The 140,828-nt window shown below is 45.7% G+C and overlaps 12 protein-coding genes and 3 non-coding genes across 26 annotated transcripts in view; 7 read left to right on the top strand and 8 right to left on the bottom strand.

Annotated features, from left to right (window-relative positions):
- The first annotated feature begins 4,502 nt into the window (after positions 1–4,502).
- Positions 4,503–7,370, top strand: LOC136959257 (acidic mammalian chitinase-like). The gene is made up of 11 exons (XM_067253576.1): positions 4,503–4,542; positions 4,636–4,665; positions 4,969–5,170; positions 5,333–5,389; positions 5,486–5,651; positions 5,838–5,962; positions 6,050–6,173; positions 6,283–6,468; positions 6,587–6,709; positions 6,805–6,943; positions 7,022–7,370. Exons 1-11 carry the CDS (start codon positions 4,503–4,505, stop codon positions 7,276–7,278), a joined length of 1,449 nt encoding a protein of 482 aa, XP_067109677.1. The 3' UTR covers positions 7,279–7,370.
- A 637-nt stretch (positions 7,371–8,007) lies between these two features.
- On the bottom strand, positions 8,008–12,247 carry slc6a14 (solute carrier family 6 member 14). Its single transcript, XM_067238416.1, has 15 exons — positions 12,182–12,247; positions 11,588–11,753; positions 11,058–11,189; positions 10,766–10,915; positions 10,462–10,573; positions 10,129–10,261; positions 9,871–10,011; positions 9,584–9,719; positions 9,378–9,470; positions 9,159–9,284; positions 8,956–9,074; positions 8,747–8,846; positions 8,502–8,611; positions 8,236–8,403; positions 8,008–8,118 (listed from the first exon to the last, which is right to left on the bottom strand). Exons 1-15 carry the CDS (start codon positions 12,245–12,247, stop codon positions 8,008–8,010), a joined length of 1,863 nt encoding a protein of 620 aa, XP_067094517.1.
- A 2,406-nt stretch (positions 12,248–14,653) lies between these two features.
- fmoda (fibromodulin a) lies at positions 14,654–18,121 on the bottom strand. The gene is made up of 6 exons (XM_067235948.1): positions 18,014–18,121; positions 16,923–17,329; positions 16,468–16,590; positions 16,196–16,336; positions 15,842–16,109; positions 14,654–15,756 (listed from the first exon to the last, which is right to left on the bottom strand). The coding sequence occupies exons 2-6, from the start codon at positions 17,271–17,273 to the stop codon at positions 15,605–15,607; spliced, it is 1,035 nt and encodes a 344-aa protein (XP_067092049.1). The 5' UTR covers positions 17,274–17,329; positions 18,014–18,121; the 3' UTR covers positions 14,654–15,604.
- A 7,472-nt stretch (positions 18,122–25,593) lies between these two features.
- On the top strand, positions 25,594–30,361 carry zgc:113307 (uncharacterized protein LOC553753 homolog). The gene is made up of 5 exons (XM_067243701.1): positions 25,594–25,626; positions 26,327–26,687; positions 27,006–27,330; positions 27,495–27,812; positions 29,349–30,361. The coding sequence occupies exons 2-5, from the start codon at positions 26,376–26,378 to the stop codon at positions 29,498–29,500; spliced, it is 1,107 nt and encodes a 368-aa protein (XP_067099802.1). The 5' UTR covers positions 25,594–25,626; positions 26,327–26,375; the 3' UTR covers positions 29,501–30,361.
- On the bottom strand, positions 28,530–28,601 carry trnaw-cca (transfer RNA tryptophan (anticodon CCA)). The gene has a single exon. It is a non-coding gene; the product is annotated as a tRNA-Trp (tRNA).
- A 1,006-nt stretch (positions 30,362–31,367) lies between the features above and the next one.
- trnaw-cca (transfer RNA tryptophan (anticodon CCA)) lies at positions 31,368–31,439 on the top strand. Its single transcript has one exon. It is a non-coding gene; the product is annotated as a tRNA-Trp (tRNA).
- Positions 31,440–34,227: 2,788 nt separating this feature from the next.
- On the top strand, positions 34,228–34,299 carry trnaw-cca (transfer RNA tryptophan (anticodon CCA)). The gene has a single exon. It is a non-coding gene; the product is annotated as a tRNA-Trp (tRNA).
- Positions 34,300–39,109: 4,810 nt separating this feature from the next.
- On the top strand, positions 39,110–45,778 carry prelp (proline/arginine-rich end leucine-rich repeat protein). The gene is made up of 7 exons (XM_067236421.1): positions 39,110–39,194; positions 42,795–43,236; positions 43,434–43,619; positions 43,711–43,868; positions 43,993–44,189; positions 44,703–44,781; positions 44,870–45,778. The coding sequence occupies exons 2-7, from the start codon at positions 42,802–42,804 to the stop codon at positions 44,958–44,960; spliced, it is 1,146 nt and encodes a 381-aa protein (XP_067092522.1). The 5' UTR covers positions 39,110–39,194; positions 42,795–42,801; the 3' UTR covers positions 44,961–45,778.
- Positions 45,779–48,866: 3,088 nt separating this feature from the next.
- il19l (interleukin 19 like) lies at positions 48,867–50,105 on the top strand. The gene is made up of 5 exons (XM_067244819.1): positions 48,867–49,031; positions 49,130–49,192; positions 49,440–49,592; positions 49,743–49,805; positions 49,998–50,105. Exons 1-5 carry the CDS (start codon positions 48,867–48,869, stop codon positions 50,103–50,105), a joined length of 552 nt encoding a protein of 183 aa, XP_067100920.1.
- A 3,504-nt stretch (positions 50,106–53,609) lies between these two features.
- On the top strand, positions 53,610–55,662 carry il10 (interleukin 10). Its single transcript, XM_067236523.1, has 5 exons — positions 53,610–53,777; positions 53,955–54,014; positions 54,203–54,364; positions 55,375–55,437; positions 55,567–55,662. Exons 1-5 carry the CDS (start codon positions 53,610–53,612, stop codon positions 55,660–55,662), a joined length of 549 nt encoding a protein of 182 aa, XP_067092624.1.
- Positions 55,663–60,445: 4,783 nt separating this feature from the next.
- mapkapk2a (MAPK activated protein kinase 2a) lies at positions 60,446–79,476 on the bottom strand. Its single transcript, XM_067236054.1, has 10 exons — positions 78,799–79,476; positions 68,887–69,026; positions 65,932–65,996; positions 65,707–65,786; positions 65,442–65,568; positions 64,874–64,949; positions 64,642–64,766; positions 64,194–64,279; positions 62,553–62,633; positions 60,446–62,422 (listed from the first exon to the last, which is right to left on the bottom strand). Exons 1-10 carry the CDS (start codon positions 79,030–79,032, stop codon positions 62,276–62,278), a joined length of 1,161 nt encoding a protein of 386 aa, XP_067092155.1. The 5' UTR covers positions 79,033–79,476; the 3' UTR covers positions 60,446–62,275.
- A 12,944-nt stretch (positions 79,477–92,420) lies between these two features.
- Positions 92,421–102,240, bottom strand: dyrk3 (dual specificity tyrosine phosphorylation regulated kinase 3). Of its 3 annotated transcripts, none has more exons than XM_067242963.1 (7): positions 101,626–102,240; positions 101,360–101,385; positions 98,841–98,950; positions 95,403–95,605; positions 94,938–95,250; positions 94,394–94,810; positions 92,421–94,271 (listed from the first exon to the last, which is right to left on the bottom strand). In XM_067242963.1, the coding sequence occupies exons 1-7, from the start codon at positions 101,631–101,633 to the stop codon at positions 93,537–93,539; spliced, it is 1,812 nt and encodes a 603-aa protein (XP_067099064.1). In that variant the 5' UTR covers positions 101,634–102,240; the 3' UTR covers positions 92,421–93,536. The 3 variants fall into 3 exon arrangements, with proteins under 3 accessions (XP_067099064.1, XP_067099056.1, XP_067099047.1); XM_067242955.1 differs by having other exon boundaries at positions 101,360–101,388; XM_067242946.1 differs by having other exon boundaries at positions 101,360–102,240.
- Positions 102,241–106,306: 4,066 nt separating this feature from the next.
- rassf5 (Ras association domain family member 5) lies at positions 106,307–115,205 on the bottom strand. Its single transcript, XM_067243632.1, has 5 exons — positions 114,305–115,205; positions 109,126–109,233; positions 108,756–109,032; positions 108,530–108,645; positions 106,307–108,424 (listed from the first exon to the last, which is right to left on the bottom strand). Exons 1-5 carry the CDS (start codon positions 114,449–114,451, stop codon positions 108,281–108,283), a joined length of 792 nt encoding a protein of 263 aa, XP_067099733.1. The 5' UTR covers positions 114,452–115,205; the 3' UTR covers positions 106,307–108,280.
- Positions 115,206–130,251: 15,046 nt separating this feature from the next.
- On the bottom strand, positions 130,252–136,901 carry ikbke (inhibitor of nuclear factor kappa B kinase subunit epsilon). Of its 10 annotated transcripts, none has more exons than XM_067238573.1 (23): positions 136,790–136,901; positions 136,244–136,308; positions 136,081–136,144; positions 135,875–135,964; positions 135,477–135,614; positions 135,217–135,346; positions 134,890–135,071; positions 134,592–134,752; positions 134,399–134,509; positions 134,140–134,319; positions 133,721–133,917; positions 133,568–133,626; positions 133,367–133,458; positions 133,166–133,267; positions 132,953–133,010; positions 132,739–132,851; positions 132,455–132,531; positions 132,312–132,351; positions 132,098–132,199; positions 131,752–131,848; positions 131,576–131,661; positions 131,419–131,490; positions 131,218–131,341 (listed from the first exon to the last, which is right to left on the bottom strand). In XM_067238573.1, the coding sequence occupies exons 4-23, from the start codon at positions 135,962–135,964 to the stop codon at positions 131,296–131,298; spliced, it is 2,133 nt and encodes a 710-aa protein (XP_067094674.1). In that variant the 5' UTR covers positions 136,081–136,144; positions 136,244–136,308; positions 136,790–136,901; the 3' UTR covers positions 131,218–131,295. The 10 variants fall into 10 exon arrangements, 9 of the variants coding, with proteins under 9 accessions (XP_067094674.1, XP_067094665.1, XP_067094648.1 ...); XM_067238564.1 differs by having other exon boundaries at positions 135,875–135,984; XR_010876782.1 differs by adding an exon at positions 130,252–130,623 and having other exon boundaries at positions 131,227–131,341; positions 135,875–136,308.
- A 249-nt stretch (positions 136,902–137,150) lies between these two features.
- Positions 137,151–140,828, bottom strand: part of srgap2 (SLIT-ROBO Rho GTPase activating protein 2) — a 48,280-nt gene continuing 44,602 nt past the window's right edge. The window contains 3 exon segments of the mRNA XM_067251594.1: positions 137,151–140,070; positions 140,147–140,257; positions 140,372–140,582. Of these exon segments, the coding sequence (XP_067107695.1) occupies positions 139,516–140,070; positions 140,147–140,257; positions 140,372–140,582 (877 nt within the window). The 3' untranslated portion in view covers positions 137,151–139,515.

Raw genomic sequence — 140,828 nt, forward strand, 5'->3', positions numbered from 1 at the left:
CGGAACATAAGATTAACATTAATAAACAGTGTAAGGAAAGTTGTACTTTTATAATGGAAACTAAGGGTTCCAGTCCAAATGTTATTTTCTCACTAGATTCATAGTTGTTGTTTGCACTGACACATAATATTCTTTATGTGTTTACAAGAAAGAAGGAGTCATGGAGAGAGAGTGTCTGTGTGTTTGCAGTTTCAGTGTCTGTCTCACTAAGAGCCCAGTAAACCTGGTCTATCAACCTCCAACAGTCCTCTAATGAGAACTCTCCTCCCTTACTTCTCTCTCCTCTCTCTCCTCTGTCTCCTCCCTCTCTCTCTCCTCTGTCTCCTCCCTCTCCCTCCTCTCTTTATTCCCTCTCTCTTCCCTCTCTCTCTCTTTGTATTCATGCGTCACTGTGTTTACCACCTCAGCCATTCATCCTTCATTGTTGACAGTCAAGGTAAAAACAGAAAGCATCCGACTGAAGTTTGGTCTTCTCCTTAACAAATGATGACAATAATTCAGCAGTCTTGAGTACAGAAATCCTATGGCAATGAGAGTGTAAATGTATGTGTGTGCATGTGTTGGTGGAGCTGCATACTAAACGGCAGATTCACTTTCCATTGGCCTTTTCCTTCCAACTGTCTTCAAACTCTATATGGAAAACTCTTTGTATGTTCTTAATGAATTCTACAGTCAGTAGTGAACATGGACAACACTCCATTTAACACAGCAACACATACTTTCAATTCCTGTCATTGTTTATCTTGTGATATAAAGTTCCTACACACAATTATTGCTTATTTACTCTTTAGTTGGGATTTCTGTCTTGCTGCAGAAAAATATCAGCTCCTGCTTTGAGAGCTTGAGAGAGTGGGACTTTAAGGACCGGCTTGATGGCTGAGTGACACAGGAAGAATAAAGAGAGGTTGCATTAAAGACAGTAAGTGCTTGGGGGGTACTGTACTCCCCCCTCACTAAGTATGCTCCAGTTACAAGGACAGACGGAGGAAGTGGATGGACGCATTATGTTTGTATTGTGTGGTCGGATGAGCAGTAATGAAAGGAGGACATACTGAAGGATAAGCGAGGATGGATGGAGAGGAGGATGAAAGCATTAACTGTTGAATCGTATTCGTTTCTTGAGTGTTAGGAAAAGGAAGGGCTGAGAGAAAAAAGGGTATCTCATAAAAGCAATGTTTTAGGTACACACACTTACGCACACACACACACATGCATACACACACACACAAATGATATACAACATAATACTTTAATATATTTCATCTGTATTTCTCCAAGATATTTTATATTAGTTACTTTTACATATGTATGTCTTTATGTGGTTTATAGGCCTGTTATTGTTGGACAATTTGGTTCTCTAATGGTTCTCTACTTCATTAGGCTGATTCAAGATCACACACACACACACACACACACACACAGAAAGACAGCAGTGAGTGGTAGCATGCTGAAAGAAATGAGAATAGGTTGCCATAGCAACTCTGTGAGAGCGTTGCTTTTATTGGAGAGAAAAAACGGAGCTATGCTTCCTCTCCCTCTCCTCTCCTCTCCTCTCTTCTCTTCTCCTCTCCTCTCCTCTCTTCTCCTCCTCTCCTTTCCTCTCCTCTCCTCTCCTCTCCTCTCCTCTCCTCTCCTCTCCTCTCCTCTCCTCTCCTCTCCTCTCCTCTCCTCTCCTCTCCCTCTCCCTCTCCCTCCCTCCCTCCCTCCCTCCCTCCCTCCCTCCCTCCCTCCCTCCCTCCCTCCCTCCCTCCCTCTCCCTCCCTCCCTCCCTCCCTCCCTCCCTCCCTCCCTCCCTCCCTCCCTCCCTCCCTCCCTCCCTCCCTCCCTCTCCTCTCCTCTCCTTTCCTCTCCCTCTCCTCTCCACTCCTCTTCCTCTCCTCTCCTCTCCCTCTCTTTTCCTCTCCCTCTCCTCTCCTCTCCTGTCCTCTCCCTCTCTTCTCCTCTCCCTCTCCCTCTCCTCTCCTCTCCCTCTCCTCTTCCTCCTCCATTTCTTCCCCTCTTTTGTCTCCCAGCACCGTCGTGTGCAGTTATACTGTCACAAACATCTTTTCACTATGTATATTTCAGAGGAGAGTGTGTAGAAATGTTTCTCTCAGTGACTAATTCAGTTAGAAGTGTCACAATAAGAACTCAAAAGGCTGATGACTGCATTGGATTATGTGAAGGCTTTTGTGTGTGTGAGTGTGGGGGAGTGTATGTGGGTATGCGTGAGAGAAGCTGAGAGAGGGAGAAAGAAAGATGATTTTTTTAATAGGTTCATTTTTCCATGTCAGGATAGCAACAGAATACCTTTTTTTTAAGCTACCACAATTACTGACGAACACTTGTCTTACACTAGCCTTCAGCACCATTTCAAACAACAATTCCAAGCTCGCTATTGATACCCTCTCGAATGTTTGTGTATGTGTGTGGATAGTATGTGTCTTTGTAAGTCTGCTCTCACTGAAACATGGTTTAGACTCATATAGATACTTAAGCTGAAGCATGTTGCAGTATCAGCTTCTGTTACTGTAAATTAATCATACATAAAAAAGCCCTACAGGTAGGCAACCCTACACACACACACACACACACACACAACACAAAGACACGCAAATACGGAAACAACAAATTATATACATGTAGATGCTACAATTACCACAGAATTGTTGTCTCCATGTATTGTATTTAAGAATGGATTGAGACATTATCTCTCTATATATAATCTCTCTCTTTGTGTGTGTGAGTTGAAATCATAAATATTTCTGAGACGATGATTGGGAATCTGCTGCCATGGTGACAGGCCCAGCAGTATCTAATAGCAACTAGATACCGAAGACCTTACATCAGAAAGAGGGAGAGAGAGGGAGAGAGAGAGAGACACTAAACACCCTCAAGTGTGACTCATACTTTAGAAGAACACAACCTTATGACTGTTGCGCAGTTCTCCTCATGACATGAATATAACTCATAACTGGATGTTACATCATGGATTTACTGGATCAATAAACACAGCAACTCAAAGCTAGGCAGCACAGTATAGCACAGTACTCAGCACAGTAAACCCCATTTGGTAATAAAATATGGACATTTCCTACCACACAGTTGAGCTGCACGATGATGGCCAAGGTGAATAAAGCCTGCAATAGCTGCTTATTGTTTCTCCTTTCCCTTTGTACGTGACTTTGTGTGTGTGTGTTTATGTGTCATGTGTTAATGGCAACAGGTCTATTCTCAGTGTCAACACGCTGGATCGCTGGCTTTGGGGTTACCATGGTTACTGGTGAAGAAGGATGGTAGAGGGTTACACAGAGAGAATTAGAGAACGAGATAGAAAGATAGAAAGACAGAGAGATGGATGGTGATAAAATATGGTCGTAATGGTCCATTACAATACAGAAGCAAAAGGTGGTGTGTAGTTGCATGACAAATTTGAGGGATTATGTAGGAAACGGACAAAATGTCATAACCTGCTCCGAGTTGGTCATGGGACAACAGCGGCCTCTGATGGTCATGTTTGACACTGCTGCTGCAAACCTACAGATGGTAGGAGACCTGTAGACTTCTCCAAGTCTCCATCTTCACTAAAGGCCATCCTTCCACAACAGGTACATTCCTATTGATACACCTTCAACATGAATTCCATTCAATCCACATAAAGAGGGACCACACTAGTGGGAAGCGTTGTACTTTATATGTTCACACTAGAGAGGAAAACAGGTAGTAAGCAAGTATCCAGCTGAGGAATATGTGACGCAGCCTGTCAGTGTCATAGAGGTCGTTCAGGGCATCACGTGTTTGTGTGTGGACTGATACTGCAGCTATGTACTGAGGGTTTGACACGTGTTCTTGAATGATAAGGCAGGCAGGTACAGCCACTTAGGTACCGCTGAGCAAACACCAGCACCAGATGTCAGACACTTTCTGGCCTCTCCTAGACAATGACCCCTTGTAGCGTCTTAACAGAGGGCACAGTAGTGACTTCCAGAGTCATTCTGGATAGACTGCCATCATGTCATTCAATTCAATTTACTTTATGGATCCCAAAGGAAATTCATGGATGTGGATGTCTATTACTGTGGTTGTTTTTTCAGGGGCGTAACTCAAAACGAATGTATTAGTTTATTGCTCTTACAGATTAAGGTAAGCATTTTGTAAATGTGAAAACAACATGTTCAATACATAGTTACATATGTTGACAAATTAAAGATAGACTTAAATGGATTGACCCCAAACAAGCTGTATTGTAAGTGCAGTTGGTGGGGGATTTTAAAATAGGCAGCAACTTGCATTAGAAAACTGATATCTTAAATAAGCAAGGAATTATATCATTCCAGAAGGACGTGTGAAGTTTATCAGGTTTTCATGGCACAATGCAATCTGATTTCCGGTCAAGACCAACGTCAATGTGGCTGAATGCTGACTTTTGCTGAATCAACCATAGCGGAGAAGCCAGATCAAACATAGTGTGCAGATAGAGGAAGGAGCCTGGGCTATATAAGGTTCAATCAGCCCTCACACCAATGTACAGAGGCAACATGGGCAAACTACTCATCTGCGTTGGTAAGCAGATACCGGTGCACCTGCATCTTCATGATTTCTCCATGACTTGTCTTTAACATACTTCTCTCTCTCTCACTCTTTTTCTCTTTGTAGGATTGGCTCTCCTGCTGCATGTGCAGCTAGGTAAGTACAAACTTAAATAATGGTTAGTCTGTTCATGAGGACAGGGTTGGAATTTTATACCTCTATGACCTCTGAGCTCAAATTGCACTCTAAGATTTACTGACGTGGTAAAATAAATCTACCGAAAGTCAATGAACATCCACATTCCTACCCTTTGAGTGGACCATAACCATATTCCTTTGTTTATCATGCAATCCAGGATTTTCAATCAATTACGTTATCTGAGTCCTGCACAAACCCTGACACTAACCCTAACCCCGACAATAACACTATCTTTTTGTATCTCTTTGTATCTCTGTCTAGGATCCTCCTACATCCTCTCCTGTTATTTCACTAACTGGGGACAGTACCGACCAGGAGCAGGGAAGTATTTCCCTACCGACATTGACCCATGTCTCTGTGACCACCTCATCTATGCCTTCGCTGGGATGGACAGCAACCAGATCAAGACCTACGAGTGGGACGACGAGAAGCTCTACGGACAGTTCCAGGCCCTCAAGAACCAGTAAGTACTCACACACACACACACACAAGTGCACAAGTCTGTACGCTTTTGCACATTTACAGGTTTGCACATGCACATATTTAAACACACATATACACACACTCACGCTAGCACATAAAAGTGCACACATCTCTGAGCTGTTTTGTTTCTCTGCGTTTCTAGGAACAGCAACCTGAAGACCCTGTTGGCCATCGGAGGATGGAACTTCGGCACTCAGAAGTAAATCCAGACTGAGTGTTCTTATCCACGCACATGCCTCTAACCCAGCACCCAACCAGGAAGAGCGGAATGCTGATGCTACATGTCTGTCCTCAGGTTCACAGCCATGGTCTCCAGTGCTGCTAATCGGCAGACCTTCATCACCAGTGTGATCAAGTTCCTCCGTCAATACCAGTTTGATGGCCTGGACATTGACTGGGAATACCCTGGCTCCAGAGGCTCCCCTCCAGAGGACAAGCAGCGCTACACCACCTTGGTGCAGGTACTGTCAGACCCCCTCTCCTGCAGATCTACAGCTCCAGTACATGTTCCTCTGCCTCTTTACAGTAAGAGAAGCAAGGCCTCATAAATCCTCTTGTCGAAAGTCTTACGTTTCGACTTTGGGATCAATTGTGTGCATTCATGCATACAATATTGACACGTTCTGCTGTTGTCTGTGTGTGTGTAGGAACTGCTGAGCGCATTCGTGAAGGAAGGAAAGAGCACCAACCGCCCCCGTCTGATGCTGACCGCCGCCGTGTCTGCTGGGAAAGGAACCATCGACTCTGGATACCAGATCGCCCAGATTGGACAGTCAGTTTGCGCGCACTCACACGCACAGGATATACAAGTTTCTTTATCAACTGTGCTGTGGTGATAACTTAAGTTTGTCTTTGTCAGAGTGCTGGACTACTTCCACGTGATGACCTATGATTTCCATGGCTCCTGGGAAAAGAACACTGGGGAGAACAGCCCTCTGTACAGAGGCCCATCTGACCAGGGAGACCTCATCTACTTCAATGTGGTGAGTGATGAACTCCTTACTATTTCTCTATCCACTTCCCGCTGTCTGACAGAAGCTTAATATATTCATAGAGGTGATCCATCAACACTGTGAGCGTTTCTGTTTTCAGGACTACGCCATGAAGTACTGGAAGAGCAATGGTGTCCCAGCTGAGAAGCTGCTGGTTGGTTTCCCAACCTACGGCCACACCTTCCGCCTGGCTTCCGCCTCCAACACTGGAGTAGGAGCTCCCTCCGCTGGCCCCGGCCCCGCTGGAACCTTCACCCGCCAGGCTGGATTCTGGGCTTACTATGAGGTCTGTGTGTGTGTGTGTGTGTGTGTGTGAAGGGGAGGGGGTGTGAATGCTTGTGTACTGCACGTGCGTGTGTTTACAGCATGGAGAATCTAACCCTTTTCACTGCACCTTCCACCAGATCTGCACCTTCCTGAAGCAGGGTGCCACCCAGGCTTGGGACTCTACCCAGGATGTGCCCTACGCTTACGACAGCAAGAACATGTGGGTTGGATATGACAATGTCAAGAGCTTCCTGATCAAGGTATTACATCATGCGCGCGTGTCACTACTATCGAGTTGACATGACACGGAGCTGGTCATGTGATACATGTCTGTAAACTTTCTTCCTCCCCACAGATCAAATGGCTGAAGCAGGCTGGTTTTGGAGGAGCCATGGTGTGGAGTCTGGATCTGGATGACTTCACTGGCACCTTCTGCGGCCAGGGCAGATACCCTCTGATCAACACCATAAAGAGTGGTCTGGGCACTGGAGCAGGTGATGCATGCAGACACACACGCACACACGCACACACGCACAGCAACATGACTGTCTAATCTCTCCTGTCCCTTCCAGGTTGTGCTGCTCGCACGGACCCCCTCCCCCCCGTTACCCAGGCTCCTCCCAAGCCCAGTGGTGGTGGTGGTAGTGGTGGTAGTGGTGGTGGTGCCACTGGAGGATCTGGCTTCTGTGCTGGCAAGGCCAATGGTCTCTTCCCAGACCCCACCAACAAGAACCACTTCTATGAATGCAGCCAGGGAGTAACCTACACCCAGCACTGTGCTGCTGGACTGGTGTTTGACGCTAGCTGCTCCTGCTGCAACTGGGCTTAAACCTCCCCTTCAGCTCCCTCAGTAGAACAACATCAGCTACATGTAACAATTGTAAACCATTTCTGATCTGACTGTAATAAACATAATTTGAAGCAACCTACAAAAGTGTGCCTCTATTGTGAAAAAAGACAAACTATTCAAGGCTGCTGACATCACATAACAGAGAGATGGAAAAATACAATTCAAACAACAGAATATGTGATCATCATCATAAACAACATAACAAAGCAAACAGATGTATTAATACACAGGCAGCACATATATAGAACAAAAAAAACACAAAGACGATATACAATATAAATTGCACTGAAACCAAACTACAATAAAACCTAACTGCAATCAAGGCATTTAAAATAACATATCATCATCTTCGTCATCATCATCGCCAGGATGATGGTAACAGAAGCAGGTATGAAGTAATGCTTAACAAAACCTGCCATGTGTCCCTCAGTGTTGATTAACAGAACCCCGATATACAACTGTAGAACAGAAATGTCTGACGTGTGCTTGAATGTTTCCACACACACACAGTCTCTCTCTATATCTGTCCATCTGTCTGTCTGTCTCACTGCACACACACACACACACACACACACACACACACACACACACACACACACACACACACACACACACACACACACACACACACACACACACACACACACACACACACACACACACACACACACACACACACACACACACACACACACACACACACACACCTCACAGTTGTGGGAGACTGTAGGAGTTGATGTCTCGTTTGTAGCGCTCTCCACCGTGCGTCTCCAGGTAGGGACCCCAGGCCTCCGTCGGAGAACACATCTCTTTCAAACGCTGCATACACACATACACCAATTAGTTTTGGCACCTGATGAACATATCTAAGAATTAAACAGTAGGCTATACGTTATACAGTTTAACACATGACTACAGCTACACACATATGCACACCTGCAATGGTCCTCCCAATGCTCTGATGAACTTGTAAATAGCGATGATCGGGATCCAGATGAGACAGAAGGCAGTGATACACCAGCCCAGTGCTATGCCCCACCATGGGTACTGTACACCTGCATAAGTTGGGACCTCGAAGGTGAACAGAGACCAGGCCAGAATCACCTGCAGCAAAAACAGTCTGGGTCAGGGCTGAGAGGCCGAGGGAACTTGAGTGAATGGAATACCTTGAGGCAGTATGGATAGATGGATGAATTGCTTACGAGGATGACACAGGGGGAAATAAAGTACCAGCAGGATCTCCACCAAAACCAGAACCATAAGCTCTTGGTACCAATCATCATTTCTATGTCTTTAATGAATCTGTTTCCACCTTTGTTTTAGAGACACACACGCACAAACACAATTGTCATTTGCATTTATTATGAATTGTTTATCATCTATACTTGTTTCTTATTATGCAATCGCTACTAATCCCTATAATAATCATCTCTCGGTCCAGGTGTACCGTATATGTAAATGACTCCAAGGACCTCTAGGACAGCAATCATCAACCGGACCCAGCCTCCGCAGAACTGATCCATCAGAGTCACCCAGTAGATCCCTCCCTACACGCACACACACACACACGCACACACAAGCAAAATGTATATGGTAAACAAGTTTGCAGAGACTTGTGAGGGCAGTACCAGGATGTTGATGTGTGGGAGAACCTACCCTGGTAACACACAGTAGGCCCAGCAGGAATAAGACTGCACAGGTTACCACGGAGATGATGGAGCGCTTGGATTTCAGGGCTTGAGGGAAGGCATCCTGGAGGCAAGTGGTTAGAACCTCTGAGGACCACAGACAGGGGCTGGGGGTTTACAACAGCACTCCGAAGCTTGTTCCTGGCTGTCGTTGTGGTCAGACATTCTCACCTATCCCAGCAAACTGAGAGTCCAGTCCCAGGGTGAGGAGCATGACGAAGAACAGGATGGACCACAGAGGAGAGATGGGAAGCTTGGAGAGGGCATCTGGGTACACGACGAAGACCAGTCCAAATTCTGCACACACACAAACACACGACTGTCAGGGAACAAATAGAAGAAGCCGGGGCAGCATGTACTGTAAGAGGGCATCAAGCAGGCGTGCCTAACCTGCCTGGGCGACCTCCGTCACAGGCTTCCCGTAGATGAATGCCATGTGACCCAGGATGGAGAAGATGGCAAAACCGGCAAACACACTAGTAGCTAAGTCGACACAGAGAAGAAGATGACACAACGTTTGTTCATTCATGAAATCTGAGTGATGAGCTTAACTGCAATCATTTCTGACATGAGTTATGCACGCTCCAAATTCTTACCACAGTTGATGAGGCAGACAACCATGGAGTCCGTATACACATTGTTTTTGAACCTGTTATAGGAGGCTAGGGTGATGATTCCACCGTTTGCTGCAGACAGAGAAAAGAAGATCTGGGATGCAGCATCTTTCCAGACCTGCCACAGACAGACAGACATAAACCGACAGGCTGACAAGCAGAAGTTTATGTCACGTTTACTATCGACATAGCAACAGGATTCCTGTTTCCAGCCACAGGATTAGTGTGACTGAGGTAAAGGTGAGGGGTCAGTACCCGTGGAACCTCACCTCGGCCTCACCCAGCTTAGTGAAGTTGGACTTGGAGCCAATGTAGAAATCGATCCCGTCTTTAGCGCCCTCCAGTGTCAAACCTCGGATCAGGAGGATGAACAGCACTACATAGGGGAATGTAGCTGTGACATACACCACCTTGGAGGGAAGGGGGCAAAGGAAGCAGAAACAAAACACACAGATGCAGACATAGTCACTATTGAAAGGGGATGGGGGGAGCCTGAAAAAGACTGAGGCCTCTGGCTTCAGACTCACTTTCCCAGAAGACTTTACACCTTTGTAGATGGCCCCGCCCACAAGGATCCAGCTCAACAGCAGACAGAGGGCCAGGTACCAGACGACTGGCCCAGTTTCATCTATACCACTGGAGCGCTGCAGGACTACCTCACTGAGAGAGAGAGAGAGAGAGAGAGAGAGAGAGAGAGAGAGAGAGAGAGACAGAGAGAGAGAGGGGGGGGGGGAAGTGTTGGACAAGCTACTCAGAAATTGTTGTAACCTAAGCAACAGCTTTTTACAAACACACCATCAGTCTACAACAGTTTCATACACCACAGCCAGTGTGTGTGTGTTTGTGTGTATTGTACTCACTCCCAGTATTTTTCACTAGCACTCTTTAGTGTGCTGCTGTTTGAATGACAGGTGCTATTCGTTCCCAGCATCAGGTTGAGACTCTCATTGACAGCTGTCCCATTGCAGATGTCTATACAAAGGCAAGCAGGGCACAGGGGGACAGGGTAGATATATTGGCCACCTAGAAAGTTTCTAAGATAACCACCTTCTTCCAGTCAGTGCTATTGATGATGACTCACTCTGGCATATAATACTGCAGAGAGGAAAGTTAAGTACAGTACAGTTCCGAGTAACAAATTTAGAGCATGAAGTTAAACAGAACCTTTAGGTGTGATGCTGCAGTTGCTGGAACATTCACTCCAAGGCAGAGGAAACTGGAAGGAAGAAAACAAGTAGAATAGGGAGTAGGCTATGAGCACATTATAGTAGATGGTTACAATGACGTTCGATAACACCATTGCTATCCCCACACCTGGATAGAGAAAGAGAAGTAAAAAAGGAAAGAGGAAGAGAGAATGCACTCCAGTTACTTGTCAAGTTACATTCATTTTTACAATACAGAGTTGTCCCATTTGGAATTTGGCGTTGAGACAGTTGAGCATTCCCAGTCTTACCCTGCATTGCTGGCACAGCCCTCCACACATTGATGGGCCCTTGGCTGCTGAACTGGCCAATGGAGCACTCCAGGAAAAAGAAAGGGATACCAATGACAAACAACATGATGGAGTAAGGGATGAGGAAGGCACCTGGTAATACACATGAAAGAGGAGGGAGAGAGGATCAATAATTGCCATGTCATCGTCCTCCTGTAATTGTGCAAACATATCCTACTCTGGAAAAGCTTTAGTGGTTCAGATGTAGCAACACCAGATGCAGGAACACCAGATGCAGGATCACCAGATGTAGGATCACCAGATGTAGGAACACCAGATGTAGGAACACCAGATGTAGGAACACCAGATGTAGGATCACCAGATGTAGGAACACCAGATGTAGGAACACCAGATGTAGGATCACCAGATGTAGGAACACCAGATGTAGGAACACCAGATGTAGGATCACCAGATGTAGGAACACCAGATGTAGCAACACCAGATGTAGGATCACCAGATGTAGGATCACCAGATGTAGGAACACCACTCACCTCCTCCGTTCTTGTATGCCAGATAAGGGAACCTCCATATGTTTCCCAGACCGACTGCATAGCCAATCATAGACAACAAGTACTCGCTCTTACTGCTCCAGTTTCCCCTCTCTACATTCTCATCTGTGTTCCCATCAGGGGCTTGTTTCTGTTTGTTCTCCCTCAACTGAAACAGACAGATCATACAAATTGAACATACTGCAAATAATAAACGTATTGATTATCTTACGGGTCAAAATCTACTCCAAGCAACAGTAGGGCACAGGACAGTGGTACCTGTCCAGTCTATATTCAGTGTCATATCACATGTTTTTATTTTATATGTGGCTTGATTAATGTATCATTTCTCATTGGCTGCTAGGTGGGTATTGACAAACTGTGCAATGCAGTTTCACTCTTCCAAATCAATACTCAACAGCACGCCAACCTATTCACTTTAAAATGCACAATATTACACCAAACAGCGTACATACTAAAGTTATTACTAGAGCTGAAGGCTCCACCAAAATAATACATATGGCCTAATAAAACGCTATATGATGTTCCTTCTTTCAGTGTTTCTTATCTGTCTAAGCATTGGTTATGATATCCTACCGTGTCAGTAGACGCAGAATTTCTAAACGCCAAGTTTGTAAAACTGCTCAATCCGACTTTCCTCATCCTGATTGCTTGATGTGAAGCTGTCTGAAGTCTTTCCAGGATGCTTTAGGAACAGTATTTAAAGTCCGGTGTGCTGGAGCGAAACCTATACGTCTTTAGCCAATCACTGTCATGATCCATATTTGGAAGACATTCTATTGGACAGTGGTCAGTGATGATCCCGACTACTGCACCCCGACACAATCAGTATTACGAACAATGGCAGTCAGACGTTTGCACACAAACAAACTCTTAAAAATACAGTGGCCTTGATATTAATGTGATCTTTTGTGAGGTCAATATGGACAAACACATGAATCCACATAAAAAATTATGTGAGTTGGGATTAGCGACGAAACATTAGCAGACTGGCAAAGCATTTTAGTGTAGCCTATATTAGCCTACATGGAAAAGTGTATCAGGTGAGTAAAACTGAGCTCATGGTCTTATCTTCAAGCGGTCTCTACCCTAATAATAAAAGGTGACAGCCATTACGTAGCATTTATAGGAAACTGTACACTTCTACAATTCTTACTAGAACACTTATCACAGCTTTTTTTTTTTTTTTACTGTGTGTCAGTTCCATTCAGCTAAGCCTACGTTATTAGTGGAAGCATCTCAACATTGCCATGACAAAGCACTAGCGGACTAACACCGCCTCTTGTTGCCTAACCAGTGGCTTTTCCGACCACGAAAACATGACAGGTGTACATGACTGTACTGGATCATTCATCAACACATGCTGTGGATGTCATGATAATCAGGAACAACACCAGTCTCATCATAGGATGATGGTCAGGTGGTCAAACCCTCACTCTTCTACCGCAACACTAAGGAGACTGTAAATACCCTAGGATTCAAAACCTGACCAACCACACTGGCCAAACCTTAAGGAAGGCTAAATGTGACATCAACCTCATAACAGAAACTTACTAACTTGATCCTATCATTATGTAGCCCTACGTGGCGGTAGAATGTTGGTTATGGTTTGGACAGCAAGGTGAAGTTAGTTTCATATTCGACATTCAACATTCGTCTCACATTCGGGCGTCGCGTTAGGGACCGTGTTTAAACTACCCATACCATTTTTAAAAATTATGAATTTTATAATATGTTCATGAATATAAAACTTCAATTGGACACCAGATTATTCTAACAATGTCTGGTATACTTCCACAGCTTTTACTTTTTCAATTAAGTTTCAAACAAAATGATCGAAAATCGCTTACCTCTGAAAATAGAATAATCTGGTGTATATTTGAGATTCTTCAGTACAATTCTGAAAAAGTTATTAATATTAGCGAGGATTTCATGCTATTTTCATGCTAACCCTAACACTGATAACTTTTGTACAGAAAAATCTCAAATATAGACCAGATTAGCTATTCTAATAAAGTCTGGCCTACTTCCACACCGTTTATATTTTCAATTAAGCTTCAAACTAAATGATAAAAAATTGCTAATCTCTGAAAATAGCATGAAATTCTCGATAAACTTAATAACTTTCTACACCCTTTACTTTTTCAATTATTTATTTGTATTTTGTTAAAACTTTGATTGAAAAGGTAAAGGGTGTGGAAGTAGGCCAGGCATTATTAGAATAATATGGTAACAGTTTGAGGCTTTATATCCATAGAAATATTATGAAACACATACATTTTCTAAATTGAAGGGTTTAGTTTTCACCCGGTCCCTAATGCGACGCTGCAAAGTAGCGTCTTCCGAATGTGAGACGAATGTCGAATATGTAACTAACTTCACCTCGGTGGTTTGGACGGCACTTCAATTCAAAATGCCCTAAAACAATTGCTAATATTTCCAGTAGGCTAGAATGTATGCTATTAAATGTATTTCTTTCTAAATTAGCTAGAAGAACTAGCTTCAACTAGCACCAACCAGCACCAACCACCTAACATAATTTTTGTTTGATCCTAAGACTCAGTGGCGATTTTAAACCCTTTTTATTTCATCTCACCCCTAAAAATAATAATAATAAAAAATAAAAATAAAAGTATTATTGTTTATTATCACTTGATGCTGGTAGTTCATGAAGAAAGGGACATCCTTAGTTTTTTCATTCATTCAATATTTTGCAGAAAAATACATAAATGAATTCATTGTTATCCAGTAAAATTAGAGATTATATTAGCAAGGGGGTTTAGCACTTTTGCAAGGCACTGTATTCATGTTACATTCTCATTGAGGGCTGAGCACCCCTAAAGGTCTGATCCTAGAATTGACCCTGCTAAGACTTATGAAAACGTAGTATTGACAGAGTGTTCAGGTTTGTAAGAACAGCCGGGAGAGGTAAGAAAGGAAAACAGTCCATAGTCATGATGGGGGTGGGGTCATACTCCACTTTTAAGACAATGGCAGAGTATGTTCAAGTTCACACACACACACACAAACCAAGCAAACACATCCCAGTACATGTAAAAATGGTTACCTTTATTTATTCATTCCATAAGACAGGCACTTAGTATTAAAACACCACAACCTTAGTCAATTTGAAGATCAATACATGCTATGCATTCATGTGTCAATTTTAGCGCCACAGAAAAAGACAAATGCACAAAACAGTTTGCATAGTACAAAGCAACACCGCCATAGCAATAAAAGTGTTGAGCTAGTTTGTAGAGACTAGAAATAACTAATATGGGGTTAGGAAGTATGGAGGCCTTGGGAGTGTGATATGTAATTGTACATTTGTGAGTGCGTTCTCTGAGGCCAAGTGATTGAGTAAATACTCATAGCACTGTTCAACACCTGCAAATGCTGTCGCAACAAAATTATGGTTGCAAAAGAATACCAAGAAACATATTGAAAATACCCCATAGTATAATGTATCTACACACCACAAAAGAGTGGTCAAACTGACCATGATCTACTGAGGAGAGGATTAAACATGCAAGCTCATTCACACAGACAAGAGTCACCTGAAGCTTTTAGGCAAAAGTCTATGTATTAGCACTACAAGACTATGTGGTATGTAGTTTACAAACTTATTCCAAAAGCTTTTCTTTTTATGAGGTGGCTTTGCAAGTATTATATGTTTAATGAAAACAACACGAATCATCACCTGTAATTAAACAATTGTAGGTAAACATGTTGCAGCTGACCTTTGGGCTATTCAGCCTGTTGCTTCATTCTGTTGCTTCACTTCAGGACCTGATACATTAGCAGTATAAACCAAAACGCTGCCACCTGCTGTAGAAATAGAACTACAGCAATGCAGTTCAGGTCTGTTGCCCTCCAGTGGCAGCATGAAAGCCAGACCAACTTAAAGTATTAGATTCCTATTTAGTTTCCCCCCACCAATGGCTAAGGTTAGGAGTTGGGGAGGCTAATCTTAGCCTAGATCAGAATCTAGAGGATTTTCTACAGCTCGATAGTGGCTGCCAGGCGCAGACACAAGGCAGAGTCAGAGGGCACATCCTGGGCACTGATCTCATTCCCATCCAGTCGCAGTGTCCGCAGCTTGGAGAAGTTCATCACATCCACAACACTGCAGAAGCTACCCAGGGTAAACTCTGGAGAGAGAGAGAGAGACACAGACCTTGTTTTCAGAATTTATCCTTTGCCATTGGAGTGTGTGTTTTTGTGTCTGTGCCCTACCTTTGATTTGGTTGGCCTGCAGGTACAGGTGCTCCAGGGTGGCACTGACAGGGGGGATCCTCTCTAGCTTGTTGTAGCTCAGGTCCAGCTCCACCAGGCCAGTCACATTGAAGGTGTTTGGGGGGATGCCCTTGTCTGTTATCTGGTTGTGGCCCATGCGGATGTACTGTAGCTGGGAGAACTGGCGCAGGAAGCCCTCTGGAACAGCACTGATGGAGTTGGACTCCAGGTACAGCTGGTGGAGATGCTCTGGCAGACCGTCTGGGACCTGTCAGGGATCCACACAGGACGGTTATCCATTATCAGATGGTAGCACATGCACTCTCACACACATGCACCCATACACACACACACCTTCTTGAGCTTGTTGCCGCTGATATCCAGCAGTGTGAGAGAGTTCAACCCCTTCAGTGAAGCAGCCATATCTGTCACAGCGTTGTCATGGAGATACAGAACGGTTAAGTTGTCCATTCCCTCCAGGGCAGCAGGTGTTACCTAGGCAACAGAGCAAACAGTTCAAGGTTACATAATATATTTCATGTTCATTTCTCCTCATAATCCCAAGTAGGTAATGAGGACCAGTAAACAGGTGTTCAGCAGTGCCTGGTGAATTGTGTGAATGTTACCTTGTTGATACTATTGCCATTGAGGCGTAGATCTCGGAGAGAGCGTGGGAGGTTTGGAGGAACACGGGTCAGGTTATTGTGCTGCAGATAGAGGCGTTCAAGACTCTTCAGCTTGGCAAATGCCTGGAGAACATATGGTACAATGGAGGTCTTTGTCAGAAAACAACAGTATTCAGATTGTCCAGCCCATATCAGACTTTGTTAGTCTGCAAAGGAATTAAATCAACTTTAATAACATGTTTGCAGCATGTGCACTTGTATTCACTGCAAATAATTCACATGGACATACTGTACAGTACAGGCCATACTTCAGGACCCACATCCCTGTCCCAACAATCTCCAGCACCACTACCGCATGAGGGGTGTGTTCAGGAGAGTAACATCAGAATCTGTCACACTGTTCAGTCTGGCTGTATATATATGACTGTGTTGATGGGATCCAGATGGCTTTCTACCTTCTTGCCGATGCGGTCGGAGGACAGCTGGTTATAGTGCATCATCATCCACACCAGGCTGGTGGCGTTGGCCAGGGCTTCGTCAGGCAGGGCGGTGATGGCGTTGTGCTGCAGGTACAGGTACTTCATACGGGAGGGCACAGTGGGCATGACCGTCAGCCCACGCCCGTCACAGTACATGGCGATGGGGAAGGAGGGAGGACAGTCACACTCCTCAGGGCACTCCCCTCCCGTGTTGTCTGCATGGTAGCCTTGGCTACGCAGGGCTGACAGCCACTGGAAGGGGTCGTGTCTCTGGGAGAGAGACGAGGGAAGAAGGGCAGCAAACAGGAACACACACACCACGCGCATGGTCACACCCTCGCTGGCCGCACGGCTGGGACAGACTGGACACACAGCTCAAACAGCTGGCAGAGAAGGGAGACAGAGAGCTCTGTCACAAGTGTTACACATCATGAATAAATATAAGGAGGATTCTGATGTGCAGGGGTAAAAGATTATTCCTTACATGTTTAACCACAATGTTTTATCCTATAAGATATATTTAGTGTCCCACTTGCAATCTACAGTCTGGGATTATTAATAGACAAAGTTTTAATTTTTAACTTTGAAAAATCTTCATATGCTAGATTATTAATACTTAATGGCTGCAAACATGATAACTGTTATTGTCCCGAGAAGAGATGTGGGGTTAGAAGGATTAACGTTGAAGTCACTGACACAGTTTTTTAAGCAAGGTTGTTGCCTTGACGTTAGCTATGTTTGCTTGTATGCTTTGGGATCCACTGGGAATTTAGAGAGGAAAACTTTTTTTGAGGACTAACTAAATCCTTGAATGTCTCCTCAGTAAATGTTTCCCACAGCTGCCAAACCTTGCACAGTTTTAGGAAGTTAAATAAGTATCTATTTATTCAAAGAGGAAAAGATCTCTAAAAGTTGAAGCTGTGTCCATTTCTACATTTCCTCTTTCATATTTTACAATCAACTATTTAAAAGACAAAGACAAACAAAAAATATATATTTATATATATGCATGTACACACACATGCACACACACACAAGTGCGCGCACACACACACACACATCCCTACCTGAACAAAGACGCCAGTCCCTCCTCTTCCCCTCTCTCTAAGAAGCTGTTCAAGACTGAGAGGGACTCTGCCAAACACTGTGAAAAACTATCACTCCTTGCTTGCCTTTTCTCCATCCCCCTCTCTACCCTTCTCTGTCCCCCTGACTGCCCCACGCCACTCCACCCCTCTCTCCCCCCCTCTCTCCTCCCCTCGTCTGCCATCTTTATTTCCACTGCCTGAGCTCCCACCCCTTCCCAAACTCCCTCCCAGCCTCCCAGCCCCCTCCTGGAGCCCCTCTCTCCCCCAGAGTGAGTGGTCTGAAGTGGGGTGGCTAAGCAGGATTGTTTGCATCTGTGGAGCACATTGAACCCCTCAGCCAAGCTCTCTATATTCTCCGGACTTGAACCCCCTCTGTTCCCCCACAGTGCTGGCGTCCACAGTCCTCTACTCACTGTTTCCTCTAAGTTCTGCTCTTCTCATTAAAGGGGGTGGGTGGGGGACTAGCCTTACCCCAATCTCCAGGGTCCCCCCTCCCGTTCCTACCCATTCCACCCTCATCCCTCTCCACTGACCTGTAGCCATCTCTTGGGGGTTATAGCAACACCGCATACCTGCATATGTCTGGCTGTGTCTGCACAGCCAGGAGCTGTGTGCTAATACTCATTCAAACGCTGAACTCCAGAGTCTGCCTGGAATGACAAAATCACTTTTCTCAGTCTGAAAATGAGCTTGTCCTAGAACTCACTGTTCAAATATTTCATCTGAGTACCTGGAGAGAATCTACTGTGGTTCTGAGGTCCTATCTTGGGCCTCCTTCAGAGTCTGTGGCCTGCCTCTTCTCTTCTCTCCTTACTCACTTTGTCTATCTTGGGATTGTGCTTGCTTGCTTTACTGTAACTAGTGGATGAGAGAGGGGAGAGATGGAGAGGGCAGCTGTTTCTAGATAAGGGGTTCCAACTCAGATAAGAAAGCTCCGTCTGGAATCAGAGGAGATAATAAACAGGAAAATGTTCATGTAGAGTCTCCTGTATTTCCTAGTTGTGTACAGAGGAGAAACCTTTAACTGAAATAAGAGCGGAAAAGGCCTAATATATTTTTTGGCAAAGAGAGGGAGAAAGGCTGGTGTGTGGAGTGAGGGGCTGTACTTGCCCATGTTACATTTGATTGCACACCCATACTGTTTGGTCTACCAGCTCGATTTAGCATCACACACTATCATTTGTGGTCGTCTATATGTATGACTGTACACTATGTTCACCCTCATTTGTGGGCATCCAAGAGGATGTACACATATATGCACATACGAGACAACATACACAGTGTGGACTGTGCATGGCTGACATAGGGTAAACTCAAAATAGTGGTCTGCACCAGTGGGGCCACTCATGATAAAGCTAGCCACCAATTTAGACTGGGTTTCTGTGATGCTGGCCACAAGGCTAAATCTGCAGATTTGGAATGAGCACCTCTGATGCTGCTAGCCACATAGTTGGCAGTGCAGTGTTAATTCAGTCAGTTCTTTTAGATGGTGTAGTATGAAGCTATCAAAGTCGTCAGGGTGAAGCCTGCCACTATGATACAGCTGTTGACTTTGACTTCATAGGCCTGGTTACATGCCTAACTTAAATTTAGCTGCACAGCAAGAAAAGGTAGAACTAGTCATGTAGAAAGGATAGGAAGTTACAGTAGGAAAGGAGCTGGGGTTAACTGGTTTTAGAAAGTTTTTAACTTCCTCGTCAGAGGGGCTAATCCTAGAATATTCCCGATGTATGAGGGCCTTGCAGATAAACAATGCCTGAACTCCAGGAGTTAGGGGCTGTACTCTCTCCCTCCTGCAGCAGGAAACATTTTACATTCCTGCCTGTCTCTTTGGACGTTTCCATCCCCTGGGGCCTGTGGCGTTCGGACCCTCCGACCCTCCAGTGACCCCGGGGGCCTCTGGGTATTCACCTACCAAGTTACTCATCTAATGTGATGCCCACGCTGCTACACAGCAGCTGCCCAGCCCCTCACGTGTCCCGTGCCCCCTCTTGTCCACTGTTCTGCTCCAGAGAGGGACGCTGTGCATCCCGTAGACGTTAGGGACTCTTTCTCTAGGCTTGTTGTTGTGCAAAGTCAACCCAGGCTGGGGAGGTTGAAGGTTAACTATCTTTCCTAACCCTGCTGTAACTCAGGCCAGACGCTACATGGTCTCACATGGTTTTGTGGGGTTCACACAAACACCTATGAAGGCTTAGTTTAGAGGGCCTCCGTGTCATTGCCCATTTGGTATTTTGTTCTAAACAAACTGTTTAAAGATACCGATTGATATGTATTATGTATTATGTATGTATCATGTTTTATACATGTTGTTGAGAGACACAACACGTGAACCCAAACAACTGCTATACAACAAGAAGAAGGATGGGGTAGGGGAGGACTCTGAGTTAAGTGTAACATTTTGAAACCCTAACATTTACCTGAACCCTGTCCACTCTGAGACCTGCTAACCTTAACTATTGATACGTGAGCATGCTGTATAAGCAAGTCTAAATGTGTTGCAGCTGGTAAGGATTTCTGGCTGTGCATGTGTGTATGTTCATGCGTAAAAATGTATGTTATATGCAACACAACAATTTTAATATAGACAGTGAAAGGAATCAGTTCTCTGGTAATCAGAACTTCAAAGGCAGGAACCTGACGGGATGATGAGCTATACCCCCCCCCCCCCCCCCCCCCATGGCCCCAGGTCATGAACACGATGGTTAAGCAGGGCTCAGGGAATAAGAGTCCTCAAACCTTTGGCTCATTCCATGAATTCACCCTGAGAATGCCCAGCTCCTCATTTCAGACTCTTTCTTTCTTATTCCTTCACTGTCAAATGTCCAGCTTTAGAATGGAATCTACTCTTCTACAAACTAATTCAGACCCCTCATACAATTACACAGCTCCAAAACCTCTCAACCTCCAAGGAATGTGTTTGTCTCTTTGAGACAGGCTGGGCCAGTGAAGACTGAGGCGAACTTTGTTCCATGAAGTTTTCTAACTATCTTATTTGATCCGTTGGTCCGTCACAGAGGGTCCCAGATGTTACACCTCTGGAGCCAGGTGTCACACAGTGAGGAAACATGCTCTGTTTGTGTCTCCAGGACATGAGAAATAATGCATCCAGTGGGGTTTTATAAGATTACAGCTTTGTACTTTCACAAACAGGTCACTAATCACAAGTTACAACACTAACAGACACATCAGATCAGACCTAAATCCCAGTCATCACTTTCTGTGTAAAAGCAGCACATACACGCTTCCTAATAAGTTCCGTCTGAACAGTTTATGGGGCGTTTTATGACAATTACATTTTGATTGCATTAACAGCAATACTTAATACCCAACAAACCTTACATATTTTTTTATCATTATACTTTAGAATGGGTATTCAGCCAGAGATGAACCCACATGAACACTCTCACTTCAAGGGACTGATAAAGACTGGGAGTACCAGGACAGAGTTGGTCCTGAAGGTAACCTGAGCCCCAGTATGGACCCTGCAATGCAAAGCAGATGTGTCCTACACACACACACACACACACACACACTAGAATATGTAAACATTACAATCTCGCTATTGTTTTCACTGAATGCCTGCAGTGCAGTTCTGAATGTGAAAATACATGTAGACTTACGGTACATCTTACACTTGGAGTATGGGGTGGACGGACGGATGGATGGAGATAGAAATACATTTCATCTCGTCTGCACCCACCTGCCATTCAAAGTAGACATTTCTGAGAAAGCATGTTGGATGTATGTCGACATTATGGCAGAGAACTTGAAAGCTTTTGAGTCTGCCATGTAGCTAGAATCATACAACACATCATCAGGAAATGTGGCTCAATGAATCTGAACTATGTTCCAAATGTGTTAAGTGACCATTCTATACACACACACACACACACACACACACACACACACACACACACACACACACACACACACACACACACACACACACACACACACACACACACACACACACACACACACACACACACACACACACACACACATGTTGCAAATTAAGCTGAAAGCCTCTCATCTTTTAACATTTTTGATGTGAGTGGATATAACACTAGTTTAACCACAGATGCTATATCGTAAGACTCAAGACGAGAACCTCTCTATTGACAGTGGGACAGTACATTGATATGAATGTTAACTCAATGGTAACTGGTTACTCAAACTCTAATGCTTTGCATCACATTTCTCTGTCAGGCTGAACACAGGACAGTGGTTGTGCTTGGTGAAATGGCGCCCTCTAGGTCTAGTGAGGTAGACCTTCAAGGGTGTAGTGAGACCACACATTCACAGTAGCACAGAGTAAAAGGAGCCTATAGAAGACGCTCCTAGAAACATATGGATGGGACATCTGCCATAAGACAGTGCTTATATAACACAACATCAGGGGAGAGAGAAGGGGGGAACTTTTTACTGGATGAGAGAAGCAGGTCTAAAAATCTGTCTGTGTTGGAGAATGGAGACGGGAAATGAAAATACAACACTCCCATGTGTTCTGCTGGCAGTTCAAAGCCACGCCATTAACAGTTATCTCACTGTATGAAATCATCCCCGGCACAATCAGACAGTGTCATCCACCACCATGCTGGGAAACAAGGAGTATAGACAGCACATCCATCCTGCAGACAGAGGCAGAACCCTCCAGCCTGCTTCAGCTTGTCTCAGGGTGTTGAGATCATGTGCAGTGCTGCTCTGTTGGAGCTGCGCTTCTGGTCTGGAAGGGGCTCGGGTGAGGTGGTGTGCAAGGTTCCAGCCACGTTCATGCCTGTCAGCCCTTCTTTTTTTTGTCTTGTCACTACTTTGTTGGCACAAAGTCTCCAGGAAATTTGTTCAAAGAGTTTCAGGAACCTAGTAGGGAATAGGGAGGAGAAGGAAAGGATTTGTGGTCCATGAAATGTGGGGCAGAATAGGGGATGATGAGTAAGGAGAGGGTGGATACTTGGGAGGGGTGTGGCGTGGATAGGATAGGGATCAGGGAGGAGAGGGGTGCCGGTGTTAAGAATGGGGTGGAGTTAGGAGATGAAGATGGGATGGGTGAGAGGGAGATACAGTACAGTATTACAGAGATATCACAGTGGAAATAGATACCACATGCAAACTAAGAGCTGGCAGGAAGAGAAGCTTGAGGCTGGAAGACAGTGGTTCCAATGCAGCCTTTGAAGACAGACAATACCAGCCTGAATGGTATTCTGTATCTGTATATTGTCTCAAACACCTTATATATAGTTGAAAACCAACAAACCTTCCCTATTAGTCAAATCATAGGTATTAACCATGTCCAGAATTAAGTAACCCTCTTCACAAAAACAAAATTCAAGCTTGTTTTGACACTGTAGGAACTGTATTTATGAGAAGTTGCCTGCCTGTGTTGATGTTATGTCTGGGAGTGAAAGGATTTCTTGGAGAGGCTGATCCCTATGACCTCACAGTGAAAGGTGTTGTTCGGGTGCAGGGGAACCTGGCCAACACGGGGAGAGGATGGCGGGAAGATGAAATGGAAGGTTTCCTCATTTCCTCCTGCTGTTTATGGAAAACCCATCAGGCTGATGATGGCAGGAGGGAGGAGGGGGGAGGGGGAGGAGGAGGGGGGGGGGAGGGGGAGGGGGGAGGGGGGAGGGGGGAGGGGGAGGGGGTAATGGAGCCATGGAGGGAGCTGCTGAGTGTCTCTGGAATATCATGTACAGTACACACACAGAGACATGCCTCCACACACACACACACATAAACACACACTCACACAAATATCCTAACATTAGTCATGTGATCACCAAGCTCAATCCTTCTGGGCCACACCCACTCCTGCTAAGTCCATCTAATGATCACAATTTGAGGTTTGCTTTATATATCCCATCATCTTCAGTCTTGACCCCTGATCTAGCTCTGCCTGAAATAGTTTTTAGGTTGAAATAACCTTAGCTCTGACAGAAATAACCGTGTAGGTTTGAGATCCTACAGAGTGGAAACCACATCACCCTCAGAGCAGTCTAGCAGGCCTAATGGATTGGGTGAATGTTCTTTTCTTACTGAATGAGATCATTTGGAATGGAATGCATGATCATACACAGGCTGAAGATTCTTGGGTTTGATGCCATACCATTGGTATATGCTTCAGGACACTTTCCCATGGCTCCTAAGTAGACCATCCTCTGTGTCACCACACCCTCTCCCTATTGATTCCCTCTCCCTACCCAGTTCTTGATGAATCCCCTGATATCCAGCAGTAACCTTGGGGAGTCAACTCAGCTAAGACGCACATGGGAACCATCATAAAAGACCCACACACATAGAAGTGAAGCAAGAAACACATTCTCATCCAGTGGTCTCTTTGGGTTAGAAAGCTATTCACATACCAGCAAGCACACATACAGTAATGTACCCCCCCACCACCACACACACACACACACATATAGCACACACACACTCACACAAGTGCAGCAAGAAACACATTCTCATCCAGTGGTCTCTTTGGGTTAGAAAGCTATTCACATAACAGCAAGCACACATACAGTAATGTACCCCCCCCCACCACCACACACACACACACACACACACACACACACACACACACACACACACACACACACACACACACACACACACACACACACATACATATATAGCACACACACACTCACACAAGTGCAGCAAGACACACATTCTCATGCAGTGGTCTCTTTGGCTCCCCAGGTGCTCTCTTTGGCTACACTGTGTGCAGTTAAAGCCAGAAAGCATACATACCTCAGACACACACATATGCTGAAACAAGAAGGAGATTGGAAGCTTTTGACGTAATCACAGAGTTTATACATCATGTATTTTAGAAACTGCTCAGTGTGGGGCGGGTTTTCATGAAACAACATGGAAGTCAGCTCTTGGCCACAACTCTGAGGGATGCAGTGCAACACCGTGCACTGAGATGCTCTGAGATTCCTGAGTTATGAAGGCATGTCAGAGAGACAAAAGGTATATCATTTATTTTCACAGCAAGTTTCATGACACCCTATTTCAAACCCCATTTCACTCCTCCTTTGATATTTACTTTATCCCCCTCTACAGCTCTATCTCATCATCTTTCTCTCTTTCTCTCTTTCTCTCTTTCTTGCTATCTTCTCTTCTGTTTTCTCTCTCCTTTTCTACTGTCTTTCACTGTCTTCTTTTATATATATCTCTCTCTCCCTCTTCCCCTCATTTTATCTTGCTCCCTCTTTTTTCCACAGGGTTGGCACACATGTTTCCACCAAATGTTGATGGTGTGACAGTTACCATAGGCTGGGAGGATATGAGAGAGAGAGAGAGAGAGAGAGAGAAAGAGAGAGAGAAAGAGAGAGAGAGAGAGAGAGAATGAGAGAGAAAAAGGGGGTTGTAGAGGAGGTCTAGGCCCAGGTTGTGGGTACTTTGTGGAACGGAGGAATGTATCAGGCAGTGAGTAAACACTGCAGGTAGAACGCACACACATAGTTCACACACACACACATACACACTCTCTACAATGCAGCACCACCACGACTGAACCTCACCGAACCGCTCAGGAACGACCTTAAAGCAAGTTCACATCTCCAGCACCAGACCCACAACAGGTATGTGTCTTAAATCTATTCGCTGTCATTTTGTGTTCAATGTTCTTCAATGTTTTTGAGGGGATGGTGCTGTGAAATGTACACTTTGTATGAAATAACTGGAAAAGTGGTGGATCCAATACTGCATGCTGAGGATGATGATACTGCAAAGACAAAGTGATGCGTGATACAATACAGAGTGTGAAGAGTCTCCCAACATGTTAAATGATGATTGTGACAATCAAATATGAATAACAGCTGGGGTGAGGATGTAGTCTCTGTCCCTGTGAGACCAGTTAGTTAAACTGTGTGTGTGTGTACATGTGTGCAGGCATGTGCATGTGTTAGTGTTTCCGTGTGTCTGAGTGTGTGTTTCTACTGTACTCTAACAGACTGCAGATGTGGAAAAACACAGACACACATTCCTCCCTCTCATACACAGATGTTTGCTGCAAACAGGAACCATGATCCTGGCTGCCAGCTTAATCCTAGCTGCTGTAGTACATACATTATTACTATTAAAACCTACAGCATGTGTACAAGTTACCTGACTATCTGCACATTCATAAGCTAGTCCACTATTTCCTGGCTTGTAGACTTGACTATACTACTAGAAAATGTAATCACCAGAAAACACTTTGATGGTTACTGCACTGTAGATTCATGCGGTGACCAAGATTAACTCTCATCTTACCTAACTGTACACTACTCCTCATGTCAGATTCCTACATCCAGTCAGCAGCAGTGTTAGCTCCACAGCACCCAGCTCCATGGAACTCCACACGTCCACCCGGGTCGTGGTCCTGGTCCTGGTCCTGATCGTGCCTGTCCAGGCCTCTACTGATGTGGACACGGACTACGGAGGGGTCCCCCTGTGGATAAACCGTTTCCTAGGGGAGCCCAGTGTCCTGACCCTGCGTGGCCGTATGGACCCGTCATGGTACCGGGCCAACAACCCCCAGGCCTGTCCCGAGCCATGTGACTGTCCCATCCAGTGGCCCACAGCCCTCTACTGTGACCACAGAGCACTGGGAGCCATACCAGACAACCTGCCAGCTAGGACTGAATACCTCTTCCTACAGGTGAACGCTACCATGTTGTCATAGTTACTCAAAAACATACAGCATTTGACTCCTGTGATGGTAATGATTGTGAGTGTGACCTCAGCATTGTATTGCAATAACTGTCAGGGCAATCAAGGCAGTGGTATACAGCAAGCGTTAGCTTGCATAGCACAGGGTTCATGATAACAAATCATGTGTTTAGGTTTACTAGCCAGACCTTGGGGTACATTGGTGGGGGGTATGACTCGAGAGCAGAAGATTGTGTGTTCAAATCACTTTGGTCTCATGACTTTAAGGAAAGACAGCAGTTCAATTTCTTGTGTTATGTTCCCTCAGGACAACAACATCTCATCCATGTCATCCTCTCCTTTTACCAATGGCACCAGCCTGCGTTGGCTTATACTAGACCGTAACCAGCTGCAGAGCAACAGAGTGGACCAAACTGCTCTCCAGAACCTGACCAGGCTGCACTTTCTTTTTGCCAACCACAACCATCTGACCACGGTACCAGAAAACCTGCCAGCCGGACTCCGGCAACTCAGATTGGCCTACAACCACATTACCAGCATTACCCCAGGAACCTTCCAGAATCTAGAGCACCTCACTCTACTGCTGCTGCAGGGGAACAGACTCAGCACCATCACAGAGGATGACTTCAAAGGTAGCTAGTACTACACCTACACACACACATACACACACAGACATACACACACTGGAAGAATGGACAAGCATCAGACATGCAGTGAAACTGACAGAGGGACAAAGCAATGACAACTCTGATGATGATGTTTCTGAGGTCCTCCTCTCCCGCTCTCTCTCCCTCAGGTCTGGTGCTTCTGAACCTGTTGGATTTGAGCGGGAACCTGTTCCCCACCGTCCCCCGCCACCTCCCCCCCTCCTTGCAGCAGCTCTACCTGTCGAACAACTCCCTGTCTGGGCTGGAGGAGGACTGTCTGGTGGGCTTCAGGGGGCTCAGATACCTGCGTCTGAGTCACTGCGGTCTGCAGAGCCCCAGCGTCCACCCCCAGGCCTTCAACCTGTCCTCCCTGGTGGAGCTAGACCTCTCCTACAATAAGCTCAGCCTCACCCCCACTGTCCCCACAACCCTGCAGTACCTCTACCTGGAGGCCAACCAAATATACCGTAGGAGACAACACACACACGCTCGCCACACCAAATAAACACACTGGCAATGTGCAGTATTTGGAGAGCTGCATACAGTGAGAGTGGCATAGGATATCCAACACCTTAACCCTGCTGTGAGGGAGGAAAGAGGAAATGTGGAAAATATGACTGGATCTGTAAAGCAAAGTAACAAACTGTCCAACACACCCCTCGTGCTCAGGGGAGGGCTGGGGGTGGGGTTAGAGGAGGGGGCAGGGCTAGAGGAGGGAACAGAGCTGGGGAGGCATGGGTGACATGGAGAGAGAGGAGCGCTGAGGAGAGAGGAGTGGAGGGGTCTGAAAACATCTGTGAGGGATTCACAAGGGGTATCAGGCGAGCCAAAAGCACGCTCTGTTCTTTTCTTTATAATATCCTTTCCTTCTTCCTTTGTCTGTTTCTCTCAGACAGAGATTAGATTTCAATAGAGGAAAGCAGTGGAACTGCAGCCACAGTAAATCTACAGCTTTAGGCAGACATGGGAGTAAACGAACCACAGCCTATGAGAGGGAGGTTGACATGGACATGATGATCTTTATTAATCTGTCTTTACTTGGTTCAGTTATCTTTTACGAGCATTAATCATGATCTCAACCCTCTCCTCTTCTGTGTTGCAACCACAGACTGCCATATTGTGGCCGATAAACACAGGCGACAATCTAATACCAATGACGTGACAGCAATAATTTCTAAAATCACTGACCTCGACGTGATTTGAACACGCAACCTTCTGATCTGGAGTCAGACGCGCTACCGTTGCGCCACGAGGTCCTGCTCAAGCTTAATAAAAAAAGCTTGTGTGGTGTATTTGCCCCATATCTTTACCATGGGAATTCAACCAGATTCCCATATCAGTGGAGAACTTCAAAGCTAACTCTGTCTGTGTGTGTCTGTGTGTGTGTGCGTGCGTGTGTGTGTGCGTGTGTGTGTGTGTGTGTGTGTGTATGCATGCTCGGATGTGTTTGCGACTGACTAAACTGTGTTTATAGATAGAATTATTCGCAGTCCAAGAGTCAGACATTCTGTTCTGACTAGCACAGAGAATGTTCTGGCCAGAGGAAAGAATGTATTCCTGTTTTCCAGCCTGGGATCCAATAGACAGGTCTGTGTGCCATTCTGGGACTGAAAAGAGAGAAATACTACCTCAGTAACATTCACCTCACTGTCTAGCTCCCTGACAGCTACTGTGAATGCTGCCAAACCTTGTAGAAAACACCAGATGATGGCAGAGACAAACTGTGGCTGTACTTCATCCTAGCTAAAGCACCAGCAATCTATCTAATGGAGTCAGCTTTTGTTTGATCACTCATTTCAAAGGAACAATCCGGCTAAACGGATAGTGAAGACATAGAGTCTAATTGTTCTAATGAAATTACAGGTATTGTTAATGTCTACAGCTTGAACAAGGTTATACCCTGCACAGAACTGCTGTAAATAGAGTGAATTTCACCATTAGTACGCCCTCGTACTAATGGTCTCGTGTTCCCAGAGTAACTTTGGATTCTATGTTCCTTACAGAGTTCAGCGTGAGCAGTTTCTGCCAGGAGGTGGGTCCTCTGTCCTACTCTAGAATGAAGATCCTACGACTTGATGGCAACAAGATGACCTACCACCAACTGCCTGCTGACTGGGTCTACTGTCTACGGGTGCTCCATCACATATACATATGAGGCTGCCTCCTGACCCCTCCTGACCCCTCCTGACCCCTCACAGTAGGATCACAAGAGCTCAGTATGACAAGCTATAAATGCAACCCTCTCATCTCCCGTCATATAGTCCTACTTTAGTACCTAGACAATCCAGAACGTAGTCCACAGTGTACAGTGAGTGCTGCACAGGTCAGCTCTATGGAGTAGCAAGAGCACAGGGGACAGAGGCTCACAGCCCACCCACACAAACACAAGTTGCAAACATACATATGAATGTGCAGATTGTATTTGAGCGTAAGCACTTCATTTTTATCTTTGTGAGGCCTACCTATGATTTGCTCTTTTGAGGCATGTTTTTGTATTTTACTGTTTTGTATAACAGACAATAGACCCAATAAACACCCGAAATCCCTACTGAATGTCCACTGTCTTTTCTCCTCAGAAAGTAAACCATGCAGTGGTAGAAATAAAATTACAGATGAGATCTACAGGAAGGCAATAAAGATCACATTTCAAATGTATTGGTTAATTTCTCTGTGCCCATATTGTACCCTGTGTCTCTGGGTGGCAGACAGGTAGCATGGGAGTGTCTCGCTGTGAGTGTCCAGCTGGGCACTGCTTCTCCACCAGGGAGACACAGTCACATTCCTCTATTATGACAGCATCCCATAATAACCACAAGTAGCCTGCTGTTAACACCATAGCGACAGACTGTTTTTGTTCCTGAATCACATTAGCAGACCCCTAAAGTACCTGAAGAGACATTACATCCAGCCTACATCCCCAAACAAAACACATCTAACTGTAACCCTGGCAGCACACAGGGTTGAAAGAAGCCTACATTTACTGTGCTGGGCAGTCTGCTCTGGGAGCTTTGCAAGAGTGTACTCTGTGTGTGTGTGTTACTTTGTCATTTTTACTATTAAAAATCACACTACCGTATTTTCCAAGTTGCCCTGTATCTCGTACAGACCATCCATACATGGGAGTCTTAAATGTTGTCTATAAACTGAGTGGAAAAGTGGAGAGATGGAAAGAGTGAAAGGAAGAGCGTGATGGATGAGTGTGCTGTGACAACCTTTTCTTGAGTTAGTCATCTTCCATTAAGCCAAATAATGAATTCATTAATCTTGTCCATACACAACACAACACACACACACACACACTGGAGACAGGAAAGACAGACGTTATGATATGGGTCGGAAATACTGACGTCAGTAATCACACTTGAGTCACATTTGCTGACTTGTAGTCACAGCCAGCATTGACAACGTGGATAGAGTCATAGAGAGGATAAAAAAGGCCCAAGCCCGTTATACAGTTTCATCATCACTATTAGCACTTCATTCTACTTAAACCCCTGTGGATTTCTGTAGTAGGACTGATCCTCATGGAGGGTTGTTGCTGCAAGAACTCTGAAGGTGTGGACATGAATCTAAATTCAGTCTCATTCCTGAAAGTAGCTCAACTGTGAGTGTTGAATTTACAGTTCCTTTCCTTCCCTGTGTGGAATAATATTGTATAACCAGAACATAGCAGAATACAGAGGCAGTACTGTGCAGCTCAGCGCAGGTTAGGAGAGCATGATATACAGCCCTGAGTGGTAGAGTCATCACTGAGACTTGCCTCTGTCATTCTTCCCCAGCCCCCAGAAGAGACCCGGTCTTGAAAACAACTCAAACACAGCTCTCCCTATAGGGTTGTAACACACATACCAGGGGGCCCAGCTCTCTAGGCTGCATTCCACCATAGAAAATGAGTGGATCCTGCAATTCATATCTGATCATACACACATAGACACCCACTCACACCTCAACAGTGCTGTGGCCACTGGAAAAACGGTGGCTGTATTTTCTATTAATACACTTTGAAAGGAGCGTTGCTGCATGACCTTGTGGCGCAACGGTAGCGCGTCTGACTCCAGATCAGAAGGTTGCGTGTTCAAATCACGTCAGGGTCAAGGTTTTTAAGATTTATTCACTGTACTCTCAAAAACAAGCGTTACAATTCAGTTTCATTCAGACCTCACTCCCCCTGTTGACTAGATGGGGAAACAGGCTGAACTAGTCAGATTCCAGTGCGGTAGCTTTGAGGGTTGCCTCCTCAGACCTCCATGCTTGGGCCGTTAGACAGACTGCTGTGTAGGGGAGGCTGAGAGAAGCCCAACAGGCCTGTTTACGAGCCAGAGCCCTCCTTCCTGTTCATTATACTCACAGACGCTGACTCTCACATTTTATTTATTAACCACACAAACTCCTCCCACTTTACAGAACTGTTCACAAAAACACACAAACTTATCTCCCCCAAACAAGACATGGGATCTTCATGGAACAACTTACCAACATGATGCTTCAGTTATACATGTAGTATATTTTACTCAATATTATTCTCTCTCTGTTTCCCTACTTTCATTTTACCAACCCAATGGTTCCTGACAGTCTCAAAAGATAAGAGCAGGTTCATGTATGACAGTTTAGGACATGACAATCAGAATCAGAATCAGCTTTATTCACCAAGTAAGTTTGCACAAACAAGAAATTTACTAACACATATTTCCATATAGAAACAATCCTATCCCTAATGTCCCACATGTGTGTTTACATTCATTTTTTTTCTTTGATTATCTAACAGTGAACATAAAAGCAGGCTAAAGTCAACACACTGGCAGTTGATGTCGGTCATTTAGCATAATTGGCAGCAGTTATCCGTCTCAATGTTGACATTTTCACCCCTTCTATAACACAGGGGGTTCAAATGACGGTGGTGGAGATGGTCAAAGCAGGTTGAGGACAAACGGGGGGGTGGGGTATCCATGAACTGCTCATCAGGCAGGCCTCTGGGACACAGCCTCATATGGGAAACACATGGGGATTACATAAGTTAACACACAGGCACATAAACATCCACTGAAGGGAGGTGGTCATGATGAGCCGGCCTCCAGATACGATCCATCTGTTGTGGAAGAATCAATATCATTCAATGTAGTACTATGATGAAACAACGGATATTCTAATGTTATATATATTTGTGGGAATATAAGGTAGGACTTGATTGACCTATACGGATTAACATATGATAATATTAAATCCTTTCATTTCTCCTACACTGTTCTGAAAGCACATATATCTGTCAAAAAGGACACTTTAGTATCACTATGACAGATTAGTGTAGTGTAGTGGAACCTGTGTTAGTGTCAAATTCCATGACATTTTGTGACCAAACACTGGGTCACAACAACCTTGGTATATGTTGTAATGAATGTCAACTTGCCTTAATTTAAACCACAATAAAACTGAGATTTACAAACACTCTAACTATGCAGTTGCCGTCTTTGTTACTCTAGTAAAAGTGCCTGTGTCATATCCAGTCATTCACAGCCCAGTTAGAAACCAACACTGGGATCCAGAGCAATGAGCAGGTGTATTAAAATAAACAGTCTGAGACCACAGCCTGTTCCCCTCTTACTGGAGTTAAGTCAGTCTGGGTTTGAGTCTGGGTCTGTCTGATTTGAAGGATGATAGATGGGCTTTGGCAAACAAAGGACATATGACAATAATGTGATATGGATGTCTGCCCATAAGCAACCTAACCAACCTCAGCTGCTTCCTGTCTCATATGCAGCAGAAATGTGCCCTGCAGGTATGCACACATCCATGAGGCGCTCGATCTGCTGGGCTGGTTTGGTTAATCCCGTCCATGACCTGTCATAACGTGACCTGTCATAAGGTGACCTGTCATAACGTGACCTGTCTGTCATAACGTGACCTGTCATAACGTGACCTGTGGACCTCTACCCTTCTAACAACAGTGGAGTTTCCTTAAGCCGTGCTCCGAACAAAGTTCCTTCACACAAGCGAGTCTCCCTAGATACTGCTTCCCCCTGCATCTTTCAGGGCTGCTCTTTTGATTCATGTCATTGTAAAAAAAAAGATCAAGTAGGCCTATATGTATAATTGGGTTTAATTAAATATGTTTGTTGGACTCCACTTATTAAACCCCATGAAAAACCTGATGAATCCAACCTCCGGTCCTAACTCATCTGTTTGGCAGTAAATATGTTACACATATATTTCCAAGGCTCATTAACATGTCAATTTGTGTTGTTGTGATTGAATGATGGAATGTTTACTTCACATTATCGCATAATGAACACTACATGCTACTTTGCCAGCGACTTTATATGTACCTTCGTCCAACCAACCGTTGAGTGAACACTTGACTGTACATTGAAGACGCATGAGGGAGTAAGTGGACAGCCGCATGTTTATCATCCAACCAGCATCTCTCAGCATTTCCTCCACGTTGTCCTGGCTGAGTTCCACAAGCCTTCGTGGTCTTAACAGTGTAATCATTCCAATCGACCATTAAATTACATGACGGGCCGCTCTAGGACCGCCAGATTATTATACACAAACTAGCTCAGCCTGTGCTCGCCTGTCTAGAGGGCAGCTGTTGTCTGCAGCAGGATTGCCTCGGCCCCAGTGCTGCCTCTGAATTTGTTAGCTGTTGTAAAAACAAATCTCCTTATCACCTTCTCAATAAATATTGCAGCCTTGTCATTTGTTTAGTCACTGTAACAACAGTTTCCAGATAGTTCGGCAGCATTGCGCTATTACTTGTAGTATCACTATACATTTTGTTGCCTGTTTGCGAACAATAAAATTGTTTGAACACGGCCACCACAAACTTTGAAATGCTTCTACGAAATGCTACTAGGATTGAAAATACTTTTTACGCTTTTTGAACATGACCTCGTGGCGCAACGGTAGCGCGTCTGACTCCAGATCAGAAGGTTGCGTGTTCAAATCACGTCGGGGTCAATGTATTTTAGAAATTGTGTTTACATACAGTGTGGGATTTCTCATAATAAGCAGAAGGGTGCTCTTACCTGTGAGTTGACAGGAATGTATAGCACAATATTTCAACAGTGGTGGACAGGCCCAAACTTCTACATCAACTGCCAAACTGCCTAGAGATCCAAGATGGCGCCGACGATGGCTGCCTCGGTCGTTAGGTGCGCCCTTTTTTGTCTTGTTTTGTCTGTTAATTGTCTGTTAATTCAGTGTTAATTCAGTGTTCTGCCAAGATTTCCGGGGTTCTCTAACTAGAGAAGTACTTCTAAACATCAGGACTACAACTCCTGTGGATTTATTTCCCACTTTTCTGCTTCCAGCGGCGGAATTAGTGGGAATTATAGTCAAAGCCACCCTCGGCTTTGTCCTAGCAGCGAAGCGCCGTAGGAGAGGCAAACGAGCCGGTGCTCTGGTGCGACTCCGTCGGCGTGGGGCACGCACAGCGTTACCGGGGATATTTCTCTCCAACGTGCGTTCACTGAGCAACAAACTGGATGAACTTCAGCTACTGGTGTGGAAAAACAGAGACTTTCATTCATCTTCCGTTTTGTGCTTTACGGAGACATGGCTGAGTGAACTGATCCCAGACTCTGCGCTACAGCTAGCAGGTTTCAAACTGCTGAGAGCGGATCGTAACCCTGTGCTCTCTGGCAAAACGAAAGGCGGTGGTATTTGTTTTTACATTAACAGTGGCTGGTGTGAAGATGTGACAGTGATTCTGCAGCACTGTTCTCCTGATCTGGAATCATTTTTTATTAACTGTAGATCTTTTTACTCGCCACGAGAGTTTGCATCATTCATTCTGGTTGGCGTCTACATGCCTCCGCAGGCTAGCGTTAACGAGGCTCAACGTGTGCTCGCCAGCCAGATACTGAGTGTGGAGCATGAAAATCCGGATTCCTTGGTTATTGTGCTAGGCGACTTTAACAAAGGCAATCTCACTCAAGAACTCCCAAAATATAGACAATTCATCAAATGCCCTACCAGAGAAGGAAACACCCTGGATCACTGCTACTCTACAATCAGCAAAGCATACCATGCGGTCCCCCGAGCAGCACTGGGTCACTCTGACCACGCCATGGTCCACCTGATTCCTGCATACAGGCAGAAGCTAAAGCGCTGTAAGCCTGCTGTGAGGACATCAAAACAGTGGACCAGTGAAGCTATGGAGGATCTGCGGGCGTGCTTGGACTGCACTGACTGGGACATGTTCACGACTGCTACCAATAGTCTGGATGAGCTCACAGAGGCTGTGACATCATACATCAGCTTCTGTGAGGACTGCTGTATACCAACACGCACCAGGGTAAGCTACAACAACGACAAACCCTGGTTTACAGCTAAACTCAGAAGGTTGAGGTCAGAGAAAGAGGCCGCGTTTAGGAGTGGGGACAAAGACAGTTTCAAGGAGTCAAAGAACAGGTTTAGCAAGGCGGTGAGGGAGGCTAAACGACTGTACTCAGAGAGGCTAAAACACCAATTCTCTGCAAACGACTCTGCTTCTGTCTGGAGAGGGCTCAGGCAAATTACCAACTACAAGCCCAGAGCCCCCCACTCCACTAACGACTCCCGCCTGGCCAACGACCTGAATGAGTTCTACTGCAGATTTGAAAGACAATTGGACAGTCTTGAACTACCCCTTCCCACCCAGGAGGCCTCCCACCTCCCCCCCTCTACAGTGACGACTCTCTCCATTCAGGAGGGTGAAGTTAACAGACTTTTCAAGAGGCAGAACCCCCGCAAAGCAGCTGGGCCGGACTCTGTCTCTCCAGCCACCCTCAAGCACTGCGCTGACCAGCTGTCTCCGGTGTTTACCCACATCTTTAACACCTCCCTTGAGACATGCCATGTGCCAGCCTGTCTCAAGTCCTCCACCATCATCCCTGTGCCCAAAAAGCCAAGGCCAACAGGACATAATGACTACAGACCCGTCGCCCTGACCTCTGTGGTAATGAAGTCTTTCGAGCGCCTGGTGCTGGCACACCTTAAATCCATCACTGACCCTCTACTGGACCCCCTGCAGTTTGCCTACAGAGCCAACAGGTCTGTGGACGATGCAGTTAACATGGCCCTCCACTTCACCCTACAGCACCTGGACTCCCCAGCATCCTATGCCAGGATCCTGTTTGTGGACTTCAGCTCTGCCTTCAACACCATCATCCCCGCCCTGCTTCAGGACAAGCTCTCCCAGCTGAACGTGCCTGATTCCACCTGCAGGTGGATCACAGACTTCCTGTCTGACAGGAAGCAGTGCGTTAAGCTGGGAACACAAGTCTCTGACTCCCGGTCCATCAGCACCGGATCACCTCAGGGCTGCGTCCTTTCTCCTCTACTCTTCTCCCTGTACACCAACAGTTGCACCTCCAGTCATCCGTCCGTCAAACTCCTGAAGTTTGCGGACGACACCACCCTTATTGGGCTCATCTCTGGTGGAGACGAGTCTGATTATAGGTGGGAAGCGGCCAACCTGGTGACCTGGTGCAGCCAGAACAACTTAGAGCTCAATGCTCTTAAGACAGTGGAGATGGTTGTGGACTTCAGGAGGAACACAGCCCCACTCACCCCCATCACCCTGTGTGACTCCCCAGTCAACACTGTGGAGTCCTTCCGCTTCCTGGGCACTATCCTCTCCCAGGACCTCAAGTGGGAACTGAACATCAGCTCCCTCATCAAGAAAGCACAACAGAGGATGTACTTCCTTCGGCAGCTGAAGAAGTTCAACCTGCCAAAGACAATGATGGTGCACTTCTACTCAGCCATCATTGAGTCCATCCTCACCTCCTCCATCACCGTCTGGTACGCTGCTGCCACTGCCAAGGACAAGAGCAGACTGCAGCGTATCATCCGTACTGCTGAGAAGGTGATTGGCTGCAATCTGCCTACCCTCGAGGACCTGCACACCTCGAGGACCCTGAGGCGAGCGAGGAAGATTGTGGCCGACTCCTCCCACCCTGGACACTCCCTGTTTCAGTCACTCCCCTCCGGCAGAAGGCTGCGGTCTATCAGGACCAATACCTCACGCCACAAAAACAGTTTCTTCCCTTCCGCTGTTGGCCTCTTCAACAAGGCCAAGGGACCACACTGACTCAAATGACTTATTGCTTAAAACACACTGCTTTTGCACTGCACCACAACATGGTATCTTGTACATTTGTATTTTTTGTAATATTTGTATTTTTGTATTTTTATATTGTAATTTACGGCAACTTATATTTATCCCACTTAGTACTGCTAGTTTATGTACCCTTAGTATAGTTAGTCCACATATTTAAATTTTAGGTATATGTTTATTGTATGCACCTTCCTGCCAAAGCAAATTCCTTGTCTGTGCAAACTTTCATGGCGAATAAATCCCTTTCTGATTCTGATTCTTCTGATTCTGATTCTGAAAAATGTTTTTACTGTGTAAGCATCATTAGCACTGGAAGTAGCTTTGGTGGCCTCTTTAGCACTCCATATTTGACCACACTGTTCACCAGGACGCACGCACTCAAGCACAGACACATGATCCTGGCAGACTTGCACTGGTAATATCATCTGAACTTCAGATTTTTTTGTAACAGTGTTTGTAGCTCTGTATTTGGTACAGGTAGTTTAGAGAGGAGGTGGAGTGGTGGACAAGCAAGCATTGTAAAACCTTGACAAAGGTGCTTCCAGTGACATCACCCCTGCAGCAGTACCATATGAGACTCATAGAGAGCTAAAGTCATGGTGGTTGGATTGTGAGAGCAAAGAGTCATTAACCAGGATTCCCATAGTCTCATAAAAAAGTTGAGGCGGGTGGGGCTGGGGAGGCCCTAAAGAATGTGTGGGTGACGTGTTTAGGAGTGTCTCTCAAATATTGGAGGAAAATGTGATTTATGCCTTAGTTTCTCTTGGTCTGGTCCCCTCTCCCTCTCTCTGCCCCCTGACCAGATGGCTTTTCCCAGCAGAGTGGCCTCAAACTGGGGAATGAGCTCAGCTGTGCTTCCTGGAGAGAGAGGAGCGAGTGGAGTGAGAGGAGTTGGAGAGGGAAGGGGCTGAGCACAATGTGAAGACAACAGAAAGGCGAAGGAGAAAACTGATAGAATGTACAGCAAGAGGGAGGGTCAGTAGAAAAGGGGACAGAGTATGGAAAGAGAAGGGATGAGAGAGACAGTGATGGAGGGAGCCACCAAGGGGAGTGGGCAACAAATTTCCATCTGTGCTCTGCCTGTTACCCTTGAGCTGCAGGAATGTGCAGCTAATGAGTCTGAAAAACCAGCCTGATACACGCATACATACATTCACACACACCAACAAACACACACACAACCTATGGCTTACCACAGCTAAACTGAACCATGGAGGACAATGAACACCTACAGCAAGAAGAGAAGAACATTCTAGAGAGTCAAGCAGTAGGGTGGTTGTAATTAGACTCACGTGAGAATCACTGTATGTAAATAATCAGAGAGTGAGTGGAAGGATGGATCCCTGGAGCATACAGTCAGAGTACAGTACACACTCCCCCCTCCCCCCACACCACACACAGGGATAATGAATGCACCTCTAGAGGAATGGGAACTGATGTTGAATCCAAAACTCATGAGCGGAGTCAGTAGAGAAAGAACGCACTGTGACCTCACAGGGAACAGACCCAAGGCTGGCTTGTCCAGTAACGGAGAAAGGGGGAGGGAGTGAAAGAGAGAGAAGTAGATGGAGTCAGGGAGGGAAAGAAAGAGAGGGAAAGAGCCAGGGAGATAGAGAGAGAGAATGGGAAAGAGGCAGTGAGGAGGGGGATAAGGAGAGAGAGAGAGGGGTGGGAAAAGAGTGAGAGAGGCAGAAAGAAGAGAGACAGAGAACTTGTGACTTGATAAAAAAAGGGCAGGTACCACAGGCAGGTAAGGCACATTATTTATTTTACATATGCTGCACGCTTACTAACAGCATGTAAACAAAGCAGGAACATAAATGTGTGTGTGTTAGAAAGAAAGTGTGACAGAGAGAGCTGTGTAATGCATGTGTGCGTGTGGAGGGAAGAACTTGGCAGATCCAAACAGTGCTTGTGTGTTTCTATAGAAACCCTGTGCCACGCAAGTGGTACTGCTCTCTCCTCCTCTGCTAACAGAGGCTGAGGTACACAGCTGCTCTGCTTCTTTTGACACCATAAACATTCTCTCGGGAATCAGAGCATGGTACTGTTTAAACTGTCTGTCTTTGGTCATGAGACACATTTTGTGTGAGAAAATGAACAGAAAGTGGAGCTTATCTTTTTCACAGTCTAATCAGATCATGAAAAAAACCGTGTGCTGACATTGGCTGGGGCTGTAAAGACTACAGTATTTCACTCTGCCTTCAGCAGCTCTGTAGTTCTTATCAGAGAATAATACTGTTTTACATTTTTCTGTGAATTGGCAGCTAATGATTGCTTGTATTATGCTTTGTATACCAGCAGAATGTTGTGTCACAGAAAGTAAGGCTTTGCTTGGTCTGAATTTTACATCAGCACTGACAAAACACAGAAAAATTTAAAACCATAAATATTTCAAGCACTTTCATTCCTATCAAATGGGATGTGCTTGATTGTGATGGATGGGACTTCTCTTTTCCAGTTTCTTTTTAAGAGAAATAAATGAATGCAGGCTGCAGAGAGAGCAGAAAGGGTTCACACTGCTCACCTCTGAGTTATCTTTCTAAATAAAACTTCCAGAAACTTTCTTCTGGAATTGTAATTATGGGAAACTTGACCAATGCATGACATTACTATAGACTACATAGATCATTTGGCACAAATGAACAATCTGCAACTTTGGATGCAAGTGTATAAATTCGATGTAGGTCCAACAAGGTTATAGTTCAACAGCCCAACTACAAAGAGAGTGCATTTGAACTCCCTAGCAACAAGCCCTGCTGCTGAGATGTGTAGAGACTAAGACGTAGGCTGTTTGTTAAAGCACAGACTGCAGGCTCGACAGCTCCTCTGCAGAGCTGTCGCCTCCACAGAATTGGTGGCTTGACTCATCCTGCACAACACTTGTATTCTTATCCGGACTCCTTGACACGGAACAGTCGACAAGTGATGTCAGCCATATCAGGATGCAGAACTAAGGTTCTGGATCACTGGACCAAAACAGGCTGTCAGACAGACTTGGGCTCTGGATGACTGGATAGAAACAGGTTGTCACCCAGACTAGGGATATGGCATTCTGGATGTGGTGGGATAGAACAGTGTAATCCCTCCCAGAGGGGCAGTGCCAGGGAACACTATGAGGACTAAGGCAAGTTCAGAGCTGTTTTCCTGGCTGGACAGACCAGGCTCTGTACCTCATACTTGTCCCATGACTCACATGACTCATGCTGGATGTGATGTTTACCAAATTGGCCAGCAACCTTTCTTAGTTCAACAAAGTGATATGAAACTGATGTTGGACCAACATACAATCAGCATAATGTTCAGTTCCACTGCTGAAATAAATAAACAATGCTAATAGATCATCATCAATCGATGGCAGTCTTTCTGGCCTTTCTTAGTTATTCGATCATTAACAAACAAAACATACTCAAACACACGCACGCACGCACACACACACACAAACACACGGATCAGAACCAAACATCTGCAAATCATTTTTTCCAAACCACCAGCTGTGTATGTGGCAGTGTGTGTTTGTGTGTTCATCTCTATCTGTCCTGTATTGACATCCATTGTAAGCTCATCAGATTTGATAATACATTCCAGCCATGACATGCATCCTGTCACCATCTCCATTCAGCTACAGTAGATGCAGAATGGATTTGACCAGTGGTTAGGTACCACTAAAGAAGAACTGACCCCTATTTTGGGGTTTGCAGACAGGGTTTTGATTGAATTTCTATGCAATACTATATCACCACACACATGGCATTAACATATAATTGTTTCCTGTAGGTGAAACATACACAGATATGGCAATAGTACACAAACTTCACTCAGGTAGAAGTACAGATACACATGTTTAAAAAGATTCTGGTAAAAGTTGAAGTTAAATTAAAGAAGTACAGGCTCTGACATACACTAAGTAAAAAGTAGCCATAGCTACTAGCATAATAACAGTGTGACAACAGTGTAATAACAGTGTAACAACAGTTTAGTAATAGTGTAATAACAGTGTAACAACAGTGGAATAACAGTGTAACAACAGTGGAATAATAGTGTAGCAACAGAGTAATAACAGTGTAATCACAGTGTAATGATAGTGTAATAACAACATAATAACAGTGTAATCACAGTGTAATGATAGTGTAATAACAACATAATAACAGTGTAACAACAGTGTTATCACAGTGTAATGATAGTGTAATAACAACATAATAACAGTGTAACAACAGTGTAATCACAGTGTAATAACAACATAATAGTGTACTATATTTTATAAACTGGTAAAATTTGAAGTACTGACTACACTTTTTCACTCAAGTTACATTGAAAAATTTACAATTTTGAACATCCTCCCTCATATATGGCCATGGGTGAATGTCTATATTCTCAGTCATGTCGACATCGCTAACTCCATCTGTCTCATCCATAACATTAGCCATTCTTTTTGTTGCCTTCTCCCTTGCAACATAACAAGCTTGGTCAGATGTCAATGTAAGGAGTTGAAAGTACAGATATTTGTGTACAAAATCTACGGAGTGAAAGTAAAAATCTGTCAGAAAAACAAATAGTGAAGTAAAGTACTGATACCACAAAAATGCACTTAAGTGCAGTAATAAAGTATTTGTACTTTGTTACCTCCCATCTCTGAGCATACATGCATCAACTCCATGAACGCAACAGCAAATCATCTTTAGCCTAGACTGGATATAGGCAATATGCTTTCAAAGGAAATAAGTAACACACTAGAAAAAGACAAATAGAAAAATAAAAGGCTGTTTGTGCCTCTGGTGCACTGTAATGGGTATGTGTGTCCCTCATGGTCGCTGTGGGACACACTGGTTTCCCCTGGTGTCCTCTGGGGTGAGCCAGATATGCTGTAAATCATCCACAGCTCTGGACCTCGGTACTTCCCTCTCCATAAGTAACACAAAGGAGTCTGTATCCTTTACCACTCCTTGAATCTTTCTCCATCCCACACCCTCTTTGAGTCTCTTTCCTAGACAAACAAAACATACTCAAACACACACACACACACACACACACACCCTGTCTCATTTTAAAATCTGGAATATAAAGCGAATGTGAGTGCCAGGCATGCATGAAAAAATGCCTGTGTGTTTAGACCACAGATAACCAAGCTCAAGCTGAGTTTCAGCATTCTTCCAATTCCAGAGGCAGTCAACTGCTCACAAAATCTCCCCAGTTTGATCACAGAGAGAGTTACCGGAGTTACTGTACAGAGAGAACACATATACAAATACAATCACATACTACTATTTTCCTATATACTTTTAATTCATCTCTCACTTTTGTTTCCATTTGTTGTCCTCTTTCCGTTCTCCCTTTCTACCTCCTGTCCCAGACGGACCATGAAGGCAGGTGTGGGACTCGTCTCTGCACTGGCTCTCTTCCTCCTGATGGGGGCAGTGTTTACCCAGAGAACTCGGCCCAAGAAACCAATTAAACGGCCCCAAACCACCAAAAGACCCACTTTCCGTTTGCCTACCCCCCCACCTGGGCAGCCTGAGCCCCAGGAGCCCACTGATTTCCCCCCGCCCATCCTGGGCCCCCCCTCCAGCTTCCCTGACTGCCCCCGTGAGTGCTTTTGCCCCCCCTCCATGCCCAATGCCCTGTATTGTGAAAACCGGAACCTCCGCGAGGTCCCGCTCATCCCGTCAAGAACCCACTACCTGTACCTGAGTAATAACTACATCTCCAAGGTAACAGCGGAACCATTCCGCAATGCCAGTGAGCTGCGTTGGGTCAACCTAGCCAACAACCGCATCCAACGCTTCGATAAACAGGTAAGTGCTTCCACTATCTTGCACCTCAATCCTGATCTGAAGTCAGATGTTTCTTTACTCTGCCTCATCGTTTAAACTCAAATGAGGTAAGTTTGGCCCTCTGGAACATTGGCATGAATCCACCCACCTCCCCCCCCCCCCCACTCTCCCGCCCCACCCAGCCCTCCCAAACACACACCTGTGTACTTCTGTGTCAGGTGTTTGAGAAGCTGCCGAGGCTGCTGTACCTCTACGCAGATCGTAACCAGCTGAAGGAGGTACCAGATGACCTTCCAGTGGGACTGGAGCAGCTCTGCCTCAGTAGGAACCAGATCTCCAAGATCCCCTCAGGGGCCTTCGGCAAGATGGAGCACCTGACCCTGCTGGACCTCCACCACAACAAGGTAACACACCTCTCTCTGTCTCTAAAACAGGACACCACAGCTAGATGACATAGGTACCATGGTTTTGGTGTGTGTGTCCCTCTTGTCCCAGCTGAGTGACAGTGACTTAGGGATGAATACCTTCAAGGACCTGAAGAACTTGATGCAGCTCAACCTGGCCTATAATATCTTGAGGAAGATGCCTTCCAGTGTGCCCACTGGCATATCACAGCTATTTCTGGACAAGAACAGTATAGACGACATCCCTAGGTAGACACCCACACTCATGCACACGCATGCACACACATGCACACATGCACACACACTCACACACTCACACACTCACACACTCACACACTCACACACACAATAAAATAATGTCTTTCTCGCTCAGGGACTACTTCCAAGGCTTCACTAACCTGGCGTTTGTCAGGTTGAACTATAATCAGCTGAGTGACAAGGGTGTTCCCAAGGCTGTGTTTAATGTGTCGTCTCTGCTGGACCTGCAAATGTCCCACAACCAGTTGTCCTCTGTGCCCCTGTTCAACCCTCACCTGGAGCAACTGCACCTCGACCACAACAGCATCGAGAGTGAGTAACACCGTCACACCACGGTCACATCCTATCTGATACAATGAGTTTCTGCCAGACGATTTTGCTCTCTGCGGGGGTCAATGGGTCACGTGGTTAGCTTCGCACATTTATACGTGTACAACAACTTGAGGCCTCCCCTCCAGACAGCGAGGAGACGGCAGCTTGCAACACGTTGATGAGTGACGATATTGTCATGTATTCCCTTTTTAAGGATAGGAACCCACATGATGACCACACACTGTGCCTTAAGTATTCCACTGTAACTATCTTTGTACAGGGTCACTCCAGTATATATGACACCTTCTGTAACCTCTTGCCTCATTCGTTTGACCACCATGTGATAGACCTTGATGGTTTAATGATTCCAGACCTGGCCTGCTACTTATAAATCTGGTCAACCCCTTTTCATTGTCGGTTCATCTTTTCTGGACATCAGTTTAAAACATCACTACACTATCTGTTCTACCACAGGTATACAATGTTGTGTGTGGATGTTTGTTTCTGTGACAGGTATCAATGGCACCCAGCTCTGTCCCTTTAACCTGCAGTCCGACAGTTTTAGTGATGATGCCCTGATACCCCGACTAAGGTACAGTGCATCACATCATAGCATACTAAATATCAAACCATCCCACCATACGTACGGGGAAGTGGATGACAGTGAGTCCCTCCCACAGGTACCTGCGTCTGGACGGAAACCACCTGAGCCCTCCTGTCCCTATTGATGTCATCATGTGCTTCAGACACCTCCACTCCATTGTCATCTAGAGAAGCCTGGCCTGGCCTGCACACAAACAGACACACATACACACACACACACACTCTGGGGTAATGCACACCTCGTACACACAGTACACAGTTGCTATGCTATAGTTGGAGTGTATACTTCCAGAGTGTTTACCTATTTGGTGACGTTGCATCACTCAAGATCATATCCAGAAGTATTATTATTATTATCTTAATAATATAATAGCAAATAGCCTGTGATAGCACATGCGTTTCAAAATAATCTACTTTTTTTTGTTTAGTTTTTCCAAGTAATTCCATCCTTTCAAAGGTCAGACCAGCTCAGGTCAGATTATGCCTACAAGGAGGAACCTGAATGTATCCAGCTTTGATCACTCAAATATAAGAATGAATGAGGTCAATGCTGACAGTTGACAGCATCAGGGCATACAGAATATGTATGAAGCTGAAAACCAACCAGTTACATAATCTCCTTGATGCATGGATTTTGTTGTTTTCTGTAAGTTTTGTTAATAGTTAGTAATAAGGATACAGTAGTGGTAAATAACAACAACTTCAGAATAAGTGATGCCTTGAAAATAAAGGTACATTGACTGACATGCTACAGATATGCAGAGACGGTTCGATTATGGTGTACCATAGGACTTGAATGTCCTGAATGTACTGAAACACCACATGGGGGCAATTCTGTCTACAGGTGAATATATAAGTGGAACATGACTACCGTGTAGTTGAAAATGTCCTTGAGGTACCTATGTTTTTAAGGTGATTTGTTCAGAATGATCATTGTATCCTTGTTTGTATAAAGCAGATGTTCAAATAAAAGCGATTAAAATCTGGTCTTGGCTCAATGCTGTTCTACACTCAGTAGTGATCATTCGTAATAAACGACTTCCTGGTCCATCCAAACCTAGTATACCCTCAACTGGTGGGGGTGTGTCACTGTATAGAGAGGAAAATTATTCTGCATGTCTGCCTGGAAAATTGCAGTGCAGCTGGCTTTGATAAACACCAAGGACCTCTAGTGGTTCAACATATGCACTGCATTAATCATTCACCATGCCTTCTGGCAAGCCTTCCAGTTGAAGAGGAACTAAACTCCCATCTCATCTTTATCCTGCCCATTCTTCTTTTAAAAAAACTTTATGGTGAAAAGTTGTGGGTGTGGAATGTAACATGAATATAAATGTATGGGGTAGATGAAATGCTTATTCCTCTTCATGCTTTAAAAAAACGTCTGTCAGAGCAACTGACTGTTCATTGTACGTGTTAGCTCTCCTCCATCATGCGCACATTTGACCGTGCACATAGCCGTGCACATAGCCGTGCCTACTTATTTCTGTAATGCCATGGCAGACTTGCATTTTTGATCTGCACTGCTCCTTTAAATATACTGTATAATGCCCTGTACTGCATTTGACAATTTTAGCCTGTCTTTCTCGCACATCTGTAATCTTGGCATAATAGGTTTTTTTTGCCCTATCTGTAGATTATGTAAAAAAAACTTTTTAAATCAATCCCTACCTAATTTTTTATTTTGTGCCTTGTATTTTTGTGTAACTATATGTTGTCTTGCACATTTGCGACTTGTCTTGGCCAGGTCGCCGTTGCAAATGAGAATGTGGACTCAATCGGCTCACGTGGTTAAATAAAGGTTAAATAAATGTTCTGAGTAACACTTTGACATTTGACCAATTTTGACCAATTTAAAGCTAGCCAGCTAGTACATCTCAGGAAATGGTACTCACCCTTCAAGTGATACGTCAAACGACCCACCTGCCCAGACACCAAGGACTGGCCACCCCATGACTCCTGGCAGAGAAACGCCTAACCCATTTATGTTTTCAAATAAACCAGCCTCTTTCCCGCCACAACTTTTACAAAAAGTCATCAAAATCAAGGTCCAGGAGTTTAGTCGGGTGTGAGTATTAACCATAGTTGGCAATGAAATGTGGCTAATATGGTTAATAATACAACGTTTTATAGTTTAGCTACACTGTAAAGCTGCTTTATATTATTTTCGCTCTTTAATTTTTCAGTATATAATATTGTCATTCTTTTATTTTTCAGTATAAATCTAGAGTTTTTTTTATTCTATAATGAACTTTAGCAAAATATACTGTATATTAAGGAGATTATGAAGGATTATATTAATTTGCTGATAAACAGTCACTTCCATTGATAGACTGACACAGTTTTGACCTTCATTGACATTGTCACTGATTCCTGGCGCTGTACCGGTAGGCTGTTTCCGATTAAACCATACTGGTTACCTAGCCTACTAAACTGGCTCTCAGAAGGGACCCAACCTGCTCTGCAGGTGCCTGACTCAACTACCTGTTACTTACGAGTGAGGCTAGTGTGTGACATCACATCCTATTGCTGCTGGGAAATGTACAGTGCACGTGTCAAAAATAAATTCCCGACTTGCCTCTTTAAGCCAGCGTGAGACAGCATGAAGCCAAAGGATATATGATGGAAAAGACCATCTTGAACAGAATTGTGAACAAAAATGGTTTTATGGCCTGAGCCTAATTTGCCAATACCAATAGTAGTTTGAATTTGGATCCCCCTCACCAAAGCCCTCCTCACATTTAAAATACAAGAAAAGGCATCAGTTAAATTACAATATGGTGGCGATAAGGTGTTTTCTTACTAAATGTATTCTCCAGCCCTTGAAACTTGAAAAACATTACAATATTCCTGAAGAGGGAATATTTATCATGAATATCATGAAATTAAATAAATGGACGAAATCTTTTCAAACAGATATACAGTGTAACAGTGTAATGTACAATCTGTATATAATAAACATTTTAAAAGGATATATGGAAGGTTAGCAGTGGTATGACAAGGATGAACATCAGGTCAACTAAATGTAATGTGTTGTATAATATTTTGTGTGTAACAACCCAAGGAAGGTTTCTATTGTAACAGATGATGGAGACCTCTAAAAAACATATGCCAAAAAAACTATTAAAAAATGGTATATAACTCATATTCAAAACTTTAAATCCCATTGGGAAATTCTAATTGTCTTGAAACAATGAAGACAATTCATACTGGAGAACACATGACTTGATGCATACAGGAATGCTATTTATGAAATCCCAGAATAACCATAGCTCCTTCCTCTTTCATGAAACCAAATGAGATTGAAGTGATACTTTCCTGTTTGCCTCACCTCTGTATTTCCTTCTGCTAAGGTATGTGTGTGTATCTGGGTGAATTCCCCATCCATCCTTACCCTATAAGAGACCTGAGAATCAGCATGGACACACACACACATGTCCAAGACAGAGAACACACTGCAAAAACATACTCAAGGTAAGGCAGGACACCTGCACATCTGGGTTCTATGGGGACCTGTAGTTGGTGACTCAAATGTTCAAAGTTCATGTTTGAATGTTGTGTGGATGTTGTGAATATGCATTACTGGACATTTGCCAATATGATGCTGAAAGTGTGAAATCGTTAGGAGTTGAAGTCTAGTGTCCAGGTGAGTTACATCTCAGAAGATAGAGTTGGAAGATTGTTAATGGTCTGTTGTCCGACATGTTAGTTGACAACTGCGGTCTGCCACCACAGTCCAGTGACTGGTGTGGAGACTGGAGAAGGATGATTAAGTTATGGCAAGAGTGGTTTCTGAAGAAACTATTGATTCCCTAGGCCTTCTCACTGTTTCAACAACAAAGCAAGTTTGTAATAAACAGACTCTGTCATTCACCAATAAAACACAGGATTAACCTTTCATCTCTATAGAGGTTGTTTTGTTCAACTTATCCAGCAGAACACGGATAAATAGTGAAATACAATTCTATACCATATTGGTTAAAGCAGTGTTTTCAAAGAACCTATTATAAATTCAAACAGCAACCTTAAGTGTATGATTTGATGTCAGCGATCCTGTCTCCCTGTCAGGTTGTCATGGTGATGAAGGTGTTGTCAGAGTCCTCCTGCTCCCGGCTCCTCCTCATGCTGTTCTGTCTAACAGGATGTGCCATGGGCCTCAGGGTACACCTAGGCAGCTGCACTGTCAGTGCACACACACATGAACTACGCAAACACTACTCTGAGATACGGGCAAGCGTGGTAAGCTCACACACACACACACACACACACACACACATACACAGACACACACACACACACAAAGAATCTAAGACAAAACAATTTTCTGTATGTTTCAGATTGCAGAAGACAGTAACATGGACATGAGATTACTGAGAGGAGCAGTGATGAAGAATATGCAGGTGAGTACCACTGGTACCACAATTTGGCAATGACAATAAAGAAGTCCCCTAACTTGTTAGATTGCCTGTGTGTGCCTGTATAGCTCTTCTATTATTATTGAGCATTTTGGACTTTGACATGAATGTCACTCTGAATTTAACATGATAAAGTGGACTTTTGTTCTATATCCTCTCGTATCCATCGTCTCAAAGTCATAACAGTCTACCAGTGATAGTATCCTGACCTGTAATCCCATCTGCTGTCCAGGAGGGGGAGACATGCTGTTTCCTGCGTCTGCTACTGCGCTTCTACGTGGAGAGAGTGTTCACCAGCCACGCCTCCTCTCATCCCCAGAACCGCCGTACCATCAGTGTGCTGGCTAATGCCTTCATCACCATTAAGACAGACCTCAAACTGTGTGTGAGTGATCACACTCACACTTGCGCTGACATAAATAGAACACATCATAGAAATGTATTCTCTAAGTGTTTTCTGTATCTGTGTTTGTGTCAAACCAAGTCAAACCCAGTTTTCTGTTCTCTCTACTGCACCTGTCTCGGTGCTGTGCAGCATTGCCACTGTGGAGAGAATACCAGAAGCAGGCTGGACTCCCTAAATACTGACTTTGACAAGGTTACTACACATGCCTGTGACAGGAGATATATAGAGATATATAGACTATATATAGAGAAATATATAATTAATGTATCTAGATATAATGCATCTCTGTTGCTGTCGCCCTTTCTTTCTACCTCCCTGTCTAAACTCTTGTTATTTACCTCCCTTCGTCTCTACCCCCCCTTCTCTTTCTCTCTGTCTCCACAGCTAGGAGTGCAGCAGGCAGCACTGAAGGCTTTGGGGGAGCTGGACTCTGTCCTGGAGTGGCTGGAGGGTCTTGGTCCTCACACACACATACACCCTTCATCACCATGACAGAGAGAGATAGATCATGCCTGAGAATGTACTAAGCTAAAGAATATATTATAAATTATTAAAATGTTATTTATTTCATTTGATATTTATTGTTTTCTGAACATTTAATGTATGTACAATGTGTTCTGTTGAAAAACATAGGGACATTTAAAGTGTGGCCATGTCCTTACATCACTATACATTGGTATAGATTGCAATAAAACTATTTTTGTATTTGATTTGTATTTGATTTGTATTTTATTAGATTAACTGATGTTGTTGTTTCATTTTCCCATACCCCTATTCAGTACCTTTACATCTGGTATACCTGGAAACAGAAATACATGCTACTGACATCTAGTGGTTGTAAAAAGAACAGAAAAGCAGCACGTAGTACTGGCTGGTTAATACCGGAACATTTTGGGGAACTACAAAATAATCTCTATAGTACTACTTATTATTACTAGATTTATTGTTATGTATCAATTGACCTCAAGGAACCGTTGCATATTTTCATTCAGTTAGATGATGTCTCGAAACTGAGCATTCTCGCACTACAAGTCAAAATTTGGATGATTAACAGCAGGAAATTATGAGGTGTCATAATCAGCAGTGTTTATGTAACAGTTTTTTGTTTCCTTGTGGTTACAAGCTCACATTTTTTTTGTTCTCTGTCCAACTGTCATGGTCAGCATATGGAGTGTCCAAGAGGTAAAAGGTCAGTTCCAGTTGACAAATATATACGTTTTTACTGACCCCAAATCTCTCAGGACAGTCCCTCAGTTGATTGCTACATACTTGTCAAGTTGAAATGGTAAACTGGGCCAAGTTGTGCCATTCATAGGGGGATTAATGTGTGTCAACACTACATAGTTACATAGTTAAATAAAGGAGATGTACAAACATTTTTTAAGGGTCCGGGGGGGGGGGGGGGGGGGGGGGGATATCAATGGTTTAACACCAGTCAGAATCAGTGTGTGCGTGTGTGTGTCAGTGACCTTGAAGGGAACTAATGTGACACAGAGTTGTAGATTACATAGTGATGTAACAACTTCCAGGAAAATCTGATTTTAGCATTCCAGCTACACAGGAGTGCTGGTGAGAAAGTAAACCCTTACAGTGTGTTACAGAACACAGGATGTAACATTTCAGCAGGAACATACACACAGAACAAAATAACATCAAGAATGTTGTATAAAACTCAAATAAAGACTGAATCACTGTCAGCTAATACAAATGACCTCTTAACACTCTGATAAATACATACACACTTTCATTCACATCATGCTGCCATTCTTTACAATACAGCTCTCAAAGCTGCTGTCACACAGAGAGATGAGTTGTAATGCTAGGGCCTGATGGGCTGTTACTGCAGACACTAAAATAGATGGCCCAGATTATTTGTGTTTGACAGACTGCTTATAAATCAAGTTTAGTGCCATTTGTAACAAGTACAGGTATATTATAATTGTTTGGTCTTGATCCTCTTAACAATCCATAGCAGCCTATCTCAACCTCTGATAAATAATATACATTTGTAATAATAATTCCTAGTTTTGGGTGGGGGTATAGTCTGATATGGGTGCAGCATGTGAACTGGTGACAGGGTGTAGGGCAGGGGTGTTCATTCCTGGTCTTCAGGATCCTCAATCCTGCTCCAACACACCTGATTCCAATGAATGGGGTTGTGATAACAACCATTCATTGGAATCAGGTATGCTGGAGCAGGTAAACATCTAAAACATACAGGACAGCGGACCCTGAGGATGAGGATTGAACACCTGGTGCAGGGGGTAAAGTCCAGGCAGGGTGGCCAATGGACTACTGCTTGTTGAGCAGTAGTGGATGATGTGTTGTTGCATCACTATCATTGTGCAATGACAGGACAATGACAGGACAATGACACCAGACCATGATTGTTCTGTAACAAGTGCTATTTTTTATTTTCGCAGAAAACAAATTACAAGCGTTTTGCCAATTCATCGTTATTCATAGCGAAAAAAGGGTAAAAAGAGAAGTTTTGAGAAGATGCGGTAGTAAGACATCCATGAAGAGATGTCAGCCAAACATGAAGTAATTCTCTGACAAACCTGTGTGGCGGAAGGTGGGCATAGTGGTAATGAGAGGCCACGTGACTTGACCAAGCCAGTAAATCGCATGGAGAGAACAGTAACAGTAAACACAGATCCCATTGGGACCCCAGTAGATGTTAATTACAAGAGCCGTACACTTGTCAAAGAGAAACAAATGGTAAGAAATACTGAAAAGTTCATGAAAAAATCTAACAATAGACTCACAGATATGGGTGACAATAGAAGAGGTTTAGAAGAATTGTATTAACTTCCCAGAAATCTAGAAGGGGAAATCTTCAGGGGTAAAATTGACCCCGGACCACAGAATTTGCTGTGTCATGTTCTTATGTCACCTCTCTCTCTGTCTTTCAACTTCTTTACCTCAGTTTCTGTCATCTCCACCTGCCGGGGGGTGGCATACAGCTGACAGCCAACCCGCCAACCCACACACATGCACATGCACATACACTCAGAGGAAGTTCCTAGCGCCCAAAATATAAGATGATAGCAAAGAAAAGGAGGCAACAACAGACATCCTCTACATCTTTCCTTTTTCTCTCTTAGAAACCCCAAGTCACCACCTGACAGAGAGCACCAATAATGGATGGCGTAAGAGAAAAAAAACTTATTTCCATACTGAGCAAACAAACTACTATTTCCACACAGGGGTAGAATACCTCATGCATGGTGTTGGTAAACATCATTGCTTACAATGCCATGTAAGTTTACACAAACACAGAATTTACTGTGGCAGGAAGGTGCATAAAATAAACATATACGGATCTTATTTGAGAAAAAAAAAGTGAAACCTCATTGGATAAAGGATTTATGATTTGAGATAAAATAGTAAATTATATAAGTCTTACTTTAGACTTTGTATAATAATAATAAAAAATAATAATAATAATACATTTGAAAGTCTAAAAGTGCTAATGTCAATATCATAATACCATACTGGCACTGTGTACCAATTGTGGGCAACATTAATTCAAGCCAAAACATCACTTAGTGATGATATTATTAAATTGATGGTATTATTAAATGCAGTTACATCATAATAAGCAAAACGATATTTTTGCAAACACACCAAGAAAATGCTCGTGGAGGAGTACGTTTCCTATGTGACCAAGCCAATGACGTATCAGTACCCCAAAATACTTACAGGAACTCCCTCCCTCAGGAAATGAATAAAGGTGAAGGAATTTTTGTACTTTACATTGTACTTTATACTGTGTGTATATATAGAGGTCTATATCTGGTCCAGAGTGTATACTTGCTTTTCATCAACCTCTCTTCAAGAAGAAACTCTGACCTTGACCCGAGTCTCCACTTTGTAGGGTTCCTGCCTGCATCCAGAAGACCCACTGCTCAGTTCCAGGACCATCCACGTCTCCATCCAAGAGCTCTCCAGACTGCTCTATATCCAGCATTTCGTGCAGAACCAGACTCCAGGATGACTCCATACTCTTCACTCTTGTCTTTCCTGGCTGCACTGTGTATGTGTGGCCATGCCCTCACCTCTCGTGTGGTGTGCTCTGACCGCTGCTGCTCCTTTGTAGAGGACTTCCCTGCCAGGCTCAAGGAGCTGCGTGCATCCTTCTCCAAGATCAGAGACTACTATGTAAGTACTACAGCACTATTAGTCCAGTGTGTGTGCTGCTTTTGTCAGAACAAATCTAATTTCTACAGGCATCATCTGTTCAGAGCATGTCTCCATCTCGGCTGTCTTCATAGAAGTGGTGCAGTGAGATGTCTCTATGACTGGGATTTGTAATAATGCAATTTGTTCTTTTTGCAGGAAGCCAATGATGAACTGGAGAATTCCCTCCTAAACGACAGTTTTGAAAACAGTCTTCAAGTGAGTAACCTACTGAACTGTATGCTCATAGATTATAATGCGTTCAAGACTTCACTTAGACCTTGAAACAATACTCTTCACAGTAGGCTTAACGTAGGAGGGACGTAACCCAATTCAGTCAGTTGGGTTATCCACGCTTCACAGTCCCAGCGAAACATGACTGTAACGTGTTCGCCATCCCTCCACAGACTCCGTCTGGATGTCACATTATGGACAACCTATTGAAGTTCTATCTGGACACTGTGTTGCCAACAGCTATCAGCGGAACGACGAATGATAACGATTTCAAATCTCCCATTGACTCCATTGGAAACATACTTAACGATCTCAAGAAGGAGCTTATGCAATGTGTAAGTGTCTTTTAAAAACAATTTAAACTCCAATACCTAACCTTGAATGTTTAAGTCGTATTACGTAAATAGTTGCCTACCTCACTTGTCAATTAATCTGTTCTACGCTGCCGGTCCATGTTGAAGAGAGCTGGTTTGTGCTTCCGTGGGAATGTTTTTTCATAGACGCCTCTAGATGTCAGCAGTACAGCAATAGGCTAAATGGGATTTAATTGTATTTCAATAAAAAGATAAATTATGTTTTCAAGAATTACATACAATGCCTTAATGAGACTTCTTCCAATGACTTAATTGAGGACCGTAGGGACAGATAATAATGTATGCAGCTGTAAATAGCTAGTTACTAGCTGGCGTGTCAGTGCGACTGTCAGAAACTAGGCTAGATTGCCCCAGAACACACCTGGGTATATTGTCATCATCAAGTATTTTACACACTTGTGCTGCTTATCTTGTGGTGATGATATTGCAAGGTTTTATGATAATCCAGAGATCGATGGTTCTTACAACAGGTGTTTACCATGGATTAGAATTTGTTTAGAGCCCTGGGTAATTGTTGTAGTGTTTCCCCTCCCTGGTTCTAATATAGCAGGAATGTCTCCCTGACCGCAAACCTCTAACTAACCCCAAACACAAACGCCTACAATATGTAGACATCCTTAGTTGAACTGCATCCAAAACTAAGTTCCCACGCTTGAAAATCGTTTGTGGGTAAGAAAGGGGGAGAGTGTGTGTGTTTCTGAGAGAGAGACAGAGACCGAGAGTGTGTGTAAGAAGGCTATGGTCTTCTCATACCACACATTACATCAGCAGTTTAAGACGTGAAGATCCAACCAGAGCTGACGTTGCATCAAAGTGCTCCTGAAACTCTGCAAGATAGATCTGTTCAGCTTTCTTTGTGTCCATGAAACATGAAATAATGTGATCAAGTGTTACATGTTTTTGTTGATGTTGTGACAAATAACACTGACTACAATCTTGCTTCCCCATTTTCTCTCTTTCTCTCCTTACAGAGACATTATTTTTCCTGCAAGAAACCATTTGACATTACAGAGTTCATTTCCACCTATAACAAGGTGAGTGAGTCTCACACAGCTTGAAGGAACTGTGTGTGTAGTGTGTGTATAGTGTGTGTGTAGTGTGTGTGTAGTGTGTGTGTAGTGTGTGCATGTCAGTTAACAGGTTTTCTATCTACCTATCTGCAGATGGAGAACAAAGGTCTGTACAAAGCCATGGGAGAGCTGGACTTGTTCTTCAACCACATTGAGACGTACTTGGCATCAAAACGAAGGAAACATTGATCACTGACAGTGCCACTAAGTTTAACCTTTATCACACTGACTGGGGTTGTGTTAATTGTTCTAAGTGTTACTTTAATGCAAAACAAAGATACAACTTTGTTCTTATCTATGGCTGCTTCTCTCTACCAGCATACAGCCAACCTCTTCTTTGTCTGATGTGAATTGAACTTGATATTTTAAAGTGCATTTGTCCTAAGGACAACTTTTTCTGTATTGCTTACTGAGTCATATTGAGTCACATAATTTGTTTAAGTAACTGCATGTGAATGCAATCCGTACTTCCATGAACTACTGGGACACTGTTCTGTTTACATGTTTTGAGATGAAATCCTAATGATCATCATCTTCCTTTTGTTAAATGTATTTATTTGGTACAAATTTATTTTTATATTTTGCAAAGTGTTTGCAAAAAAAAAAAATATTTTCATATGTTCATAACATGTCAATCTATTAATGTCAACATCAGCATTGACAATATTTGTCAAAGGTTACCTGTTTAGTCTGAAGCACATAATATAACAACATTTGTAACTGCTACAATGGTTTCTATGTAGCTGAGCATTCATGTCTTACTTACTGTAAGTCGCTCTGGATAAGAGCGTCTGCTAAATAACTAAATGTAAATGTCACCAATCAATAATCAAGGGTGGTTGGGCTAACTGCTATGGTACTTAGAACATCCTGCAATGCAATTTGGGGGAAGCACACTATAACATAATGTGTCAAACCAAGCAAGCTCTAACCTCAAACGTGACCCGAATACACCACTTACCAGCAGCTCCCTGTACTTTACGGTAACAACCATTTGTCAGCTTGTCCTTAAAGCACAAATGCATACACATGCACACACATACACGCAAGAACATTCATGCACCTTTTGACTCTTGTAGTTTGTGTGTTCTTTTTTGAAAGTTGCATTGATGTGATAATAAAGACAGTGTTGACACACAGCTCACACTTTTGATAGTAATTGTTTATTGAAATGCAGAGTTTAATCGGTTTCTGTGCTTGCTTGTGATCTTGCAATGATATTCTGCAGTTGAGTCAGTCCACTCCACAGACACTGCTTTGACACATTTCAAATGGATGATGGTGTTGTAGTAAGTAATGACTCAACAGTCAGAGTTGTAATAACGGTATCAAGTCAGGGTGCTGATCAATCAATACATTTCTAATACAGCCACACATACATGTATGTGTACAGTCTGCAGCTGACCTTGGATACCTGACCTATTCTAACAAGGTCAGCGATTCTGGAAGCTACAGCTGTGGTTCTGGACCACCACCCTCGCTCCTTTTGGGGGAGGAGCCCCACCTGATCCATAATGTGGGTGAGATGTTAGCTTGCTGAGGTCTGCCATGTCAGATAGAGAGAGATGGATGACTGTGAGGGAGCAATCCAGATACACGCAGAAAAGAACTGCAACATTAACGGACATCTTCTCTCTGTTGCTCAAACACTTGTCAATAATCACATTATGCAAATTAATCACCATTGTGTTTTATATATGGATTACCAGAAGTGTTGATTGTGTATAGGCCTATAGATTACTGTCAGTAACTATTAAAAATGAAGCCGTACCTAATTATTGAGGACTACTTGAAAAGAAAACAGCTGTTAGTTGGTCTTATTTCAAATTACCCTTGTGCATACCTTCTCACAAATTCCTCCCTTTCCTTGACAGTTTCTTTGATCTGTTTACAGTGTTTAATATGTGTTTGATAAGTGTAAGCCTGTCCCTAATTCTTTCAGAAGAATTTAATGGTTTCTCTTTTATCCTCCACTCTCTACTTGGCACATTGTTCACTTTCTTGCTGCAATTACATACAATTTATAAATAATTAACTTTGTGTTCTACATATTTATTTCCTGAAAAGTTAAAATGAGAGCAATAACACCATACAGTAATACTTCATAACAGCTTCATAACAACTTCATAACAGCTGAGAAAGTAACTTTCCAGTTTCGTGTTCTCCTGATGACGTCAATAGGACTCAGATTGCAGAGGCTGCAAAAGGTAATCATGTTTTTCTGCCATCATTGCTGCTGTAACTTGCACTTCATTGCAAACATGATGTGACACCTTACTGTGAGATCACATGGGAAAACAATTGTGCTTAACATGCAGCTCATTGTTTCCACAGTCAATTTAGAGACAGATCATTTTAATTATCAGAAATAACTTTTTATGACATATGACATCAACCATAAGAAATGAGGACTTCTCATAGATTTATCAACGGCAACATTTCCTCTGATCCTTCTTTCTGTCAATCTCTGAATGCCAATGACTGTAGTATGCTGTGTCGAAAAAGTGACTTGAATCCTTTCAAATTTGCCTAAAACGCCTAAACAAGGCGTACCCAAAGTAAATGGAAACCTGTTCTTGAACAATTTGGAGTACATGCATGGTTGTGGTCTCCTGTGAAAGGTGACACTGAAGTGCTTTACCCTTTTGTCAGGATCCCTGTAAGTCCTACTGGTTTTGAGTAATAGAAGCTTTAACGCAATTAAATTGAAGGTTTTTATTTCCGCCTACATTTTGATTTCAGATGCCTGAAGAGGCCTATTAGGTGGGAGGTATTAGCTGGAAGACATAATGGGACCACAGCATGAAGCCGTACCTAATCCAAGTCAAAAGGCAAATATAATACCACAAGATATTCATATTTTACACGTTTTTCTAAGGGTACATACAGGCATTTTTTTTTAAGGCAATTTGGAGAATCCAAAAGGACCCTTGGTAACCAAGGTCAAATACTTAGAATAAAAAGGTATTACTTTCCATAATTGTTGTCTCTAATGAAAAGTGGTACTTAGAAGGATGCACACATTTTGGGAGCCACCTAGTTGGCTTTATAAGGCTATTGAAAGGTAATACTTTTTTTATTAGAAAAATATTAGTACTTGAGAATATGCATTACAGCACACACGCAACAAAAAAAATGCAGGAATAATCAGCACAATTATGCTTGCTCTTGTGTAAGATTACAAAGAGTCGAATCGGAGCAGAATGTCCTGAAGGAAGTCTACTTTTTCTGGAATGGATTGTAAGGATTGGCTAGGGATTGTAACATACATTTAGATTTCAATTTGTACAAATATTTCTAGTCAGATAACCTTTGTCAGATATTGACAATGTTGATTTTGTAAGCAAGGCTTCTCGACTTCCGGAAAGTAGTAGAAGAAAAAGGCCTGTCCAACACAAGCCTGGTTCAGTGGGGACCAACAACGAACGATAAGTCTTATAGGTGGTGGCGGTGGTATATTTTGTTTCTTTATAGACACAGGCACATTTGCCAGACAACCAATGGTTTTAATGCATTTAAGTCCCTGGGTCCTTCTGCCCGTTGGGTTCTATGAGTGGTTGTGCTCTGTAGAGACGCAGAAGCTACTAAGACCCCCCCAGTGTTGGTATACACCAATACCAGTAATAAGTATAAATACTTATTTAAAAGATACAGAAATGTTCGTTGTTAAGTACACCAATGACACCTCTCACCCATGAAAATTCTTCCTAAAAATATGTTTTGAGACATTTTATATTAATTGAAACAATTATTATTGAACCATTGTGATCACAATTGTGATGTAGTTCAATAAACTTGTGGCCACAGCTGCAGCGGCCACAAGCACACATTTTTCCAGAAATTTTACCCGCTCTAGTTTAGTAAGTGATACGCAGAGTTTTACATAAGACTGTCCTTTGCTGAGGTCAAGAGGCCATACAGTGAGGCCCCTTACAGGCCGCATACGGAATATGGTATGCACTAGGGTCAGACTCTCAGGAGACAGTGAGCAGGAAATATGCAGAAACTGACTCATACTAGTTATGACGTTATCAGCTGTGTGCCACTTCCAATGTGCACCATTACTGGAGTTTGTCCTGCTTAGGTCATGTTTTGTGGTCACTATATTTGTACTGTCCAGCCATTATATAAAGGGACGTCTGTGAGACCTGTTCTTCACTCACGCTGACCACTCTGTCGTGGGGAAGTCACATGATCCGAGCTCGTGTAATAAACGAAGTCAACCCTTCCAGTGTCGTGCAACTCTTTCTGGCCTCCATCTGACAGATTTCATCCTATCAGTAAGTAACTGCTTTGGGTAAGTCATTTTCGAATATGTTAAAGACAAAGCCATTTTTTGCTTAAAATAAAAAATTGTTAAATTTGGTTTCTGTCACTGACATAAGTAGCTTGCATGGTTGAAATAGTCAGCAACTAAATAAAGACATTCTGATAAAAAATATCTATTTCACACAAAGAGACTGTGGGTTGCTTTGATGTGGTGTCTTTGCATGTGCTTTTAGCATGTTGGAGTTTCAGTAAACTAGTAAAGAACACAGATTCTTTGAAGTGCGTCTTGTACCCTGGTATGGCTCCTTTCCTTCTCTCACATGCATTTGATCACACACCCTGTGTTTTAGACATGTGCCTCAGACAGGCAGTAATAGTGAGAGTGATACCAAGGATCAGCAGTGAGAAAGCTTAAGTGTGATTGTTCTCATGAAGGGATAACTTCTATAATGCTTTTCCTCCAGGTCTGTCAAGGAGGACTGCTCTTTGGTGGAGAAAATAAAACCATGTTTTTGACTTGAGTTGTGACATTCTTCAATGCAGATACAAATCTGATTTACTGGCGCAACTGCTGAATCAGCAAGCTACTGCAGAAGAGGAAGCTCACACAAATGAAGATTCACTACTGAACCTTAGTACACAATTCTGAGAAAGGTGATAGCTGAAGCCTGTCAGTGTTTTTAATAAGAATCTGAAAAAGAAGAACTGGTTGTATGTTTTATTCCAAAGCTGAAGCAGACAGAAGTACAGCAGTTGGACATGAGACACGAAAGAAGAGCAAACACTGACTCTGAGCTCCCCCTAAAAACAGGGGTGTAGGGGACCAAACAGAACACCACAGAATGACCTCATCAACATTCGTTTGCCTGTAAGCGTGCTGCAGGTGAGGAAAGAGACAAACGGGGGAGATGGTTTAACAAGGAGGAATCCTAAAGAAACAGACCAACAGAGACATCTCTGCTCCCAGTGGGAGGTGAGGTGGATATACAAATATCAAGAACCTCCCAGTGGTGATAGCTGGTGCTGTGCCACAGTCTGTTACTTTTTAAGTATAGGTCTTTTTATTGCTCCCAAGCCTCATTCAATATTGATGGAACTGGACTTTGCAGACAGTCACATCAAACAGTTGAGGTTCATAGTTCCCACACTACAGTTCCCATGATTCAAAGCTGTGGTTTTGCCTGTGGAATGGGAGCCTGTTGTCAACGTTCTTGAGAAGGGCCGGTTGCACACAACGCATACACACACATCCCACTGTGTTTGTACACAAATCCAACATGACATACACGCACACGTAAAAACGAACTGAAATGAACGGAAGCTTAAAACATCTGTATAGCATCAACATCAGGTGCGTTTGCGCTACATCAGAGAAACTTAGAAAACGGCTACTCTACAAAGACTACAACCGATCCCCAAGACAACACGCGTATCAGTGGGGCTCGTGTGCTGTGAGCTGGTGCTGCTGACAGCTGCCCCCCACTCATGGCCCAACGTGAGCTTGCATTCCTTATTCCACGTTCTAGAACACATGTTCCAAGATCTGTAGGAGCAACCATAGGTGGGAGGCATCTCCACAGGAAGAGGAAGCGAGGTGGACCCGCTGCCACAGGCTTCTCCTGTCAGCAAAGGGAAGAGGGGACGGGGACATCTCCCACAGGGCCACGAGCTGTGTGGGACTGCATAGGCCTCTACTCTACATTCACTAGTGACTGGTACTGTACACTGGAATGAGATCAATTGGAATCCAATTCCAGTTCACAGTCAAAGACAGACCCCATACATTCCATATGTCATTTTCAAAAAATACATTACTTTTCTTTTTTTTTTCTTTTTGTGTTATAGAATCATTGTTCCCCCTCTTTATTTTTGGACTTAGCCATTAGGCAACACTTTATCGAAGGAAAGGCTACACTCAAACGCACTGGTCGTTTTAAGGAAGAAGAATAAAAAAAAACTTCTGTGGTGAATGTTTATGATCCTATTGGCTACTGCATATAAACACGCTGCAGTGTGTCGGTTCTAACACAAAAGCCATGTTCAGCATTGATTGTGGACTGTTCAGAACCATGCAACAACACCATGCGAGACCACACACTGCTGCAGAGCATAGTCAAGTACAAGGGCTCTTTAGAAAAGATGTACCTTGAGGGATAAAAAGTTGTTTCTGTGCAACTGCCTCAGGGAAAACCGCAACACATTTTCATGTAAAACAAGAGGACTGATCTAAGACTGATCATACAGACAGAAACAGACAGACACAGACAGACAGATTCCTCTGAGTGACATACAGAATGACCAGTGCTGGTCCCCCTCTTTCCTAGATGAGGAGAGAATTGAAGAGAGGATGTCATCTCCCCTCCATTCCTATTCATAATCTCTTGGCTGCTTTAAAAACATGAATGTTCGCTCTCTATTGAAGCAGTGGTTGATTAATCAAAATTCGGAGTAATAAAAAGAAACATACAAAAAAAAACTAAAAACATTTGCAATTGTGAAAGTTATTGCTTCCTGTTCCAGATCCATGGATGTTTCAGTGAGCTGGCGTCTGTGTGTCAGAGTCTTTATTAGCCTTTTTCCTCCTTTTCATGAGCAGGGGATTGGTTGAGTCCTGGATGGTCTTGATTTTGATTTGCTCGTAGTCCACCCTCATAGTTGCCAAGGCGCTTGTCATTTCCTCCTGAGAGACACAGACAGGACATCTGTCAGACCACCAGTCCCTCCCTCAAGACTAGCATCCACAGTTTAAATCCCCTGTGCTGGCTGTCTGCTTCATGTGCATGTAAAGAAGTGAGGAGAGTAGCTGTTACCTTCACATCCTCCCAAGCGTCCTTCTCCTCCTTCAGGACACGACTTGTGTGAAGGGGAGTCTGAGGGACTTCCATGGACTGCTGCAGGAACACAAACAGACAGGTCAGGTCACACTACACAGAGTGGTGGAAGGAGAGCTACCGTAATTTTCGGACTATAAGCCGCGCAGACAGGCGCGGCTTATATTTTCCCCATTTTTCGACCCTGCAGCTTATATAACGGTGCGGCTAATCTATGGATTTTTACAGCTAACGGCCACTAAGTGGAACCGAGAGTGGTACGAGAGACAGAACGGAAGCAAGACAGACAGACATTACGAGAGCGAGACAGTTTGTGCAAAGGAAGTTTTCATGCACAAACCCTCATTATGGAAAACAAACGTAGAAATGCATATGATGCAGCTTTTAAGTTAAAGGCAGTCAATCTGGCTGTAAAAGAAGGAAATAGAGCTGCTGCACGTAGCCTTGGCATCAATGAGTCAATGGTGAGACGTTGGAGACGCCAGCGGGAAGAACTGTCTCAATGCAAAAAGTCAAAAAAAGCTTTCAGAGGTAATAAAAGCAGATGGCCCGAACTTGAAGACTTTCTTGAAGATTGGGTGAACACACAGAGAGCAGACGGCCGAGGTCTTTCCACCGTGCAGATCTGACTGAAAGCCAAAACAGTCGCCACCGAAATGAAAATTGATTTTTAAGCGGATTACAATGCCAAAAGAAAAGATCCCGAACGGCATCTCCTTTAAAGTCAACAAGAAAGGGTGGATGATGGAAAGCGTAATGAAGGAGTGGCTGAATGAGTGCTACGTCAAGCGCGCTGGAGGATTCTCTCGCCCCCAAAAAAGCGTTGCTCGTTTTGGACAGCATGAGGGCCCACATAACAGATCCTGTGAAGGCAGCCATCAAAAGCACAAACTCAATTCCAGCTGTGATTCCTGGGGGCACAACGAAGCATCTGCAGCTACTCGACATCAGTGTCAATCGTGCGTTCAAAGTGGCACTACGCGTTCAGTGGGAGACGTGGATGACTAGCGGCGATAAATCAGTCACCAAAACTGGTCGCATTCAAAAAGCAACTTTCACTCAAGTTTGCGAGTGGATCCTGATAGCGTGGAGGAGTGTCAAAACATCCACGATCATCAACGGATTCCGAAAGGCTGGACTGCTGCGTGATGAAGAGGAGGACGCCGCCACAGCTGAGGCCCTTCAGAGGCTGTTCGATTCCGACAGTGACGAAGAGGAGTTTGTTGGTTTTGAGAGCGACAACGAAGGAGAGAGGAGAGTGGCTGACGAAGCCACCCTGAGCCTGTTCGTTTCCGACACTGAAGATGGGGACTTTGGTGGTTTTAGTACGCAGGAAGAAGACGGAGATGAGGATTGAATACGTTAGGCAAATATGCAACTTGTTTGTTGAAATGTTAATAAATGGGAGCTTCCTCAAGCAGCCATCTCTTTCCCGACAATCCCCTCTGTGCACGAACCCTTACATATGGTAATTAAACATTAAAACACCTGCGGCTTATAGTCCAGTGCGGCTTATATATGTACACATCATTCAATTTAGCTGCTGCGGCTTATATTCAGGTGCACCTTATAGCCCGAAGATTACGGTACTTTCATTGAAGGACAAATGCGTGTGCTCACATTGATCCAGGGGTGGTTCATGAACTCTGTGATGGTCATCCTCTGGGTGGGCTCTGTCTTCAGTAGGGCGCTAATCAGCTGCTTGGCTACACACACACACACACACACACACACACACACACACACACACACACACACACACACACACACACACACACACACACACACACACACACACACACACACACACACACACACACACACACACACACACACACACACACACACACACACACACACACACACACACACACACACACACACACACACACACACACACACACACACACACACACACACACACACACACACACACACAGAGAGAAAAGACATGGTTTGCTGCAGCTCATGTTTTGCTACAGATCTGAAGAAAACACTCCTTGAGGGAAAGAGAAAAATTGCTCTCAAGACTATACGGATCCACACACACATACAAACTCTCTCTCACCATCCTCTGAGACATCACCCCATTCCGGGTTGGGGAACTCATACTGGCCGTTGCGTATCCTCGTCTTCATCCCAGGTGAGATAGCCAGGCCGTGGTTAGAGTAGAATGGAGGATAGCCACACAGGCTGAGGGGGGGATGAGAGGAGAAGAGGTGACATGAACCCACAGCGTGAGTGAAGTTTGGTCTGCTGGAAATATTAGGACGCTAAAGGTTGGTAGAGTAGGGACTTACAGAATATACATGATGACACCCAATGACCACATATCACATGACTTGTCGTATTTTTCTGGACCCAGGACCTCAGGTGCTGTCGGGGTGAGGAGGAGGTAGGGGTTAGAGGGCACTCTCTATTTCAACGTCACAGGAATCAAACCGGCAACCTTCTGATTAATAGCTCGATTCCCTAACCACTCAGCCATCTGACTCCTGTTATTATTTATCATATTATTTTAGTCCTCACTAAAATAATATGATAAAGCAGTTTAAAAATAAACTTGTTTGTTTTATTGTCACAACAGAACAGAGGAACATCAAAACATATTAAAGTTCTGATAAATTAAATGTATAAAAATACAAACTTAAGATATAAAACTTAAAGTCCTTTGAACAAAAACACAATAATATTTTTAAAATGTTATTATCGGCCATTATAAATGCGGATACCGACAGTTTGGAAAATGCCTAATATCGTCCGATAATATAGGCACGCCGATATATCGGTCGGGCTCTAGTTTCTACTGTGTGGGTCCCATGGCTTTAGTTAATACTAATACAAGGTGTTTGTGTTCAGCATCCTTACCCACGTAGTAGGGTGTGTAGCAGGGAGTGGCCAGAGAGTTGTGTGAGGTGGTCTCTTTGGCAAAACCAAAGTCTGTCAGTTTGAGCAGTGGATTGGGCCTCTTAGAGCTGTAGAGCAGATTCTCTGGCTACAGGGAAGAAGAGAGATGGGGAATGTGAGAGAGAGACAGGTGCTGAGAAAGAGAAAGACCGACAAAACACACTGACTGTTGCAAGAAGTGTACTACAAGGTGGTGCACTACAAGGAAATGGCCTTGAGCACTGACCTTGACATCCCTGTGTGCAATGTTTGTGGCGTGCAGGAACTGGATGGCCTCTCCTATACTCTTCATGATGTCAGACGCCTCTGGAACCCCATCAATCACATTAGAGAGAGAGACAGAGACACCGAGAGAGAGAGAGACAGAGAGAGAGAGAGAGCACTGCCCATGTGCACAGTGTCTGTGTGTAGCCAGAAGGAGTGTGTGTGTATTGGTGGTCATGTTCTGTACCTCTCTCTGTGAAGGCCTGGTCACCTCTGTCCTGGATACGACTAAACAGCTCTCCCCCATCCATGCTGTAAAAAAACACACGCACAAAAATTGCAAACAGAAACCTCAACGGTTACAAAGAACTTAGAGAGGAAAAGGCTGACAGTCAGATCACCAGTCAAGGGATGATGATGCACTGGAGACTTAAAGATCAAACACACCTGATCTTCATTAGGTGACAAGAAATCTATACCACACATGCACACACACACACGTGGTTTGGGTTCTCACTTTTGATCACTATCAAATTATGAATCGCAGATTCACACACAATTATAGAGTAGTGGTTTGAGTTGCATTCTAATGAATCATCATGTCTACTATGCTAACCACATCCAGACAGGCTAGGAATCACAGGGCAGGTGGAGAGCTTATGGTTCCTGGAAACCTGCCATTGAGAGGAAAGGGGGCCCCAGAACTCACTCAGACAAACTGGATCAGGTTTGAGCAGATCAGGGGAAGAGCAACTGAAGAGTAAATGAGAAAATAAAGCTGTTCTTAACTTGGACACTCACTCTGCACAGCTGGCTCACCAGTTCTGACCTGCCTTCAGTGCCGGTCAGGGAAACACCCAATAGGACTGCCTTCACTTGGACATGCTAACCCAGCCCAATCAGTTTCATCCAAGTACACAGAATCTCACACATTGCACCTGGATAAAACAAATCTCTCCCCCTCACTGCCAGTGCATACAGAGTACGGTTCACATGCAGCAGAGCCCATGCTCTCAGTCCCTTTGTAGTGCTGCAGCCTGGGTCCAGAGAGGGCAGCCTGGGACCAGAGAGGGCAGCCTGGGACCAGAGAGGGCAGCCTGGGACCAGAGAGGGCAGCCTGGGACCAGAGAGGGCAGCCTGGGACCAGAGAGGGCAGCCTGGGACCAGAGAGGGCAGTCTGGTCTGGAGGGCTGAGGCCTTGTTGTAGCTGAGACCCGTCAGGGCTTCGGTCTCATGTGTTTCATTGGGTGTGCTCAAGCCTTCGGCGAGAGCACAACCTTTGTTCTCTCACATATATATTTATTATTGTTTATTTTCGCCCCCCTAAAACTCAGTCAATATTTGGCCTACATAGACAATCTAGGTGTCAAAAGTTTCGTCTTGGTAGCGATTGAGTTGCTTCTATTGGGATTTACGTTCCGTTGCATGCTTTAGGCTCAAGTTAAGTTTTTGTGGCGAAAAGTGAAGCTAACGGTGGCTAATTTGCTAGCCACAGTCACTGACGTTATTATTTATTTACAACGAAGAACCCCCTTTGAATCAAAGGGGGTTCTTCGTTGTAAATAATCAATCAGAAAACAAAAGAATACGCTCACACGTCGAATTGATAGGCTCCCAATTTGATAGGAGCTCTGAAAAAGAGCAGTTCTGAGCATCAAAAAAAGATGCTTTTAAATCTATGTAATCTTTATAAATTATAAGTAGGCCCTATGCATTTTTATATAAAATATACCAAATATCAGTTGTAAAAATGTCATTAAAAAACGGACCCCTGTGCAACTGACGCAAGCAAGCAAGCACACCCTACAATTTCCCCAGAAATTGTACCCTCTATAGTTTCACCTCTTTTCTCTTTATGACTGGCAGCAGTTTCAGATATGATCATCATTGGCAGTTTCTGTGCTTAAGGTTATGCAAATCTGCAGATATGTATATATATATATATATGTATTTATGTATGTGTGTTCACACGAGAGGCCCTCGTGCAAGGGGGTGGCCCGGCTAAAACCACCGCGGCACGCTTCAGAACCTTTAATATTAATCATCACCGACATCAGCACATGTGCCTGAACATAGACAAACCTCTGACTGTCCTATGGGTCCAACTACCACGTATGATTCATTATGACTAAGGCCTCCACTTCTGATTCCCTATCACGCACTTCCTACCTATCATCTGGCTCGCTTCCTTATTTCTCAATAAGACACAAGTTCGCCCCTGACAGTCAGAAGGGTTCTGCGCTGTTCATCTGACTCTGCCAACAACTTTACTGATAATCAGATGATTTACTTTGAGTGATTTCTGATAACCCAGTAACATTGCACTGTAAGTGTTGAATAACACACCTTTACACCAGAGACCACGCATTCCAGACACACAGACTGGAAACACAGAACTGTCTCTCTGTAGATTAGGTTAAACAACTGTGCTACCCACATCGATGCACACACTGACACACCCAAACACAGATGATTTAAACTATCTTTAAGATAAGCTAAGAGAACACTTCATTTGAGCCTGGAAATGAAGACTCAGGTTTCAGACGACAGCTCAGTGTGAAACCACAAGAAACAAAACGCTGTTCAGCTCCTCAACTACTTTCGTAATCAGGTGGGAAAGTGTCACCAACCGTAAGACAGATGTGTGCGTCTTGCCCATAAGTGTGCTTGCACACCTTGTTCTATAGCGACTGCATTATTAAATACATCAGAGCTGCCGCATCAAGCACACACCTCCCAGCTGAAAAGACCTTCTGGGAAACGTTGTGGTTTCTTCACAAGGGCTGTGTGAATGAATGCTTGGTCAGGGTCTCTCCCTAGGACACTGACTGGGCTGTGGTGTCAGTGAGCAGCAGGGCTGAGATGGTGTGGAATCAGCTGCTGAGTGTGAGGGTGGAGGTGACCAGACTCGGGGTGTAGCACGTGTAGAAGATAGCTGAGCAAAAGGAAACCTCATTTCGAAGAAATGGGTCAACTTCCTTGAAGAGTCACACAGTTAATTTACAGTTAATAGAACGAGGTGACATTACTATGAATGAGATCGCATAATGAGTTCCCTCTCCTCTCTCTTCTATATCAAGCCCCGCCTCTCCACCTCAACCTCTCGCTTTCCTTACGTGAGGAAAGGGTTGTGCCACTTATGCACGGCTATCAGTGGGGGGTTTCAAGACATTAAAGCGTTTGAGTGTGTGCGTGTGCCCACCATTCCATAATAATGAGCAGACACTTTTTTCCCTGGTAGAGGTTCTCAAAGACATCGATGATCCGTACGATGTTGGAGCAGGGTGATGCCCTCCAGTGTAGCTCCACCTCCCTGCGACCCTTGGCACAGTCCTGCAGCATCTACACACAACACAGAGGAAGCACAAGAGGGGGAGGGGGGGATGTAGGGAGAGCAATTATAGTTAATATTGTAATTATAGACTGTGATAAAACCGTCATGATTTTAGTGAACCTGAGAAGCAGGACTGGGTGACCTACATTTGATACAAAGTAGAGGGAAGAGCAGCACTGCCCTCATCAGACAGACTGAGAGAGTGACTTCCAGACTTACGCCTGAGGTTAGACTACAATACTGGAGGGTGTAGATTATGAATGGTTTAACAGCACCCTCTAAGGGAAAAGTTTTGTCATAGCATTAAGCCAATTTATTCATTCGTTGTGGAGACTATGAATCAGCCTGGGAACCAGACGAATCTGCCAACTCATGTTTATTTTGCTCTGACAGGTGGGTCAGGCCACCCTCCCGAATCATCTTTGCAGGGTAGAGAAAAATTTTCTCCTGTTAACCTGATACATAAGGATATGAAACCGCCAGGAGGATGTAAGGAACGTAGCTAGCCTACAGAGTTGTAAGAAGTCCCATTATTCAGGGAGTCAGATGGCTAAGCGGTTAGGGAATCGGGCTACTAATCGGAAGGTTGCCGGTTCGAAAATGACGTTGTGTCCTTGGGTAAGGCACTTCACCCTACTTGCCTCAGGGAATGTCCCTGTACTTACTGTAAGTCGCTCTGGATAAGAGCTAAATGACTAAATGTAATGTTCTTTAAATTGACTTTTAGGAGGACAAAAAAACCTGCAGTCTCGTGCAGCACATATCTCTGACCTCCCTGACACTCCGACCTTTCATCTAACACTCTGACCTTTCACCTCTCACCACAACCTGTCCCAAGGCAGACACTTGCTATGGATATACATAGCATCACACAATGTTACAGAAGAAACGTAAAAATGAATCTCCCATCTTGTGATATGTTTCCGTCTTTTGCTGGAGGTGGACCTGCACCTGTTATATACTAGGCTACAGAACTACCCCACTGTGGCCTCTCTCACCCTGACTGGAGAACTAGTCATTCTGCCTGTCATAAGTATCTAGGAGTAATGGACACAGACACATGTACACATAAACACACACTGACACTAGGAGTGGATCCAGTCCAATACAGACTGGGTGGGCCAGCCCTCTTCCACAACAGAAGGCTACATTCAGCAAAGGCTCCGATCTCTATCCCCGAAAAATCTCACACACCTGCATGCATGCACACACACACACGCATGCAGAGACACACACAAACTGATCTCAGTGAAAACATTGTCATAAGCCAGAAGCAGCTCTCCACCTGACGAGAATCAACACCCTTGAAGCCCTGAGTCTCTGATTTCAGCTCCATACTTGTCTGCCTCGATCCAAGCAGCTGACCATGTAAGGCTTTGGGGAGGGTGACGAGAAGACCCTGGACATCCAGGCCGTGAACAGCACGCTGGCAAATCCACACCCCTCTGTTATCCTTACTGACATGAAGATGTCGCCTCTTTTGGTGCCAGGCTCCGAAGCTTTGCCTAAACATAAAATAATGTGACAGCCAGTGGAAAGAATTCTGCGGCCTAGTCCTTGAGCATTGAGCCGTCTTCTGCCTGACAGCATTCCAGCCCTGCCCACTGACACAGGGTCTGGATCTGGTTCCTCTGGGCTCTAGAGATCCCCCAGAGAACACAGCAGCACTGCTGGCCATGACAGCCTCAGCCCTGGCCTTGCATAGAGAAGCCTGGTCTAACCTACAGTCTGCACCTAACCAACAGTGGCTGAGCAGTAGAATAGCACTGGTTGATCTAGTCATCCCCCTTTATTTGGCCAGCTGAGATGAGTCCTGCTGATTCCCACACACGACGACTGACGTCAGTCAGGGTGATGTGTCACAGGGGGTTCATCTGTTGGAGCATCTGGTTGCCATCCTGTCAGTGCCATACTGTCACTGTTTCCTCATAGCTGTGTGTGTGTGTGTGTGTAACTAGCAGTTACACACACACACAGTTAGCACAGTGGTTGTTATTCATGTGGCCATGGAGCCAAGCTGGGCTAGGTCAGCAGAACTGCACAGAGAGATGAGTTTAGAGTGCTCCTACAGAACAGCACAGTAGCTACAGGTCAGAGCTGTCAAACCCTGTTTCATCATTCCAGCCCTTCCAACACCAGGCAAACCAAGAACCGTTTCCAAGTTAGAAGTGCTGAGAGGATTCTACCAGAAGTAGGCTAATCCTATTTCTAGTCAAATCCTATTCTGCTCATTATCCTGACCTGAACTGTGAGTTAGTCTGCTCTACTCCTGCTAAACGATCAAAGCAATGAGACACCAACACCAATGATCTGAGAGAGACACACAGAGTGTGTGTATGTGCGAGTAACTGTAATGATAGGAGTGGCTGCCAAAATGAATGTGATGATTAACTAATAACCCCTTCCTAACCACAAAAGTTCCCTCTAAAACAGAGACACAAACAGACATGTGCACATGCGCGCACACACACGCACACCTCTCTCTCCTGGTATTTGGATGGCTGCCTTCCATCTGCTGCGACCCCTTTGAGCCTGAGCAGTGAGATCGACGGGAGGAGGAGATGGGGGGAGGGGGGGCAGATGGACATACAATGAACCCCTCCAGCCCACACAAAGACCCCTGAGCCTGAGCCTGGGGAAGGGCAGGAGAGGGAAGAGATGGGCTCTGGGACGGAGGAGGAGGGAAAGGGGGTGGGGAGGGCTTGTGTTGTCAACCTGCCTCTGGGAGCCCAGGGGAATGGGGGGAGGGGTCAGAATGGAGAATGAAGCAGAGACTAAGGAACACATCTATATGCCTATAGACTGAAGGGTCTGATAGGGTCTGAAAGGGTATGATAGTGTATGATAGTGTATGACAGAGTGATGGTTATAGTATGGCACACTGAAGAGTATGGCAGTGTGAAGGCTAGGCATGCTGTCTAGAAGGCTAGGTACCAGGCTGCAGGAGTCTGGATCTAACAGAGCACAGTGGTAGTGAGGGGGAACCATGTTGGATCAGAGGAGGATGCAGAGTGATGGAGGGGGAAGCCTCTTACCCGACCCCAATGGTTAAACAATGAAACATCACAGATTGTAGTCAGAGATGTGTGTGTGTGTATGGTTGTGTGTGTGGTTGTGTGCACATTGAGCCCTGGCTTCTTATTCCAACACCAAACAACATGTTTATGTGTCACTGCGACTTGATCTGATTAAAGACATCTGCCAAGCCCCCCCAACCAGCCGGGGAGGGGGGGGGGGGGGGGGCCCGACATGGGTTTCCTCAGTGATCGACAAACACATGGCTATAGAAAAATGAGGCAGCTTTTCTGACTGTGGAGTGGAGAGAGGCTCTCAGACGATCCCGTGACGGGATTCAGGCTTGTGCTCTCTGACCTCTCGTCTCTTTGTTTGTTACCCATCTGAGAGGCGGTGGCCTGTTGCCATGGCGTGGCTGTTTGTTTACATCAAACACTTAGTCTAGGCTGGGACCACAAACAGACTTGTGTGTAAGATGAAGCCTGGGTCATATTCAAGTCCTGCGCCTTCCATCATGCTTCTTCTGTGACCATTAAGTCACAACATGAACTCCAGTCATGGAGACAATTCAACAGCCATCCAGTAAGAATGTATCTGGTGATAAGTTGATTTTGTAACCTTATTATTGGCAACATTATGGCAACTCTGGAAGGTTGGTATTAATGTTCCCCTTGAATATTTTGAGATGAGAACGTAGAGTTTTGAAGGTGTCAATGATGCTATAAAAAGTAGCACAGATAGGCTAGGCCCTACCAGGTGACAACCCTCCAGAGGAAGGGCTGGGACTGGAAGTGGTAGAACAGGAACACCAGGTGACTCAGGTTACATCACTGGTATCTCAGGCTAGATCTGCTCAAGCCAACTGAACATCTGGCTAGCAGGTGACTTCCTGAGTATGAGCTCATCATTAGAAAGAGAGGCCACACACACACACACAAAGTATGTTAAAGTTAATTTCGTCCAATACGTTCACAATACTGTATATTAACGTGATATATGACAGTTTCGATGTGGTGAAGCTGACCATGTATGTGTGTGTTAGTGTGGTCAGATAGATAGGGTTGTCTTGTTCTAACTAAAACAGGATGAAACACCTGAATAAAGGAGCTATAGCTCAACACTAGTGGTTCAATTTAGCCTGGCCTGAAAGGTAAATCTAGGCTCTGAGCCCCCACTCTTCACAACATATGCACTTACAAACTCTTTAGACTTACGATAATATCCGACAAAACATAGTCTTAAGCGACAGATCACATACTTGTTGCTTGATGAAGTAACATGGAGATTGTGAGGAGCATTTTGAAAACCGAGTGATTCTATTTTTGGACCAGAAACCCCCAACGGTGAAGCACTTCCCTTTCCTGATAAGAACATTCAGCACCGACCAGTCTGCTACGCCTCCTCATCATCATCATCACAAGGGTGGAGGGAGAGAGAGGAAGGAAGAGACAGCCTGACAGCAAAGACTTTGGGTTGGGCTCACAGGGGAAGTGAAAAGTGTCAGCCATGTTTACCAAGGGCAGAACAGCAACACACACAGCTAAACAGTCCACTATAGCTGATTAAGCCACTGGACAATTATATTCAGACTAGTGTGTTTCATTCTGACAAATCACACAGAGGGGAAGTAGTACTATACGCATACACAGTACACACAGTTCGTCTGCAATTCCTCCACAAGTACTTCTACATTGTGCTGTTTGTAGACCATAGGGCAGATGAGGACGGCCTGACCCCTCTGGTGAAACAGACTACATGGCTCTCTCTCTCTTTGCCTCACCTGCTCACAATAGTTCAGTCTGACTCCTTTCAAACACACTGTTTTACCTGCCAGACCTACACACTTAAGAAACAGGGGAATTTTGGATAGGAGAGAGAGGGGGTGGTAGTGTGCGATAGCCAGACAGGGTGAGTGACAGAGATTCTAATCTATCATAACATATGTGGAAAGTCTACATTAAACCACCCTTCTCTCACACAGATAAACCACAAAGACAGAGGCCAACCAACATAATCTAAATAACATTGGTTTCAATCTTTATTTGAGCTCTGTTTGACCTTAAGAGCTTAATGTGACAATCCCAAATCATTACTAAAAGAGCTTTGTTTGAAACTAATCCGCTTGTTTTGGAGAAATATGTCATACGAGTCAAATAGTCAATTTCATAGTAAGCTGAGCAAGACAATGTGGTGTTGTAATGTAATGATGTCAATCAACATCAACTGAATCCTGGTCTGAATATTAACACAGAAAAACAAGCTCAAACATTGGGCTTTAACCTAGATGTGCCTAACTCAAACACAAGGTACTCTAACTGAGCCTCATGAGGCGAAGGGGACATTATACATAGCCAATATTCTCTAGTCGCTAGCGGCTCTTAATCTGGCTGTGTCTCTCTCACTAAATGTCCTTCTCTGTCCCTCTCTCACCCCTCCCCCCCACCCCCCCCCCCTCAGCTCCTCCATTTCACATCTCTCATCACCCACCTGCCAAACACCTCAGTCCACTTGCACGGCAGATAAGTTGCACACATTCCTGGGGTGAGCTCATTCTCACTAACACAGCTGGCTGAGCAGACGCAGCACAGCAAGCAGGCCATAGAGGACACCAGGGCCTGCTCCAGGACGGCTGAGCCGTGGAGAGGAGCGTACACCGGAATGACACCGACACGGGATGTGGGAGTAGCAATGTTATAGCGGTCCTCATTGACGTGACCATTTCAGACAACCGCTTCCCCTCTCTCCTTTCCTTCCTTCCTCAAAATCAGCAGGTCTTCTTCTGACTCTAGGGGCAACGGCCTAGTTGTCCCTCCTATATTGTCTCTTCCTCAGTCTTTAATCAGGCTTGTTGAGTGTGGTGCAGCTGAACAGAGCACATCCCTCATATCTCAGATCACGGCTGTCATACATGATGTCTCCCAGCTTTCATTTATCCTGGCAACAAACAGACACACAGGAGTTGATACAACTCTGGACTGTCACGTAAGGAGGGGGGAGGGAAGCGGAGAAGGTAGTAGAAGAGGGGAGTTAGATATGCCCAAAGGGCATTTCGCTCTAGTTTCCATTTATACAACTTCCTGTTTTATCACAGACAAGTGGCATCACATGAATCTCTCTTCTCTCTAGGAAATGAGGTAATGATGTGCCACACTGAATCTCCCAAAAATGTCTGCTGACTACTCCAGTCCTAGCTGAGACCTAAAGCTCTTGAGTCTAGACCACAGTCAAAGAAAGGGTCTTTCCACTTGCTATTAACAGACTGAAATGACTTTGGACTCTGACTTGCAGCTTGCCACAAGGATAGCTAACACACAAACGACCGTCAGTGCTCTCTTCAAACACAGGGTCTGGTCTACCCTTCACTTATAGGACACACAAAACATTACAAAAATAAACCTTCATGTAGCTCTTGTATCACCATCAAATAAAGACATATATATATATATATATATATATATAAGTGCCAAAGCCAAGGAATGACGCAGCAGAAGACACCAGAGTATTATTCTGACTGTCAGCACGCACACACACGCACACACACACACACACTCATACGCACAGACCACACATGCTCGCACACACAGGATAAGTCACCTTCATTCAGGCACTAAACAGCTTTTAAACCTCTTCTTAATCAGCTCAAAACAGAAGCAGCTAAGTCCCACCTCTGATTTGTGGGGCAACCTCACACTCTAGCACAACACATGTAGTGACAGGGCTAGGAATAAAAGGCTTTAATCATGGCCACAGTTACACATCCTGGAAACCAAACAACCAGCAAAGCCAAAGTGAACACAGGGGGCAAGAGACAGAAGGGTGTGTACATGTGTCAATAGGATGGCTGGCATCGCCTGTTACAAAGTGAAAGTTCAGTTGTGCCGCACTTCCCATTCCGCCTCTGGCAGTTTCTCTTCTTCATGAACACACTGCAGCTCAGCCAGTCCAGAGCTCTACCCTGCTCTCCTCACACAGTTCCTCTACTCGGCCTCCTGTGATGTCACCAGACACATCCTGCCCTGCGGTGAGGAAACACAGTGGCAGCCACAGCAGGTGACAGAGGACCTGGCAGCTGTCTCCCTCTCGCTCTTTCTTCCACACACACACAGTGAGGTGACTGAGGATTCCTTCCCCAGACAGAAGAAGAGTTCTGCATGGTGATGTCATTACTGGTAGACCAGCCGATTCCCAGATCTGGCGTGTGTAAACAGGACTGATGGGATGAGGCTGAGTCATTGAGCACTACAGGAGGGACAGTGGAGGATGCTAGTTTATAAACCAGCCAGCTCAGGTTTCTGACAATCAGGCCCAGAGAATGCCCTTCAGAACTGGCACAGAGCAACATGGGCCAGAATGCAAGCCAGCAAGTCTCACTTATAGCTGTGACATGGGGAGAAACAAGTGGGTTAGCCTGCCAAGCGCTCACATAAAAACCACACACTCTAATCAATCACACAACTCTGCAGTAATGGAGCGCAAGTGTGAGTGTGTCGAAAACCATGTGACAGTGTTTTCCTTACACCATCCTTCAGGAGATGTAGCAATCCCCACTAATATATCTATAGGGGTTCACAAACTATAGTTGCATGCAGTGATACCAGCCAGTGTAATCCATTTCAAAGAGCTGAGAACAGTTTTAGAACATGAACATGGCGTCCTCTCAGATCCGTGTCCTGTTTTACACCAGTTTTACCAGTACAGATCAAGAAAAGGCCTGTTGGACCATGTTGGCATGTGTATCAAGTAGGGGTGGAACGGTACATGTATTCGTATTGAACTAAAACGGTACGGGCGTCACGGTTCTCGTGCATGAAATTACACGGAGAATACACAGTATAAAAATAAATAAAACTTGCGTGCAAATTAATTAATGTAATGGGGAACTACTGTTAGATACTCGAGTGGAGTCAGCCAGCAGCACTAAGGACAAGTATGGCGAGTGGTGGCGACCCACGAGAGACAGAGGACCCGCCGGCCTCTTTAAGTAAGTTTGGGGAAACTTTGGTTTCCCATTCAGTTACAGTAGTACAGGAAAGAGTGGTGGATAAGACAAGCTCTGTGTGTCAGCGTTGTTCAGCGGTTGTGGGATATGTGAGTGAAAATACATCTAACATGCTAACGCATATAACGCATCTGGATAAGAGTGTGTGCTAAATGACTAAATATCTGACGCCATCACCCAACGAGACAAAAAAAAAAACTGTCCAAATTCTCCTCCCTACAGTGCTTAACCAGCCTTTAGATACACATACGGCCAAAAAAATCACTGACGCAATCGGAATTTACATGTCATCTTCAATGCGCCCGTATTCACTCGTAGAGGAACCTGGTTTGTTTTGCTTTTCCCTCCGTTGTACCAAACTCGTACCGAACCGTGATGTCTGAACCGCGGTATGAACTGAACCGTAACTTCAGTGTACCGTTCCACCCCTAGTATTAAGTGAGGTGACTTGGTGTCTCCTGGGTCCTGTGTTCATATGAATGACTTGAAACTGTCACATTGATTTCATGCCTAACGATAGAAATTATTGTTGTAGTGGATGATCTATCAAACAGAAAGAGAATCCCACCATGATCCTTAGGCCATGGGGCTGACGACTATCATTGCATAAAATAAACAAAATCTCTTAACATGCACACGGAATGTATTTTAAGTAGGAATCATCTAGATGGTCAATTCACACTGAATCTTTTTGCTCTCTCCCCCATAGCCTACCCAACACGCTTTCTTTACATGACTCACTAAAATCCTAACAATACCAGTCAGGCAGATGGTGTTTATCAGACACTTCCTATTCAAATAAAGATTGCAGCAGCTATTTAAATAATCCTGTCAGGACCAGTACGTGGGACTGTCTGACAACAGCACTTGTATGGGCCTAGATCTTGAGAAGGTAGATGAGGGCTAATAGTGTGTTCCAACGTTAGAATACCACCAGACCGACCAGATCTCTTCAAATCCTGGACAAAGGATAAAAAACATACAAAGATCACTCTCAACATGACGCGTTTGTGCACTTCATGCTTGGTTGGAAAAACCCTGCCGATAGGTGATAAACCATTCAAATGCTCACACTATGCATCCTGACAGAGACGAGCTTCCATGGTTTGTGTAGTGTGCAGATACAGGATTACCTAGATAAAATGTGTCAATCTAGACCATCAGCACAAAGTATATCATTCAGACATACTGCGTAACCGGGCCTAATTGTGGAGGAAGTCAATCAAAAGGCAGGACACTCAAGCTCCTAATCCTGGGTACAGCCTGGCACTTAATAAACCTACCTGAAGTAGACTCATAGTCATGGACTGTGATTCATGACTTGTCAACTGGCTAAATCAAGTCATTTGGTAATCATTAACCAACAGTCCTGGAGAGTGAAAGGGTGGATAATTGTCATTGTCACAACGCATTACATTACTCTTACTCCAACTTAGTAATGGTTTACATTCGATACATTCGATAGCTTTGTCTCAGTCATAGATGGCAGGCATCGACAATGGTGATAGGTAAATTCACAGAAGACCTGAACCAGCCAATAGAATAGATCACCAACCCAATGGATTTCCCCACAGAAATACATTCACTCCGTCCTTCATTCATGATATCCTGGATCGTCATGAATGAAGGAAAGCAGGAAGTATGGTAAATTCATTGACGGTTTAGGTGGTTCATCATAAGATAGCCAGCAACTGAAACACAAATCTCTGCTATGCAAGTAATAGATTCAGTAAGTTGTCGGTAGCAAGATAAGACAAACATCTTACCTTTAGAGCGTACTTGTCTCCATTTTTCTTGTGAAAAATCTCGAGTACCTTGCCATTTATGCCCAGACCCAGTACCTGACTTGTGACCTTGTAATCATCCGTTATGGCGTTCTTTTTTATCTGCAGAGTCGGTCTGACGTGGAACTGTAACTGCCCTGCGTTCTGTTGCCCTACCGAGTTCTGCTGCCCCTGTGGGGTAGGGAACAGCGGCTGGTTCTGAGAATTCGATAACATGTTGAGACAGAAATTCACAAGACAACGAACACTCCTCTCTCAGCTCCTTCACCCCTTCCTGGGTTGTTTCGCTGTCGTGTGACAAGTTGAATTCGTAAAAAAAGATTCGCAATAAGTTATCTAAAACACAAAAAATTGTTGTATAATTCGTATGGCTAAATTAAAACGCAAAATGTGTATCCCAGAGTTAGCTATGTGACTGTACTCTTCTTGACCTGTGATCCTTGACTAGCAAGTCAGCTACGTTAGCTATTATCCATCTCGCGGTTTAGTTGGCTAGTTGCTTACAAAATGATTCCAAGCCTTGTCAAACATAATAGTAAAATAAGTACAGCTGTGCTCTAAATACAACCTAACACGTCGCGACAATGACAAAACACAACACAAATGCTCAAAAAGCCAAACAAAAACTAGGACCGCGAACACGCGCAGTCCTTCACTTTCCGACAGTCAGGGTAGGCTTTTTTGTGCCTACGTCATGAGACGAGTTGAATCCGAGTGGACTGTTAAAGATACAGTCAGCAATATTAATTTCAAATAAGGAATCTGTAAATCTTGGCTATTCAAGAATGAATGTTTGTATACATATGTTTGAGATTTACATAGACTTATCTATTTTAAAATAACCTCATATGTTTTAAATAGAGAAGTAAATAAAAGTGTATTTAATATATAGATCCTTTTTTTCTATCTAATTTTCTCCCAAATTATCATAACACGACTGAAATGAGGTGATTTACATTTTTAAGATTCCACCTTGCATTCATGCAGTACTTCTAAAAACCACCAGATGGCAAACCAGTCTTATAATTTGTGTTGATGGCCATTGGCCTTTACATCTCAAGCTATTCCCTCACATCAAAAGCTTACAGTGCCCTCTGAGCAAGGCCCTAATCATAATATATACCCCCCCCCCCACACACACACATTCAAATCTGTTCAAAATGTCCCCCCCAATATTGACTCCATGGCTACGGCTTTGCCTCTGAGTATCAGTTTCTCTTCTCTACAAACCTGGGATCCCCCCCCCCACAGATTGAAATGGTCTACTGGGGCTAGGGTTTACCTGGTTGACTTGGTTAAAACTACAGCCAAATCAAATGGATCTAATGGTTTAATGCTGTGAATAATGAGGTGTCCCTTCAGCATAATTGCCCCACTAAGAAGGCACATGTATACACAAAAATATACAAACACAACAAAATAAGTGCTGAGTTACAGTTCATATAAGGAAATGGAGCTGAAATGAATTTTGTTGGACCCTAATCTGTGGATTTTACAGAAGAGAAATGTGTTTCTTTGAGCAAGATTTGGGGAATAAACACGTTATTTACTCACAGTAGATTAATGTGCACATTTATGTAATAAGAATCAAGGTTTCATTATTAATCTGTTGACAATGTGACAAAATAACAAAACGTTTCTTTGCTTCTGTTCTCTTGTGCTCACTCTGGGTGGATTAGCAGATTCCTTTTTTATTAAGAAATCCCTGTGGTCTCCTAGTCATAGCATAATCCACTCACAAACAACAGGCTACCTGTGTGTGTGTGTCTTGCTTTCACACACACTACAACTGAGGACTGAGGGACTGTAGCTAGACTGTAGCTAGACTGTAGCGTGGTGTAGGTCAAGAAAACACACTCACTTTCCCCCTTCTCCTTCCTATTGGACACATACAGTTGTTATTCTATTGGTTATGTAAGAGGGGAAGCGCATGCTCCAGAGAGTCCCCTACACACCCACACACCAAGACCTCCTCATATACAACTCTCATTATGTGTATGTATATTCTATGACAGTGTTTTCCATCCAGGATTGAGTTAGTCCACACACAGACCGTGTGTTTGGGGCTAAGTGGCCACTAGGGGGCCCCCTACTGATGAGCATAAACAATAGTCTATTTTTTCCTAGACACAGTTTTACTAGTAACCTGATCAGTTACTTTTCACAGTAACAAGCAAGGAACCATGTGAAGAATTATTAGAATTGTGATACCATATCCCCACTGGAAAGGCCTTGACTTGAAAAAGCCTATTATTGTTGCTGGGCAGAAAACCAAAGCTGTTACATGTCAATCAACGCAAAAACTATATATCTGTTTCACATCCCTGTGTGTTTCTTTTAGTGCTTTATAACGAAAACTCAAAACCTTGATTCTATTTCATGGCCACCATATGCAAAAGTCCCACACTCTTACTAATGCAGTTTCAGGCCACCCCCCTCATCTATCTCTCCACAGTTTGGCTAGTCACTCCTCTCTGCTTCCCCTCTGTCCTGAGAATCTCTTAGAGTCAGTCCTCGGCTCCTTCTATCGCAAGCATCTCACACAAGAAAACAGCCTTTTTTTCCACTCTTCCCCCTTTTAATCACTCACCTTTCCTCTTCTCCCTGTTTCTCTTTTCCCTTCCCATCCATGTCCTTTCTCCTCCCTCCATCCATTTCTCCTCTGTCCTCTGTTTTGTTCTTCACACCTACACAGGACAGTGTGTACTGAACAGAAAGAGAGAAGGGAGAGGCCTGGCTATCTGTGGTTTCTGTGTTGATGATGGTCATTTGCATTTTAGCCTTAGTGTTAAGATACACATTAAAATACACATACAGTACATGCACACATACAGATTCACACATTTAGTTTCTTCAGAGACCTGGTACAATTATGTGTTTAAGAGCGAAACACTTCTTACTGGGGTCTGATCTGAAAAGTCTACCTTTTGTCTACCAAACACTAACACACACCTCCCCCTTTCTCTCTTCCTCTTTCTTATCCCTCACTTCCTGGTATTCTCAGACACCGACTCTCATTTCAGAGTTCCCTTTTGACATGCTCACAGTAAGGAACACTTGGGGGTGGGGTGAGGGCATCACTATCTCTTTTTCCTCTCTGTGCTCTCCAGCTGCCTTTAAAGCATGCCCTTCGCAAGGCAGGCCTATTTTGCTGCAGTTATTACAGGCCACAACCCTTCTCCCCAAGAATAATCCCCTGCACTGCCCAGATGAAACTGAAGCTGGGTCCTGTTATAGACCACTGGTCAGCCTGATTTCATTTTGAATTCCTTGGATTTACTGGCAGCATGCCCAACATTGGACATGGGTGAACCCAGTAACCTTCCAGTGCACAAACACACACATAAGCACACAACAATAGATTCTGTCTTCCAATTAGCTTAGAGACAAAACAATGGTACCTGTGAGACATCAGCTCCATAAAAACACAACTAACTAACAAACGTAAAGCAGTAAAAGCATACAGTTCACCTCTCTCTCTCTCTCTCTCTCTCTCTCTCTCTCTCTCTCTCTCTCTCTCTCTCTCTCTCTCTCTCTCTCTCTCACAGACACACACACAGACTGTTTCTGGCTCTCACTTGCTCTCTCTCTTTCGCACTCAAACACACACAAATCAGTAATAAAACCCCATTGCCGCCCAATAAACATTGTAGACTCTAAGGCTGTGCTCAGTGAACACAATGTTCTGCCTGATAGATTGAGAGCCTCCTCCACACACACAGCCATCTGGATGTACAGCTTCACAATGGCCATGTACAACCAGTGCCATAATGGTAGAAAAAAGGCCGTAGTGTGTACAGGTCCATGTTTGATTGGGTGTGTGTAGTCTTTGGAATGCTGAAATCATCCTTCATGCAGCTCATGTATTTTTAAGTCTGAGAGCTCAGAGGGTTAATTCACATTATTCTGGTGTTTTTCTCTCCTTCGTTCATATCATCTCTGCAGCTCAGCCGCAACCTCTCAAATCAGACAGCAAAAAACAGACTCACAAAACGTGAGCTCAAAAAGATAGTACACAATGGAGGAGAGCACATCATCAATCAGTCTTCTTGAATTTCAAACACACGTAAGCACACACACACACACATACAGTAAATATACACATCCACAAAAGCACAGCATGTAAAGGGTCTGTCATCCATGAAATGGCTGGCTTTCACTAGGCCTACCACTACCATGTGACCATTAGAGGAATGTCCCTCTCTGTGTTTTCATCCCTGAACTGTGGCAGGAGCACAGAGGGGCCTGCACAGAGAGCACAGCCTGCAGCCCTGTCACGCGCTGGCCTTCTCACTCTGCCTAAAGGCCCTTGGAGGACAGGAGGATGCAGGGAAAGGGATGAGGAGGAGGGGAAGATGAGGGGAGAGAATGAGCAGGGGGGACACCAGGAGGAGAAGACAGTTACAGTGGATAACGACTGCAACAATTTGTTGAATTTGTTGGGGAGAATAACACCATCGGATAACACAATGCAAGGACATGCTGTCTCCCTCGGAGTCTCTGTCAGTACATTGTCCTGAGTGTGTATGTGCATGACCGTGTGTGCATGTGAAGACAGCCTCTCACGTTTGAGTCACACTGACATTCCAGTGCCCCCTGATGAACAAGGGTTTGTTTGAGTAGGACGGCTGCTTAGCCTACTTCTGATGCCAGGTCCTCTTCTGCCCTACTCAGTTGGAAAGAATGTCCCACTTTTTTACACAAATGCCAAACACACACACTCTCAAGCTCCTGACCCACTGACACATGCCATACAGGATGCTCCAGTTGTCCCACACAGAGAGAGAGAGAGAGAGAGAGAGAGAGAGAGAGAGAGAGAGTGACTGGTTCTGAATGGACTTATTAGTAATTTGGCGAAGGACCCACTTCCTTACAGACAGAACGTCATTCTTCTTTCACCAGGACTCTTTCTGAGACAAGCGACCCCACACTGGAAACACACACATAGACATGAACAGACAGGCACACAGGCATGCATGCATCCACACACACATAAATACACGCCGACCCGCAGTGGTGGTCCAAATAAGGTGGGCTCAGAGAGTCCTGTGTCTGGTTACAGAGCAATGGTGAAAAAAACTAGGGCCTATTCACGGAGTGTGTGAGCATGTGTGTTTGATGACCCAGAAAATGGCTTATGAGGGCAACTAAGAACAAGCCTGAACAGAGACTTTACTGTGTGTGACCTTTCTACACGTGTGTCCTTAACAGATTCCATGAAAGGTCATACATAATGTTTATGTTTGGACATTCAATCCTATTGGCCTCCTCGTCTACTCGCCTGCCTACTGACGTCACCATGACAACCTGCACACCTGTTACCTCCCCCTCTCAACTTCAAGAGCAGGCCAGGTGCAGGGCGAGAGAAGGTTAACCCCTTTGTGCTCTCTCTCTCTTTCTCTCTCTGTCTCCTTCACTCTGTCTAGTTCTCTCTCGCTCTCACTCTTTCTGTCTGTCTATGTCTCTCTTTCTTGTTGGGCAGAGTCTCCTAATCCAGTAATCCATGTTAATCCACATCAGATTACCAGGGGGAAAAGAGCCACTTTGTGCACAAGATTACCCTTCAACAGAAATCATACCCATACAGATGGTTGTGTGCGGGAAGGGGTTGTTAAACTATGCTGGGTACTCTAATGAACGGCTGTTCAGATACCCCCCTCGCCTCTCTCTCCCCCTTTCTGTACATTAGCTAAGGTCAGGCCTGTACTCCTCTAATCCTGCCAGTCTGATCCCTGTCACATCTATGATCTGCTCACAACCTACTGCCCCACTGCCACTGCTTCACGTACACACACTCCCTCCATGCGGTCTACTGCAGTTCCTCCATATAGTCTACTGCCCCTGCAGTTCCTCCATATAGTCTACTGCCCCTGCAGTTCCTCCATATAGTCTACTGCCCCTGAGGTTCCTCCATATAGTCTACTGCCCCTGCAGTTCCTCCATATAGTCTACTGCCCCTGCAGTTCCTCCATATAGTCTACTGCCCCTGCAGTTCCTCCATCTAGTCTACTGCCCCTGCAGTTCCTCCATCTAGTCTACTGCCCCTGCAGTTCCTCCATCTAGTCTACTGCCCCTGCAGTTCCTCCATATAGTCTACTGCCCCTGCAGTTCCTCAATATAGTCTACTGCCCCTGCAGTTCCTCCATATAGTTTACTGCCCCTGCAGTTCCTCCATATAGTCTACTGTACCTGCAGTTCCTCCATATAGTCTACTGCCCCTGCAGTACCTTCATACAGTTTATTGTCTCTGCCCTCCTACTCCTCACAGTTGAATGCCCCTCCACACATATACCCCTGCTCCTCTTTAGCTTCTCTCTCTCAGCCCCTCCGAGGCAGGTGACACAGACCATCACGTCCAGTGTGTTGGTGTGGCCAGGAGTCTGGAAAGGACGAGTTTGTCATGTGTTCCTAGAGTCCTGTGCAATCTGAACGCCCCACTGAGCACTATTTTTACCTTGGCGAGTTACCCCTCCTGCCTTAACACACATACACACTCACTCACATAGACTCATATGCTGTCTTAGTAGGATACTCCTCTCTCTCCACCATGCCTTTATATGGTTGTATGTGGCAGACCAGCCCGCCCTGTCCTTTGCCAGATTTCCATACCATGACCCTTTGCTTACCACACGTACTGCCCCTTCGTATCTGCCTCACCACAAACTTTGTACTCTTCCACACGCACGCAGCCATGCACGCAGCCATGCGCACACACAAGCGTGCGCATACACACACGTGCACTCACACACGCATACCTTTTCACTGTCCAGGAGAGAAATAGGAAAAGACTAGCGTACAGTGAGACAGTATATCATTACAGTGCAGTAACTCTACATACCCACTGACACAAGACGTATTGAAGTTTCCACTTTCCATAAAATTGTCTGACAGAATTAGGAATATCAGGCCCTTTATCTCAGTACACGTACGACTCAGTATGTGTCCTGACACCGGTTACCTGTGAACCAAGAAAAGAACCCCAATTTCTGGTTTTGTGTGAGTGTCTGTTTGAGACTCTGTGTGTATAACAAGCATCTCCATTATCCTTGGCCAGTAAACACCAACCACCATCAACTAGGTTTATATTTCAGGGACGGTGCATCCAGGATTCCCTACAACAGAGGTAACAGGGAGGTCATGTCCAATTGAGTCATATTGAGACACATCTATTGCAGGGTTTTATAGAATTGTGACAAGAACAATGTCTATTTTTTATCTATCTATTGCTTGAAACAATCAGAAAAACGACTTTTATCATGGCAGATCTGTGTGTGAGCTGCTGTTTGGTGTTTCACTTTGCCTCCCGGCACGTAATGAGCAGGTTTTTATTTAGACCAGTGTTTCAGGGCCCCATGACTGCTCCCAGCAGGAGAAGATTTACAATAACACTGCAGAAATGTTTGAATTATTCAAGCTCTGTTGATGGACCTATTACCACACTCCATGAACATGTTTCTCTGTGTGTGTGTGTGTGTGTGCATGTGTGCGTGTGTGTGGTTGAAAGGTTCAGAACCCAAATCCATTAACATGAAGTCCCGTGAGTGGAGTTCTCCACTCCGCATGTTCTTGTGCTGTTCTCTCACTGTTATTCTCTTCTCTATCTGGAAGGCTGTGCTCTATTATAAACCAACAGACACGCATGTTTTGGATCTGAGTGGATGCTTCTTTGTGGCTTGCTAAGAAATGCTTAGCATGCAACTGCTAATTATAAATCAGACTACATCAAAGAACAATCTTCTCCTCTCCTCTCCTCTCCCTCTCCTCTGCTCTGCTCTGCTCTGCTCTCCTCTCCTCTCCTCTGCTCTGCTCTCCTCTGCTCTCCTCTGCTCTCCTCTGCTCTCCTGTCCTCTGCTCTGCTCTCCTCTGCTCTCCTCTGCTCTGCTCTCCTCTCCTCTCCTCTCCTCTCCTCTCCTCTCCCTCTCCTCTGCTCTGCTCTCCTCTGCTCTCCTGTCCTCTGCTCTCCTCTGCTTTGCTCTCCTCTCCTCTCCCTCTCCTCTGCTCTGCTCTGCTCTCCTCTGCTCTCCTGTCCTCTGCTCTCCTCTGCTTTGCTCTCCTCTCCTCTCCCTCTCCTCTGCTCTCCTCTGCTCTCCTGTCCTCTGCTCTCCTGTCCTCTGCTCTCCTCTCCTCTCCCTCTCCTCTGCTCTGCTCTCCTCTGCTCTCCTGTCCTCTGCTCTGCTCTGCTCTCCTCTCCCTCTCCTCTGCTCTCCTCTGCTCTCCTGTCCTCTGCTCTGCTCTGCTCTGCTCTCCTCTCCTCTCCCTCTCCTCTGCTCTCCTCTGCTCTCCTGTCCTCTCCCTCTCCTCTGCTCTGCTCTCCTCTGCTCTCCTGTCCTCTCCCTCTCCTCTGCTCTGCTCTCCCCTTCCCTCCCAGGGTGAGTTGGGGTGGGTTCCTGTCAGCACCAGATTGAAGCAGGGTCCTTCAGACTCAGGCCTCTTCGCACTGACATGGAAAAAACACTCAGGACAAAGACTCCCACAGCTGCTGTGAGGGATAAGAGAGGGAGGAGAGAAAAGAGAGGAGAGAGGTCTGCAGTACTGACTATGTGGGGGCAACAGTGCTGTTTTGGGACAGAACACACAACATAATTCAGTTTAAACATTGACACAATACAAAACAAACAGATACTCCCAAATGTTGGTTTGTCTGTGGCTGAGTTGTTTCTGGTGTGTCCTTGTGATGACGAGTTGTTTTATCTTGTGTTTGGTGGTTAAGGGACTATATGAATAGAGGGTTTCTTCCCATAGCTCGGCGAGACAGTGCTCCTGCTGTCACCTAGATATGGTAATGAGCACATAATCCACTCAGCAAGCAGCAGAGACCTTAAGAGAGCATGCCGAAATGACAGACTGCCAAACAGACAGGTATGCAGACAAGAATACACTGTCTGGCTTGATGGAGGATTTGAGACACATATTGATGTCCTCTTGCGTGCTTGACCTGCAGTTACACTATGATCCCAAACGTGTCAAGACATGTGCATGACTTGTGTGTGTGTGTTTACTTCAAGACTGTGCCTCTCCTTCCGCAAACACTCACACATGTACTACGTACACACAGAATGCTGAAACAGGATCAAATAGGTAGGCAGATGCACACAGGAACAGACGAGGGGAGGGGCAGATGAACAGACATGGAGTCTAGGCTGGTGGCTAGGAAGTGACCTCCAGGTCATCTGTCTCCAGCTTCTTTGAGAGCTCTCTCCTGTCTCCATGAAACCAAACACCCCCCCCTGAAATAACCTGTTCACCTAGCAACACAAGACTCCAGCAGCAACACCTCCTCTGGTACCTTCACAGACAATGACGTCCACTTCCAACCTCATCTCCCCCGGCTACTGTTTCTGTGCTTGCATCAGTTGAACTCCTTCATTGTTAGCCTTCTTCCTGGATACAGGCATGGAACAACACAGCAGGCCAGCCCTGCTGTGTCTGGCTGGCAGAGCAGCAGTGAGTTTACCTCAGTGTCAGGATGAAGATGGAGTACCCCCTGGTTGTCTGGCCCACTGCACTGCAGTACCATCATGTAGGGGACCACTGACAGATATCCCATACACTACCCCCCCCCCCCCCTTCTTTGCAGAAGGGCTGGGATAGAGAAAAAGGAGAGAGTGTGAGGGAGGGACAGAAAAAGAGCGAGAATAAGAGGTAAAGTGGTAGAAGATGCTGACTTATTGATGAGGATTCCCTTTATAAAGGCATTTTACATCCTTGTGTTTGTAGCTCTCACTGTTTGTGCATCTCTTTTTATATCTCCACAAACCCAATGACACTCTTTGGATTTCAGAAGTCTTCAGTAGATCACCTCAAAGACTTAAAACACAGCTTTTTGGTGCCACTGATTACCCTTGTGAAGGTTGCATCTGGTGTTGCTATGTAGACATGGTAGCATGAAGCTCCAGGATAGATGGTGAAATAAACACACGCACGCACTCTGAATCAGACACATCTCTACAGACAGACAGTGAGTCATCTTCTATTCCAGACATTTGCGACCTGACAAGCCCACGTAAACAGATGAACAGAATACTGACCTGGTGAATGCCCACAGGATGGGATACCAGGCCTGTCTCCAAGGAGTTTAACAGGGGCTTCCAATGCCATGGAGACTCTGTAATGTAAACCAGGAACACAGGAAATATATTTGGCTGTTTGAGTTTGCACAACAACATATTCTCTAACAGGACATTGCCCACAATCTTTCTCAGAAAGCCACCACCAAAATTCCTTGTGAGCACCCGACTCAAGCGTGTGCACAGACACACTTTTGCAGTCGTGTGAGTTGGTGTGGAATGTGGAATGGTGGGTTGGGTGGGCAAATGTTCCTGAAACTCAGCCCCACCTCTCACAACGATCTGCATCTGTTCTGCCTGTGTGGGCATGTGCTCAAGTTTGTCTGTGTGTGTTTGTGTATGTGTGTGTGTGGGTCAACTCAGCTGTGCATTAGAGTCATTGTGTTTGCATGGGTGTGTAAAAAGTCATCTGCCAGCCTGAGCACATTGGGGCATGTGTTTTCTGAGGAAAGAAGTGTGTGTATGTGAGGGGGAGGGGGGTCCATCTCTGGTTACAACTTCAGTCAGCTGTCCTCAGTCTAATGGACTTCAGCCAGGTGACACACACACAGACAAGGTGATCACAAACTCTGTGACTGTCTGGCTCTGCTGTCTTCTACACAAGTTAGGCATGGTTTCCATCACATACAGTGTCTGCAGTGTGTAAATGTAGAAAGTTACATGACTGGATGTTTGTGAGTGTGTGTGCGTGTGACAGAGAGAGAGAGAGAGAGAGAGAGAGAGAGAGAGAGAGAGAGAGAGAGAGAGAGAGAGAGAGAGAGAGAGAGAGAGAGAGAGAGAGAGAGAGAGAGAGAGAGAGAGAGAGAGAGAGAGAGAGAGAGAGAGAGAGAGAGAGAGAGAGAGAGAGAGAGAGAGAGAGAGAGAGAGAGAGAGAGAGAGAGAGGAAGAGGAGTGGTAATCTAGGTCAGATTGTGGAGAGAGAGAGAGAAAAGAGGAAGAGTAACTTGCGTCAGAGCAATGAGTCATAGCTGTAGCCTACCCAGAGATATCAAAAGCAGACAATAGTCCCATAGACAACTGCATCACGACCTGAAACCCCGCCTCCACTGCCACATCAGCACTGTCACTCTCCTAGAGATCTCTAACTACATAACATTCCAAAAAATATGTTACATCTAACATTTCTCAGACAAGTCATACCCAGACCATGCAGTGAGCAGATAATGACTAGACCCCTCACCCCAACACACACTCACTCAACTTGAAAGTGTCGAGGCTCCATATGGTCAGCAGGCTAAGACTCTAACCCCCCTCAGGGAACTTCTGAGAGGAGGAGAGAGGAGTAAACGAAGAGAGGAGGGGAGGAGAGCAGAGAATAGAGGAAAAGCAGTTAATAATATAACATTAATAGGAGGGTGATGTCTGGGAGAGATAAGACCAGAGTCAGTGTGGCAGTGGGTGAGGTCTTCCATCTGGTCCTGAGAGCTGGACTGGCCTGTAATGACATTGTTTTAATCTGCTTTATGTACAAATACACACACCATGTACACACACCATGTGTGTGTGTGGCGGTACTGGGTTATCTCTCTAGCTCATACTCTTTGATTTGGGGATCAAGCAACAGGAAAACAGGATTTGATATGACTCAGTGAAACTCACACAGCCCTGTGAACACATACTATGTTTGAAGACTGACACCAAACCGGTTCTGTGTGTATGTGTAATTATCTGACTGAGTCCTGTGCCAGGTCCTCTCTCTTACCAGAACTCAGCAAACAGAAGGTGACTAAACCCCCATCAACTGCACCTCACAGAAATATGACTTTTCCATCAACAGAGTTGTTTTCTGTTTACCAGGGCAGCAGAGACGGAAGTGGGTAAGAGAAGGAGCAGAAAACACCAATGTGTATTTCTTGTTAGAGACTAAAGTAGTTTTTAGCAAAAAACAAGTTAAACCAGACTAACCAACCCCACATGCATTGGATTAGACAATAACAGTAAGCCTGCCTGGCTGATTTGATTGCATATTTAAAGCTACACACACACACACACACACACACACACACTGGCCTTAGCCCTGGTTGTTAAATGTTTAGCGTCTGGTCTGGCGAATTATATGGAAAAAGTTTCTTAAGTGGTGATGTCATTGGGACAGCAGGCAGGATCTCCAGAGCTCAGAGCTCTCTCCCTGACATACATAGACTCGCACAGTGGCAGGGCAGACAGCAAACAGATGGAGGTGTCTGCCTATCTATGGCTGGTCTCTGAATCCATGCACACTTCGCCTCAAACCATTTATACTGGGTCAAATACAGTGTCTATTTATACCTGTGTTTGTCAGACCCTGTAAACTGAAGCGTGGCTGTGTTTTAAGTCTCTTAAACGGGCACAGGGCAAACAAACACCCCTCAATAGTAGGTCAGATGTCAAAGGTCAGCAATGAACCAATCAGGCTACTCCTCCTCCCAATGGTGCAACCAACGTGATGTGGTCAATGAACTAAAAATGACCTTCTACGTGTCAGTCAAGGACACAGACAGCTAGGAGTGTTAACAAGATTAACTTTTTGATCCAAATGATTGACCGTTTGTGAGGCATACAGAAACAACTTGGGTTCAGTTAATATTCATTTTATTTTCATTCTTAAATCTTAAAAAAGAAACTATTACAAGTTCATTTGGTTACTGTACAGTTTCTCTTCTCATGGTTGCTGTGTCTTTACATCAGTTCTGATTTCATGCCGAAAGAGCTAACAGCCTCCTACTAACTCACACACCACTAGTACAACAGGACAGCATACCAACATCTGCATTTCCATCGGTCATCATGTTCAGCACACAGCAGTAGGAACCATCTCTATCAAAAAGAAAGGAACAGAAGGAGTAGAAAACCCTGACAGTGTCACAGAGAGAAAGCGAAAGAGACAAGGGAGAGGAAAGAGAGTGAAGAGATGGGTGGCTTGAGGTTTTACCCTGAACTCTTGAGTGGTCTGGTCCATACAACATGCACCTGGTATAAATGTGTGTGTGTGTGTGCGTCTTGGAGTGGGAAGGTGGGTAAAAGCACCATTATTCACAGTGTGTAAGTTAGAGTATCCCTGCCAAAGCCCTATGAGAGAGAGAGAGAGAGAGAGAGAGAGAGAGAGAGGAAGAGAGAGAGAGGAAGAGAGAGAGAGAGAGGAAGAGGAGTGGTAATCTAGGTCAGATTGTGGAGCAGGCCACCATCCACAGGACACATCCACACGCGAGAGCACTCTCACAGGACAGAAGACTGCAAATACATTGGAGCTGATAAGGGATGTATCAAATATTTGTCCCTGAAAAAGTCCTTATACCCTCAGCACATAATAATCCCTCTCCTCTGGGATAAATCTGCATCTTTAACCCTTTTAGTCCTGGCTCATACTGTCTGCATTCCCGCCTCTCCGGACAACCCTCCCCCACCACCCTCCCTCCACACCTCCACCACCCTCCCTCCACACCTCCACCACCCTCCCTCCACACCTCCACCACCCTCCCTCCACACCTCCACCACCCTCCCTCCACACCTCCACCACCCTCCCTCCACACCTCCACCACCCTCCCTCCACACCTCCACCACCCTCCCTATACATCTCCACAAGCACCAATGTGTGACCGGGCCGAGCGGCATGCGTTACACTGTACCTCTCGCCTTCAAACACCAACATTCCAAACACCAACATTCCAAACACTCAACATTGAAGTGCGTGCTCGCGTGTCTGTAAGTGTATATTGCCATAATGTTCTGTGTGTATGTGTGTTCCTGTCTCTTTCTCTTACACACACCCAGCAGCCTCATGCAAACGACTTTGACCAGTACTAAGAGAAACAGTCCCATCCGTGAGAGAGGACTGGAGAGACGTTCCTCCTCTCTCCCTCTCACACCGTCCTTCAGACAGAGGGATGTTGGGGACAGAAATAGTCCATCCCATATCTCCTCTATGCCTCACACACTGGTACAACATTCCAGACACACACAACACACTCACACACTCACTGACATGCAAGGAACAGAGAGCAGAAGAGGAAAAATCTGATAGAAAGATGAGAGGTGGATGTACTGTTTACCTAACAACAGCCAATCACTATGTAGCAATTTGGTTACGTGTGTGTGTCTGTGAGCTGCTTAAGCAGATCCTAAATCATGATTCATTAACTCTGAAATCCAAGATAATTGAACATAGTTTTTTTGCTACCTGATACAACAGTCATCTTTTAGCCCTTAGGATTTTCACACATTTAAAACGCCATCCTCAGAAGGATGGTGAGATATGAGCGTTGAGAGAGTGTGTGTGAGTGCCCGTGCAGGTGTGCTTTAGTGCGTGATTTGTGGGACGCACACACGTGAGAACACACATACGCAAGTAAAATATCCACTGGTCTCCAGCACAGACAACTCACTCCACAGCGCGGTTATCAGGAAATAAAAGATCTTCCACCATGGCTGTCACAGAGAAAGCAAACAGCCACTCAGTCAATCTGCTGTAGAAAAACCTTTATAGAGTCTTTGTAATTGTTCAGCTCATATAAAGGTTCCAAATCCAAGACCCTGGGTGTCGACACCCACTTTGTAGAAAACAGAAATACAACCAAACAAATTTAAAACCTACGCTACACTCCTGGCCACTGTCCCTTACTCCCCCGGAGCGAGGGATGAAGAGGAGGTGGAGGAGGGGTTAAGGGACTTGTCTCTCTAGGAGACAAGCTTGGGCAGGACGGTGCGCAGGGGTATGCTTCCCCCAGAGTCTCCCATCATGTTGCTCCTCAGTTTGTTGTTGGTGGCTGTGGTGGTCCCCAGACCAGGGCCCCCCTTGGCCAGGATGGAGGGGAAGGAGGTGCTGTGGTGCTCAGGCAGCCTCTTCACCACGCCCCCATGGCTCTTCTCCGTCACGGGCAGGGACTTGGGCAGGCGGCGGTACAGCCAGGGATGGCGCAGTGCCTGGGCAGGCGTGAGGCGGGACGAGGGGTCCCAGTCCAGACACTTCTTAATGAAGTCAGTGAAGGTGGGGTCCTCGCAGCCCTTCAGGGCGGAGCTCCACTCCTTGCTGCCCGGGGGGCCTCTCATCTTCCCTCGACGGGAGCGGGCGCCCGTCAGGACGGTGGCGCCCGTCGGCAGAGTGTTGGCCCCGCAGTAGCGCGGGTGGCCCTTCGAGTTGATGAAGTTCTTGGCCCGTTTGGCCTGTTCAAGGATCTTCTGCGGAGGCATGCCCAGCAGCTCCATGACGCAGGCCAGCTGGTCCCCCTCGTCCTCCCCGGGGAACAGGGGGTAGCCCGTCAGCAGCTCGGCCAGGATGCAGCCGAAGCTCCACATGTCGATGGGCAGGCCGTAGCGGGAGCCCAGGATCACCTCGGGGGCCCGGTAGAACCGGGACTGGATGTAGGTGTAAACCCGCTGGTGCTCAAAGCAGCTGGAGCCAAAGTCGATCACCTTGAAGAGAGAGAGACAAGGAAGGGAGACGTCAGCTGTGTCTGGGGTACGTCCCAGAGTGTCGTCGAGCTGTGTGAGTGTGGGTGTGGCAGGTGTGCTAACAGGAGAAGCTGCTCGTGTACCTTGATGCCACTGCGTCCCTGCTGCTTGAGAAGGATGTTCTCTGGCTTCAGGTCGCAGTGGATGATCCTGTGCCGGTTCAGGGCATCCAGACACTGCAGGATGGAGTGGGCGAACTTTCTGACCAGAGGCAGAGAGAAGCCCTGGAACTTGTTCCTCTTGATCAACTCGTACAGGTTCATGCTCAGCAGCTCAAAGGTCATGCAGATGTGGTTCCTGAAGGTGAAGTTCTCCAGCATGTGGACCACGTTCATGGTGCCGGTGCGGTCCTGCTTGCGCAGGTGCTCCAGGATGCGGATCTCCTCCTGGGCTTGCCGGTGGAACCGCTTTTCGTTGCGGACCATCTTGAGGGCCAGGTGCTGCTGCAGCTTGTGGTCGTAGACCTTGGCCACCTGGCCGAAGCTGCCCTTCCCAATCACCTGGAGCAAACAGCGAGGGCCCTTCCAGTTAGCCTCAACGTTACAGCAGTTGGCTACCTTATTCATCCACAGAGATCTGGGGAAGGACTTTGCAGCAAAGGGTCGAGTGTGAACGTGTGTGTGTTACCTTGAGGAACTCGTAGCGGAAGGCTAGGTGGTCGTGTGGAACATGGATGTAGCCCCCTTGTTCGTCGTCGAAGCCTCCGTTATTGTTGCCCCCGGCGACTGCTGGCCTCTTCTTGGCGTTGGGTCCCAGGAAGTAAATCTCAGGGTAGGAGTGGATCTCAGTCTGCTCCAGGGGGGTCAGCTGGGAGCGGTACTGTCTCAGGGCCTGCTCCGGGGTCAGGGGCCCACACAGCTTCCCCGTCACAGCACCGTTCAACGTCCCATTGGTCCCCCGGGGCCCCGAGGAGTCTGTGGAGCCCTTGCTGGAGCCCGTGCTGTCAGAACCACACAGCAACAGGTTAGCGGTTAGCTTGTCTCCAGAAGCCCTGGGATTATTATGGACCGACCAATGCTACAGGCTAATAAAGTGACAACCATGACAAACCAACATGTGTGTGTGTGTGTAAGACGTGTGGGCTTCTCTTACCTATCCACACTCCGCTCCTTGGACAGGCTTGGTACCGGGGCCGGCTTACCAGGAGCCTGGGCTGTCACGGTCCCGTTCTGAGCCGTCGCCGTGGAAACAGCATTTATCTTGCGGTTGTAGGTGGAGTCCTCATACAAGTACTTCACCTTCAGCTGACCTCCACGGACCCCCACCTGATCCTTCATCGCCCCCTTGTTACTGACCTGGAAGAGGGGGAGGGGGAAACGTGAGACGTGCTTCTTTTTTTTACCATCCATCATATTGTTGTGTTGAACAGAGTGCTGTCCTAAGGATGAGCGTGTCCAGCTAGTGGCATCGTCTGTGACCAGATACTGAATGGTAGGCAGGTCTGACGGGGACACAGTACAGAAATATTATGGAGATTGATCCAGGGAGGGGGTCTCTTCCCTCCCTCCTTCCACATCCTACTCTGCCTGAGGTCCATCCAGCCCAGGCTCTCGAGGCTGGCCTCTGGCTATGGAGGAATACTAATACACAGAACCCCTGTGGCAAGGCTAGGCCCAGGCTGTGTCCATTACAGCTGATTTGCAAGAGCTACTAGGTGAGGGAGAACCAGTGAAACCAGATCTAGTTTATTTTTTGCTTCCTGCTCTGACAAGCAAATATTCTAATACATACAACACCATGTGACCTTTAGTCCAATTACAAAGCAGTGCGGTCCTGATTGTGCTTTATCTGTGTGTGTGTGTGTGTGTGTGTGTGAGTCTCTGAGGCTTAACTACACACAAACAGAGAGCAGAGTGCCATCCTACCAGCCTGTGGCCAGGGCATGCAGACAGGTGCTGTGGGTGGCACTGTGTGAACCGGGTCATCACAGTTTGGTGAGACTGGGAGCAGCAATGTAGTTTCACTTTGGCCATACGGTACATGGCTTTCACCCACCCCAGGAATTCATTCTTTCTCTCCACCAGCGGAAAGAAGAACCCTCCACATGATTATGGTGCGCAGGGGAAACGACTGTCATTAAAGTTAGATTACACTCTGGTAAAGGAGGAGGGAGCGGCCCTGTTAATATGGCACACTACTATACACATTGCTGTGGGCTTCTGGGAACATTCATATTACATGAGCTCATGGTCTCTTCTTCTTCTCTCTCTCTCTATCTCTCTCTCTCTCTCTCTCTCTCTCTCTCTCTGTAAACCAACGATGGAGTGTGGCATTGGATAGTCTAACACAAACCCTTCCTTAAACTCTCTGACTCATATTAATGTTACATATTACATCTGTAATACACACTTACCTTACATATATCCTATTTTCTATATGAAAACAAGTCAGACTTTTTCATCTGGATTATAAAGGAGCTTGTGTATAGCCAACAGTGTGACAATCTGACATTGACTCTGTACTTCACACAGCAGGACTGGGTCAATAGGACAAGATTGAAAGGAGGTCAGTAGATAAAATCATGCAAACAATCGTTTGATAAACTGAAGTGAGTGATGATGTGTCCTGCTGGACAAGGGCTGCGTGCGGAGGCATGTTTAGGTATGTGTGTTTGTGTGTGACTGACCAGTAGGCCTGAACCCAAAATAGAAGTGTTGCAGTGTTGGAGGAATTCCTCTAAGAGCATATAGCTAAGCACTGTACCTCCATAACTTCAAACACGATTCCCTGAATGTAACCCTAACCCTAGCACAACCATACAGCTGCATCCTTCTCCAAGTGCCATCTCCTGAACCACATTACATGGAATGTACTTAAAGACTGGTTAGACAGTTGCTTTGACATTCAGGAAAATGTGTGGGGGGGCATACTTCTGCAGATCTACTGCATGTGATTTTAAAGATAACATGGACACTGGGTTTGGCCAAAACATTCTGTGAGAGATTGTCTGTTTACATTCAGACACAAAATGGCTGTGGGTGGGACTTCTCATCAAAAACTTTCAGAAACCAAAAAACACGCCATAAATAGACCGAACTCTACTTTCAATCAAATATATTACAGTTATGAGTAAATGTGTTTTTGTGATACTGTGGTTGAAACCTGTTCTAGATGATCGATCAGCTAACACGTGCACATGTGCATGATAACAAAGCTGCTATAGTTCAAACTCCAACTGTGATTAGTTATTGACCATTGAAAGGAAAGTATAAAACGAACTCAGCATATTAGACAAATAGCCTACAGTGTGTGTGTGTGTGCGCGTTAGATAGGAAAGAGATTGAGATTATGGCCAGGTGATTTAGAGTGTACTCGATGGGCTGAGCCGAGGGGCAGATGGAACAGTGTTAATCTCTCTGCCCTGGGAGAAACACTGCCGGTTCCTTCTCACTGTGCCTCTCTCACTAACATGCACCCCTCATCAAGTCTTATAGCTTCCACACACACCTCCACAACTCACCCAGAGATAAACAGTTCAGCCAGAAAGACAAAGAGAGGGAGAGGGAGGGAGGAACATGCCGGGCGGATTTCTTCCTGCTCTCTGTGCTGCTATTCCACTCTCTTCTCTGTAGAACTACAGCACGTCTGACAAGTCCTACGACACACACTTCATTTCTGACATTCATTCCAACTTTCCAAACGCCGAGGCCAGAGGTAACAGTATGTGCAACTAGGCAAACATAAGTCACACAGTGTTCTGGTAGAATACTGTGCATACGTTTACATTTAGTCATTTAGCAGGAATCTTATCCAGAGCAACTTACAGTAAGTACATTCCCCCGAGGAAAGTAGGGTGAAGTGCCTTGCCCAAGGACACAACTTCATTTCGCACGGCCGGGAATCAAACCAGCGACCTTCTGATTACTAGCCCGATTCTCTAACCGCTCAGCCACCTGACTCCCCCAGCATACAGACAGGCTCGCAGCAGACAAAGAGGATGTTTGTATATGTTTGTATTGGGACTCTGAACAGTAGAAGTGGATGAGAGATGGTGGAGGTCAGGATGACCCTCGCCAGGAGAGGAGGGGGAGGGGGTTAGGGTTAGAGGAGGGGGGGACGTTGATTAGTGATGTGTTAGTGGGTCAGATTTTCGGGCCCAGTAAATCTTTACAATCTATCAGACTAGCCCCGTCTCCTGCTTGTGTATGCATGTGTGTGTTTCCTGGAGGTAAACAAGCTCCCTTCTTTGAATGGAACATGAGCTGATTACATACTGAAGACATTGCTGGGCCTCTTTCACCATTGCTGCACATGACCCCCCTGACACCCTGAAACACGGTCTGTTCATCTCCTTCACCACCCACTTCACTCATTATCTCATGATCTTAACTGACTTGGATAGGTTTCCATCCAGGCTTCCACCACACTCACCTATCCAGTCTGGCAAGGTTGAATGAGTAGTTGAGGAGGGATGCATTTTTGGGGCTAGGGCGTGAGCAGTGTTGAATCATCTTAATAACAGGATGTCAACAGTAACGGTGTGTTTCCAGGCAGGGTATCCAGACTGTGTGTGTGTGTGAGTGTACTTACTGAGTGTTTGGGTATGGGTGGTAACCCTGAGGGGCTGTTGGCGTCCGGTTCGTCCTTCAGCAGGTGGTCTGTTCTCATGTACGAGTCATACAGCCCATCCCCATGGCGCGCTGGCGGAAGCAAGAAGACAAAAACTTTAGACTGTGAACCTTTTTGGTAGCTATCCTTGACATGTCCTCACAGACCACACATCTCCTCAAACAGCCTGCACGGGGGGACGACGTTTAGGGAGGATTTAGACCTGCTTGTTTAAACAGAGACAGACCTGTGGTCCACAGGTTTTCATCTCAACATAAGCTCCAAAGCTTAGGCTAGTTTAATTGACCCAAACAATTGTGTTCGGCTAACATTAGACAGGCTAATTCAACGTTGTTCGCTTGCTAACCCATGATAGAGTCCAGACCAGCTTAGACAGAGCTTACAGTGCTGGAGAGCTAGCGTTGCAAGTGGTATTATTGGCCTAATGGAGCAAGCAGATGCCTCTGTGACGACAGCATCTTTCCGTCCGTCCATCTGTCCACTAAGGCCAGGCCACTTACAGACACAGGTGTGTTCGCAAATAGATTGATTATACGGAAGGGCTCTGATCACTGAAAGGCCTTGTCTGACAGCAGCGGATTAATGCTATTCCGCTGACCTCAACAGCAGTCAGCGGAACAATGGCACACGTGTGCTTGTGACAGAAGATGAAGGAACCCTCCAAATCTGCCAGATTTTCATCATTGATGAATGACGATAACCCCAGAAATATGGTCTAGCAATTAAGTTAGCATTCTACTTAAATGGAGGCAAACGCAGCTAGCTAGTGGCTTCATAGAGAGCAGTGGCGTGCTGGTTGGTGCCGGCTGGCTGGCTTTGCCCTCATAGGGAGTTTGTTACCAGGTTGCAGGTGCGTCACAGCTCCTATCCCCAGTCCTGGTCCTGTCAACATAAGGACTCAGAGGGAGGCTAATCCTGCTGCCTGGATACAGACGCATTAGAACTGGATGTGCGCACACACTCCGTAGCATTAGAACTGGATGTGCGCACACTGTAGCATTAGAACTGGATGTGCGCACAAACTCTGTAGCATTAGAACTGGATGTGCGCACACTGTAGCATTAGAACTGGATGTGCGCACACACTCTGTAGCATTAGAACTGGATGCTGTGCATACACTCTGTAGCATTAGAACTGGATGTGCGCACACACTCTGTAGCATTAGAACTGGATGCTGTGCATACACTCTGTAGCATTAGAACTGGATGCTGTGCACACACTTCAACAAGTAGGGAGTCAGGTGGCTGAGCGGTGAGGGAATCGGGCTAGTAATCCGAAGGTTGCCAGTTCGATTCCCGGTCATGCCAACTGACGTTGTGTCCTTGGGCAAGGCACTTCACCCTACTTGCCTCGGGGGAATGTCCCTGTACTTACTGTAAGTCGCTCTGGATAAGAGCATCTGCTAAATGACTAAATGTAAATGTAAGTACACAGGGCCCATTAGGGATGCAGACTAATGACTCACTAGGGGCTCAGAACTTTCCACACAGCAACACACCCCACTGTACAAACACTGTTCAAACCTAAGAGTCAAAGCTCCCAATATAAGACTTCCCCATACTTCCACCTCAGAGTTTCTGCCGAACACAAACCAAAGCTCAGCAGAATGCCTTCAAACCAAGTCCTTCTATTCTTCCTCACACTGAGAGGCTTTGAAACACAGCACTGGCAGCCAGGGTAGAGCTGGGGGAGAACAAGGTTCAGACAAACAGACACCAGATCATATGTCATAACGCAGGGAGAGGGGTGTCGAGCAGAGCAGAGGGGAGGAGCTACGGAGAGGGTTTCCTGTGCTTCCCAGTACAGTATTCTGAACAGAACGTCCCCTTGCCGTCAGGCTGCTCTATGGCCTATGTTATCTAACACACAAGCTACACATGGTGCCAATCAACAGCACCAGGTAGAGTAAAGGAAGCCATTCCGAAACATGTCCACCTGAAACAACACACATCCACAATCAATAATACCCTGATCATTAGCAGTGTAGTTACTATGATTAGGAGGAAATATGGACAATGTTTTGGAACAACTAAAAGAGACACTTTGTCTTTCCACTCCACAAAACTAAGGTGAACGAGTCGTTATCGATAGCATCACAAGGCTACCGCTTCGCTTACAATGGAAGAGACCTGCAAACAACAGCTCAGCGTTTTCTGTCTTCTCAGCAGTATTTACAAACAACTCTCAAACAAGAGTTGTGACTACAACTTGCTGCTGTTAAGAGAAACGTTTACAGCATGCACGTAGAATTGATCACATTTAGACTGTGACATCATCTGTATCTATGTACTGACAGTGATTTATACATAACAGTCACTAAATAATGTGTGCGTGTCTCTGTGTCTAACAATTGTGACGCTTGTGAATTGGGATGGGGACTAGCAATGTGAACATGAACACATTTCTATCGTTAGCGATATCAAAACGGATGACAAATAGAGGAAGAAATGTCGAATGTAACTTAATAAACATGTATTTACCTGCTGTTATTGGCCCCTCTGGTTTTCTGCTTAATATCATCATGATTGCAAATTAAAGTTGATGCCAGCATCCGAAGTCACGTTGAAATAAAAAATAAAAATCCTCAGAGCAACTCACTTAGCAGTTGTGTATTGTATTCTTTGTAGTAGCATTGGTATATAGCTAACTAGCAAGCGGCGGCCGGGATCAAGTGACTCCTGAGTCAACTTCGAGGAATATAAAATAATTACTTTAACAGTTGTACTTTGTACTTACTATTACCTACCTATACATTCTCGTTATGCTCTCCCAAAACCAACAACACCCAAACTCAGTTGTCTTTCATTTCCCCTCGCTAGCTATCGTTAGCCCTGGCTTCAGCGTGAAAAAGTTCTGGTGATGCCTTTGGCAGTGGGGGTCGTTTCCAGCTAGCAGAGGCACAAAAACACCCGTCCGCGTGAGCGACGCTCCCTGCTTCGTCAATAAGAGGTTGAGTCCAAAAACTACAGGTTGGTGATCTAACCCGAGTGCCCCTCGCCTTTCTCTGTCGATTGATTATTGTATCGATCAAGAGAATCATCCCCGTTCTTGTTACTCTTGTCTTTGTAGCAAAAAGTGCTACTGCTTTTGGCTAGCTGCTCGGTTCACTGATCGGTCCCAAGATTCACCCTCCTTCCGGACAGCTTGGGAAGCTGTTTTCGCTTGAGAGGGGGGCTAGCTATTGCAGGCTAGGCAAATAGCTTTCTAGCCATCTGCATTTAGGGCAATACCCCCTAATAACCGCAGAAAACAAAACCACGGACATAACTTTCGGAGGATATCTTCACTATGCGCCGGAGCAATACAACGGGAATGTTTAATCCGTCTTCTCTGCTGTACGAGTATCAAATTCGATATGATTCTTCTTATGGTTGCTAAGGGCGTCTTCTAGGGAGCTCAGACTAGCGGTAGCGTCACCAAACAGACAGCAGTGGGGGGATGGAGTAAGGCGTGGCTAAAAGAAACCTCATCTTGGCTCAAGTCATGGTTTCCAGTGTCCCAACTGTTCTTTTCTGTCCTATGGTGCCTACATGTGGTGAATGACGAACTTTGAGCCAGTATGGCGGTTTGTGTGACAAACCCTCAGCCTACTAATTTAACATTAAGCTGACCACTCGTTTTATGATCAATGTTTTAATTGTTTTGGTATTTCTTGAGTTCGTAATCTTAAATCAGCCCACACATTACAGTTTTTCCCCATTGCTTTGGCTCATTTGACGAAACAGAAATGACATTCTCAAAACAACACGTGCAAACCTCCAAACCACTGGGCACTTGTTCACAAACGATTGGAATTTTTCATTCCTTTAATCAAATTGCAATTGTATTAGCACATCCTCGTAAATGACAAGTGTAATTGCCTACAGTTTGCACAAATTTCAAATGATTTAGCACATCTTTGAAATGGTTAAGTACAATTGCCTTCAGTTAGGCCAATTACCAATTGAATATATCTTGCTGGTCTAAACTGACTGTTGTTTCTCAGTCAAGTGGTTATTTGCTGCAAAACATATTGGCATAATTTCCTTGTGTACATCGTCACCTGCACAATAGTTCACTCCACTGTCAAAATCTTTCAGGCACATAATACCATGAAAAACATCATGGTATATACTGTAATATGGATCTCTTGGATCAACTGGTTACAGTCATTGTCAGGTGCAACTAGAACTTTACTAAACAAGGGGACACATCCGATCACCAATCACACAGTAAGTTTAGTTTGCTGACAGGAGCTATCCAGGAGTATAAATGCTTCCATCAAATATATAGAGCTTGTCCCAGGCCAGCTCGGGGGCAACATCACCATGTGTGCTGACATTTCAGAGAATGGTGTAGTCAGCCACATTCCCAGTCTTGGCCCATACAATACCCAGAAGCACCTGGTGTTCTTGGACCACCTGCACTCCGATCTTATCCCTCTACATGCGAGGGGTTTGGTAGGGCCTCACTTGCTTACATTTGTCATTGTGTGGGACAATGTAAGCTTCCACCGTGGCCCACTCATCAGGGTTCACTGCCCATCCAAGAATGCTTATGGTGCTCATCCCCTTACTCCCCATTCCTCAATCCTATCGAGGAGTTTTTTTCTGCATGTAGGTGGAGGGTCTATGAGCATTGGGCTCAAAACCAGAGGTCCCTGCTCCAGGCAATGGATGCTGCTTGTGATCATGTCACAGCAGATCAGTGTAGGGGATGGTTGCGGCATGCACAATGATTCTACCCCTGTTGCATCGCAAGGGAGAACATCAGATGTGATGTCGATGAAATCTGTGGCCAGACAGACAGGAGCATGAGGATGAGCAGGAAAGTGAGGACGACAACTAGTGAAACTCCAGCTTTGCTTTACTTTCTTACTGTATGTGTTGGTAGTGTAGGTTATACATAATGTTAGTTTTGATGTGCTTATTGTATGACATTATATTGTGCTGTACACATTTCATGTTACAGTAACCACAATGTATGGCAATTACAGTAACAATTTCCAAAGCAGTGTGAGTGCAATATGTGATGTGAAACCTTGTAGGCTACTCTTGAATTACTGTAATATTTTTTCTGTTTGATACACATTTACATTTTATATTTATTCATTTAGCAGACACTTTTATCCAAAGCGACTTCCAAGAGAGAACTTTACAAAAGTGCATAAAGTCAATGATCATAAACAATGAGGTAGCCCCAAAAACATTGTGGGTAGCCAAAACATGAAGCATACATTGTGAAAAGCAAATAAGTGCCAATGGGAAGAAACATAGTTCTTGAAGGTGGAGGTGGGGAGGTGATTCCACCATTGGGCGGCCAGACAGGAGAAGAGCTTGGGTTGGGAGCGGGCGCTCTTGAGAGGTGGGACCACCAGACGGTTGTCAGAAAAAGACCGTAGGTGGCGGGTGGGGGTGTAAGGCTGGAGGAGAGACTTGATGTAGTCGGGTGCAATCCCGTTCACCACTCCGAAGGTCAGTACCAGGGTCTTGAATCTGATACCGGCCGTGATTGGAAGCCAGTGGAGGGAGATGAGGAGCGGGGTAACATGGAAGCGTCTGGGTAGATTGAAGACACATAGTATTCTGGAAAGAAAACATCTACTACAGTAACTGTAGCACAGTGCACATGAGGGATATTTTTAAGGTCCACTGCCATACTGACAAAACATCTAATCATTTTGACCTGCAGTGTTTACACAATGCCAAAGGGACTTTTCATTTTGGGGGCACTGACTATTTCTATGAGAAAAGGATTTAGTTTTGACTGATGAGTTGTCTGTTTTAGGAGAAAGATGACCCTTTGCAGGTGTGCCATGGTGTTTTGCTGAACCATCTAGGTTATTTTGGCAAATGTATTTAAAGCTTTGAGAATGTCCTCTTTTTTCTCGAGAGATGAGCCAAAGCAATCGAGAAGGAACTTTTCAATTTGGGGGCACTGACTATTTATATGAGAAAATTATTTGGTTTTGAAGCATGAGTTAACTGTTTTGGGTGAGATATGACCTTTTGAAGGTGATCTATGTATTTGTGCTGAACCATATTGGCTATTTTGCCAGATGCACTTAGAGCTTTGAGAATGTAATTTCTGTTTCAAGAATTGAGCCAAAGCAATGGAGAAAATCTGTAATATTGAGTAAGATAAACTCAACATTTTGAATGTGGGAGACATATGGACCATTGCTCTGCTATGTGGTCATATAACCCAGACAAAACACAAGTCACCCATAGTGAGCGAGTAGAGTTATTGAAAGACACTGAGAAAGGAGGAGGATGCTAAAATTGGTGCAAGCAGGCGGTCATGCTAATTTTAGCTCTCTTTCAGAGGTGTGAAGTGGGGTTGGTCTTTATTTATGGCCAAATATAAACATAGTGACACAGTTTCAGACTGACCTCTCAGCAGCTGCTGGCCCATATGGTCAGTTTGGCAGGGTGACAGGCAGGTCGAAGACGAAGAAGAGTTTTAGAATAGTAATGATGAAAATGGGAACGTGGCATGTCAAGTGATATAGCGTATTGATCCATCTAGATAAGAAAGGGTGGAGGGGACTACACATGCGGCCTTGGCTTCTGTTTCTGCTTTATCAGTTCTTGGGCTCCTTGACAAACATACACACCAACCGCTTTTTAAAACTTGTGAAACTACTCGAACTATGCTAATTTGGAAAGACCATTGCTATCAGACTAATTTGCCATCTAAAGGCAGCACAGTACAGAAGAAACTTAAGTGGTTGAGGTTAATTGAACATTAAAATCTCTGAGCCAACGCACACACACACACACACACACACACACACACACACACACACACACACACACACACACACACACACACACACACACACACACACACACACACACACACACACACACACACACACACACACACACACACACACACACACAAATAACAGCTGGCAGGTGCACTGCCCTCTGCTGTTGTCTTAAGAATGGGACAGTTAGGTGTTGCTTAAGAAATGTATATAGTCAGATTGAGAGCCCCCTCTATTGGTCATTTTAAATTAGTACATTCCATTAGTTAATGATACCGCAGATGGAGGCTGAATTCTCATATTGTAAAACACATCTATATTTGGGGTTTAATAAATTACTGATAATTTACCTTCATGTCAGTTTCTTTACTACTGAACTAGCATTTTAGCGCTAATATATGAGGGTGAAAATACTGGAAATGTGAGTGAGTAAAGTTTGCTTTCTACTGTGAACTTTGGATACTGCGAGTAATTTTAAGTTTCATGACTCAGAGGGAAACTTCAGTTCAACCAAACCATTTAGAAAGAGGAACAGGTCTGTTTAGACAGAACAAACCATTCAGAGACAGGAAGAGGTCTGTTTAGGCAGAACAAACCAGCTTTCTAATCGTAGCCTTCCCCTTAGTTGAGGGGAAAAATGCGGCAATCAAAAAGGACTACAAAATATTGTGAAGGGATGACATTTTAATTTAATTCTTCAAATCTGTTTATAGTTTTACATATTTCTTTATACACATCAAATTCTCTGTAAAATAAGAAATAAAAGATTGCTGGAAAGCTTTTAAGTATTCACATCCTAGACATTTTGCCTTGCCAAGGGGGTGAACAGTGAAATAAATAACACACAGACAAAGACACATACACACACACTCCTCTTGAATTCTCAATGGACTTGGATATAAACCCCAAAAACACACACACATACACAGCTACATGGAACAAAAGGCACTGCCAGGAGAAAAAGCATGGACAGTGATTGTTGGGGCTGAGCAGAGGGGCTGAGCAGAGGGGCTGAGCAGAGGGGCTGGGCAGAGGGGCTGGGCAGAGGGGCTGGGCAGAGGGGCTGGGCAGAGGGACTGGGCAGAGGGACTGGGCAGAAGGAGTGACAGTAAGGGCCACTGAGGGATCCAGGATTCTGAGAGAGACAGACACTCACCTACACACTGTATTTACACAAACCAATCCATCCCCTTCATTTCATCATATATATATATATATACACACACACACATACACACACACACACACACACACACACACACAGTAGATCTTTCACGCAAAAATTAAGTCATTGGTTCGTTATAATTGAGTTTGTTGATTAATTCAGATTTTTTCTGAGGTGTGGCCCAAACCATGGCCTACATCCATATGTGCAAAACAGAAGTTGGTTTATTGTACAAAACATGATCCAATCAGACATCTCTCCGGTCCCTGTGAGCTTTGGTAAAATCCCTTTCACATCCCTCTTAAGTCTTTCACATTCAAATAGCAACAACTCAGTCTAGTTCTGAAAAAGATACTATAAGGGTACAGTATGTGCTGAATCCTGGGCTACAGATTCATGCTTACAAATGTACACCACACACCCCTTGGCTGCTTTTGTTAAACTGAGTCTCCTAACAGTCAGGTTAATGTTTTCTACACAATAGCAGGCTTCAAACATTTGATGAGCATGGACCGGTGACCATGCCTAGGACCACACCAGTTAGAGAACTCCAGAAAGAATGGGGTAGGTGTTACAGTTAGGGGTCAACAGTCAACCGGATTTAAAGATGTTAAAGATGGAGAGTGGATTCACAGTAAAGGCAGCCGTTTCATGCAAAGGGCCATTTGTAGATGGTTTACAGAATAGTTTGCCAATGTCTGGAACTAGGAGACTGTCGTCAGATATACACAGGGCATCTATGATGCGAGTTAATGCTCCTACACAAGTTGACCCAGATCACAGGTAGGGGGAGGGAGCCTGACTAAAACAGCATTGATATTTCAGTGCGTTACCAGAGATATGAGATTACAGTGGGTACAACTGTGCTGTAAATATTGTTGGCCATCATGCTCCTGATTTCTCCTGAGCCTATAGTCTCAGTATAATAGTATCTGAATAGACTACTGTTGTATGTTAAACACAAAATAAAATCCTGACCCCCAACCACAGACAGACAGTAAGGCATGCAGGGGACATAAGAGGTTGCGTCATAAGCATCTATGAAAATCAACATTTTAATAAGCGTGTTCAAGATGATGCCATCCATTTACCCCAGAATATGTGCAGGAGAGTGGGAGTACAAAGGGTAAGACTCATGCTTAAGTAACACTTGCAGTAGCAGCAGCAGCAGCAGAAACCTTAAGAAACATCATCACAGAAGATCAAGCCATCGGACCCTCCCTAAGAGTTCATCACTGTGCCTTTAATCTCACCGGACACACACCATAGCTTACTTCCTCTCTCAAGCCATCTTCCCCTCTCCTCTCCATGGGGGGGGGGGGGGGGGGGGGGGGTGAGTCAGTGTTAAGTCATTGACTGGGCTGGAAAGGGATGGGTTTGGAAGGGTGGGGTAAGAGGTGGGAAGTGGTGGTGGGGGTAGAAACGTGGATAGAAAGGTGGGTCAGTAACTCCCTGGGTTGAAGTTTTAAGGTCATAGGTGAGGGGTTAGGGGTTGTGTTGCCGTAGCGCCTGCTGTAGTTTCTGTCGATACACAGAGTATTTCTGCTCCACCACCCGAACACGCTCAGTCTCCTCCTTCTCCAGGATAACCAGGAAGTTCTGCAGCTCAGGAACTGAGAAAGCGTGCCACTAAGAGGGGAGAGAGAGAGAAATTGATTGGATGGATAGGATTTATTTGCAAGCGAGTATTTCTGTGCATGTTTGCGTGTGTCTTTGTCAGTCAGTCGGTCTCACCTCCACCTCTCCAGTCTCGTTCTCCTTGAGGATGAAGGTCAGCTTGTCAGGGTCTGGACCTGCAATGAGCCTCAGAGACAAAGGACGCTCACACACAGGCAGCTTCTGGAACAGATCTACACAAGGAATTGGGAATTAGAGGAGACGGACATGTACAATCCAAACAGGTGCAATAAAACATAGGATAAGACGGGTGTGTGAGGGAGGGTGTGAGATATGGTCATACCCTGTCCGTCTCGGTGTGTCTGTCTGTACAGGGCGAACTTGCGAGGGTTATCCAACACCATGAACTTCTTCAGAAGGCCCTGGATGACCTCCCTGACTGTGTTCGTAGAGCTGATGTGCAGCTGCTTCACGCAGTCACATGGCAGGTAGAAAGATGTCCGCTTGTCACTCAGCCTTGATCCCGCTCCCTGCTGACCCTCTTCCAGAGTGGGTACTGTGACTGGTCGACTCAGCCTCAGGTGGACTTTGATGAAGCCTGTATATGAGCCATTGTCAGCCTTGGAAAGAGAGCAATATACACATCAACAATCCACAAACGCTTTCTAATTTTTAATAAATATGCAGTCCACTTAACATAACCCACAACTCACCAGCTTCATGACATTCTCGGAGATTTGAGCATTATACTCCTCTATCCTGGCTCGTACTTCTTCCTCAGAAAGAGCCTTCGTCCCTCTGTCCTCCTCCTTTGTCTCATTCTGTTCCAACAGAGATGGAAAACGCATGACAGACTTTAAAGAGAGCCAAACTGAGATGGTGGCCCCACCTGCAGTGTTCACTCCGTACAGCAGAGGGTGCTCTCTCAACGAGCAGTGGGATATCAAGGGAAAGAGGAAGTTCCCCTCTGTGCTTCTGTCCTCTGGTCATAGCTTTGTCACATCTAATATCAAGAGAAGTTTGCGTGACTACATCTCTCCCTCCTTCCCCCCCATCTCTCTCTCTGTCTCCCTTTCCTTAGCTGGGACAGTGTTGCTGAGCCGGAAGGGATGTCACCTCCCTCCCCCCGTCCCCCCCTCCCTCCCCGGCATGATTACGCAAGCCTGCAGTTCTCTGGGCTCCACAGGAGGCAGGAACCCTTCTGAATGAAGCCGAGACACAGTCACCACCCCGGCACAGCCCCATTGACAGCCTGACTCCATCCCCGACTGACTCCATCTGCCTATGCCTTTCCTTCCATCTACATCGGTGTCTTTCTATTTTAAATGGACAATGTGACCCTCGCATCATGCCACGATAGAAACCTGGTGCATGGGGGGCGAGTGGGGGGAGTTAGTATGGGGAGAACAGGGAGGAGGAGAGGAGGGGGTGAAAGCAATGGAGGAGAAGGGTAGCTGAGACAGCCTTAGCAACACACTGTTGGCATGGGTTATTTATAGAAGTGGGGATGCATCCTCAAGATCGCACAATGTGTTTTCCTTTTCCTTTTTTTCCTTCTCCTTTTCATTCGTATTTTCTGGGACATGGTGGTGATTGAGACAGGAAGAGAGCGAGGGAGAGGAAAAGAGAGGGAGAGAGATACAGGAGGAGAACAAGGGAGAGAGAGTGAGAATGCAGGGCAGGAATCATTAATGCATGGGAATCCTCAGGGTGTGATGAAAGAGAGAGAGTCTCTGCTCCATTCAGCAGGATGTGTGAATATGTATGTGTGTGTGCATGAATGTGTATGTAATGTGCAGTGCTGTAGCTCTTGAACAACACAGAGTTCAACACACTTCGGCTGTTGCTAACATAGCTAATTACCCTTTGTGTATGTTTGTGTTAGTGTTTGTTTGTCTGTTACTTACAACAGTAAAGACAGGCCATTGTGTTCTTGAATAGTTTTTGATACTCCCCTTTCGTCTCATCAAACCTCTTCTACCCTGCTCTACACTACTCTTCCTTGCCCTACTCTGCTCTTCTCCTCTCTTCCCTCTGCTCTTCCTTGCCCTCCTGCTCTGCTCTACGTAGCTGATAAACCCTCTAGTCCCCTTCCCCAGATCCAGTATGGCAGCAACTGATGGAGCCATGCTGAGAGACTGGAGGCAGAAATTATGAAATGCCACCAACAAAGAGCCTCCAACCAGCATAAAGGATCCTCTTTAAATCACTCTTTGATGCATATGCAAGGAAGGTTGTTTCCCCTAACCATAGTTTCCTCTTAATTTTATATTAATGGTACAAAATAAATTGGACTGGTCCATAAAACCCAGGAAATGTTACAGTGTTCATTAACCTATTGGGGCAAAGCTACAGATGACATCACTGGTCTCCTGAATGTAGACAGTGACACTGGTGTTTAAGTATCCACACGCCTGTATTAAAATAGAGGGTATATTATGTGTGTGTGTACAGTATGCATGTGTGGTACAAGGGAAAGTGACACAGTGAGAGCATCTTAGTACTTCTAGAATTCACAAATGTCAAATGAAAAGAACTTTGCAGGAATTCCTGTGTTTGTGTCTTAGCTGCTAAATATATCTGTCCCCTCTCTCTGCTGCCTCTCCCCCTCCCTGCATACCAGTGAAAGTGGTCAGTTGACAATGGAGCAGGACAATACTGCCCCAACACTTCACCCATGCCGGGCCCACACCCAGGCTTAGCCCCAGGCTCAGCCCCGGGCCCAGGCCCTGATTTATACCTGGGCCTGGATCCAAAAATGCACTCTGGTGCAGAACCAGATTACCCCCACACACACACACATTATTGGTGATTAAGTGAATACACATTGGTATAAATAATTGGTAGACAGGGTTAAAATCCTGACAGCCTGCAAGTGTGTGAATGAGAAAGTTATATGGTCAACAAATAGCATTCAGCCTAGAGAGGAGAGGAGATAGTGGAATGGGAATAGCTTGGAAAGGAAATAAACGGAAAGAGATGGGGGGGAAAAACAGAGAAGGGAATATGAGAACATTTACATTTACATTTTGTCATTTAGCAGACGCTCTTATCCAGAGCGACTTACAGTAAGTACAGGGACATTCCCCCCGAAGCAAGTGGGGTGAAGTGCCTTGCCCAAGGACACAACGTCATTTGGCACGGCTGGGAATCGAACTGGCAACCTTCAGATTACTAGCCCGACTCCCTCACCACTCAGCCATCTAACTCCCTTGAGAAGAAAATATATAAGGACAGGAGTAGAGAGGAGAGGAGTAGGAAAGAGAATGCCTATAGATTAGCTGTCAGAGCAGAACAATCAGGGTTGGAAGACTAATGAGCAGATATATGGAGGGAGATGAGCAAAGAGAGAGAGAGAGAGATGAAGTGAGAATAACATGAAGCATGGATCATAAATTCTAAAACGGAAGCTATAACCAAAGTTTCATTTCCTTTTCACTTGAGGCAGATTTTTACTTTAAATGTAAATATACTATGCATTTTAAACCTTCTTCAAAAATATGCCACTCAATATCCCTGGGATGAACTGCATATGCAAATAGATACACTGCAACAGTCAGACACACACTTTTTGTTACATTTGCTGACTCTTAGTGGGCCAAATGTCGTGTGAGAGAAAATCAAAATAGGTCCCTTGATTCATTTTCATAGGTCTCTCTCACGCGCACACACACACGTGCGTGCATGCACACCAATTATCTGCTTTATTCACTAACAAAAACCAAAAAGATAGTCTATGGTGCATCACAGGAGCAAAAGCTGCATACCCGATGGTGCACGCTTGCCTACGCACACCCACCCACACCTTTTCTCTACCGTTTCAGCTCTCCTGGTGTTTATACCGTCTGTGAGAGTGAGTGAGTGCACATGTGTCACTTTTATAATACTATTATAAACACTCATGTATTTCTACTGTATCAAAGAGCAGAGAGGTGCTCAAACGAGCCCACACACATGGAGCCATATTCCAGTACAGCTGCCTGGCATGTCTGGAGCTAGACACTCAGCTCCGGAGATTATTAATAAACAATAAAAGGAATCCCCCCTCATCTGCTGTCCATGAGACACCCACACACACACACCCACACACAGAGAGAGATATATTGATAGAGAGAGAGAGAGAGAGAGAGAGAGAGAGAGAGAGAGAGAGAGAGAGAGAGAGAGAGAGAGAGAGAGAGAGAGAGAGAGAGAGAGAGAGAGAGAGAGAGAGAGAGAGAGAGAGAGAGAAGGATTTTCTTTTTCTAAAAGCCTTTCCTGTCAAGTAAGATAGACTGAGTTGTGTGCAACTGTATTGTGTACATCAGAGAGACAGCCTAGTAGACCCAGTTCCTTCCTGTGAGGGCAGCTCTCCCAGCTTTGCATGTCTGCTTTAAATGTTCCCACATTAGTGAACAGCACAGTGGTTTTCTGACTACAACAACAACCCTAGGCCATTGAAGTTAAAGACCATGTGTCTCACTTTGCACCACAATACATTTAGGTTCAGTAAACCGTGCTATAGTGTTACTGTGCTGAACTGGCCATGTCTCATTAACCCCTCAGTCTCAAACAGAGTCTCCAACCTTGCATCCACACCAAACCCATCACCTCACCGTCTTCACAAACTGGCAACCCAAACTCTGCACACTGATGAGTGCTCTTACATAATTTATAGATGATGCTCTTTCCGAACCAGACACCACCCTGCAACCACTAAGATAATCTAGGAAAATGTTATTTGAGGTGTGTGTTTGTGTGCATTGGAGAAGGCATAGTTCCTTTCCCTCTCCTAATCAGAAACAAATTCTAGATAAGAATTTGTTGCTGATTACGAAAGAGGCAAAGGAACTATGGAACTATCTCTCTCTCTCTCTCTCTCTCTCTCTCTCTCTCTCTCTCTCCTCTCTCTCTCTCTCTTTCTCTCTCTCTCTCTCTCTCTCTCTCTCTCTCTCTCTGTATTGTGTGTGTGTGTGTGTGTGTGTGTGTGTGTGTGTGTGTGTGTAAATGCCACATCCTGTAGCACATACCATGGGCCATTCACCAGGTTAGCAAACTACTGTTTACATGTATGCTACACTACCCATCTTCTGAAGCTACTGAATTATGGAGTTGAGCATTTCACATTGTTGTTGTGTGACAGGTGTGTGTACAAGTGCATTTGTATTATAAACGAGCACAGTAGTGTTTATGCTCATGGGAGTAGAATAAACCCTCAGTTGTCATGGTAACCTTCAAAATCTTCAGCTACATTTAAAGTAAAACAGCCACACTCAAATGCTAAATATTTGACATTATCAGGTCTGTTACTACGGAAACCTCTCCCACGTAAAGTGAAAAATATGATTCTAAGCTTCATGTCTCTCTGTCTGTGAGCCTTGCTTCTGAACCTACCTGTGCTGCAAAACACAGTTCTGGATGATGAGTTTGTTCAGAAGCAGATCTGAAGGGAAATGTAAACTTGACCAACTAGAAGTAAAGCTCTAATCCTCCTATTACAATTAACAATGTGGTGCTCAGATCTCTTCCTGTTCTGTACAAACTGTTCGTACGGGCCAACTCAGCCCGAGGCCTGAGACTGGAAGTGATCTAGGCCCGTCCCTAGCCAGAGCTAGTCAGGTTGGGGCACACATGCAGCCTGTCTGAGGGTGAGGCCTGAGGGGATAGAATCAGCTAACAATCTGGAGGTGACAGGATACGGGTCTGTCTGTCTCTCTGTCACTCAGATACACGCATGCACGCACAGTCGCACACTCAGTGTAGCAAACTTCCTCTCGTTACTTCTCCTTTCTTGACATGACGCAGGACACGGCACACAATTGACTGACTGTTCCACTACCCTACTGCCCCTCCCATCCTTCCCCCACTGCCTCCACCCCCGCTGGAACACCTTGTCATCTGACCCTGGGCTCGTACCTTCAGCGCTTGCTTGGCCTGCTGAAAGAAGGTGTTCTTGGCTGTGAAGAAGGTGAAGTCGTCTCCTTCCTCATCCTGGCTGCAGTACCCGCTGCTCATGCTGTTGCTGCTGGTCATGGACGGAGTGGCCACGTTGCTGACCGTCATCGAGAGCGCCACACAAGGCCGCTCCTCGCCGGCGGGCGAGTGCGTCTACAGGAAGTTTGGAGAGTGTGCTGTCCGTGACGGGGAAAGCTCCTCGGTCTGTAGAGGCATCCAGCCAACACTCACAGTCCCGGAGCTGATCTTTGTTCTCTCCTCCAGACCGACTCTCCGAGCAGAGGCCTGGCAGTCCGGGAGCGGGGGGGGGGAGCGGACAAGGGGGAGGGCGAGGATGAGTGAGGTCAGCTCAGATTCAGGGTTCGTCGTGCCAATAGAGAAGATTCAGGAAATCCGAGAGCGAGCAGAGAGGTGTCACTTCTTCCTGTTGCGTGTGTGTGTTCTGACACCGGTGTCGCAAGCACAGCTACGCATGTGCGTGACAGCGAAAGGCGTGTGTCTACACGCATGAGTATCCAAGCAAACACACACACACCTGTATCACCGAGTCAGATTACGGACTGGTCTCGAATGACCCTGTCCATGTGAGAACACAACACACACATTCCCGCCCTCTCACCCCCTTGTGCCCTCCAGCTCTGTGGGGTGATCAGCTGTTGATACCAACACAGACATGAGGCTCTCTCCCTCGGTCACAACCTCTCGCACACAGGTAGCCCCGGCTCACATCAGCGCATCCAGGCTGCAGTGACGTCTTCTGTGGCGTGTGTGGTGTGAGTATCCGTCCTTGGTGGTTAGATAGACGACGGAGCTCTTGGCTTCAGCAACAGACGGTGGCCAGTATCTGTCTCCTTCTCTCCTCGTCTTCTGTTCTCCGCTTACAGAAAGAGACTGCCGGAGAAACGCATGCCTCCCACTCTCTCTCTCCCTCTAGCCCCTCCCTCTCATGCTTCTATTGCACTCATTACACTCTCTCTCCCCCTCAGCCTTGCTCAACCATCTGCGTTGAGTGTGTTATGAGCCTACGAGCACCCTCCCCCCTCCCCTCCCTCTCTTCCTGCAAGCTACTGCACCCCGCACAGCACAGCCACTTCCAGAGAGAGAGAGAGAGAGAGAGAGAGACTGAAAGAGAGACAGAGACTGAAAGAGAGACAGAGACTGAAAGAGAGACAGAGACTGAAAGAGAGAGAGAGAGACTGGAAGAGAGACAGAGAGAGATGAGGTCTCACAGCTCTTATTTTACATAACACCACCTGATTAGCAGTGGCAAGAGGCAGACTCTTCAGAAAGATGGCTGCTCTGTTCCCTTTAGCTCCTCTCTGCTCCCTGTTCCACCTCCCTGCACTGCAAGCATCCTCTCTGCTGTACAGCAGCTTCTGCCCCACCTCTGTCCCCCCATAGAGAACGCAAGAAGAAGCCACTGAGCAGCCCCTGATCCGTACACTACTGTGCAGGGACACTTCACACTGAAGTCAGTCTCAACGAAACATCCATAGAGTGGTCATGAAATGCACCGTTCAGCTGACACAGAGGAGTCCATGCCTAGGAGGAAAATGTCCACTAAGCAGCAGACATGCACGTCGTGCACGCATAATGTCATCGCCCTTAGGTCAGAGATGACCTTGACCTCTAACCTTTCCTTCAGCCCTACACGCTGACCTCTAACCTGCTCTTGATCCAACCAGCCATGACCATCTAACGTCCCTGTCACCATGGAAAACCTACAGCTAAATAATGACTGTGCGTCTGTGTGGGTGAGTGTGTGTGTGATGCGGACATACGAGAAGCTAGGGTGTCTGAGTTGATGAACCCCTTTAAAGATTCACTGCACTCTCATCAGGCCCTGCTGGTCTCTCACTGGAACACAGTTACACACACACGCCTCCAATCCCTCGTTCTCTCTCGGTAACCATAGCAATCCGTCTGTCCATCTGCCTGTCGGGTCAGTGTCAGCCAATGACAGATCACCGGGCGATGCTGCCTGGAGCTCCATCCACCTAAGCACTGTGGACGGGGGACTGAGGGCTGCGGGGCCAGGAGTGGGAGGGACTGAGGGGGCGTGGGGTGGATGAAGGCTGGTGGGGGTGTGTGTGTGTGTGTGTGGGGGGGGGGGTCTCATTGACCCATCTGAAGCTCCCCCAAAGGGGGTCTGAGCTCCTGTGTCAACGTATTGGCACAAAAAGGAATCAATCTCTGCTGGTGTAAGCACAAATGGGAGCTTTATGAGAAAAGAGAGAGAGAGAGGGATCGAGAGAGAGAGAGGGACGCAGATTGAGTGTGAGGGAAAGAGCAAGAGAGAGATAGTGATTAAGTGAGTGCGAGAGAGAATTAGAGGGGGTATGAGACCCAGAGAGGGGGAGAAGGAGGAAGGGAGGCATGAAATGATGACCCGTCACCTCTCCTCTTGTCAGCAGTGCTAGTTCTGTCCGGGTCCTGAAGGCCAGAGCCTGACTGAGACAGAGTGTCTCCACACAGTAGCCCAGGGTCAATAACAAGCCACTACTGGACATTCCTATACTGTGTCAGGCAGCGTCCAGTGTTTGGAGCCTGTGGCTGCCCTGAGTCTGTGACAGAGAGACTCTAAGCATTCTGTTACATTTCCACCCCTCTTTAAACACAAGGTCACTTCCTCACACAAGAACTCCCTCCCTGACTTCCTGCTTTCTTTCTCCTCTGGCTCTCAGTCACCCACACCCAGCGTGGCTGAGAGCAGATTGTAGTGTGTGTGTGTGTGTGTGTGTGTGTGTGTGTGTGTGTGTGTGTGCGCGCGTGTGCTGGTAGTACTGTAGTACCTGGCATGGAAGCAAAATTCTTTGTTATCTGGCTTGTGGGCTTGGCAACAGTTGCTGGCTCCTTGGCCTGCTGGGTTATCCTGCTCTCTCTCTTTTCCTCTCTCTCTCTCTCACCCCCTCTTGATCTCTCTCTCTCTCTCTTTCCCTCTCTCTCTCACCCCCTCTTGATCTCTCCTTCTCTCTCCCTTCCTCCTGTTCTCTCTGACTTTCACATTCTCTCTCGTCTCTGCTCCGTTACACTCCACGTGGGATGGCAGGATCCTCTCAGAAACACACACACACACACACACACACACACACACACACACACACACACACACACACACACACACACACACACCTCATGTACTGCAACAGTGGGGGCACTTCTAAATGAGACTCTCGGTACAGCAAGCCAAGGTACTGCATGCATAGGTGTGGGTGCAGGTGCCACACGTGTCATCATGGCGTTTGTCAGTCCCTCCCTCACCTGCCCATTCCATGATCCACTCCAGTCCTCCACACAATCCCCTTATTAACTCAGCTCCTCCACTGAAAAGCTAGCAAGTTGATGGCAGGTATTCATACTGAACAGTGAATTTAAACAATTCATTATCGTTTATAAATGCATGTTGAAGGCTCTGGGAACACATGACACTTTTCAAAAATATTGTTTCAACCCTCGAAACTTTTGGTAGAAAATATTTTTCAGACCTTTAAAACTTTTTTGCTACAGCCACACCAAGAATTGTGTTAGCCCCACCATGAAACAAGCAAGAATTGTGTATTCTATAGTGTATTTATTCACATTGAAACTCAGACACTGATTCAGTTGCGCGCCCTGCCTACATCAGTAACCTGAGAGATCTGCATCAACTCACATGAAAGCAATACTGTAATGGTCAGCCTGAAATCTGGACTGTTATATAGTATCCTCTCATCACAAAGATAGTATCGTGGAATGGTGATGCAGAGGTTAAAATCTGATAAGGAAAAGAAGTGCAGAAAAAGGAGATTAGAGGTGGTGGAGGAAAGTAGAGATGGTAGAGGAGAGGAGATGGGGTGTAGGAGAGGAGGGGTGGTGGAGGAGGAGAGGGGGGTGGAGGAGGAGAGGGGGGTGGAGGAGGGGGGGGGGAGAGGGGGGGTGGAGGAGGAGGAAAGGGGATACAGGAGAGGTAAGGAGGGAAACACAAGCGACAGATGCTCAGGGAACAGTTTGTTTCCAAATAAACAACGGACTGAATAAATGAATAACAAGTGACAGAGAGCTAGAAGAAGGGAGTGAGGGATGAGAGCAGGCTGTTATGCAATAACCTTGGGTAGAGATTCTGCAGAGGCTCTATATTAAATACAATACACACCAAACTACAACTTCATTGACAACATGCAACTGGTATCAGACCCGTCTCACCTTGTCTTGAGGAGCTGAGGAGTAGTGGGTGCTGGGAGATGGAGTTGGAGATGGACTTTCCTCAGGTTTCCTGTCCCTTTGGTTACATTCCAGCTGGACCTGGTCTCGGCACTCCAAGTGACAGGTGTAGCTGCAGTCTGATGGGCATACACACGTACCAATAAGATAGGAAATACTACATCCAGAAAGCACCCCCCTTCCCACACACACATCTGCACAAACACACAACTGAGTACTGCTCATTTAGAAATAGTAGCAGAGTTCTTATGCACATCTGGTGCACTCTAGTGGCTACAGATGGAAAGTGTAATCGGGAAAATTAAGAAGTTTTAAACTTTTTTTATAGCTAGCCTTCAGAATACTAGCTGCTGACTGAAGTACTCACTGTAAACCACACACATTATTTGGATGAGATGTTTCTTTGAGTTTAAAAGACACCGAAAGATCTAAAGAGTAGGGATGATCAGAGCTATATATTTATGTTTCTGATGCGTTGCTTTCCCAAAATAAACCACCAGATGCTGCTCAAATGTCCTAGAATGTCCTATTGTTAAAATACTCTGAGGGTATTTCCCAAACCACCCAAACATGACAACCACAACTGTTTCAATGTCCCTTTAAAGAAGCCAAAGGGTTTGTTTATTCCAAAAATACAGTCAGCAGTCAAACCCTGAGGCTTCAACTGAAATACACAGTAACTCATCTGACTTCCTCTTTCACGTAGTCTGGTCCATTTACTGAACCAATGGGAGAGCAGAAAAAGAAAAATCACTCATCACCAGAAAAAAAGGCCCTGAGGAAAACAGGGACGCAATGGGTGTCATCAGCTTCAGAGACTTTGGTCCCTGTCCTCTCTGTTGTCAAGGTACAAACAACCAGCCCAACAATAGCATACAATGCATCTTACACACTATAGATCACGCACGCACACACGCACGCACGCACGCATGCACACACGCACACACGCACACACGCACACACACACACACACAGAGAGAAAGAAAAACAGCTGCAGCAGCCCCGTAACCAAGGCAACAAGCCCTCTGTGGAGAAGCCTTCCTGGCCAGTGTGACAGAGAGAGACGTCTGTGTTTGCCTGGTGGTGGACATGGCAGACTGAGGATGAAGGGAGGTGCTCAAGAAGTTAAGGAGCTCAAGAAATAACTCCTTAACATTTAGAAAATGTTCGTGTTCAACCATGTTAAAATCTCTATTGGGTCAACAGCCAGGGAGGGAGAGATAAAGAGGGTGGGGAGAGATAGACACGTCTCACTGAAGGAGAGAAGAGAGAAACAGGCCAAAACTAACACAGAGGGACAGGAAACGCAGTCAGGGGAGAGAGACGCTCCCATCCTCTCTTGTCATTCTTCAATCATTCTGTCCATACTAAGCCTCTCCTACCCCTATCCCTGACCTGACTAGCATTTCCATACCGTCTCTCTGTCCTCTCCCTCCCCTGTCTTCATCCTCTCCCTGCCTCCATCCATCCATCCATCCATCCATCCATTGGGAGGAGTGGTTGTCATGACGTCAGTAAGGAGCATGGGATATCTGGCAGATGTGAAATGTTGTGCCCTTCCTCTTCCTGTCTCTGATACACCGCTGTCAGGTGGTCAGGACAGCTGAAGGAGCACACCTCATTCCCACACTGATAACACACACACCTCAATCTCTCTCTCGTGGGGTGTTCTGCTAGTAGTTGTGCAGAGTCATGTATCTGGGTTACCTGACTAAGCTACAGTAAGAAACAAATAACTACCCTTCATCTGAAGATCAGCAGCCTGAACACAGGTGAACACACCTCAGAGCGCAGGATCCACATGGCTGCATGCACGTGTGTGTGTGTGTGTGTGTGACAGCATGTGTCTCACCAGAGCAGAAGGGGACACAGTTAACTGGTCCATACAGACTCAGAGGGGATTAGAAGCCCCCAAAGCCCCCCTAACCCTACGTAAGACGCTCAGGGAACACTTAATGGCCCCTAATGACTATATAAATACCCTCACCCCCTGGTCTCCATCCCCTACCCTAACCCCACCCAGACCCAATCAGCCCCGCTCCAACTTCCAGCCGTGGCTCCGTCAGTCTGTCTCTCCATCTGCCCTCATGATCAACACGTCTGCTGCCCTCATTTCACCACCTGTACCCACCCACCCCTAACCCCCCAGTTTACAGGATCGTCAATATCCATCCTTCTCTATCTGAATCCTTAGTCCCCCCCCCCCCCCCCCCCCCCCCCACCCCCCCCCCCCCCCCACCCCCGACAGGCCAGCCAGCAAACTTCTCTGGATACAGACACCAAGGCAGAGATGAGAATGTTTTCCGTCTCCTTGAACGTCAGTGGGATGCAAGTGGAGAGGAGGGGGGAGGGGGGTGCGTTGGAACAGAAGAACTAGAGTAAAATGGTCCGAGAATGGAGAGATGAAAAAAGAAAGAGACATGAAAAGAGAGGCTGAGATGAATGAGGGGGAAAGAAGAAAATGAGAAGAGGAAAGAGAGAGAAGTGGTGACACCATGTTCTCTAACTGCATTAAGGAGACAGCGCTTGTCTAGCCAAGCGTAGTCAGAGACAATGATCCCAGGATGTCCCCCCCGCCCCCCTCCATGCTGAACAACCAACTGTAAATGCAGAGATCCACTAAGAGACAGGGTCACCTTGCAAGTCCATGTCAGAGCAGTCTGTTTACCTATTCTGTCCTGTATTTACCAAGAAAAACTGTGTCCCAAGAAGAGAATACTGGGTTTTTTTTTTTCTCAGAGTTTAGGACGGTTCCTGGGGTTGTTGCTATCTATTGTATGGGTAGAAGATCCCTTTTCAATATGATAAACAGGCAATATCAATAATAATGTAGTTGAGAAGAGTAGAGGCCGCAAAAGGAAAGTAAAAAGGACAAAAGAGGAAATAAGAAAAAAAAGGTGTTTCCCAGGAGTTTCTCAGAAGCAGAGACTTGGCAGTTGGAAAGCTCCTCAGGGAAATGCAGTCAGACTGGAACGACAGAGGATAAGAAAGCGTGTTAGCACTCCACTCTTATCTGCTGTACTTTCCTTTCCCTTCGTTCTGAGTAAACACTACAGTCCCCTTTGTGACGTGAAAAGCTGTTGGGACAACAGAGACAAGAGGTAGTGGCCATACTGGATCCCCTGACTCAGGTAAATTATGACGCTTATGTTTGTTTGTGGTTCTGAACTTCATCATGTGTCTTGTCATCTCAGATTAGAGAACAACAAAAGTTTGGACACATTTTCCCATTGAATGGGAAAATGTGTCCAAACTTGACTGGTACTGTATGTGCTGTATTAACACATGGTCCGTGTGTGTGTGTTTGTATTTCTGTGTTGCCACTCATCTCTCCCATATTAGAGCCCAGATGAAAAGAACCAATTTGTCAGCATTCCAGAGGCCACATGATGACCTTAGGCTAGTAAAATTGTACACTCCCTTCACACACACACACACACACACACACACACACACACACACACACACACACACACACACACACACACACACACACACACACACACACACACACACACACACACACACACACACACACACACACACACACACACACACACACACACACACACACACAGGGAACATTTTGTAGAACTTCTCTGCAGAACCGTGGTTAGATCAGGCCCAGGGCAAGCCTCATGGGGCTTTCTAGAGCTTGTGAGGGAATCTCTGAAACGTCTGTTTCTCTCCACATCACGTCCCTTCCTCTTTCTCTCTCGCTTTCTGTCTGTCTTCAATTCAGTGACAGTAACCAGGACCTCTGCCCTTTCTCCTGCTGACTGTGTGTTCTCCTCTCCCTCTCCCTTCTATGCTTGTTAACCTCGCTCTCTCCTTCCTTCCCTCTTTTCTTTCTCTCTCTTTCAGGTTGTGCGTGTGTCAGCAGGGTTTCTGCTGGGTTCTAGCGAGGCTGCTTTCAGGAGCTGGCTGTGACCTTGACTGCCCCCCTGGCCCACCATCTCTGCTGCAGTACATGCCCTTCCTACTCTTCCTCCTCCTTTTTCCTCCTCCGTCCTCTCCCTCCTCCCCTTCTGATACAAGACCCACTAGGAAACTGCCAAGGAACTGACGCAAACTGTGTGCTGACACACACACTCGCATATCTGATAGTTACTTTGCAATCACACAACCACACACATAAAATGCACCCACATCCATGTAGGTACACACACACCAGGATAATCACCTTGTTCCCTCACCATGCCAAAGAAAACGTGAGCATGTGTCCTCAACAAGAACCTGTTTCCTTCTTATCTTCTCTCTGTAAAGGATTTCTTCCTTTCTTAGTTATTTGGGGGATTGTAAGAATCTGGTATCTTCTGATAACTGGTAAGATTGTAAGAAAACCAGAGATCTATATCTTTTATAGCCTATGATCTGGGCTCTGACTGAAATGGCAGTGCTGGAGGAGAAGTGACATCATCACATGAGGTCAGCTGCACATGAACAGCTGTTCCCTGAATCCTGTTTGGTCAGGGTCTTATCTGTCCTCCACACACACACACACACACACACACACACACACGCACACGCACACACAATACTGGGCTTCTTCTTACCCACTTTTCATCCATCTCTCGTTACTGTGTGAGCTGATCAATAACAAGTCTGCAGTATTCAGCCATTTTACCCTCCATCAGTCTCCTACCTCTCAGTGTGGAGGCAGCACCTTCTCCTCCAGTTACATGCTGTACTCATCAGCCCAGAGAAGATGTGGGGCTTCTTAGGGAGAAACAAACCAAGGCGCCATCGATTTCTAACAGCATCTCAGACTCCTAAACAGGCAACTCTCAGCTCATATTTCCACTACAGAATCTACAAACACGCATATGATTTACTCTCAGGATATTCCCTTTAGCACAGCAATCTGAAGGGCCCGTGCTATACTGAAGGCTGTGTGCGTGTCTGTGTACTGCCATTTCTACTGGAGAGTTCTGCTGTTGACTGCCAGTCTGCAGCAAGTGGCTTACTCTATTCATCCCCACACACACACACACACACACGTGCCCAGGACACAATAGCTCAGCAGAGAGGGCGAGCGAGGGAGGGGGCCATACTGTACATAGACAAAGAGCAACACTGAAAAAGGTGGAGGCCAACCAGAGGACTAGCCATGAGCTTTTATCTGCTTATCTAAGCCCTCCAAATCTGTTATGTTCCCCCTATCGCTCTCTAGATCTCATCTTTAGTATCTCTCTACCCGAGGGCCCTGCCCTCTCCTTTTCTCCTTGTCATCTCTCTCATCAACTCCTACTGTTAGTGTCCTTTCTCTGCATTTCTTTAAATGTCTCTTTACCACTCTGCCCAGTTCATCTCTTTCCTCCTCATCCCTCCATCCCTCCGTACCTGAGGAGGCGAGCAGAGATCCACTGGAGGAGGTCCGTCGGAGCATCCGGAGGCCGTCGCTCCAGGAGCGAGACTTGGGCAGCCGTCGCAGCAGCCGCCCCAGGCGCCTGGAGACCTGGCCGAAACACGCGCTGCCCACTGCCCCCTCGCCCTCCTCGTCCTCCTCCACCTCCCTCCCTGCCTCCCCCAGGCGGAAGGAGAGCTGGCTGAAGAACCCCCTGACCACCCCCTCACCCACCTCCCCGTCCTCCACCCCCTGCCCTGGCAGCAGCGTCGCTATCTGCCGGCCCGGGGCCTGGCACCATCCGGTGGGCAACATCCTGTGCCTGTAGTCCTGGCCTTCGCTGCCCCTCCGCTCCAGTGCCCGGCTGCCCCTCTCCCTCTGAGGGCTGCCCAGGCGCCAGCTCCCCCAGTGCCCCCCTCCTCCATCCCAGCGCAGCCACTCTGCCACCGGTGCCACACTCCGAACCAACAGCCCCCTCTCCGCTCGCTCTGCCACCCCTCCACCGGAAGACCTCGTCCGTACCCCTTCCCTCACTTCTCCTCCTCTGGTCCCTCGCTCGTCTCCTCCACGCCGTCCCCGGTTCGATCGTGCCTCTGGTACCCGCGGCTCCGGCCCTCACGCTGGCTGTCGGCTGCTCTTCTTTCTCTCCCTCTAGTTTTCATTCACTTGTTCAGTGTCTGACGAAGTCCGTGTCTTCCTGTCATCCGGTTCTCTCTCGCTGGTTCTCTCTAGCCCTGCTCTGTGCGGCTCTGCTGCAGCACCCACACACTCTGCAGTAGCTAACAAACAGCCAGCTTAAAGAGACAGAGACCTCAAAATCCCAAACAGGCTCATCCCTCCTGTTTCCCTCTGTCCCTCCTGTTTCCCTCTCTCCCTCCTTCTCTCATTCACAAGGTCTTCCACTGTCCTCCCTGGCTCACACACACACCTGTCAGTATCGGAACTTACAGGCCGGAGAACACACACACACGTAAGCCAGAGTACTGCAGTGCTGGATCCTGTCTCCTAAAGGGGTCCTCAACTTCCACCCTCTCCTTCTCTCTTTTCTTGTTCCCTCTCTCTCTCTCTCTCGCTCTGTGTGAAACACAGACTGGTAATAGGAAGTGATTCATCCACAGAGCGATGCAGAGACTAAGAAATCCTATTGGTGTAAATGACATGCATCACACCAGCTGAGAGAGAGAGGAGAGAGTGCGAGGGAGAGAGTGCGTATCTTGTTGTGTATGATACGCAGTCCATTGGCTATTAATATGCACTGGAGGAGAGGGAGCAGACTGCTGGGAGTTTTCCTGCCCTACTTTTAAACCTGATGAGGTTGGAGACACAGGATGTACCAGTCTCTTCAGTCACATACACACACACACACCTTTCCACTTGTATTACATAACAAACTGCAGCCCTGTGAGAAGGACTAGAACAAACTCTGCAGTCATGTCCTCGCCAGCTCCTCTCGGTATTTCAATCCCAACACCAATGACTGGACATCCAGCATGGATCTCTGCTAGTGTGTGTGCTCGTCAGCTCTGCTGTCCTAGGACCCACCAAGGGCACCCTAAATATAGCACAGCACAGTTCCCCACAGTTCTGTCTTACATATCAGTAAGAGAGCTGCGCGCACACACAAGCACACACGCACACACACACACACACACACATAGGTTAGCTTGGCTCAGACGTGTCGAGCCAGCGAGTGCTGAGTGTGTTGTGTTGAACATGTGTAGCGTGGCATGTAAGCACAGGATGTTCAGAACCATTTAGCACCTTGGCTCCATCTGGTCTTTCCTCTCCCTCCTCCGGCCCAGTCAATGGGCCTTTGAGAAGAACCCAGCCAAGCTGCAGAGGAGGTGAGGAGTTCTGAAGGCAGAGAATGCTTGTCCTTCAATAGACGAGTGATCTTCGTAAAGAGAGACCCAGACTGAATAAAAACAGACTGCATCTACATGCATCTTTCCTTGAGGTCTGTATGGGTTAGGTTAGTGAAAGAATGCGTGTCTGTCTGTCAGAGTGTGTCCTCCTAGGTGTTCTGTCAGCGTGTCACTTGCATATTTCACCGTGGATGCGATGACCAGAGTCTGACCCCAGTGTGCGAGAGAGAGAGAGAGAGAGAGAGAGAGAGAGAGAGAGAGAGAGAGAGAGAGAGAGAGAGAGAGAGAGAGAGAGAGAGAGAGAGAGAGAGAGAGAGAGAGAGAGAGAGAGAGAGAGAGAGAGAGAGAGAGAGAGAGAAAGAAAGAGAGAGAGAAACATGACAAATATAGTCTTTACTGATAGTGCTGGTAACATTGTGAAATCCTAGACAACTGAACTCCAGAGCAATCACCCCCCTCTCTCAAGGCCTTGGCAAGCACGAGAGCAGAGAAGATTCCACATCAGACTGTGTGTGTAGGTCTGTCTGCATGTTTCTTTGACAACGACCTCTGAAACCTTAAACTGAATGTTAATCTGACGTCTGACTGTCTCTCAGCCAGTAATCCTACTGACTCCGACCCTGGGCCGTAATCTCACTGCAGGAGACGCTTCTCTGGGATTACGAGGCTGTTGGCAGTCCGAGAGAGAGAGAGAGAGAGAGAGAGAGAGAGAGAGAGAGAGAGAGAGAGAGAGAGAGAGAGAGAGAGAGAGAGAGGAGGGTGGGACGAAACAGGGTGGATGGGAGATCCTAAATTAGACAGATTAGTGTCAGGGAGACAGACATAAGGAGCTATTAAGAGTCTGTCACACATATTCTACACGTCTGTCATATATTTTACACATGCTGGATGTCTGCTGCATGTCTGCTCAAGTCTGGAGGAGTGTGTGTGTGTGTCTGTGTGTGTGTGTGTGTGGGAGGGGGGGGGGGGTCTGATACAGGGATGTGAGGGTCCCTCCGTATTTAGATTCTGATTCCAGGGGCAGTAGCAACGTGACACAACAACACCCCACCTCCATTAAGACTTGAAGTAAGAAGAACTGAAAGAAGAAGGACCTAGATGAAAGTAGTGCATGTGGAGACTAGACCAGGTAGCCTCTATACTGGTCTCCCTTTTGCAGACCACATCAGGCATAGAATCTGTAGACATGCCCCAGAGGAACCACCACAGGCCTATTGAAAATCAACAATGGAAGAGAAACGAAGAAGAGAAGCTTGGGAGAAATTTTCTTTGAAGAAGAAAAAAAGAAAGAAAGAAAAGAGAAAAAGAAAATGAAAGAAGTGTTTTTACTTGTTTATGGTTGACAAAGCCTCTGTCATTTACTATACTGGGCATATTTGAGTATATATTTGCGTGTGTGTGTAGGGATATGGAGTCCAGACCAAACACAGAGTGGAGGAGCAACATGTTATGAAGACAATGGCAAGCAGATTAGTAGTATCATATCATAAGGCCAGGGTATTTAGGAGGCCATACAAAACCTTGCAAAGTGGTAAATGCTACTCAAAAAGCTCACAAGGGTTGTGTTGTAATGGTTCTTTTGTTATACCACCAGGGGGGAGCTCTAGTATAAATTAACACCAGTTTAGCACTTCCTCTGTTTCTCGTATGCACGAGGAAAGTACCTGAGTATACCCTGTATGGCAACCTCGGCTCTTTCATATAAAGCTACCGCTTGATATATCCTGGATAGACTGGAGTATGGTATGTGTGAGTGTGTGCTGTATGTGTACTGCTCCAGTAATCTCTATATTTGCTCTCGTAAGCTCTTGCTGATGGCACACTAAATCAGCTCTGCAGTACTGGACAATCTCTCCCCCTCCATCTCTATTTTCCCTCCCATATCTCTCCCTCTCTTTCTCATCTCCCCATTGTTATATTGATATTGGCTCTCTCCCTCCTCTTGTCCTACGCTGTGCCCTTCCCAGCCACTCCTCTTATCTGCCTGTGTTTCACTCTGACGCAGCTCAACGTTTTGTCTGCTGCTCCACATACTTCCCATCCGTGACCCCTCCCTCTCTTTTCACACTCTTCTCCAGCAGTTCTGTCCATCTATCATGTGTCTCCCCTCCCTCCCTCCCCCCTCTCTTCCCTCTGAGTCCTGCAGCAGTCTCCCCATGAGAGCTGCTGACACACTGCCAGCTCAGCATCTCTCTCTCTCTCTCTCTCTCTCTCTCTCTCTCTCTCTCTCTCTGTGTCTCTGTCTCTGTCTCTGTCTCTCTCTCTGTCTCTCTCTCTGTCTCTCTCTCTGTCTCTCTCTGTCTCTCTCTGTCTCTCTCTGTCTCTGTCTCTGTCTCTGTCTCTGTCTCTGTCTCTGTCTCTGTCTCTCTCTCTCTGTCTCTCACACACACACACACACACACACACACACACACACACACACACACACACACACACACACACACACACACACACACACACACACACACACACACACACACAAGGCCTCACTGAGAGAGCAGACACCTCATTGGGACAGTAGAGACCTCACTGGGGTCACTGTAGCAGGATGGACAGGAGAGGACCACTTCCCCCTCCAGAGACACCAACTAAACACACTGTGAAACCATGAGAAGCATACCTTAGAACAACATGCCCCTGTAAACATCCCCATAAACACCTCTTTAGATGAAACATACAGCTGACACACACACACACACACACCAGTGTCAAAGCCTCTCTGTTCCCACCCTAAGGACGCTGAGGCAGCAAATCACACTGCAGACAGCGAGAGGGAGGCTGGCAGGAGCAGATAATGGGGTTTCCATAGGAAGCTTTTGGCTGCAACTCTGCATCTGAATGCTTGGCAATGTCATGCTGTAACTGACCCGCTTTCTCCTCCCTCTTCAAACACACACACGCAATTTGTTATTCAGCTTCTGTGTGTCTGAGACAGTCTTATTAGCTTAGTCGCCAGATGCCACATCCACAAATAAAAGGAAAAGTCAAATCAACAATTATAGGCTACATGAATTGGCTATCTGCCTATCAAGCTACTGCAACGAGCGCTGTCTCGTTTTATACCCCGTCCTTATAGAGGACAACTACCACTCCCGTCTAATACTAGAGGACAAGTGGATGTTACAGAAGCTTTCTTTTCTGCTCAACATACGGCTGTATACTTACTTTGACACTTCAGCGCCTGCGCAGTGATTTGACGGCTGCATGCATCGCACCAGTCCTGCGTAACGGTCTTGGGTTCAAATCGGTGGCCCGTTTCTGTCCTTACGAAGATGGACCAGGCCTCTCTCCGACGGGGCTCAGTGCGCGCAAGCTTCACGACTCCAGTCTTGCTCTGTGTCAGCTGCAACGGAGTATGATGTCCAGTGCTGGCCTGGTACGCACGTTTCCCGTTAGACATGTGTGACTGTGCTCCGTTGTATTCATTAGAAACCGGTGTGCTTGATATTACATTCATGGCAGTTTTCTTCAGTGAACCTCCCCGCCGACCACCTGCATTTTGATTTGAGTCACTTTCGACATTGCTGTTATTGTCGCACCTTTGGTCGGTGCGTTCCCCCTCCGTCCCCGTTGTGCTTCTCTCGCTGTTGCTGCTGCTGGTGTCGCAAACTGTGCCGTGCTCTGTGTCCCCGACCGGGCTACGTGGCGTCTCGGACTGAATCCCGCAACCTTTCCCGGTTTGCTCTCCTCCTGTCCTTGATTTGTCGTCTCGCTGTGCTGAGGAAAACGAGCCATTTAGTGACCCTACTGATGCTGCCGAGTCCGTCACTGCTTTATTCGTTACCGACCCACACTCCCCCGATCCCGAGCTTTTCCTGAACATCATCTTCTCTAAAGAAGATTTTCTCGGCAAAATGAATTTCTTTATCCCGGTCGCAGTAAGTTTGGGGAGGAAGAGCTGAGGTTCCGAATCGAGGCGATGTGGACACGGGTGCTGTCCTACCAAACTAACTGAAGCCATTGCCCTGTGCTCAACGTGAGGAGTAGTGTACAGCAGACCGTGCTGTGAATGTAAACTAGTTTGAAGCGTGAGCCAAGCGTGCGCCTCTGATAGTGACAGCTTTTAAAGGCTAAACGCGCGCTCATTTAAACGGTCACGCGCCTAATTCATGGAGTACGGACTTTATTTGAAATGTTATAACAGAATTGTGTCGCCACTTCCACAAAACTCCTCCCAATTCATCCTGGTGGTTTCTGTCTTTAGAATTTGTGTCCGCTCTCATGGTAGCTTTTCTAGAATTACGATACTTCTGGGTGAAAAAGCACCGTTGGCTACCTCTTTTCTGCAGACATATTCAAATAAAGATAATATCCTGGTAATATTGTGCTGTAGCCTAACCTTGTACTAAAGCAAGAAAAGACTGATAGAAAACTCGATTAGCTTACATTGAATAAAGTGATTTCCATGGAAATACAGATCTCTTTAGATAGGCCTATATCACATTTGTTCACTCTGAGGAAAAAAAACTAAAAACTAATGACAAGAGTGAACATGTTCTCCCTGCTAGACAGAAACCCCCCAAGAATACACAGAAACAACACTACATTTATATGACTTTCACTTTCACACACAGACGGTGTTTACCCCTCAGTATTTTTGTTTTTCATCAGCCACCATGTGGCCATTTAATATCAATTAAATTCAAAAGAAACTGAACATTCGTCAAACATAATAATGTAGATTACTAATCCGTGTCTGATGTCATGCATGTGCTTTTGTTGTTAGCTGATGTTGTTTTTGTTGTTCCCTGATGTTGACCTTCATTTCTCTGTGACTTTCCCTGGGTTCTCCCCTCCCCTCCGGTTTCATCAGAAGGTCAATGATAGACATGTACTGGAGGTTCCCATTTCTTCTTTTTACTAATATACTGTATGACATACACAGCATGGCAAAATACCAGATGAACACCACTTTTTTGGTCCCTTTGAGAACAACAGAAGACTAAGATACTATCTAGCTGCTGACTCTAATCCTGGGTCCTGCTCCTGATAGATTGACAGCGATTAAGAGTAAATATAGCATTAAATACTACCGTACTTGTATACGCTTGTAATACTTCAGGCTGAATGTCTCCAGTGGAGTGCTGGTTGTAGTCAGGTATCAGACAGTATTGACTGGGCATGAGGAATTCTTTTTATTACTCTTCTGCAACCTTATCAGATCGTCTAGCTAGTCAGCAGAAGAGAGCCGTGAGTCAATAATAATAAAGTTAGCAAGTCAATAAGAGTCTTTCACACAAAGGGTGACTGGAGGAAACAAGGTCAGTAACTGGTCGGACACCAGAGGGAGGAGTCCAGAGGAGTTTCCAAAACATCCATCACTCTGGCACTCCATTAAAAATACAATAACACTAAATATGATAATGAGGGCTGTGTGGACTGCAATTTTTGCTAAGGTAGTACAGCATATATCTCTTTCCTGCGCCACCAACAAACAAAAGAACAGTATTAACAAAAAAAAGTACACATACATCCCTTTATTTCCCTTTGTTTGATAAGGACGTGTGCTAGTGGAGTGGAGTCATGGGATCACAGTGTAGTCATGCTAGATCAGGCTTCAATGCGGCTGGTGCTGGTGTACCCAACCTGCAAAACCCGCACACAGTTAGTCCTACATGGCCTTGTCTTCAGCAGTCAATAAGCCAGAAAGAGAGCTAACTGACCTCTCTATGATGCTATTGTTGCACTGTAGTTCCCCCACCAGAATCTCCATCTCCTCTTTCAGATGGTACATCCTGAACATGAAGTGCAACATCAGTGAAAAGTTCAACAGGATGCACCGCACACCAAGAGAACAGCCAAGCGGGTAGATAGACAGACCTGAGGACCATTTGGTCCTTGTCCCTCGAAGGTTCTGCTGCCTCTTGTTTTGCTCCATTAGGCTGGAGCAGGATGTTGTCGAGGACCTGGGGGAGGAGAAGGGGAGGGGTGTGGTGAGACTGAGCTACGAACACCAAGTCAGGATGAAGGGCTCCAAACAGGGGTCAGGGGTCAACCTTGTTGTGGTGTTCCTCAAACATCTCTAGGTCAGCCATCAGCCCTCGTGACAAATGGCCAAAGTCTTCCAGCCTACTCTGCATGTTATGGAGAATGCTGTGAGGACACATACACATGCACACAAACAGACACAATTATGCCATTGTCATAATTAACCTATTCCTATGAATAGTATGGCTTGTGTATGAGTGTGTATGTGTTTGTGCACATTTTAATGTAATCATCTTATCCAAAGCAAAGTGCATGGGATCTGGACCTGTGTGCTCTTGATCTGCAGTCTGAAGCTCTAACCACTGAGCTATACCTATCCCCTGTGCGTGTGTTTGTGTGTATGTGTGTATGCACCTGCTCCATGTTGTAGCTGAGGTCAGTAGGTCTTTGTACTTCTGTATACAGTCGTCTCTGTACAGCCCCTTTACACGTTTGATGTGTGTAGACAGCTGGATCCTTAGACAGACACAGACAGACAGACACAGACAGACAGACAGACAGGAGGCTGTCACTGCAGACCTCTCCAACTAGTAGCTGCACTGCAGTCATGTACAGGTGGCATACTTACTTTTCAAACTTGTGGATCTGCTCATCATTGTATGAAAGCTCTATGACAAGTATACCAAAATGAGACACAATATTAGGATGCATATTAATGATAATGACAAGTAAAAAAAACACATAAAAGCACACACACACACACACACATACTGCCATTAAGTCTGTCCTTGCGGTACTGCTGGTGAATGGCCATGATCTTCTCCAGCAGGGTCTTCATCCTCTGCCGGCTGAAGAGGGGAGAGGTCAGACAAGTTTCAAATGGGACCTGCACACATCTCTCTTAGTAACAGCAACTGAAACTACAAGGACCCCTACTGGCCCAAGCCTGAGTTTACACCCCAACAGTTCACTCTTACAGACAATAAACCCACCCAACAGTACCAGTCACTCCACCAGTCTAAGTAGCTGGTTCTCCAGGTGGTCAAGGGTCTCACCTCTTGTCCAGGGCCAGGCCCTCAAAATATTTGGCCAGTTCCACGTGCAGGTGCTCCAGGTGGTTCTGGAAGTCTCTGATCCCAGCATCATACACAGGGAGGAGGTCTTGGATCTACAGGGTGAAACCCAGACATATAGCAGATCTTTATTTGCAAAAACCTCCTGTGTAATAAGGTACCATCTTCATCCTTTTTGAGTCCTGATGGTTCTCACCCGACGCATCTTCTGGTTGTTGTCGTTGGAGCTTGGAGGGTCTGAGGTGTGCTTGACTCTGTGAGAAGAGAGAAGGAAAAAGAGGAGAGAGAGATGAGATGATTCAGATGCTTCTCTGAGTTCACACAGCAACACGGGCAAGTCTCCAGCCGTCTAGTCTCCTCTACTACAGAGACATAAAGAAAGAGAAACAGAGAGAACTGTGTGACTCACCGGTTATGCAGCCTATATTCTGTGTCGATGCAAGGTTTTAGTCTCATGTTGAGCATCCTTATGATGAGTATGGCATCACCACATTCCTTGCGCATTTTCATCCTGGGGAGAGGAGGGGGGGTGGGCAGAGTTGATGCAGTTGTCTGTATTTTTTGGCCTTACGGTGATGTGTGTGTGCTGGCGAGTGTGTGGGTGTCTCACATATAGCTATAGTATCCTTGTAGTAACTGTTCTCTGTTTTGATGCAAGGCATTAACCATCCTCAGATACTGATGAACCACTCCTACCATCACCTAAAGAGGAGAGAGGAAGACAAGGAGTGGAAGAGGAGGAGGAGGCAACTGCGACTGACTTGAAACACATCATCATCAGCAGTTCATGGTATTCTGGGAGTTTTAGTACCCTGGAGAAGTGGGAGTCTGTCACAACATCAAACTTGGACGGGATGGGAAAAGTGTCCGCTGCCAAGAGGAAAACAATCCAGATTTAGCATGTGTGTCTGTGTTTGCAGGTGTCTGTGTGGGTTGTGTTGCTGTGTGTGTGTGTGTGTCTTACGCTCTCTGTGAGGCAGTCCTGTGTGTGTCTCTGTCCCACGACTGAGCAGTATTAAGGGCTGGGAGGGGGAGGTGGGGGGGAAGTTCACCACTTTCATGGAGGGCTCCAGCAAGAGGTCATGACCCAGGAAGAGGTAGTGCTGTAGTTCCACTTGCACCGCAGTCTGTGCCGCTACCTCCTCATAGAAGATGGACACCCTGAAAAGAGGAGGGAAGTGAAAACTGAAAAATTGGACACACATTTACTGAAGCAAAACAGCTCAAATCGACTACCATAATATTCAGTATGAGAAGGGAAGCACTTTCACCTAAGCTTGAAACATCAGTGGCAACACTGACATAATATTGAGAATGACCATAAATTGTTGCTAGAAGCTCCAGGTCAAGAGGAAATGCGTGTATGTTTAAAGGGAGTCATACGTGCTGTAGTGGTGTATGTATATCACATGTGCAGAGGCCTGCATTAGGGAGAAGACGTAGACTGTCACACGCTGCAGTATGTCTGTGGTGGCAGAGAAGAACTGGTCGAAATCCCAGCACCTCCCCTGGTCAGGCTCCAGAATAGCAGCCAGCATTGGCACCAACTGCACCCTCAGACCCCTACAGAAAGAAGGAGGGAAATGACCAGTGACAGAGTTTCCAAACATGAGAATGCAGACTCCCTCCCTCCCTCACATACTGTGAGAGTTGGCAGTTGTGTGGTAGGTTGTAGCCCCACTCGATGGGTCCATCCTCCACTCTCTGTACTCCAGAAATGGCTGCAGCAGGGATCTCTGTGGTTATCTTGAACCTACAGGGCAACCACAAACACTCATACCTGAGCCTGTACACACACACAAACACACACACTTTCAAACACACACAGCACGTACATGACAAGTTTGTTTCTACGGGCTCCACCAAAGGGCATGAAGGGTAGAGAGCCAGTGGCAGCGTGGTAAAACGTCACTCCAATACTCCACAGGTCCACACACACGCCATAGGTCTTGTGTTGGGGCTTATGTAGCACTGCACGTTCATACATGTCTGGGTGCTACACACACACACACACACACACACAGACACACAGAGACAGTATAATGAACAGTGAGTTAGGTACTGTATGTTGTTAAAGCTCCATTCTCCTGTTGGGCCTAAACATGTTCCTGTCAGAGTACCCCCCTCACTCACGAGATACTCCTCTGTTCCATAGATGGATACAAACTTCTCATCATCGTCCAGTGCCCTCGCCGCTCCAAAGTCAGTGAGTTTATAGATGGATCTCCCGTCCTCTGCAACCTGACGCATGATGTTGCCAGGCTTAATGTCCCTGTGCACCACCCCATTCTCCCGTAGATGGTTCATTCCATTAACTATTGGGGATAACCATAAGAAAAGTTTAATCGAAGGAATGGGGGTTTAGGGTGTATAGGTATGTATATACTGTGTATGTGTGTGTTTTAAGTTTTGTAAAACTGCAAAAACAGTCCAGTATTCCAGCTTCACACCAGTCCCTACCTACACACTCTAGTACTGTACGGAACTCCAGCTCCTGCAGTCCAAAGGAATGTTCTGGCTCCTCTAAGAGACCCAGCAGATTGCCCCCAGAACAATACTCCATAATCAGTACCTTCTGCTTAGATGCCAGCTAGAGAGAGATGGAGAGATCAATAACAGCAATAACACTATTAAACTATGTTATGGGTGGTAAAGCTTGTATTATTTGCTAGCCATGTTTCCTCGTGTCCTGTCCTCCTCTCTAATCCTCATCTTCTTACCTCCTCAACAGCAAACAGCTTGACAATGTTGTTATGGTTGAGTCTCCTGAGCATTTCAAACTCTCTCATCTGGACTTCTAATGGACGATGGTAGCTCACCCCATTAAACACCTTTACTGCCACATGTTCACCGGTTCTCTATGCACACGCACACACACCCATAAAAATGTCAGTATCTTCTCACACACTACCTTATCACACAGCATTCTCCCCCCACACACTACTGTTTTGCACATGAAAGTGAAGTCAGACATGATAGGTAAATAGAGGAAATAAGACAGCACTTTTACTGTATGAGAACTTGGCGTTAAATAGGTTGCATGAGGAAGCATGTCTCTTTTGGAGATTATATATAACTATATTCAGCCTTGACCTTCCAAACCATAAAACAGAGTTACCTTTTTGCGTGCTTTAAAAACACTGGCTGTTGCTCCATGACCCAGTACATCATCAACACACCACAAATAGTTGGCTGTACTGGCTATCATCTTCGGGAAACAAATGCGTCCTGGTCACATTAAAGTTATATAAAGTTATTTTTTCTGAATCCCCATAGAGCTGAAAACTTTGTTAACGGTTAATTTGTATCGGCCGGAATTTTTACCCAGACGTTGACAGGTATGGTAATCTCACGCCAAACTTTTGATTAAACTTGAGAGCCCTGTAGCCTAAATATAATAAACAAAGAGTATGAATAACATCGCAAACTCACAGAAAGTGCAAACAGGGTTACAAACAGTTACAAACCGGCCGACATACATACACACCTCTCACGTTGGTATTAAGTTGTTTCACTAGTGTAGTTACACCAGTTGTCTAAACTGGAGCTAGACTAGACGAGAGAAGAATATAGGGTTCAGTCCGTGTCTTCTGACTATGAGTAACTGATGTGAAAATATATACAACGTAAACAAAAGAACGATTGTTGTTACAGCTGTACTTTTCACAAACATGACTACTAGGAAGATGTCTGCGGAAACACTGAAAGGCATGTCAAGCAAGTTTCGAATTGTCACTTCCGAGTGAAGAAGGCACATACGCCATAACATGTAACGCATTTGTTTCATGTTATGAAGTCTGCTGTAGAAATGTAGGAATTTATACTATTATTAACAAAGGTATGTCCTGTTTTCACAGAAACGAGTTTGACGAACGTTTAATCCAGGTGTTTGATTCTCTTGAAGCCTCTGGCTATCTTCTAGCGGAAGGTATGGTTACTACATCTTTCCAAAGCCTTTTTGCATTTCCATTTGTTAGCTTGCAAATTCATTCATTAACAATTGGTTATTCTATTATCGAGCAACCATAGTCACCTTGAACTTTGAGAGGAGGGAAGGTGTTGTATGAAGAGGCTCTTGAGATGAAACTATTTTCGTTTGTCCATGATTCACGCTCAGTACTTCCTTCCTCCCCTCTCAGTCACTCGTAGGCGAAATGCCTCACGCACACACACGCACACGCACACACACAAGATGTTGAATATAGCTCATCCTGGCACCTGACTGGTTGGCATATTTACATCCGCTCGGAGTATGTATGTGTGTGTGTGTCAGAGAAAGATAATATGGTTTTATGTTAGACAGAAGAATGACGATGTGTTGGTTTGTTTGCATATGCATGACCAAAATTGGATCAAGTCACATCAGCACCACCATCGATGACAGGTACTTTTATAGCAAGCAATGTTTATTAAAAAAATGTACTACAAGAACTACACATAATTATATAAGGCTTATTTGATTAAACTACTATTGCTATTACTGTACAATATTGTACCAAAAAAGAGTGTACCTCTGTAATGTACAACATTGTATATACAAAGTACATCTGAACACAGGACTCTCCAGTAATACAGAGACAACTATAAATAGATTTGACATTACGGTCTTTTTTTTTTTTTTTTTTAGCTCTGCTGTTTTTCAAATGGACAAGAAGAAATGCATATTCAACAATATTCAATTCAAACAAAACAAGCCATTCTCACTAGGTCAGTCCACAAGCACACGCCAGGTCATTCAAGTGCACAATGACTGGTTTTTGATCCACTGATGAGAATGGGTTGGAAACAGAGGCTTCTGGTCCAGTAAGGAGCCCCTACACACACACTACCCACCCATACGTATATGGTACAAGTGTATGATGTGCGTTTATGCCTCTGCCCCCTCCACTCCACACACACACACACACACACATCCCCCCACAGATGCTCTCACATGTACACACAATCCCTCCAGCTGTTGAGATGAGGGCAACAGAAACACATCAGGTAACACACACAGTCCACAGAGAAAACAACATGACAGTTAGAATCCAACCAGCAGGTACATATGGAAGGCAGTACGACAGTCACAATCCTGGGTGGAAGAGAAAACTCTGGCAGCAGAAAAATATTGACGGTGGTGGTGTCTGTGTTGTCCTCTAAAGGTTGGTACCCCAGGGACCATGAGACTGGCTACTGTTTAGACACCCACACTAACCGCTGATACGAGGAGAGTCCCTCTGCTGACTGAGGGGGTAGAGGATCACATCCACACACATATTTCATGGAGAACGTGGGAACAGCTAGCATGGTGGCTCTTGGGACATAGGAAGTATTACTGCTGACTCTGCCTCCTTCCAGAGTGCCCCTCTGGTTCCTGTGAGCAGCGATTGGTTGGTTCCCTTTATGGTGAGGTCAGCCGGATACCTGTCAGTTGTGAGGGGTTCACTCACTCACTCACACACCCACACAGTTAAACCCTCTGTGAATCACACTTTGGGCAGGTGTGTAAGAAAGTGTGAAGTTCATACAAACAGCTACATAGTTTCATTTCTATCATTACGTATAATGTAATTAATGTTTGAAAGAAAATAATCATAAAAACGTCATCTTTTTTATTGTCGTATGAGATGTTTGTGCTTCACTTGGGAAGCGCCTTCTTTTTCCTCACCCTTTCTCCCCCTCATTCCTCATCATCTGTGAGGTTCCAGTTATTAACATGATTATTCAACATAGAACATAATAGAAATACCCTTTTTGCAGTTTTGTTGGTAGTCGATACGGCAAGTTGAGTGAGTTGTTTGTCGTACTATAGGTACACTACTGTAGATATCCACTGGTGCAGGTATTCAGTCACCGAGCACAATGGCTGCTGTAGCCACAGCATGAGTATAACCTGAATGCAGTTTAGCTGCCACAGAACACACTGAGCAAAATATAGGAATGAATCACTGTTGTGCTTAATTATTCTAGAAGAAAAGAAGAATGCTAAAGGCTGGAAAGATCCTAAACATGATTATTAAACCATTTCACCAGCCTCCTTCAGTGTCTTTCTCCATCCTCTTTCCAGACATTATTCTGTCAGCACGGATACCTTTTTTTCTCTCCAGGCTGGTTCATCCAGTCTTGCCCCTTAGAAGCAGCGAGTCAGTGAGCTGAAAGTGCTCATTCATGGTGAGCTCAAAAAGGTGAGTGTGTGGTGAGCTCTGTCTTCACAGTCAGTGTTCCCGGTCAGGGTCCACCTTCATCCAGGTCCAGTCCTCAAAGGGTTAAGGATGCCATGGGAGAAGGGATATTCCTGCTTTGTTTGAATCTGTTCAAACACCACAGTCATTCATTTCACTACCAATCTGTGCGTAAGGTAGAGATTGGACACACATTGCACGCACACACTCACTCAAGAATCCCACACTGGTATGTACAGGTGCCATGGCTCTGTCCCTCCTGAGGCTGACTCCCTCGTGTGTGTGTGTGTGTGTGTGTGTGAGTCTGGAGGTCCGAGGGGAGATGCAGAAACAGGAGCTGCCAGGAGAGGGCAGGTTAGAGTCATGCTAGTCCTGGGAGGGGGATAAGCGTAGAGTTGAGACTTAAACTCTTATCTAGGTGCTACAGATTGGCGGGGGGATGAGGCGTTGCAAAGTGAAGTGCTGTGCTCGCTTGAGAAAGCTTTATAAATCCAATGTGATTTGATCTCTGGTCCTGTCGGTGGTTAAGGTGAGGGTGGGTGAGGTGTGGTCGAGGGGTGTAGTTTTGATGGGGGCTGGTGGGTGTGGGAGGGTCCTAGACTGGGCAGGACTTGTCGTTAGCCTGAGGGGGCGGAGGCGTGTGGGACAGAGAGTGTGAGTGCGGGGGGGGCGGAGGGGGAGGGGTGGGGGGCACCGTGGAGGTGGGGGAGCCCATAGCCGGGCTGCCCCCACCGCCCCCTCCCTTGGGGAAGACCACAGGCTTGGGCCTCGTGGCCGGGGGGCGCACCTCCCTGAAGGAGGGCACAGAGGAGGAGAGGGAGGAGGAGGAGAGAGAGGGGGAGGTGGAGGAGGGCAGGGGGCTCCTAGGCTGGCTCTTGGAGGGCCGGAAGGAGGAGGGCACGTCGCTGGCTGAGGACGCGCTGCGTTGGAGGGGGTGGGCGTGGCCAGACCCCCCCTCGCTGTCCCGCAGCAGACGGGAGTGGAGGGGACTGGAGGGCTCAGAAGCCCCGCCCCCTCCCCCACCACACACACCCTTCAGCTGCTCCAGGGTGTCCAGGACCACGTCGGGGGTGTGGGTGTGCTTGCCACCGCTCTGTCTCTCCAGCTCTCTCAGCTCAGTCAGGGGAGAGCTCATCGCTGCCTCTATGTCCTGAAACACAGAGGATAGACATGTGTAAACCCACAGTAGATACACACACACACACACACACACACATCAGGCCTACCTGGGAGCTGTGTTCCACCTGGGCTATAACCTCAGGGTCCAGAGGTCTGTGGTTACTGAAGCTCTTAGAGCGCCCTGCTGTGGTTGCCTTGCGGAACTGCGGGCTCTCCACCTTCACACATTAAACATGTCACACAAAATCCATCATGACATGACATACTTTGTCATTAACAGTGCAGGGAGCTTCAAAGGATTAAAAAAAGCAAGCATCATTAGATGGGCGTACCTTGGTCTTGAGGGAGGAGTGTCGAGTCACAGAGTTGAGGATGCTGTGGGCGCTGACTGGTCGTTTGTCTCCGCCCTCCTTCACCAGAGCCCCTCCCACAGGAAGAGAGGCGGTCCTCACACCCCCACCCGCAGCCCCGGGAGAAGAGCACTCGCTCTCAGAGCCCCGGAAGGTTCTACGTATACTTCCAGACTCTGGTCTCTTTCTCATCCTGACAGAGAGGGGGGGGGGGGGGGGGGGGGTTGAGATAGAGAGGTAGAGAGAGACGGAATGAGAGAGGCAAACAAACAGAGCAACACACAGTGTGTTACTGCATCAATGTATAATGCTTCCTTACTCTTTTTGTGGCGGTAAGCAGGGGCGGAGCCAATTTCTTTGCATTCATTTGAGCGCTAAATCATTTTTGGAGCTTTACGTGATATATACGTTACGTTGTACTCATATTGTTATTGTGATT

Source organism: Osmerus mordax, chromosome 1 (assembly GCF_038355195.1).
Source record: "Osmerus mordax isolate fOsmMor3 chromosome 1, fOsmMor3.pri, whole genome shotgun sequence".
NCBI classification, from domain to species: Eukaryota; Metazoa; Chordata; class Actinopteri; order Osmeriformes; family Osmeridae; genus Osmerus; species Osmerus mordax.

Coding starts and splice junctions, on each gene's coding strand:
- LOC136959257 (XM_067253576.1), top strand. CDS start 4,503: ATGTACAGAGGCAACATGGGCAAACTACTCATCTGCGTTG. Junction 4,666..4,968: donor CCTGCTGCATGTGCAGCTAG/GTAAGTACAAAC, acceptor ATCTCTGTCTAG/GATCCTCCTACATCCTCTCC. Junction 5,963..6,049: donor CAGATCGCCCAGATTGGACA/GTCAGTTTGCGC, acceptor TGTCTTTGTCAG/AGTGCTGGACTACTTCCACG.
- slc6a14 (XM_067238416.1), bottom strand. CDS start 12,247: ATGAGGAAAGTCGGATTGAGCAGTTTTACAAACTTGGCGTTTAGAAAT. Junction 11,754..12,181: donor ATTCTGCGTCTACTGACACG/GTAGGATATCAT, acceptor TGTCTGTTTCAG/TTGAGGGAGAACAAACAGAA. Junction 9,075..9,158: donor CTCTCAGTTTGCTGGGATAG/GTGAGAATGTCT, acceptor TGTGGTCCTCAG/AGGTTCTAACCACTTGCCTC.
- fmoda (XM_067235948.1), bottom strand. CDS start 17,273: ATGCGCGTGGTGTGTGTGTTCCTGTTTGCTGCCCTTCTTCCCTCGTCT. Junction 16,110..16,195: donor GCGGCAACAAGCTCAAGAAG/GTGTGTGTGTGT, acceptor GATCCCTGACAG/GTCCCAGACGGTCTGCCAGA. Junction 15,757..15,841: donor GCAGGCCAACCAAATCAAAG/GTAGGGCACAGA, acceptor CTCTCTCTCCAG/AGTTTACCCTGGGTAGCTTC.
- zgc:113307 (XM_067243701.1), top strand. CDS start 26,376: ATGGAACTCCACACGTCCACCCGGGTCGTGGTCCTGGTCCTGGTCCTG. Junction 26,688..27,005: donor CTGAATACCTCTTCCTACAG/GTGAACGCTACC, acceptor ATGTTCCCTCAG/GACAACAACATCTCATCCAT. Junction 27,331..27,494: donor CACAGAGGATGACTTCAAAG/GTAGCTAGTACT, acceptor TCTCTCCCTCAG/GTCTGGTGCTTCTGAACCTG.
- prelp (XM_067236421.1), top strand. CDS start 42,802: ATGAAGGCAGGTGTGGGACTCGTCTCTGCACTGGCTCTCTTCCTCCTG. Junction 43,237..43,433: donor TCCAACGCTTCGATAAACAG/GTAAGTGCTTCC, acceptor CTTCTGTGTCAG/GTGTTTGAGAAGCTGCCGAG. Junction 44,190..44,702: donor CGACCACAACAGCATCGAGA/GTGAGTAACACC, acceptor TTTCTGTGACAG/GTATCAATGGCACCCAGCTC.
- il19l (XM_067244819.1), top strand. CDS start 48,867: ATGGTGATGAAGGTGTTGTCAGAGTCCTCCTGCTCCCGGCTCCTCCTC. Junction 49,032..49,129: donor CTGAGATACGGGCAAGCGTG/GTAAGCTCACAC, acceptor TGTATGTTTCAG/ATTGCAGAAGACAGTAACAT. Junction 49,806..49,997: donor TAAATACTGACTTTGACAAG/GTTACTACACAT, acceptor CTGTCTCCACAG/CTAGGAGTGCAGCAGGCAGC.
- il10 (XM_067236523.1), top strand. CDS start 53,610: ATGACTCCATACTCTTCACTCTTGTCTTTCCTGGCTGCACTGTGTATG. Junction 54,365..55,374: donor AGAAGGAGCTTATGCAATGT/GTAAGTGTCTTT, acceptor CTCTCCTTACAG/AGACATTATTTTTCCTGCAA. Junction 55,438..55,566: donor TCATTTCCACCTATAACAAG/GTGAGTGAGTCT, acceptor ACCTATCTGCAG/ATGGAGAACAAAGGTCTGTA.
- mapkapk2a (XM_067236054.1), bottom strand. CDS start 79,032: ATGTTATCGAATTCTCAGAACCAGCCGCTGTTCCCTACCCCACAGGGG. Junction 64,950..65,441: donor CTACACACCCTACTACGTGG/GTAAGGATGCTG, acceptor TCACCCCGACAG/CACCTGAGGTCCTGGGTCCA. Junction 64,767..64,873: donor GGTGTCATCATGTATATTCT/GTAAGTCCCTAC, acceptor TCCCCCCCTCAG/CCTGTGTGGCTATCCTCCAT.
- dyrk3 (XM_067242946.1), bottom strand. CDS start 101,402: ATGATGATATTAAGCAGAAAACCAGAGGGGCCAATAACAGCAG. Junction 95,606..98,840: donor CACCCATACCCAAACACTCA/GTAAGTACACTC, acceptor CCCCTCTTCCAG/GTCAGTAACAAGGGGGCGAT. Junction 94,811..94,937: donor TCCGCTACGAGTTCCTCAAG/GTAACACACACA, acceptor TGTTTGCTCCAG/GTGATTGGGAAGGGCAGCTT.
- rassf5 (XM_067243632.1), bottom strand. CDS start 114,451: ATGACGGTCAGCAACGTGGCCACTCCGTCCATGACCAGCAGCAACAGC. Junction 109,033..109,125: donor CCGAGAATGTCATGAAGCTG/GTGAGTTGTGGG, acceptor TCTCTTTCCAAG/GCTGACAATGGCTCATATAC. Junction 108,425..108,529: donor ACGAGACTGGAGAGGTGGAG/GTGAGACCGACT, acceptor CTCCCCTCTTAG/TGGCACGCTTTCTCAGTTCC.
- ikbke (XM_067238573.1), bottom strand. CDS start 135,964: ATGATAGCCAGTACAGCCAACTATTTGTGGTGTGTTGATGATGTACTG. Junction 133,918..134,139: donor TACATACACCACTACAGCAC/GTATGACTCCCT, acceptor TCCTCTTTTCAG/GGTGTCCATCTTCTATGAGG. Junction 132,852..132,952: donor ACAACCAGAAGATGCGTCGG/GTGAGAACCATC, acceptor TTCACCCTGTAG/ATCCAAGACCTCCTCCCTGT.